At 40.9% G+C, this 144179-nt stretch overlaps 1 protein-coding gene and 1 long non-coding RNA gene across 9 annotated transcripts; both read right to left on the bottom strand.

The window, feature by feature from the left end:
• Nucleotides 1-71540: 71540 nt before the first annotated feature.
• LOC121156704 lies at nt 71541-84450 on the bottom strand. Of its 2 annotated transcripts, XR_005883913.1 has the most exons (3): nt 83786-84450; nt 83178-83361; nt 71541-71779 (listed from the first exon to the last, which is right to left on the bottom strand). It is a non-coding gene; the product is annotated as an uncharacterized LOC121156704 (long non-coding RNA). The 2 variants fall into 2 exon arrangements; XR_005883912.1 differs by lacking the exon at nt 71541-71779 and having other exon boundaries at nt 82939-83361.
• A 5802-nt stretch (nt 84451-90252) lies between these two features.
• On the bottom strand, nt 90253-142315 carry CD47 (CD47 molecule). 7 transcript variants are annotated; one of them, XM_040980518.1, is made up of 11 exons: nt 142140-142315; nt 128722-129072; nt 120856-120945; nt 110470-110577; nt 109195-109287; nt 107515-107607; nt 106493-106585; nt 99405-99436; nt 98086-98110; nt 97426-97458; nt 90253-94255 (listed from the first exon to the last, which is right to left on the bottom strand). In XM_040980518.1, exons 1-11 carry the CDS (start codon nt 142183-142185, stop codon nt 94251-94253), a joined length of 969 nt encoding a protein of 322 aa, XP_040836452.1. In that variant the 5' UTR covers nt 142186-142315; the 3' UTR covers nt 90253-94250. The 7 variants fall into 7 exon arrangements, with proteins under 7 accessions (XP_040836452.1, XP_040836453.1, XP_040836454.1 ...); XM_040980519.1 differs by lacking the exon at nt 97426-97458; XM_040980520.1 differs by lacking the exon at nt 98086-98110.
• Between the last annotated feature and the right edge of the window lie 1864 nt (nt 142316-144179).

Genomic DNA, 144179 nt, shown 5'->3' with positions numbered 1-144179 from the left:
ACTTCAGCTTCAGAGCCTCTCTGCTGCCCCCGCACCTACTTGTTCTCGCCACATCCACCATACTTTAAGAGTGAGAACTTACACTTTATTAAGGAACTCATGTTCTAAGGTGGGACCAGGGAAAATCTTATTATTATTAGTTCTAGTTATCATTTATCAAGAGTGGTGAAAACAAAATGAACAAATCTCCTCTTTGGGTATCTTTCCTAACATACAAGGGCTTTATCACTTGGTCACACACACCTGCTACCTCTCCCTCCTCTCTACCAGTAAACACAGGGGTGAAATTATTACCCACAGTCTTGTCTTAGATCCTTTCATGCTCCGTATTGGCCAACATCAGTGTTCTCATTCACAGTTGCTACAATCATATTTACCTAATCAATTCCTAACTCTACACCAAATCCCCATAACCAAACATATACTCACAATCTGTACCATGAGACTCATGAAAATACGGAATAGTGAATGGTCTTTTCAAGAATGAAAGTAGGGCCCAGTGCAATAGCATAGCAGTTAAGGGCCTTGCCTTGAACGCGCTGGGATCCCATATGGGCGCCGGTTCTAATCCCAGTAGCCCTGCTTCCCGTCCAGCTCCCTGCTTGTAGCCTGGGAAAGCAGTCAAGGACGACCCAAAGCCTTGGGACCCTGCACCCGTGTGGGATACCCGGAAGAGGCTCCTGGCTTTGGATGGGCTCAGCTCCAACTGTTGCACCGCTTGGGGAGTGAATCATCGGACGAAAGATCTTTCTCTCTGTCTCTCCTCTCTGTATATCTGTCTTTCCAGTAAAAATAAATAAATCTTTAAAAAGAAATAAAAAAATGAAAGTAGTATTATTTACAGGTACCTATGTGATGATATTTCGGTTATGAAACTATACTCAATATTTGTGGGCTTAATTAGTGGAAAGACAAAACAGTTAGTACAGAATACTCTGTCTTCATTGAAAAAAAATCAAAATAGTTATTTCAAGTTCAAACCAAGGATATATGAACAAAGAAGATTTATTGTTTCTACATTTTTGTCCTATAGGCTATTTCAATTAAAGGAGCTAACTGTCTTAGTGCACATCCCTTGTAACATCATCTTGAAGCAAAATGTTGGACAAGGTTTCCTGGCAATTACTGACCACCAACCTTTGCACAAAAAAGGGGGCTTCTGTTGCACCAGCCAGAGTCCAATGGATATGGATAGGCAGTCTGGCAGAGCTGCCTGTTTATGCTAATTATCCTAGCACTTCCTTTCTGGGGAAGTAAAAGGAGAGAAAATGGTGCCAAGTTCTTGCACAAGGTCAAATGTTTCTGGGGGAAGGGAGCCAGGGTTAAATTGGCAACCAGAATGAGGTAAGAGACTGGGGTGGAGAAACACAGGCAGAAGAAAAAAAAGACTGGAAACTCAAATGGAGACAGCAATAAAAAGTAATTACTAACACATTTCCCAACTTGGAAAGCCAGCCGCATCCTACACCAGGGCCAGACTCAGAGCTCTCCTGTTCCAGGAAGGTTGGAGCAGGCACAGCAGGGACAAGAAGGGCTTGTGCAAGCCAGACGCCTCTTGCTGGCTTTGGAGCTGTGCTCCCTAAAAAGTGAAATTCATTTTGAAAAAGAATGCAAAGGACATTTCTGCCCACGTTCTTGATCATGATAAACATTTCCCTTACATACAGTACATCCATCCTTTTAGGACAGTGCAATAGCAAAACATAATCAACATCAAAACAAAGAAGTAGGCATTTTAGCAAAGTGTTGTGCCTTTGCAAAGCTAAAATATCTACCTTTTCTGTGGTTCATCAACATTATTGGAGGAGAGAAACTATTCATGGGAGGGACAGATTCAAGGAGAGGAGGAGGAGAAAAAAAACAGCTACAGAGGAAAAGCACTGCTCTCTTGTGTCAAGGATAAATTCACGATTGGAGTTGACTGGGATTGACTGTTTTGACAGTTGATTTTTATTTTTTTCTCTCTCCATATTCAGAACCATGACAGACTATTGCCGAACATCAAATTGATGAGTGAATACTTCATCAGATCCGGTTGCCTTAACAACTAAAATAGCCCAAATGTTAAGACAGTCAAATAAGATTGATTATTATTGATACAGTCTGTGGGCGGTTGACCCAGGAATTCTACATCTAATCACATGAAGACAGTATCCACAGAAGGAAAAGCAACGGAGGACAAGTGAGAAATTCACCAGTCTCCTGACTCCTCATCTGCATAATGTCACTGAAAAGTATATGAAAACACACTTCCCAGAGTGCCTGGGTTTCACAGGAGGCAGCCATCCACGAGAGCTGGGAATGCTACACTTTCCATTCCTAGCAGGAAGATAGTCTGACTTGCAAAGAAAAGACAGATTCTCCCAAATCGTCGTCTAGAGGTGCTGAATCATGCATGGATATCAACAGATGAAACCAACTATAGCATCATGTCCTGGGGACGTTATCTGCTGAATATCAAGAGGCTGGTCCTTTATAAAATTAAAAAAAAAATCCGTGGATAATTGTTGGCCTATACCATAGACCAAAAGGGAAACGAAGTCTCTCTCATAAGTGGAAGTGATGTTTACAGGCTTTCCTGAAGACAAGGCAAAGGAAATTATAAATTCTTTTTAAAAAAATCCTAAATAAAGAATTTCCACCTGCAGACCAGGTGCCCATCTGAGTTCAGCCACACCATAGTGGCAGAAAGAAAGCTTCCTTAGCATACTGGGGCACGTGTGAAAAGCTCTTGAATCTTCGTTCTTGTTTATTTGTTTAGTTGCCTGGTTGAGCTTTTTCCTTTTTCAGTTTGAATTCTAAAAAAGTTATTATTTGATATTTTGGTGGCAATACAGTCTGTGTTGAGAAAATAGAAATTGATTAAGAAGTGAGAGACTGTGAGAGACTGAAAATGAGTGAGGGGAGAAAAAAAAACCCTACAAAGCAGTTACAGTGTAATTTTCCAATATGGATTGGGTAGATACCACACACAGTTAAAAACAGATGCATTTTCATGGTTTATTTTTGAGTAGAGAATAATTTTTGTTTCCCTGTATTATAGAAAAAAATAAGAAATACTAAAAAATCTATGTATTAGCATAGCATTCATTTGCTTGAAACTTGAAAGAATCAGTCTCCATTGTTAGAGGTTCTAACATAGCTAGCATATGGCAGGATGTTAAGGAAGAGTAGTTGCAATGAGTATTTATGGAAACAAAACATTAATCTTTAACTATCAGCTTGCTAGACTAATTACCAAGGATGTTAACTTGCTACATTGATTCTTCAAAAATCAATCTGTGAGTATTCTTGAATGTATGGTCAAATCACAGTTATTCTTAAAATGTTTTATATTTTACAAAACCTTTTACTTATTTCCCTTGATCCACAGTACAATGCTTTGGAGGCTTCTGGTGAATGTGCAGGCAGACTAATATGCCTGCCTTCCTTTCAGCCCACACTGCTAAGAGCTGAGCTTTTCTTAAACAAGAATGGTTGCTAAATGAACAAGAAAAGTTGTGACCCAAACACAGACAGTCCACTTTAAGGCCAACAAATCATCTGTTTCCTGGGATTTTCAATCAGGGAACTTCTGCAGAATAAGACCTTGGTTAGACATGGGGTTGAAAGACTTTACTGTAGAGAGACTGCAGAGAGGCCATGAGACCATCTCAGGGTCAAGGAGAGCAAAGATGATGAGTCAGCAGAAATGATGTGGCAGGCGTGTAGAGACCAAAGGTGGTGATCAGGGAGAGGGAGGAAATGCTGTAAAGTAAGACATAATCAAAGTCAAATAGATTCAAGAGTGCTAGAATGAGACTCCACGACCTCCTGCTGCTGAGGTCCGAGCTCAACTTCCATACTTCTTGCTTTCTGTTTCCTTTGTTGGAGCAATCCTTGATAACATGTGTGAGTTGTTGTTCCAAAGGAGTTTGACTCAAATGCATTGCTATCCACCATGTTGTTCGGAGGAAACTGAAACAAAAAGATTGTAGTTCATAGGCAGACTAGCAGAAAATGGTAGAGCCCAGACATTTCCCTAGATTTTTCTAGAATTTTGGTTGATCCCAATTTTTTGTACTGTGATGATTTTAAAACACAACTCCAAATCCTTCTGATGCTTCTTCCTTCAAGAGGTGGCACCCACGTTTGCTGTCCTTGGAATTAGATGGCTGCTCTGACAGTTCTAACCAACGGAGCATGGCAGGAAAGCTCAGGCAGCTTGTACCTGGCCTTCAGAAAAGGTTTGCTTTCTGACCTCAGCAACCACCTGGCCGAAGGGAAACCTAACTTATACACTACTATCTGGAAAGAAGCAGATTACATGGAGAAAAGAAGAGTAGGGAGATAGAACATGAAATGTCTGATCAGCTCTGAGCTACCCTGGTCCTGTCTTAGCTTCTCCTATGTGTCCCTTCTGTGGTCTACCCTGCCACATCATCCTAGGGCTAACCACTGTCTGATTACAGGTATGTGAGAGACCCAAATCAGCCTTGCTCGTATGGACCTATCCTGGATTTCTGTTCCTCAGAAACTGTTAGTAAAATGATTATTATTTTGAGCAAATCAATAAACATTTGGTTAGAGCACTATTGTTATTTAGTGCAAAATATGCTATTACAGAACAAGAGATTTGCTCTACAGACATTGGGTTTGCTCCTCCGTGGCAGGGACAGTACTGTATAATTCCAGTTTTTTTTTTTTTTATTTGAAGTGGGTACCCTGGCATATCCAAAATAGTATATCACCCAAATAGGCTTACTACTTGGAATCCATGCTTATATTTTTTCATAAATGTATTTTTCATAAACTTTTTGAAAACCTTTCTTAGACATGGACACTAAATTTTTTTGGCAATAAAATAAACCTGTATTTTAATTTCACTTTTTGAGTATTGTCATATTATTGGGGGGGGTGGAGAGTACGAGAGAGAGAGAGAGATTGCTGACACAGCTCTGGGACAGAACCAATGCAAATCAATGACTGCTTGTGATATGTGGTGAAAACTAAGAAAAGCAGTCAGAAGAGCTTCTGTCCTGTCACTCAGCACTTATCACAGATCCCACAGGTTGGATGCTTGGTCCTGCAAAGCTGTAGATGCCAATCATGAGCCTCAGAGTTTTTAACTGTGTTTTTGACTCTACTGGTTATAAATCTGGTTCCCACAGCTTCCTATTTAGATTTAATTTGCTGGGTTGGTTCACAGATCTCAGGAAAGCATTTGCTTGCATTTTTCAATTTACTACAAAGGATGTTACAACAGATACAGATGACTTGCCATATGGAAGAGATACATAGGGTGGGTATGGGAGAAGGGGCGTGGAACTTCTATGCCCTCTCTAAGCATTCCACCCTCTAGGAATCTCCATGTGTTTAGCCATCTGGATACCTATTTGAATCATGTCCTTTGGGCTTTTTTGGAAGCTTCATTACACAAGCATGATTGATTATGTTATTGGCCATTAGTGATTAGCTCAACCTTCAGCCACACACCTATAAGTCAGGAGGTGGAGTTGAAAGTTGCAACATTCTAATCCCATGGGTCACTCTTCTGGTAAGCGATCCCCACTCTGAGGCTGCCCAGGAGCCTACCACTAGTTATCTCATTAGAATAGATAATGATGATATCACTCAAGAAATTCAAAGGGATGTTGGAGCTTAGTGTCTGAAACCAGAGGTAAAGATCAAATATTAAAACAGAAAGTAACCTTAAGAACTCTTATTGAACAGAAAACCAAAGATTTTAACATTTCTGTGCCAGGAACTGGAAATAGAAGCAATAATGTGTAAATCTAATTTTTCACACTGTGTGTTAGATACCATGTTATTTAATTCCAGCAAAAATGCAATGTTTTGGGTAGCAATGACAACGGGGCTACTGTTGGGTTGGATTTTCAGTAGTGGACTGCAACAAGAGCTATCTGGCTTTTATAGATATCAGCTTGATCAATTAAGTCGTGTAGGATAGTGGCTACCAACACTGCATCCTTTAGATTTTCAAGAGCAATTCTAATCTTTGTCACTTCCTGCATAATGCAGTATTGCTTTTGATATCATAGCTTTTCTAGCATAAATGAATAATATCAGAGACTTCTGCTTTGCCTTTCCTATTGTGATGATTTTTACCACACAGTCTAGGAAGCTATCATACAGTTTCTGTTACTCCCTTATTCCAGCTATGTTTTCCAAGGGCAGGACACTGGTTGGGTGTAGGATTCAGTTATTTCACCATGAGGCAGTTCTCTGCCAGTATTCCATGTATTAACTTGCCTTCATTTCTATCCTTTAAAATAGGTGTATGTGTGTGCGCGTGCACGTGCACGTGTGTGTGGTAAATGAGAGAGATAAGTGTGTCTATATACCTGATGATGCCTTCAATGCCAACCCATAGACCTTAAATGCTTGAGTATTTCACCTTCTCCAGAACAAGGTTATCTAGGCTGATTCTTAAGTTTTCTTGGAGAACTGGAAGAATCATTAGAATAAATGCTTGCCATGATTTTCATAGTCTCTTTCTCTTGAAACCCAGTATTTTCTGGGTTCAGAGTTGAAAAGACATTCAGGCCCAGATACTTGACAGGGGGTTGTGCCTTCCTTTGGAGAGGCAGACGTCATCCTTTTCAATTTTTGCTGCATAAATTGGGAGATAACTTTGTTGCCTAATCATTCTGGCTTGAACCTGGAAATGCTGTATTCTATCAACTATCTCCATAGCACCGACTGAGTCACACAACCCTCTCCCAGCTTGGGCACATGTTCAAAAGTGAAGCTGTACCATTTGGCTTCTAGTTTTTTAAGCAGTCTATCGATGCTTTTCTATTTGAAAATCAGCATAACAGCATTTGCCAAAGTCAGTTCTGGTCTGTGGTGGTTAGCCACCACTGAGACTCAACAGTGCTGGTGTCCCCTCACACTATTTTGTTTTGGTAATGAGACAGGCGCACTCTGAGTTCTCTCACAGAACATAACCAGCTAACTCTGACATCGTATATTCTGCCTTCAATCCTTGTCCCTATCATTTGCTTCAAAACTGTTTGTACGTCAGCTTCTGGTCAGGATTCGGAATCCTGGATCAATGATGAATGCTCTAATCATTGACTATCTTATATCCTGCTTTACCTCCCACCTCCCTTAATCCAGTATGTCCATAAATATGGTTTATTTATATTCTTCTGGTTCTTGGCAGCAAATGTTCACTGTGCCCTTCAACTCCTTCATTCCCAACACATTTTGAACTAATTCTTCTAAGACTCGCACCCGTTATTTGCCTGGTGATTAACAGGTGAGGCAATATAGGTTGTGTGGGGTATGTTTGGTTTTGCAAGGTAGAGACTTCTATAACATCTTCAAGTAAGCAGGAAGCAATAACCCTTAAGGACAAGCACTGAGCTATGCTTCGTCTTTAGTGGCAGAGACCCTAGCAGAATCTGAGGTTGTAGGTTTATAATCCTAAATCTCAGGTTCCCATACCTTTCCAAACACGAATGTGACCTTAATGCAGCCAGCCTGCCAAGTGGAAATTTCAATTTTTTATAGTTATACCTTGGTCTTGATCCTCAGATTTTTCTGTATTCCTGCTGCAGGAGATGAAAATCTTCACTGTCAAGAAAGCCCTCTGGCTTTGGCATTTTTTTAAATATATTGATGGTTAGTTGCCTGTAGCCTTTCATTGACTTTCTCTAATGCGTGGATGTCAACAGTTATATGCCTCCAAAGTCCTTATAATCCTGCTAAGCACAATTCTCAGATGCCAGAAAATATCATATTACTGCATTTACTTCTACCATTATCTGATGCCAGTTCATCACTAGTAAAAAATTTTAATGATTGTACTGCAACTAGATGCCAAAGGCTATTTATACTGCATCTCCCACTGATAATAGAGTCATCATTTCCAGCTGGTCAAAGTCTGCTTCCTTGGGCCACTTTTGGTCCTATCTGTAACAGGTCAGGTTCCCTAGGAAACAGACTCCGATATTTTTAGATTTGTGTACTAAAGGATTTATTGGGAGCATACTCTTGGGGACAATAACCCTTAAGAAGTGAAGGAAAGGATTGGCCCAGGAAGAAAATGAACCATAATGCAATAACATCAGAAACCTCAGTCTAGTCAGTGAGGAACTCAGGGGCCCTGAGTAACTAGACTTTTGGAAGCTGCTTCCCTGCCAGAGGAGCATCCTGGTAGAAAGAAGAGAGAATGACTGTGGTGAAGGTAATTGTTTGTGGGTTCCGTTTCCTAGACAAGTAGCCAGCCCAGAGCTCCCTAGATTCTGAGGGAAGAAGAACTTTGTTTTGGAAAAAGGGATCTGTTTAGAATGCTGCAACATCCATTACATCCCATGGGATGCAAGCTCTTTGCCATCTCTGCCTTTGGACCTAGAACATATTCCTGACCCATTTTGGATATGGCAGCAGCAACAGTGTGGGTACAATTAAGGAATTGGGTCCTGACCACCAGCGTTCCCTAGGTAATTCCAATAACCCAGGACATTTTACAGTCTCACAGCAAAGGGGAAGCAGTCTTGGAAAAGGGTTCTACTATAGGTTTTTCAGGAAATTCTTTTTGTAATTAATTTTCTAAATGGAAAGGTAGACTTACAGAGAGAAAGAGATACAGAGAGAAAGATCTATCTGCTGCAACAGCTAAAGCTGAGTTGATTTGAAGTCAGGAGCCAGGTGCCTCTTCTGGGACTCCCACATGTTTGCAGGGTCCCAAGGCTTTGGGCCATCTTCTTCTGCTTTCCTGGGCCACAAGCAGAGAGCTGGATGGGAAGTGGAGCAGGCAGGACACAAACTGGCGCCCATTTGGGATCCTAGTGGATGCAAGAGAAGGATTTAGCCAGTAGGCTACCGCACTTGGCCTTTCAGGAAATGTCTACATCAGATTAGGAACATTGCATATATCCACATAGTCTATGAAATAGAGGAAAAATACCAAAGTTTGGGGTCTGATTATCATGTGGGCACTGTTACAGCAGAACAGCAAGGTGCAGTGTGGGAAATCAGGGCACTTAGAAGCAGAAGAAAGAAATCTGGAGGCCAGCACTGGTTTTCCTGCTCGTTAGCTAAATTGCATAATTGCAATGAACAAATCATTGAACTTTTTTGCATCTCAAGCCTTTCAAGTGCTAGAGGAGTATCACATGAGGTGATTATGTTATACTCTAAGTGACTAAAGCAAACAGAGGAACAGTGTGAGTATTGTTATCATTTTGACTAAAGAGAAAATTTCTCTAAGAATTATAACAAGGGCTCCAAATCGTCCTTAATACTTCAGTAGCTTTGAAATCTTAACAGGAATATTCTTTCAAATTATACTTACTAGTTTACATTAAAATGACTGATTTTTTTCCTTTCTATACAGGATCTTAAGATAAATCAAAGAAAATCTAGTTTCACTGACAATCATTCCAGACACTTTGGTTTGGAAAATTTCCCTTGTCAATGTGGTAAAGACCAATTTTGAATAAGTTATTTAATATTGGGAGTTGGCTGTTTTCCACAATATTAACCAAAAGCAAAACTACTGGTAATGTTCAGTTTTCCAAGAGAGTGATCTTTTGAAAGAGGGGGAGTGGAAACAGAAGAAAGAGAAGAGAAGATGGAGGGAAGGATTAAAATGTACTGTATTCATATTGATTTTCCCCTCTATTGATTCCCAAGCATTTGGCAAATGTTAATTAACTAATCCTCACATATCCTTCAAGGTTAAGTAGGCATCAAGTATTTTCAAAATGAAGAATAAAGGTACAAAGTACTTAAGTGATTTGCCTGAGGTTAAAAAAAAAAAAGCATGGGTTTGTGATAAATCTAAGAACCCAAAGGAACACAGGACCCTTTGAGTCCAATCTACAACCCAAACCTGGAGACCTCACTCTAAGACCTAATTAGGTCTTTTGTTGATCTTTCTGGAGCAAAATCCTTGACAATTCAATTCTCCTGAAGACAGATGACATGACATCTTTATTCTTATATCACACGAGGTTTGGATCAAAGGCAGAGACACGTATTTTCAGGCATGATGAAGTTTTCTACAGTTAAGCAATGCTCAATACAGACAGAAAAGAAGGCTTGCTCCCTCTCTCTCTAGTGTGTGTGTGTGTGTGTGTGTGTGTGTGTGTGTGTGTGTGTGTTTAATGTTTAAGAAAGACAGTGCTGTCCTTTTCTGGGGCCAAACACTCTTTGAATCCAACAATAAGGCAGAGCCTGGGAACAAAGCCCTGCCTATTCATTTCCAACTCTAGTATCTTTGCGAAACATTCTTCAGAGAATTCTCAGCTTTGTTAAACAGACTACCAAGGCTTCTCTTCAAACTACCCAGCTGACCTTTGTTCACTGGGTAGCCTTGATGTTGCCAGGAGAAACAGACTGTCCTCACAGGATTAAAGCTTGCCATGGGGATATAAGAAAATTTTGCATCTAAAAATATACATGGGTGGAAATTGCAAAGAAGGCCATTAGGTGTATATGCAGGCAGAGAATCTAGGCATCGATACAGCCAGAATTATTTCACCTTCACGAGACTCACAGAACACTGGGTATTTTAGAGCCCAGTCATCCTATGGTTTCATATGCACTATGGTATGTTCAGAGCATCCTGCTCTTACCATACCCTGAGCTTCATCGCAGAATTCAAGACCCTCTGTACAAGGCTCACTGCACCCTTCATGCAAGTGCATCCTACAGAAGAAATAGAAACCTGGGTTCTTTAAACTACAAGTGTTGAGGAAGAATAGGGGATTTTTTGACAGGGGAGGGAAGAGAGGAGGAGTAAAAGTAAGTTGAAAAAGGACTTGTATCCCAACAAGCTGATAATAATTACCCGGTTTGAATGAAGTCAAACTATTTCCTGTTTCATTCTGATGTGAGAGTGAGTGTGTCATCAGTCCAAAGCTCCCTGAAATTGGCTCCAGACATCCTGGCCTGTGGTCAAGCTCTGCCACTCACTGTGTCTTGGATCTTGGGCAACGGTTTTGATATTTTTGGGCTTTGGTTACCTCATAAATCAAAGAAGAAAATGAGGAGCTTTTGAGGCTCTTACAGTCTCTGAATCAGTCCTTCCTTCCTCTTAACTTCCTCACGTGGACTGTGGTAAGGCCATAGTTTCCCAACCTTCTAGGTCATGCTCTCTGTCCTCAGTTGGCTGCCCAGAACTGGGTAGGTTCCATCTCTTGGATGAGAGGGAATACCAGCATTCAGGGAAAGAAAACTTTCTTTGTTGCAGGCCCACTTTCCTCAAGCTGGCCATTTTCATACATGCCTCATTCACTTCTCAACCCTGAGAGGAAGAGAATAGTAACATTAATGTCTAGAGGAGGAAACTACTGAATGTAAGATGAATGTCGGAATGTCAGATGTGGGAACAATACACTCACAAAAATAGAGTCAGGACTGACTGTGTAAACTGTGAGGTCAAGAACAAAAGAAACACAAGAAGCCCTCATTCAAACATTAAGAAATCTTTAAGTGGGCGTTGTGGTGCACTGAGTTAAGTCACTGACTGAGGTACTGGGATGCCCTTGTGCAGTGCTGGTCTGGGTGTGTACCTACTCCTCTTTAGATTCAGATTCCTGCTCATGCACCTGAGAGGCAATGGGTGATAGCTCAAGTGCTTGGGTTTTTGCTATCCAGATGAAATTACTGGATCCTAGCTTTAGTCTCCCAGGATTCATTGCTATGAATATTCGAAGAGTAAACAAGTGGATGACAATATCTTCCTCTGCTTGCCTCTTTGCTTTTTCAAATATATAAATTAACATTTTAAAAAAGAAAAAAGTTATGGAAGATTATAGAAGAAAATTGCATCACATGTGAGGGTTATCTAAGTTCAAGCCCCTGTGCACAAATAGGCTACTGACATATCCTCTGAGTGGGCTCAATGTCTGGACTGTCCCAAGTCCTGCTCCTCATGTCCTCCATGCTATGAGCTCAGGCAGATGACCTCATGGTGAAGACTTTGGCAGGAGGCTGCAGTGAGAAAGGTGATCTGCCTGTAGGTGCTTGCACTCGTCCTCTCTCTCTCTCCTTCTAGTGGAGTGACCAAGCTTTTTGTCACAGCCCCTGCAGATTGAGTCCCCTACCATTGCAGCCTGACTCTGTCAAGGGTCAGATATGTGTCTCACGGCCTGCTTTCTTTGTTTTTTGCAACCCTCTAAAAAGGTCTAAGAATTTGTAACTTGCCAGGTGTGGGGTAGTGAACACGCAGAGACAAGTTACCAGACCAGCAATTTGCTGCTGACTCTGCAAGGTCCTAATACAGGAAAAGGGGCAAACAGCTACTTAGAGCCGTTTCCTTTTGTTAGTGGCAGAAAATAAGCCAACATGCTATCGTTTTATGTTTCTACTATAACCAATAAAATGCAAACATACAGGCATACAGGTGAGCATGTATGGAGTGATAAAGATACACACACACAGCAGAAGAAATTCCTGGAAACATGAAGTTGCACATTGTCATCCTTAAAGCCCTGGTACTGCAACTCTTTCTTCTAGCTGTGAGTCACTTGGAGTTCTTCCTAGTTGTTAATACTAACCTGAGCTGCTTTGAGTTGGTCATTAGATGCAAATGACCAAATCAACACCCATGTGTTATCTATCTTTGGAACCCACAGCCCGTGCATTCTATGATTTCAGTCATTTCCAGAGCAGTTCTTTTGGAGTTAATGAATTGCATGGCTCATGGTCAAAGGTACTGAATTTGGTGATCCACTTTTGCTGGAAATTTCATAAGTAAACATCCATGTAGTTTTGGAGTAGAATATTAGAAAAATAGAAAATTATTCCCAAGATAATCTTAATCCTTCATGGAGATTCTCTCCTTGCTGTGTGTGTGTGTGTGTGTGTGTGTGTGTGTGTGTGTGAGAGAGAGAGAGAAATGCCTTACATGTCTGTATGCCTACATGTTTGTGTGCTCTTGACTACTGTAAAAACATATTAAGTGGTGGCTTGTTGGCTCCTTTTATGCCACGAGGGAAGAGCTCTCTGTGTTCAAACATTTGGAGCCACACTCACAGTTCAGGAGGCACTACTGCTCCTAGACAGAGTCTCCATGGTGTCACATGTGGTAACCAGAGGCCTGGGACCAGGAAACAGAGCGTTAGCAGCAGCAGCTGTCCTTGTCTCTAATTCAGTCAGCCCTGATGAAGTTGCTACACTCTGGCAAGTAGGCATTGCAGGTCACGTTCAGAAAAGGCTGTTGCCAATGGCCCGGTGCCCTGTATGTGCAGCTGAAAGACATGGGCACTGAAAAGACACAGCCTGCAGCACTCACTGAAGGGGTGAGGCCAGGCTGTTACATGGGCCAACTCCATCATTGCAGTGACAGATTTCTAGATGCAAGACAGAGAAACGGGGTAGATTCCTACAGTGAATCTGCCAGGGAATCTTTTATTGTTACATGTTTGGGCAGAAAAATTAATAAAAGTCACTAGACAGAAGCATCCACGATTGGAATCAAAGGGGCTAGGGAAATGGACAGTTTTCAAATAATTCTCTTGTTTAGAAACAGGGAAGCAACGTGGTTTTGAAATCAAAACTAAACACAGTGATGGAAAACTCAGAACCAACTTGCCATCCTGTTATTCCTTTTGAGCAAATTCATGTTTGATTTGGCCATGTGCCTAGGTTCGGGTTGTAGGAAGAATGTTTCAGCACAAGAACAGTAGGAAAGCTTGTCATTCTGAATAAAACTGAGTGGAGGGGGGCAGCTTGAGCCTTTCAGGGAACCAGGGAGTTCCAAGGAGGAGGCAGCAGTGGCTGTAAATATTGATGTGGTAGGAGCCTCCTGGGGATGGTGTTAAAATGTGGATTCTGATTTGGAGGTTCCGAGGTGGGACCTCAGATTCTGTATTTCTAATAGGCTCCCAGGGGATGCAGAAACAGCTGCTCTGAGATGTACTGTAAGTAGCAAAGGGGAGAGTGGATAGAGAACATGGCCCTAATGCTGGTGGTATTTGCTCCCTAATAAATGTTAATAATTATAGTTAACATACACTGAGTGCCAACCATGAGAAATAAAGTCATGATATAAGTTGGGAACAGGGACTGTGGCTAAGGAGTCTAAATTCTATGAGTTTTCTTGCATGGTTTGCTTGCTTTTTAAAAAAAATTCTCTGTGCTACTTCACTGCAGGGGAGAGGCCATCCACCCAGTCCAGGACACTTGTAGCCCAAGGAACCAGACCAGGTGCAACACCTGGTCAACTCCTGGGGCAGAAATGGTGTGGATGGAGGCTTGACTGGATTCAATGAAATGTATTCCAGGTCTTTAAAAAAAAAAGTGCATCTGGCATTTTTAGACACTGATGAACAGGCTAGCCTTTCTGCTCAGCCAATCTGACTGATTGTGCAGAATCAGAGTATTGGAATGAATGAGTGTAGGGAAGCCACTCTCTGATTGAAAAATGGTTGATTATATACAGAATACATTGGGCAAATGCAGGCTATCTTTGCAGTACCCATGGTGGATAGATTCTTAGAGTTTGCAGCTAATCCCAGCTTTTGTTTCTCCAATGAACAGTTTGTTAAATACAGGGCTATGCTGAACAAATTATCAAGAGGGGTACTGGGCCTGATTTGATTTGGCCATGTGCCTAGGTTCGGGTTATAGGAAGTGGCTTTGGAAAGAAGCTTTATCCAGGAAACTTTTCTTGATGTGTGTTTATCACCTGGGTCTTTGTGGGCCTGCAAGATTGGGAAGAAATAAAACATTTTTTTCCATAATGTCTGCCACTGGAAAGCTTCACAAAGGAATTTTCTTTTTTCTCATTGGCCTCCATTCTAAACAGTTCCTCTTGTAGAGCTCCAGGCAGGAACAGCTCCTGGCAAAGTGGGACATGAGGGAAATTTCTCTGACATTTTCCCACCTCTTCCATCTGGATTCTTTCTTCTTAGCTTCCACCCTCTCCAATCTCCTCCAATTCTAATATTGCATTCTGTTGATTGGCAAAGCTGTATGTAATACCTTCAGAGGGGAGAGGGATATTGTTGTGAATTGTATTTATTTTCAATATGAAAAACTACCCAGATTTTAGTTGTCACAGAACATAATCATGACATATTTTATATAACTTATATGATGAATTTTGTCCACTTGTCAAGTTAATATCACATTTCTGATCATTATAAGTAATTTCTTTTATTCAAAGATGGAGGAGCATGTTCCCTACTTTCTGTCAACCTGTAGCCCCCTCTGGGCTTGCAGCTCTATTGTTCTCCTTGCATAATAATCAGGTATCTGAAACTCGGACAAGAATCTAGTTCTGCCAAGGTCTCAGAGACTACTAGGCTCCTGGAAGGAGGCTAAGTCACCAGAAAAGCGTCAGGGTAGAGAAAAGCTGGCCCCAGGGCATTTGCATCTCTCTTCCATCAGCACAGAGCTTTGTGTAAGAAACTGCTGAGAAGTCTAAGATTAAAAGCCTTGTGGGTTGGGAGAGTAACTTGGATCTTCCTTCAGTGCATGCACTCAGAAATAAACTTTCATAGCAATAGCTAGCAACTGGAAATAATAATAAACATCACAAGTAGATGTGTGTGTGAGAGAGAGAATAGAAAGTAAATGATGGAACTGCATGAATCCATTGATATAATGTGTTGGAACTTGGACTTCATCAATATGCAACAGTGTGTCTACAATCACCTCTTTCATGCACATTTGGGGATGGAGATATGGCATGGAGGTGAGTGGTAAAGCTGGATTCAAATCTAGGTATTCAAATCATATGCACTGTGATGCAATCTATCCTCATATATTCAGATTTTCACCAAGTAGATGCATTAATTTTCAGATTTAAAGTTTTTTTAATGGAGATATTGTATAGTTTTAAAATTTCTTGAGCAGCTACTATGTTAGTTCTGTTAGGAAGACATGAGTCAGCCCCTGTGTCCTTCCCTTAAAGGCTTTCAGTGGAATGGGAGATAGCTCTGTGTACAGAGACACTTGAAACACAGGTAAGTGCAGGCGTTTTGGAAGCCCAGGCTAGTAAGAGGGAAGAAAGAAGGAAACTCCAGACTTAGAGTGTCTGCATTGGACTTAGAAGGATGAACATGAAGAATCTATCAAATTAAGAAGTTGGTGAGTGTGGCTGGTTGGGGAATGGAAAGGAGAAGATTCGGATATAAGTATCTCCAGGAGCTGCATAGTTTAAGATGGGAAGGGTCAAGGAATGGGAGAAATTGAATGAAAAAGTTGTTTCCTTTTTTTTTTTCTTCCTGTGTCTGGAGGAAGGGATGAGAGAAGGGGAGAAGCCTGAATCAGTACCCAGGAATGTGGCACGGCCACTCAGTGTCATCCTAGGGTCCCCGGTGTGGAGCATGTTCCAAGGGCACTGCCTGGGTAGTTTTAGTAGTTCTGAGGTGTTGTTGCTTTCGTTGTTCCAAGCCTGAGGAAATCCTGCCAAGCTTCATTGGCTGACATAGTCCACCATAGAGCCTCCACTCACCTAGGTAGTTGGCCTGGAGAGTTGTCCAATTTGTTATGCCATCAATGATACTAGATGTCCTCTGTAGTCCTCAATGATCGTCATATCCCACATGTGTGTCTTGGCATTCTATCTACTTCATAGGCTTTAGCAACTGAGTAGGCCCAGTTCTGTTACAGATCTCATGATTTTCCCTATGGTTGGAGTTTTGTGTCCAGCGGTCCAGTGAGGGGAGTCCAGATTGGGCTGGCTTCAGCACCCACTGATGCTCACAGGAACCAGGGTGGGTACAAGACAGGCTGGGCTAGGTCTCAGCACCCATTGAATCATGCAAGTCCCAGGTCTGGGATGGGCCAGGTGGGGCGAGACTGAGCACCAAATGGCAAGAGCTAGAATGGATGTGGGCCAGTCTGGCAAGACCACTGCACCTACCAGGACAGGATGAAGGCCAAATAAGGCTGGATCAAGAACCCACCAATGTGCATGAGACCTGTGACTGGAAGGTGACTTGATAGAGGGGGTCGAGGAACTCCTCTGTCAGGACACAGTTCCTGCAGGTGAACACAAGAACGAAGGCTGGAAGCAGCACAGATCAAGCCAGATGACAGTACCCACTGGCATACATGTGTGTCAGGTCTTGGGGAAGGCTGGACTGGGCTAGTTTATAGCACCTACTGGCAGATATGAGAACCAGAACAGGGTGCAGAAAAGGCTAGATTGGGCCATAACACCAGCCAGTCCACATTAGGGCTGGGTCTGGGGACAGTGCAGGCTGGGCTAGGCATCAGCACACACCAGCATGAGCTGGAACTGACTGGGGTCAGGCCAGGCTGAGTCAGGCTTCAGCACCTGTTGGGGAATGTCACATTGTTGCAGGTCATGCCAGGCTGAGCCACAGTACTCACCAGCACATGTAAAACCGTGGTGCTTCTAGGGAGCACGAAAGCTGGGCTATGGAGATCAGGCTGGGAAGAGCTACAATCACCGTTGGACTGCATGTGAACTAGGTTGGGGGAGAGCCAGGGTGAGCTAAGTAATGATATCCACTGGTGCAAACAAGAACCAGAGTTAAGCGCAGGCTGGTTGGGCTTTGCTGAAGCACCAGATGAGTCAAATCTTGGCACACTAGACAGTAGAACCACCTAGAAAAGGCAAGATCTGGCGCTGGGAGTGGGCCCAGTAGGGACACAATAGATACCTCTCTGATGGGCTGCAACACCCATTGGTGAGCATTTGAGTGGGGGCCCAGCTTGGCTGGACAGGCTATAGCGCCTACCAGCATAAGTGAATAATGGGTTCAGCTTGGCTGAATAATGGGTTCAGTTGGGCTGAGCTAGACTGCCACACCCATTGATGTATACAAGAACCAAATGGGATGTGGGACTGAGCGGACCAGTCTGCTGCTCATAGTAGCAGGAACTCTAACAAAGGCTGGAGATGGGCCGGACGGTGTTTTTTTGTTCATTTGTTTTGTTGTTGTTGTTGTTTTTAATGGAGGGGAGGATTGTTCTGACTAAGCTGTAGTTCCCACTGGTGTGGATGAGATCAGGGTTGAACTGGGTCACAGCATCCATTGGTTTACATATGTGATTGAGCTGGAGACATAACTGACTGATCAACTTGCAGGTACCAGTGTTATGTGTAGGCTAACATGGGTAATGGACCGAGCTGGACCCTGCATTGGCTAGAACACACAGGAGTCAGGTCTGGGGTCATCTCTGGTGAGGTTTCTTTGGGGAAACCCCCAACTGGACCTCTGAAGCCAAAACTTCAACCACAGGGATAATTTCAGTTCAAGAGCTTCTGTTTTGGTGATGGAAAATTACTAATTTAGTAGAATTGCATCATCCATTTAAAAATGTTTAGTGTCCTTTCACACTAAAATTCTGGATAACTCTGAAAAGGATGATATTGCTAGATCCTGATTTTTTTTTTTGTGAACCCTGAGATACAAAGTCTTGTTGATCAAAAGGTGTAAGAGCTTTATGCCGAAGGCACCAGGAGAGATAGAGGATGAAAATCATGAAGATATTTGTGATTCAGAAATAGTCTTCCAGTTGAAAGATTATATATGGTTGGGACATGTGAGAAAATTGGAGGCAGTGAAGACAATTTAGAGGGTTGTTGCTAACATAGAAGTAAGAGATTATGAGAGATATAAAAGAGCAGTGGTAAGTTTTGCACTAGATTCAACACCATTTCAGAGATATCATTAATATTTGGGCCTACCAAATGGAGATGAAGGATTAAGTTGAGAACAGCTAAGAATGTCCCTTTGGTTTCAGAACTTGGTAAATTTTGGTACAGAGTGGGTACATTTTCCAAAAGCAAATGTAGAAAACACTTATGTGAGAATAGGAGGTTGAGCTCACTTATGATAGATTTAAGGTACATGTGTCATTTTTTGATGAGGAGGTCCAGGAGCAGGCATCTAGTCTAGTGGTTAACATACTGGTTATAGCACTTATATCACATCATTGAAGTACTTGGATTTGATCCTTAGGCCTGGTTCCTAATTCCAGCTTCCTGCTAATGCAGAATCTGCGAGTCAAATAATGATGGCTCAACTAGTTGAGTCCTGTGTCCATGTGGGAGATGTAGACTGAATTCCCAGCTTCTGCCTCCAGTTATCGTAGGCATTTGGAGAGTGAATCAGCAGATGCAAGTTCTTTCTCTCAAATAAATAATCAAAACAATAACAGTAATAATAGCAACAAAACCAAAAACAAATGGGGATGTTTGGCAAGTCAGGTCAGCACTTGGAATCACATACTTAAGATTCATCTATATGTGACGTAGCTAATGTCACAGGAAAAAAAGTAGATACACATTATTTGGGCGGCCGATGTATTCTGTACATCGCATCCTTAGGTAGATATAAGCATTAAGTGATCCATATGAAATGGGCAAACTTAACTGCCTTGTAAGCTGCAAAAATAATTTCTTATAGCTTAAATTAAAAGCAGTTTCAGCTTTATACTTTATAATATAACTTTCACTCTCACCAATTGCCATAGGGATTCATCACTGGTGCCCCACCCTGGTGGAGAGAAGAATGAAGTGGTAGGTAGACTGTGAGATGGACACTGGAATTGTTCCAGACCAAAAATAAATTTATCTTTTAAATTCAAATGTCTGTGTGTTTTTTGTAGCACCCTCATATATTGGTATATTCACATATAAAAAAGATTGATGCACATGTAAATAAAACAGGCCATCTATCTCTTCAGCTTGCAAGTAAGGAAAACTCAGACTTTTCACAAATTCTGGTTCAACACTTTTATATGTAGAGCCCCTCCAAGGAAATGATTCTTATCTAGAAGGATTAACCTGGCCCAAGAGCCACCTCATTCTTTCTACAAGAAACAGTGGCAATAGGAACTTTTAAGATTTTTCGGGATGAGTCTTGGCATTCCAAGAGCATGATTTTCTGCTGTGTCTCCTGCAGCATGAGGTATGTATGGCCTCCACACTGCTCAAGGTCATTAAACAGATAATCATTTCATCAAATGCATCAGACCCTCACACACAGATAAGCCCCAGGACTGCCATTAGTTATTACATACAGAAAGTTCCGTTTTCTCAACAGCAACACTTATCCTGCGCAAGTCACACCCCCTTACCAGTCCTAAATTAGCACTCGATGTCTCTGTGCAGTGCAGCCTTCAGCTACCGTTTGTTCTCTTCTGCTTCCTTACCACCACTGTGCCTTCAGCCCTCCAATGCTAGGGAAAGGTAGCTTATCCTCAGGTGCTACCAGTTAGTGGCTCTTGGCTACACAAAGACTTGACAGCTGTGTATGTGTATGCGCGTACAGAAAAGCTTCAATGGCATTGAAATTAGTGTGCCGGTCCAGAAATACTTTCTAATTATAAGCTGGTTTCCCCTCCTCACCCAGAGCATTCTACATCCCTTAATAACTCTGCATGCTCACCGAGGGCCAACTCAATGAGTGACTATAACATGTATTAAATGTATAGGGAACTGATATCTGCTGCTATGAGTTCCCTTTTCTTGACACCGTTTCATTGCAGTCCTCCTCTCCTTATGTTTTTAAAGGGAAACAAAATTGATTAATGTTTTACAAGTATGGATTCATATTTCATTAAAGTTCCACTTTCAACTCACATTAGTTCCCGTCTGACTCTTCACTCTCACATCCCCACAGACTCCCCTATTAGTAACTGCTCATCTCCAACTAACAAAGCCAACCTGGACCATGCCTGAGATGGTAGCAAGTATGGAACCTGTCTATACAGAGACATCAACTCTTCCAATGACCTTTTCCATGCTTTTCTCTAGAAAGAAATTCACACTATGCTCCCAGTTGTCTGTCTTGTCATTCACGAATAGCAAAGACTTTAAGTTAATCCTACTTCTTCCGTCCAGGAAGGAAAACAGAGCTCATCCAAGCCCTGTTGTGCTGCACCACCTGCCCATTTGTCCAGAGCCAAGTCATGATGGATTTGGAACAAGCGGATGAATGGGAATTGTGTTTATTTTATGAGCTGCAGAAAGTTGGCTAGGGAAGGCAGTGGGAGGCTTAGCTGGAAATTATGATTTTATCTATATGCTGTGTATCTGCTCTTTGGGAAAATATATGACATTGGTCCTTCTGGAAATTGGGAAAGAACAAAAAGGAAGACATATTCTGTAAATATTGATTTACAGGCTGAGCTTCTGCCGGGCCTCTCTATTTTCTGGGATGATCTGCTCAAGCCGGAGGCCTTCTGTTCTGACTGGTTGGTGTCAGGAAGGGCTTGTAAGCCACATGGCAAGGGGGGTCCGACAGGGTCTTTGGACCGGAGAGGAACCCGATTATTGGCAACTTTCTGGATGGAAGAAGGGAAAGTCCATCCTTGAGAACTGAGACTCTGCTGGCAATATTCCCCCTAGTGGTCTTCTGTAAGTCACCCCCCTTTTCCTTAATGAGAATACAGCCAAGCAAGTCACTCCATAACTGCTTCAGAGAATAACCTAAAAAAAAAAATTCTGGCTAAATTGTACATTTAGTTTTCAGTAGTTTGTTAATGAGAAACTGTGTGAGTTGCTTTCTTGTTGAAACTGTTTCTGGAAGTTGCACTGTGTATAGGTAGACTTAGGTTGGGATAAGAGGGATTGGTGTGGGCATTTGATGAAATATCTTACTTGCATTGTTGCCTAAAAAGCTCCTGGGGAAAGGAAGGAGCACGAGGGGAAGAGAAAAATGAAGATGCAACAGTATTACTGATACGGGGCCAGTGCTGTGGCATAGTAGATTTAGTCTCCACCTATGGCACCCGCATCCCATAAGGGCACTAGTTCATATCCTGGCTGCTTGACTTCTGATCCAGCTCCATGCTGTTATGGCTGGCAAAGCAGCAGAGCAAGGCACAAGTGCTTGGGTCTCTGCACTCAAGTGGGAGACCCAGAAGAATGGGTCCCAGAACCCAGGGTCCTGGCTTCTTACTGGCCAAATTCCTGCCATTACAGCCACTTAGAGAATGAGGCAATGGATGGAAGATCTCTCTGTGCTTCTCCTTCTCTCTCTCTCTCTCTCTAACTCTGCCTTTCAAATAAAAATAAATAAATCTTTAAAAATGTTACTGATTAAAAAGAAGCAGTGCCAAAAGAATCAAGGTCGAATGGGGTTCTGTTCTAAGCATAACTAACCATAGGCCTGCTTTACCACTCCTTCTCCACCATGTGAGAAGAGGCAGAGCATGATGAGGAAGGATGCTAGGGATGCAAAAGACTATTATTTGGGAGCCCTGGGAGGACAAATGAGAGCTTGGGCCTTTAGGTTGCTCTTCCAATCCAAGCTGTGGGTCCTTGCCCCGTGGGGTAAGCAGAGGATCAACACTATTCCCATGCAATGCCTCTGGGCAAACTGAACCACATCCCCTTTCCTCCAAAGGATGGGATGAAGAGTAGGGACTGAACTTTAGCTTTTCTCAACTCCTCCAGCCAGTGCTCTTGTGTAGTAAGCAGCCTGGAATGCCAGGGATAGGGCCCTGTGAGTGAGGAAGTGCCCACAAACTTGAGCATCTTTCAGGGATGGTGAGTTGCAGTCAGGGTTCCTCTGAGTCCTAACCTTCCTGCATGAAAGAGTGCTCCAAGACTTTAGGGCAACCCAATTAGATGATGGCAAATGCCACAGCCACAGAGTGTCTTTTTTCCCCCTTTTAGTAAGAAGCCCTTTCCCCTCAGAGGCCAGTGTAATTAACCCGTGTGAATAAGCCATCCTTCCAGCCAAGCAAGAAGCTGCCATCCTGCTTTGACATATCCAGATTGAAAATCTGTTTCCAGGGTTCACCCAGTGTGTATGCCCTTGTGCATGAAAAGCCATCTAGTTGATGTAAAAACAAGAAAAGGAAAGCTACATTAGTACTTCCTCCTGCTTCTATCTCCCAGTTGCTGCATCCACACTGGATCTAACTATATGATAATCCACACGAAGTAGTTGCTAGGCTCATTAAGGAATGTGACAATGACAATCACATTGCCTGTGCCAGGAGGGTGCAGGCTGTGAGCTTGTGTCTAAATGCCACAAATTGTTACAGTTTTGCTCTGCACTTCCTTGTTGGCTTCATCACCCTTTAATTGGCCAGAAGACTGTGCTATAACACTCAAAAGGAATAACAACTCTGTCCCTGTCCAGTTTTTCAACATAATTATTTGTCAGAATCATATTAACCTGATGTATGACAAACCCATAAAATGGATTCATTTACGTCTCCAGGAGTCCTCCCTCATTAAGCCGGATATTTATAGCTAAGGCACCAGTGCTGCAACCCCTCCTCCCATGTAACACGGCGCAGGGATATCAGATCTCACCAACGCTATTAAGCAACTAATTTTGCTTTCCTTTATTGCAAAGAGGGGTGGAAAGGATGTGACCATGGATCCAGGTCCCTTTAAACCATGATGAGCTCCTCTGTTCATTTCTTTCTTTTTAGGGAAGAGGGAAAATTATAACTGGACATTTGCACACAAATCTTTCAAGTTTAAAAACTTGCCCATGGTAATGAGGTTGAACTAATACTACAACATTCAAATGACTGGTTCTGAAATCCATCTTTCTGGAAGCAAGATCTGACTTTAGGGCTTCCTACTTTGCACCAGATGTTATAATTCCTTCAATCTTGGTTTTCTCACCTGTGAAACAGGGTTAATGAGAGTTCCTTACCTGAGATTGCTGAGTCAGTTGGTACCTAGCAGGGTAAGGTGAGGATTCCTTCAAAGTGTGATTACAATTACTTCTGTTGTCATAAACCACAACCTAACAAATGTTAGTCTGCAGGTGTACAGTTTAGCCCCGCTGCTTTGTCACTGTGCTCCACAGTTTTGGGTGGGGCGGAGGAGACTCAGAGTTTCCAGAGATGGAGGTGTGTTGGCTGTGGTATGGAAATGGGATAAGCAAAAGCCCATTGAAAATGACTCCTCTTTATTCTTTAGTAAGAACCTCACAGTTTCAGGCATTTTATGTATCAGATTTCTTATTCAAAGAATAAAGACTTTGGACTGAAAACATCAAAATCTGTAGCTCCAGCTATTTGTGACCTGCACAAGGTTCCAGTTAATATGAGCGGCCCTTTGAACATCTGTCTCTTGTCAACTGTGAGAAACACAAAGAGATTAAAATCAAAACAAAAGAAGGTTTTATTTGAATTGAGAATAACACTGCAATGGGAAGAATAAAGCATCACAATGGGAATGGTAATAGTCAACCATGGGCAAACTTCAAAAAGCTGAACCAAGGGGAAATTATAATGACCAAAATGAGGAAGATTTCTCGAGATATTTTGAACAATTATCTTTAGTTACAGTGATTAATAATAAGAGTGGCATCAGTCTGAAGTTGAACATGAGTTGGTGAACACAGTATTTTTAGTATAAGTTTGCGACAACTTTTGTGCAAGATTGTGCTTCTTGTAGGTTCTTTTGTGAAAGTTACTATCAGGCAACCGTGCACAGGAATCCTTCTGTCATAGCCTTCTGGGTTCACTTCTTCAGTGACTCCACCTTTTTTCTTTTTTTTTTTTTGACAACTTTCAACCCTATTGCTCATTAAGAATTCTGTATGTAACAGTGACCACGAGGTCCACAAAAGCTCTCCTACTTTTGAAGTTTTGTGCTGCAGTTTTGGTATCCTTGCCTAGCCAAGGGATGGCAGGGTTTCCAAAGCCTTATCAATGCCTCTTTTAGAAATGTTGCCCATTACAACAACAAAATGCTGAAGAGTATTGACAGAGATGGGCCCTTAATAATGGCGGGTCCAGATTCACCACGGGATTTCTCATGTTACCTCCCCAGGCTGAACTTGCTTCCTGGACTCAGAGACCATTGTATTCTTGGATTGTCCACCTGTCCTGGAAACAGAGCACAAAGCGTTTGCTATCAGCTTACAGCTTTGGGGAGGGCTCTGGTTGACTCCCACAAAGCCTTTGGCGATTGATTTGTTAATTTTGAACAGCAAGAATACAAAGAAGCCCTTTTTTGCTCATATCAAATGATATAGTAGAATATGAGTTTCATTCCATTTTTGTCCTTATTTATTTATTTATAGAACTTCAGTACCTACAGCATTATCCTTTTGAATAAAGTCTAATTCTTTCAGCTTGGCTTTCAGGGTGACCTAACCAACTTTCTCTCGCATTACTCCTCCAAAGCAAACTTCCTCCAAGAACCAACTCTTCCTCAGAGCAAACCCAACCAACTCCAAAGACTGTCTTCTCCCTGTCCTCTCTACATGTTTGAAACTGATTTTCTGTTTGTTGTTTTGTTTTGTTTTTGTGACATACCCCTGGACATCTTTCCATTCTGAGCTTCCCATGACTACTCAAAACAGTGTCTCCCATCTTGGCTGCATGACTTTGATTTTGTCTATTTGTTCATGGAGGCCAGTTTTAGGAATAAAGGGGTGACGAATAAAGGGGTTACCAGGACAGGTTTCCAAAGGGTGGCATCTGATCCAGGGAGACAAAGGGCTGTTAACTGAACAATCCAAGCACTAATGTGGAAATTGGATTGCTCATTATAGAGGCATAGGCTGCTCGCATGAGCAGAGTATATGAGTCCCCTATCACGGCTCCCTTCTCCCTACATCAAATGTCAGGGAAGCCTAATTGGTCATTAGGGGGTTAGCAAGGAAGGCAAATAGCCATGTGAACTCTAATATGGGCTGTAGTGATAGCTGGTTGCGCATCCTTGCTTCCTTGTCAGAAATGGAGATCCTCCTGAACAAATGCTGTACACCAATGTCTCTCCATTCAATATTGCCCCAATAATAATGAAAGCATTTGCCTCTCTATTTCTTCAGGTCTATAAGCTCACAGGAAGAACTTTTTCCCTTCCATGACTCAATAGTTTTTATCCTTTGGTTCAGGAAATATTTGTTAAACATCATCTCCTTTGTGACAAGTGCTGGGAATATAAAGGTGAACAATACCCAAGGCACTTTCACATCACTGGTTTTACTACAGTTGAGTTTGCTATAGATCTAAAAGGCTTGCTTTCTTTTTAAAATGACTTTGGTGTATTTGACCTGGTCTATGTAGGTCTTGAAAAAAAATAGCATAGCACCATTATCTAACTTTCCTTAGTGGAAATTTTCTAACTGTTCCCACAATATTTTAAGCACCTAGAAGGCAGTGAATAACAAAATTTCTGTTGCATGCCCTGATATCTCAGGTAACATTGTGTACCTAACAGGAGCTAAATATATGCCTGCTTTAAAGAGATGCCATGGTTCTACTAGCCATGAAGGAAGACCGGGAAGTCTTACATGGTTTTTATTTCAAAGACATCAAAATCAGTGGTCTACCAGTTAGATCCAGCCAGCAGACACATTATATTTTTAATTGGACCAACATTTAAAGAATTTAGATCCTTTCTACACACCCCTAAGAACTCCATGCTCCTCTGGATACACAGCTTCTCTTGAGCATTTGGAAGGGCTGCAAGCCTTACCTCAAACCTGTTGGGCAAAAATGTTGGCACATAGGCATGCCGGCCTCTTCAGAGAGCACCTGTCCCTGGTACAGTGCAGTCCCTGTCACTCTGTGTTTCATCATGGCCAGCCTGCCTTGTTTACATAACAGCCTACTCCTGAGGCATTTGTGTCTGTGACTTCAGATTTGCAGAAAGCCAGAAGACAGGGTGAGGGGAGAGGAAACAGCCCCTCCACCCACATCCCAGAGACACCACGACTGTGTGGCTATCGTGTTTCCTGGCACACTGACAATGAGGCCAGGCTCCGGGGTCTCATACTTGGCTCTGATCTCCCTTGCAGCCAGCCTTCTTTGGAATGTTGGTTCTCCCTGCTGGGGAGCCTACTGGGGCTCCAAATGGCCTGTCTCATCTAATCCAAATGATTCCAACCTGCCTTTCAGCCCCCTCTCCAACCTCAACTCCATCTCTGCAGCTTCTGACTCACTGAGTGCCAACGTGCTCACTCTGCTTGGCTGGCATGCTGTCCTCTCTCTGCCTCTGCCTCACTCATTCCCTCCGTATGTTAGAGGCTGTCTGAGCGACAAAATGGTGGCAGAGAGGAATGGCAAGTAGAGGGCAGGGAGAGGAGAGACTGGGAAAACATTGGGAGAGGGAATTTTATCTGCTCGATCTTTTGATCTCAGGTCCCATCCACATTTTCATCACGTGTGTGTGTGATATGCATAGTATGTGTGTGCGTGTGTGTGTGTGTGTGCATGTGTGTGGTTTTGATGGGGAGAAATTAAACGGAGCAGAAGAAAAACGCTATGTTCATTATTCAAGCCAGAAGATAACAGTTAGAATACTCAGCTGGAAACATGAGGGAGCGCTGATCAGACAGAGCTGCCCCCGGCACGGCCACATGCCTAGATGTGTGCTCCTGGATACGTAGGTATAGATGTAACCATGTTTGCACATGTTCCTTTCTTTATCTAAACTGTAATTATAAATCAATTACTTTATTGTTGTAGAAACTAGGAAAATAAAATATTAAACATAAAGAAAATGAAATAAAAATAAAACTTAGTCATCATGTAGGGATAATTTTTAATCTAGTTCCCATTTCCATGCATAATGCATAATATTTTATGCAGCTGAAGCTTTATATTGAATTACAATTTACTAGTTTGCTTTTTCTTTTAGAAATTATAGTATAAATGGATCCTAACAATATAAAAACTTGTCATAGCCATTATTTTAATAGTTCAATTGCATCTTTACTATGGATTTTCTTAATTTATTTGACCAAAAATCAATGCTTGAGTCTCTAGATGGACAGTAGTTTATTAAAAATCACTTACCTCTTATTTGAAGAGATGAGAGACAGTTTTTTGTTGTTTGTTTTAATATTTTTTTTAATTTTATTTTTGACAATCTTTACATAGTTAATTAGGGCAAAAAGGTCCAAGAGCTACAGGAAAGGAAAGTGGGTAAGACCATTATTTCCACATTGTTTTTTTCCTATATCTGGGGTAAAGGAGGAGCCAATCTCCCATCTATCCCAGGTCCCTGATATGCGGCATGCTCCGAGCATCTTGTTCAAGTGGTTTTGGTACTTCAATAGTTATGAACTGCTGCCGCTCTCGCCATTCCAAGCTTGATGATGTTGCTGCCGAATCCATTGATTGACATAGTCCAAGTTAGAGTTTCTGTTTGCCCAGCTTTTCTCTGCCAACATATTGATTTATTTTGTCCTCTGTTGTGATGCCAAGTATCCTCCGCAAGTTCCGATAGACTGCCATATCCTCCATGTGCACCTGGTTATGCTCTCCACTGCTCTGTCAGAGCCTCTGAGGAGGCTTGACTCTGGCACTCCATGGCAGACAATGGGTTCTGAGTCCGGCAGTTCAACTGGGAATATCCCAAAAGAAACTTTCTCTGAGGTGTTCCCAGACCAGATTATTGTGTGTATTTGCAAGTACAGGGACCAGTACAATCCATCGCTCCAATCAGCTGTTGGTTGCAATTGCTAGGTCTGTTCTGTTTCCAGCCCTGTCTTGCAGTGGAACCAATGGGTGTTGCAGTCCAGCCTGAATCTGCCCAGCACACACGTAGTCCTCAAATAAACCAGTGGGAGCTGCAGCCTAGTCAGAGCGACCCACAATAACCCCCACCAGGCCTGCCCACTATCCTGGTTCCCATGCATGCCAGTATGTGCAGCAGACTAGTTCGGTCTGTCCCACATCCCATTCAGCTCTCATACATGTCTATGGGTATTGAAGCCTAGTTAACCCAACCATCTCCACTATCCAGCCCACACACATGCTTTTGATTGCCTTTCTGTCTAGCCTCCCCTGTCCCTGTCCTGGTTTTCATGCTCTCCAATGGGAGTGGTAATCCAAGAGGTGCCCACTATTTCCCTTCTATGCCACTCCTACTCCCAGATTATGCGCTCTCCAGGTGGTTCTGGAATTTAACTTGACAGATTTAGCCTCCAGTGCCAGCCCCTGCCAGCTGATACTGCAGCAAAGCCCAACAAACCCTCACCCACTCTAATTTTTGCTTGCACCAGTCTGAACAGTCAACCCAAGCTGGCTTTTCCCTGATTTAGTTCACATGAGGCCTACTTATCTCTTATTTGAAGAGATGAGAGACGGTTATTTTTTTTAATATTTATTTGAAGGACCAGTGCCATGATACCCCATATGGGCACTGATTCATGTTCCAGGTACTCTACTTCTAATTTAGCTCTATGCTTATGGCCAGGGAAAGCAGTTGAGCATGGCTCAAATTGCTAGGCCCCCATACTCATGTGGGAGACCCAGAGAAAGCTCCCAGTTTCAGATCGGCTCAGTTCCTACCATTGTGGCTGTCTGGGGGAATGAAACAATGGATGGAAGATTTCTGTTTGCTTTCCTCTTTCTTTCTGTAATTCTGCCTTCCAAATAAAAATAAATCTTTTTAAAAATATTTATTTGAAAGGCAGTGTGTGTGTGTGTGTGTGTGTGTGTGAGAGAGAGAGAGAGAGAGAGAACATCCTACCTGTGCTGTTCACTCCCCAAATGTCCACAGCAGCCATGACTGGCAGACTGAAGCCAGAAACCTGGAACCCAATCAAGGTCTCCCAAATGAGTGGCAAAGATGCAGCATTCTGATTCATCACCTGCTATCTCCTATGGTATACAGAGGCAGGAACTCAGAATCAAGAGTAGAGCTGGGATTGCCATTCTGGCACTGGAAGTAATTACTCCAAGCAGTAGACTAACCTTTATGTCAAACTACTGCCTTGATACAATTTTTCTTTTAAAATGACATGCTAATAAACATTCCCCTGTCTGATCTTTGCATTTGGTGTTAGTGAAAGTGATACTTTCATTCAGTAGAAGGCAAACTTTGAATTTTGATTTCTTGGGCTAGTGGTACGTGGAGGGACATTTTCTTATGATGCTTGGCATTACTATCGAGCTGCAGCTCCATGAGAGCAATCATGAGGGTGAATAACTACATTCTACATATTATGATATGGTTAAACTGGGATGTTATATAGCTTATATATATTAAATGCATTTTAAATGACAGTATATTTCATTTGCAGTGGATTCAATGGAATGCAATGTTTTGTAAGCTGAGAGCATCTATGTATCATTTGAGAATAACTAAAGTCTCTAGGTGAAACAGTGTTTGCATAGGTCACACCAAGTACAAATTCAGTCTTTCTGGGAGAAATAATCCCTTCCTTTGTTCTGAGCTGTCATTCCAGAAGCTTCACTCTTCCTTATTTCCATCTGTGATTTCAGAACAAACCCATGCCAATGACAGTTACCTACCTAGCACCCTAGGGGTCAGCGGAAGTCCTTCACTGTCACAGAAGTCTCCTGCAAGTTTGTGGGGTCTCCTCCTCTTCTACGGTTCATTTTACTACAAGCTCCCTCTTTTGTGATCAACAACTCTGCTGCATCTCATACCAAATATCTCTCTCTCAAACAAAAGGGAAGAAATTCACATCCAAAGTACAGTACAAGTGTTCAAAACAGTGCTGCTTTGTTCCTGGAATTTGTGTGCGTGTTCATTTCTTACTGTTACTTCCATTTGTTGAGTATCACACAACCTTCTCTCAGTGTAACGTAAGGAACCAGATCTGATAGGACTGACTTAGTAGTCAGTCTGACAGCAGTCACTGAATGTTAGTGCCCAAGTAAATTGCCTTTCATCTCAACTCTTCTGCTCCACTGTGGAGGAAACTGTTGCCCCAGCTTACGCACTACAGGAGGCCAAGTAAGGGGAGGACAATACTCCAAGTCTAATAAGCATCCATCAAGATGCTCAGTCTGTTTTCCTGCTATGCAACTCCTTGGCTCCCCATGTTAATATTTGCTTGAAATTTGCCCACAAACCTACTAGACTTCTATAAAGTTTGACCTTGCCTAGAATATTAGACCTTACTAGGAACTCTGCTATAAACCCTTCAGCATAAGATTTACAGTCTGCTTCTAACATTAATATTTCTAACAATCAAATATCTCTGTTTCTATGCCCTGTTACAAATTGTCATCCTGATTCTCCAACATTTGATAATCCTGTTACAGTTTCACTCAGATATGTCTGGTTTAAATTGGTCATTTTTTTTAATCCTGGGAACTTTTACATTAATTGCAAAAGATTCTCAGTGTCTGTCTCTGAGTTTAACCACTCTGTACATTTGGGAATATGTAACTGGTGTTGATACCTCCCCCTTCACTGGTCAGCAGAGAGCAGTGAAGGCTGAATGCAGTCTGGGAAGAGCAGTCAGCAAATCACGAATCTGTGTTAAATTCTGTCATGAGATCAGTCATTTTTCTGGGGTGAACCTCTCTGGGCATTTTACTATTTAGTTGAATTAATTCTCAGGCACACTCACCCCATGCTTTAGCATTAGAAATTCTAGGCTAGAAGTGATAATATACAGTCCAGATAAAGGAACAACTTGTAATGTCCCTGTTTTTGTAGAAACCAAACAAAAACAAGCAAATGAAAAAATCACTGAAAGTAATAAGGGTAAATCTCTTCTCACTAATTGGAACTTAACTGACTTTAGGACTGCATTCAGCTTACATATTTTTAATATTTTTCTTGTATTGTGAAGGTGATTCAGGTTTACTGTAGGAAGTTTAGAAAAGCCAGTTTGCCAAAAACAAAATCAATAAGACATTATTTGTAGTTCAGTAAGGATGTTTAATTATTTTCAGGTATAATTTTAGATATTTAAAATATACACATTTATGTAAACTAGCACTTTACTGTTTTTTATCCTCTTTCCTTTGTGAAATGCATAATGCTTGCATTGGATTTGAATGTTGAGGTTGCAAGTGAGAATTTTAAAATTTCCTTTGTAGTGAAAGAATTTTTTTCACAATGTATGATGAAAACAATCAGAAAACAAATCCAAGGGCTTATAACTTGTCTATGGTGTGTACTTACTGTTCTTTTTATTGTTGTTGTTATTTTTCTAGTACTGCTGAACAAAAGTTAAAATGAGTTGATAGGGAAGAAAGAAGCCTATGCGTATACAGGGCACTATGCCACCTGCCTATGTACTGGCTTCGGCTTGTCTGTTTACAATGAATCAGGAACTTCCTTCGGGTAGCTTTAGGCTTTTGGGCAACCAGTATTTCATTGTTCCTACATTTTGAGATGGATACTAGTCTCTAAGGCTGCCTCGTGTTGGAATGCTTTGTTTTGACTTGGAAATACTCAACTGGATTGGTTTTGGTTTGGGAGGTGATGACCAAAACCAAGCAGAATGAGAGTCCTATTTCTTACTCCCCAGACATGACCACTTCTCCCACCTTTTCTATGTGTTGGAATCCAGGATGTAGTGGTTGCTTTTGAATAAGTATTTCAATTATTTTTGCTAGTGTTCCACTCTGCCATCAACTCAGGTGGCTTATGAAGCTAACTTGATAAAACTTTCCACTTTATAATCATCATATAATCCATCTTCCACAGCTGTATTGTATGGGACACAGCTTACATTTGCTTTAAGGGCAAATATTTCTAAATAGTTTAAAACATGACACTCAGGCAAGTATCAAAAGAACAAATGTCAAGGGTGTTATTTAACTCATCAATTAATGAGACAGCTAGGAAGTTGTAAGGATCAGTTCAAGCGAGAATCCAGAGCAGACACGTATATAAGCAATCGGGGATGCTGAAATGAACAGATGAGAATCTGGTGAAAAACCACAGGACCACATCCAGTTGCATTTCAATAACCATATTTATTTTCCTTTTTATGGATAATAACTCTTTGCATTATTATCTAAAACCTCTAGAGTTATAAAGTAGCTTAAAGATAATGAAAGATGGAGAGGATCCCTGGACAGGACATCCTGTAGCTCTTTTTAACCATTTAAATATTTTGCACATTTGCGATTGGAACTTGTGTGCATCTGCCTTGGCTGCAAGATTATTTTCGGTGTAGCTTATGTGTCTTATAGCAATGCTGGTATGGCCAGGCAGTAAACTGTTCCTGGTGGGGAAGCTCTCAACATGCAGAAATTCATTGCTGTAGACACACCCTCAAGATCACCAGGCAAGTCTCCTCAGGCCTAACACAGTGCCTGGAACATAGGAAATACTCTGTTACATGAGAATACTTCCAAAAGCTTATGGAAGATGGAATTAAAAGATAAGTTGATTTTGGTCCAAAACAAATTTCAGATTCTATGCTTCGTTTTTTTTTTTTTTAATATGCATTTTCCATGGCCTATTAAAAGTATCTTTGGGTATGTTGAACCTACAGTTGAGACTTTCAGGGACTGGGTTTTTAACTGTTCAACATTGACTACCCTGAGTGCAATGGTACTAGGAGGACTTTCTGAACTGCTCTGACCTCAACAGCACAAAAGGCTCTGGAGAACACTGTCTGGGGCCACTTTCTGTAGCTGATGCTCCAGCATCTGCAACACTGAGTAAAACCTTCCTGACCATGACCTCATCCTCTCGCACTGAGAACAGTGACCTCCTTGTGCGGCTCCGTGCTTGTTCTGGCTCTACCTGTAGAAATTCTGGGTGGACCAAGGTGTATCAACACTCAGGGAGCCCTGTATATGGTTTAGAAACTGCCTGCTCCCTTAAGCGTTTGATCTAAGCCTGCCAGACTAACTCTGACTCACAGAGTCACTTATCACTTAGGACTAGGACTCTCTTCCCAATCCCAGTGAAACTGGAAAGTCCAGGCCCTTACAGGACACTCAGGCAAAGGAGCAGGTGGAGCCTGGAATTCCCCCAATTCCTCTCAACAGCACCGAACCCTGTCTGAGCTGGAACTTTGTCTAGTGGGAGAAAAGGGAAATTCCTAGGGTGTGGTTAGGTCAAGCCATGACTCAGAGAGGTCACTTTTAAAATACTTTGCAGCTCTAAGTATAATGTTCATAATTTCCTAAAACAATAATTGCAAGTCACACTATCACTGTTTGAGTGACCTGGCAGTGAGAGAGAGAAAGAGGAAGAGCAAGGGAGAAAGAGAGAGGGAGAGAGAGAGATAGATCAGTTCTACATTGCAGGCTTACTTTTTTACAAGTTCAGGACTAAGTTGTATAATATGTGATCTTGTAAATAAACATTGTCCATAGATTATGATCAAAGACATTGTGCACATAAACAATGAAGCGTGACAGGATATGAATTTCCTGTCTTCACAGAGTCATGGATTCACTATCCTGTCTTGCAGAATATTTAACATCTATTTTCAAAGGCCTATCAATTTACATATGTAGGAAGAGTTAACAAAATGCATCTACTTTGCAAACAGCTGAATGGGAGACTTATAATAGGCATCTAAAGTTCACACTTTTAAAATTTTTCTCTTCTTAAAATCTACAGGGAAATGAAAGGGAGCAAGGAATCAAGTCTCACCCAATTTGGTTCCACAGCCACTGGAACACCCCAAAAATACACAAAGGCAGTCTGCTCAGGGACTCTCACACTGTTTATTTCATAAAACCAGTCTAACAGGGACCTAAGGTTCTCCTTCCCACCCTCTGCATTCCTTTCAGCCACCTAACCTCAGGGAGAAGGCCTACCAAGGCTGAAATGCCTGGAAAAGCTAACCAAGTCCCACCTGCTCCTCTATTCTCCAAGTGGCCCCACCCCTCCAAACACCCCAAGATGAAAACCCTAAAACCCTCAAGGCCAGGTCTACTGAAAGGCTGGGCCATATACTCAGTTCCTTTCATTCACAGCCCAGCTGGTGTCCACCTTCTTCAGATTTACTTCTCAGAAAATTGATTGAGCTGTGAATTCCTGCCCCATGTCTCCTTGTCTCTCTCTTTGATCTGTGTCTCTTTCCTAACAAAAAGAAGACTGGATTCTCCATGATTTCATGGGTGTGTGTGTGTATGTACAAACTCCACAAAGGTTGGGGAAAAGCAAAAAAAAAAAAAAGTGATGGCAGAAAATGCTTCTGTTTTAATAATGAGAAGCTGAAATGAAAATGATTTGGTCTGGGAAGTCGTACTGTACTTCTGTGAAGTCATTTGTATATTGCTAAGTGATTTACATACTACTGGGGCTGCTAGTCCCTGCCCTGCGTTCCCCTAGGCCTTTCTTCCCGCTCCTACTCCTGCCGCCTTTTTCCCACTAGGAATATGGTAATAATTAAGGTAGCAGGGAAACATAATGAACAAAAGACGCAGTGGCACATGCTCAAAGTCACCCCTTTTATCTCCATAAAGATCAGGGGACACATCTGCCCTGTCAGCTTCTCACGAGAAGAGTCGGACATTATTTTTTGTCTTCTAGAAAGAAATCCCATTCCAGGGATTATGAATGCCATCCCATGTCTAAGTCTGAAGTTTTAAATCTTTTCAAGCATGCAGTTATTAAGATGCCAAGTTGCCTCACTTAATTACAACCTTTATTATGGTATTGAATACTTTAAATGCACTATTTATCACACCTGAAGAGAGGAGCAGTTCTACTTTAATGGACCACTCACAGTGGGCCATCTATTGATTATCTTCTTGACTGAATTAAATCCTGGTAATCACCTCATGAGCAGTTATTAACGGAAGCTCTTCCTGTGTGGACTGGGCTCGGGTTGATGGGATGTGATGGGTTTCTAGGGTCGCAGGAGTTTTTGCCTCCTTTGCTGCAGCTTGAACTCATGTTGTTACTGAATTAAAACTTTGAGACCACGGTAGTGTCTTCTCCAAAGAAAGGCTTTGTTGACAGAGGGCCTCCAGAGGGAGCATGACAAGCTAATTCTGTCCTTGAGAATTTCTTCTAACCAAGCCACTGCACCTTTCTTGTTCTCTGTTGGAGATCCCTCTGACATTGAAAATAAAGAGTGCACTGTTGACGAAAGTCCAAGCCTCATCAGGAAGTTAGGATTTTTGGAATTTCCACTGTGTGATAGGTGTTGCATGACATACATGACCTCATGTCAACTAATTTGATTCAATCATTGAATGAGTTTCTATTCAGGAAGCAGGCTTCAAAGAATGTATTATCAGTGTACTTTTTGGATGAGCTACCTGAAGTTCACAGGGGTGATATATGTGTCTAAGCAAACAATAGCTACCAGATGGTACTTTGTCTGATTTCAAGGTGGAGACCCATTTAGAGGAACAGTTTGCCAACAGGAGGGACAGGAGGGTGAAGTCCAGAGCTGTGACATTCCCTTTTCGTGGTGGTGCAGAGGTCCCCCCAGATCCCACAGCACCTGGGTGACCTCTATACTCTTGTCCTTTAGTAAATGGCATTCAGGATGCACTTTGGAGCACTCAGCGCAGACTGCCCATCGTGAGCACCTCAGCCTTTTACAAATGAACTGTCTCCTCTAATTCAGTTTTACTGCTGTGCCCAGCAGTCAATGGAGAGGCATATTTACAAAGCTGAATAATGAAGAGTGTGCTTAGCTGTATCTTGTCCAACTTCCCTTTTTTTATTTTTGGTTCTGGACCACACCTATGCAGTGTTCCCTCTTTGCACCAGGTCATAGAAGGCAACAGGGTGTGAGCTCAAACACCAGGTGTTGGCATGGAGATTGAGATGCTTTGGGCCATATCAGGGATCTGGGAGCCCCATCAGGGTCACACTAGGACTATGCTCAACCCAATGAAAAGGTCTCAGAGTTTTTGACTTAGATTCTGCCAACTTAACACTGCATCTGATTTTGTATTCATGACTTCAACCTCTCCCCCTTGTATCCTTTTGTCTCTTTGTGGTATCTTATAAAAGCACCAAAATAACAATTAAAAATAACAGCTGCCTTATTCAATACTGAGAGCCAAGTACTGTGCTTGATGTATTACGTGCATTATTTCATCTAGTTTTGGACAGTAACCTAACGAGTTCAACATGGCCATCTCCTTACCAAGAAGAGTTCATGCTTGTCAATCCCAAATGTATGTATAAATACTCAAGAAGCTTTTGAACGTGTGGGTTCTAATTCTGTCCTGAAGAGACTGTTTTGCTTTCCACGGGATAAAGCTTGAGAACTAACGGCTTCTAATAGGAACTGTGGGTAGCAATCTCTTGAAAGAGATTTAAAAGCTTACTGATCCCTGATCCTTCTCTCCCAGACATTGGTTTTTATTGGTCTGGGCTGAGGAATGAACATTACTATTATTATTAAGTATCCACAGATGACTTTACAGTCAACGGTGAACATTGCTACACAGTTTGTGGCAATGGGGATTTGAATTGGCTGAAGTGGATTTGGGCGCTCCTGGTGCTCCTCTCCCCTTCCTCCATCGTCCCAACACCCATTCCAAAGCCTTTCATGATTGGCATCTCTGTATGAATATATTTTGGTAGCATATTTAAGTATGCTTTTCCTGTTTGTGAAAAAAAAAAACCTTCTGCTTTGTTGGATACATTTTAGAACCCTAGAGGTTGGTGAAAACGCTTTGGAGGTGAGAGGGAACAGAAGCCCCATCACTAACTCTCTGCACTTGCATTGATGCAGAACATCAAAGTCATGAATCCTAAGGGTGTGCCATGACTGCCAGAACCAGGAAAAAGTCACGTGTCCTCAAGACCTGGGCAAACATGGTTCTCAGCCTCGGTGCTCCTGTTTGTCTCATCCTGACGTCAGGGTAGCTTTCACTGTGCAGTTTAATACTCACTCAGGAGCTAAATGAAACAGTTACATTGTAATAGAGTTAAACTTACCAACAATAATAAAAATATACAGACTCTCCCATGTCAGTGTTTTAACTGTTAAGTCTCTCATCCTGGTCTGGATCTCACTATCCCTTTTATACCAGATTTTGCCCCTGGCATTTCACACCTGAGGTTGCTGCAGCCGATTATGGGCTGTCAATTCTCTTCCCTGCTCTGAGTGGATATGACAGACTCTCTTTGGAGTGCATGCGGGCCTTGCTTTGCTTGACAAATCACTGCTTAATACAAAACTTAGAGACTGGCTTCCTTGGCTGCTATCCCAATACTAAGATGCAAACATGTAATTCCACTTCATGTCTGGAGCTCCCAGCCTTCACTCATGATGGAGTCTTATGTAAGGTGTTCTCTGTGTGCATCAGGCATCCGCTGCACAAGGTGCAGCGAGCAAGCAATTTGGGTGTTGAGTCACCCCCTTGGTGTCACAATGGGGTACTGCTCATAGCAGGGTTGCCATTGAGATTTTAACAAACATTTCTCTTTCAAGTGTAACATCCTCCATCCCTAGAAGCTAGACTGAAACCAGTGAAGGTCTGGGCGGGGACAAACTGGATTCTAGCACACATGGATTTGGGAAGTCTCCCACTCCTTCTAGTACCAACGACTAATGGTGTCCATCTGTCAACACTTATTTCATTTCCTTTGAACAGTGTTCTTCTGGGAAATGCCTCAGTAACTCAAACAAGTGGACTCCTCACTCTTCACCCATCTTTAGTGCTTCCCATATTTCCCTGGGTTATTTCTTAGCTGCTCCTGGAGCCAGACCCCAGACACTCCTTGGAAGTTCTCAGAGAATGGGAAAGACTGCCCTTTTACCCGTCCACTTTTATACTCCAGTAAAACGAACAGCCAAAATAAACAAGGTTGAGTATGCCAGCTAAAGTCTTCCAGTTGCTCATGACCAAAACCTCCTCGTTGCTTTGAGTTCTGTCCTTTCCAACCTCACATTCCATGGTTGCAATTTTGAGGATTCAAACTTCAATATACATCTGGAGCATGATTCTTTCTCACATTCTTTTTTCTTCCATCCTGGTACCATGCATGATTCTCTCCTTTAACGGCTTCTAAATGCTACTTGCTCAATTGTTGTTCCCCTGTGGTCTGATCAACCCTGGAAAATGATGCCATCAGCATTAAATCAGATCATGTCACTCTCCTTAAAACTTTCTCACCAATAGTTTTACAGCTCATGTAGAGTAAAACTGGGTTCTTTATAATGACTCCAAAACCCTACAAAATCTGGGTATCTGAGACCTACCTGAGCGTTTGTCCTGTATTTTCCTCTAGCTCACCCTGCTTCAGTTATAGGACTTTCACATTTATTTCCTCCACCTACAATGCTCTTCTCGAAAAGATGGGCTGACCCACTGCATACTGGGTTTGTGCAAATAATTGCTTAACTTCTTTGGATTGAATCTTAAATGCATGTATTTGAATGTAAGACTTCCTTTCTCATTAATCAGTTAAACTAGTGTAATGGATAGGGGCAAACTGGCCAAAACCTACATGGGCAGTTCCTCTCCTCATTCCTTTTTTTTTTTTTCACATTTTATTAGTATTGCTATCATTTTACGATACAATTCCATATTCCCTTATCCCCTCCTCAACTCCCTCCCCCGACCCCCCAGTTCCTTTATATCATTACTAACATATAGTTCTTCATACTCAGTCATATGTTCATCATTGCGGGCATGGACAATGGCAGAGAGTCCAGAATCCTATTGTCAAAATATAATATAAACAGTTTCACTGTAAGTCCATCTTTGTCTGGAAACAGAGATGCCGACCACATTGCATCCTCACATCTGGTTGTTAGTTTCCATTACATAACTACTGTACATTCCCTTAAATGAAAAGTCATGATACAAAATCAACAATAGAAAGAAAAATAGAAATTTACAATGCCATGAAGTTAAATGACATGTTACTAGATATGACAGTCTCCATTACACAACTACTATACCTTCCCTTAAATGAAGAGCCACAAAACAAAATCAACTTCTGGGAGAAAAAAGAAATTAACACCACCAAGAAGTTAAACAACATGCTATTAAATGTATAACATGTAGCTGAAGAAGTGAAAATCAAGAACCTTCTTGAAGAAAATGATGCCACTGTATGATCTTCAAGTCATTGAATGATTTAATAAGAAGAAAGTGTTTTGAAGAGATGAAACCAACAGAAAACAACAAAACCCATGTGATATAGTTTCCGCTGATCTTTGTTGGAGTGTGTCTCCTCCCGACAATAAACAGATGGGTTTTGTTTTTTAATCCAGTCTACTAATCTATGATGTTTGATTGAGCTTAAGCAATTTACATTTAGAGTTAAATATACATAGGTGGTACTTTGGTCCTGTAATTTTAGGAATGGGTTGTTCATTGGTTTAGTCTTCTGTTGTCATTTTACTGGGATGTTCTTCCCGTTTGCCTTTGGTTTTGGTAGGTGCTATTCCTCTTCTCTGTCAAGAGAACATCTTGAAGTATCATTTGTAGAGCAGGTTTGGAAGAGGCAAATTCTTTTAGTTTTTCTTTACTCTGGAAAAATTTTATTTATTTTCGAAGATGAAAGAAAGTTTTGCAGGGTATGTTATCCTAGGCCGACAATTTTTTTTCTTTTAGAATCTGGAGTATGTCACTCCATTCTCTTCTAGCCTGTAGAGTTTCCTGTGAGAGATCTCCTGTGAGCTTAATTGGCCTTCCTTTATATGTCAATTGATGTTTTTCAGGTGCACATTTAAGGATCTTTTCCTTATGTTCAATTGAAGAGAGCTTGATAATCATATGTCTTGGTGAAGATCTCTTTTGATCAAGTCTGTTGGGAGTTCTGTGTCCCTCCTGGATCTTGTTTCCCAATTCTTTCTCCAGATAAGGGAAATTTTCCTTGATTATTTCACTAAATACTTTTGCAAACTCAGCTTCTCTTTCTGCACCTTCCGGGACTCCCATAACTCTTATATTTGGCCTCTTAATAGTGTCTTTCAATTCTTGAATACTTTTTTTGGCCTGATCCAGCTCTGCTTCCAGCTTTTTGTTTGCTTCCCCCTTATGACAGAAGATATCTGCCAATTATGATATTATTTCTTCTGCTTCCTTCATTCTATTTTGGAGACTCTCCACTGTACTTGTAATTTGCTCTACTGTATTCTTAATTTCTGATATTCCAGTCTTGATTTGCTTTACTGCTTCCTTAAATTCTTTGAACTCTTGCATGAGCTTCTCATTTTTGACCAGAATCTTTAAAATGAGTCTTATGGATTCTGTGTCCCCCATTTTCTCAATGTCTTCCTCAGTTAACTCTGAGGTTGGCATAGGGTTTTGCTCCTTTGCAGGGGAGTTTTCAGTAATATTCATTGTGCCTTTGTCTCTTCTTTTGCTCTTGCCCATTGTACTTCTGGTTAGCGGAGTCTTCTCCTTGGGGCAGGTTTCTAAGCTGTGTGACCCACAGGTCTACAGTTCGGTTTTACTTATTGCAGTTGGTACACAACTTTTTGCTTGCAGCCAATTGTGCCACAACCTTCAGCGAGTTCCAGGTCTGGGTTCTTATGTCAGATTTCCACTGTAGTCTCCACAGCCCCAGCTCTTGGCTCACCACTCTCCACCTCCTGTGATACTGTGCTGAGGCTGCACTGTTGTCTCTGCAACCTTTCTCCCTCTTCTGGTTGGAGTGGGTTCTAGGATTAAAGAGACACCAGGTGTCCTATCTAGTTAGCTTGTTGGTAGTGCTGATCTTGTCGGAACTTGTTGGATGTTAGGTCCGGGTACCACACAGACCTGTTTTGACCGGTACAATGTCACAGTCGGTATTATTTTCCTGCGGGACTCAGCAAGTTCTCGCGAGCTCAGCACACGCGCAATTCTCTGTTGCAGTCCCAAAGCTATTGCCACAGTGCACAAAATGGCGCCCAATGTGCTACCACAACAGTTCTTGATCTGCTGGCTGTCAGACCCGCGGGTTACCCAGACCTGCCCTGGGTGGAACCCGTAGAACGCCATGTCATTGCAGTTCACCGAGTCAGAAATGAGCTCACTCCCTCTCAGAGCATGCTCAGTCCTTTCCCTTGCCTTTTCCTCCTTAGGCAAAATGGTGAACAATTCAGCTCTAGGGGGCTGACTGGGCTATGAAATCCTTGCTGTTGTCGCACTGCCCGCCTGGGATCTGCTGCTCTATCTCTGCTCCTGGTCAAATCAAACAGACCAGCAGGACAGACAGTTCCCCTTCTGGGTTCACCTCCCAAGTTCCCAGTGAAAGTCCCTTCCCACCTGGTTGCTGGTAGAGTTCTGGCTGCTGGTGGAGTTTAGATCGTCGTGCTGGAATATCATTCATTGCAACACCAAACTGCTGTGTCTGCTGCTTTCCTGTGTCTGTCAGTCTCCAGGTACCCCTCTGCTGTTGTTCTGTCCTTTCGTATTTCCTGAAATTGTCTTCTCTGGTTCATTCTGGTTAAATGCTTCTTCGTCCGTTTAAACATGTCCTTACCCTATTCCGCCATCTTGATTCTCCTCCTCATTCCTTTTTAAAAGATCTATGTGTGATCCACATGTGCATCATGTATTATGGCACATAGAGGAAATCTGTCCACTTGCTAATGAGAATATATCTAGAGAATATTAAGATGAACCTTGGACAAAGTCTGGCAGCTGTTTATAACCACTGAGAACCAACTGAAGTGTGAATTTACTTTGAATTATGGCTGTTAGTAATGAAAATGTCAAATGAACTCTGACTTTCTGTAGCCAGAGTAGATGGATTCATCTTTCACAAAGCTTCAGCATGTAAAATAGGTTCTAATCTTTCATCAGGACAAAAAGCTATTGAAGGCTGTGGCTGGAAGCCAATAGGAGCAGAAGCTTCAAAAAACTTAAGTCTTTAAAAAAGTATGGCTTTGAATCCCTCTAAATTATTCTCAGAACTTGGGTGGGCTCAGCCTCGCCACTTGAATGTACTCATTCTTGAGTGGAAATAGTTTAGAGATTGGCTAGATATGTAGATATGTAAGATTCCTACACATTTGTGAAGTAGACATTTCTGTGCCATCTAAGTTTGTATCTGTTTGTACAATATATGGCTCATCTATGATTAACCAACAGGAATTTAGAGAATGCTGACTCTGTGCCAACTTGAATTATGGGCTCCAAGTTAAGGGAGAGTTTAAAACTTGAAGTATCTTGGACTGGTAGTTGAATAGTCCTATGCATTTCCTTAGTTACTCATATTTCTTCAAAGCTATACTTTGATGAGTCTTCAGAATTTGGCACCAGAATTTAGATCTATACTGATTTGCTAATATGGACTAGATGAAATAATTTTTAAAAAGGAGTATATTATTGGAGTCCAAGACAGTGGAATAAACACTTGATTTACATAATGGCACCCAATAGTTACCGATGTATTTAGTCAGTCTTACAAAACTTCACGCCCCAAAAGAAGAAAAATAGACAGGTTACCACTTTTGCTTCATGCCATACCTACCATACATATGCAGTTCTTTGATATGACAATCATGCTGCTGCAGAGATTTCTTTGACAAGAAATTTATGCTGTCTTCTTCAGATCAACTATGTCAAAGGAAAGGGCAGGTACATTCCCCCAGCTGAGCTCAGGAGGGAGCAAATTTCAACTGTAGTTCTTTTTCCATTCTCATCTATTTTTCCTACGTTTTCTATTTGTTCCTTTTAAAACATTTTTTAAAATTTTAATGAGTTTTTAACAGATTCTATATTGTTTGTAGATATAGTTCTCAGAATATACTGATATCTCTCCCTCCCTGCTACCTTTCTTCCCTCTTATTTATTTGTTCGCTTTTGAGATTACATTATAGCAAACTAACTGAATAAGTTTGAAAGTAAAAATTAAAAAAGAAACTCTAGCTCAGCGAAAATACAGACAACAACCATAAGCAATGTTTGAATGAAAAGATGGCAATTTTATCCACATACAATAAATTTTAAAGCAATCACAGATCATTAAACTATTCTGCATCTCTTTCAAATGGAAGCAAAAATTGAGAAAGCTTGACTACACTGGAAAATTAAAGGTACTAAAAATCTGAAACTTGAAAGGAGATTTCTGCGCATAAATGCTATCTTTCAGGTTCTTTCTCTTTTTTTCTGCTTTTTCTTCCTTAATTTTCTAATTTTTATTTTTCATTATACAGTTCCATAGGTACAGGGATGTACCCTCCACCCACAGCCATTTCCCTCCTCCCTCCTTCAGTAACAGTCAGAAGTCCAACATATCAAGGCATTGTAGGTATAGACAGGAAGGTCTAGTATCCTATTGTTAAGGCCTATTTAACAGGTTTATTGAGAATTCCAGTTTATTCTGGAGTGGAGACTCATACTGCAATGTTTCTTCACTTGCTGGTATGCTAGTTCTCATGATACAGTTCATCTGTGAGAATATATGTATATACATGTTCGTCTACATACCTATTGATGTTGTATCTTACATGAAGGTTGCCTTATATCAGAGAGAACAGAGAGAAACTATGATATTTGTCTTTTGGGGATTGGCCTATTTCATTGAACATAATGGTCTCTAGTTGGGACCGTTCTGTTGTCGATGATAGAATTTCATAGTATTCCACAGTTTCTTTATCCATTCCTCTTTCGAGGAGCATCTGGGTTGTTTCCATATCTTTGTTGTTACATTTTGCTATTATAAATACACGGTTACTTCTTATTCATCACTACATTCATCTGTTAGTTTTTCTTTTTCAATCAATTAGCATCATCATTTCTGTCACCTACCATGTGTTTGGGAAATTTTCATTGATTTCAGATGTTTTCCAAAAATGAGTCAGGAACATTCCCTTAGGACAATTACCATGATATGAGGACGAACAAATAAGCAATAATTACACCATGGCAAATCACTAACAACACAAAGATTTTTAAATCACACATGAGCTGATATCTTTAAAAATATATAGCAAAATATAAAGTGACAAGTTCAACTCACGATACTTCCAAATCCTCAATTGTTGTAGACTTTTCCCTATGCATATATAAATGCAGCCACACATTTATGCACTGATGTGCCTCAAGACCATTACTTGGTTTTATGTTTTGTTAAAAAAATGCCATCCAGGATCCAAAATTCATATCAGATTACCTGGGATTGAGTTTTGGTTTCACTTTTTTTAACCTAACTTCCAGTAAATGCATGCCTTTGGATATAGCAAGTGATAGCTCAAATAACTGGTCCCTGTCTCCCATGTGGAAGACCCACCTTGAGTTCCTGGCTCCTGGGTTCAGCCTGGTTCAGTTGTGGTTGTTGTGAGAATGCAGAGTGAACCAACATATGGGAGATGTTTTTATAGCTATCTCTGTGTTTCTGTGTTTCCCAATTCAAATGATTTTTAAAACTTATTTGACAAACAAGCAGAGACCTATGAACAACAAAAATTTAAAAATTTTAGACTTCAGATATTCAGCAAAAAACAAAGTCGGTATTCAGCATAAGCTACATCACTCACACAAGCCTTTTAGGCATACTGAACTACTCATAGATGGGGAATGGGAACTTTCTTATAGTCCAAGTTCCCAGATGCCAGCCAAGAGCCAATCCTTCAAACAGACTTTTTACATTAAATGCATTTAGCCTTGCTGTGGTAATTATACTAAACAGCCCATAGGTGTTTTTTTTTTTAAAAAAAAAAATACAAAATAACATTATATTCTGTCCATAAGTTTTCTTTTGTTCATTTGTGTTTAAATACTCCTCCCTCCACTCTCCTTCTCCTCCTTCCTTCCTACCTTCCTTTCTCTCTCTCTCTCTCTCTCTCTCTCTCTCTCAAAGTTTTATTTATTTTTAATGGAAACATAGATATATATATAGAGAGGAGGAGAGACAGAGAGGAAGATCTACTCGATGGTTCACTCTCCAAGCAGCCGCAACGGTAGGAACTGAGCCAATGCAAAGCCAGGAGCTTCTTCAGGGTCTCCCACACGGGTGCAGGGTCCAGAGGCTTTGGGCCATCCTTGACTGCTTTCCTAGGCCACAAGCAGGGAGCTGGATGGTAAGCATGGCTGCTGGGATTAGAACCGGCACCCATATGGGATCCTAATGTGTTCAAGGTGAGGACTTTAGTAGCTACTAGACTATCACGCTGGACTGACTTTCTTTCTTTCTTTCTCTCTCTCTCTCTCTAAAATACACAGCAACAAAGATAGGGACATGGAGAAAGAATGAGAGTGAAAACAAGCAAGATATTTTCTGTACTGGTTCACTCTTCAAATTCTACCCAAATGACTGCAATACCCAGGTCTGGACCAGGCTGAAGTCATAAGCTAGTAGCCTCAGAATGATAGGAATCTGAGTACTTGGGTCGTCTTTTCCAGACACATTAGCAAGAAATTGGATTGTAGGTGGAACAGCCAGGATTCAAACTAGTGCTCTACTATGGGATGCTGGCACCACAAACTTTATTCATTGTGCTTCAATGCCAGCCCCTACAAGTTTTCTGTTAAAGATAATACTGGCTATGAATGTCTTCTTACATCAGCTCATGTAGATTATATCTAATTCTTTACTGTAGTTACATAATATTCCATTTTATACATAAAATTTTATTTAACCAATTCTGCAGTGGTAGGCACTTGTTTTTCATTTTTGTCTTACAAATTATAATGCAATGAGCAACACAGCAACCTATTCTTTATGTTTCATGTCTATTATTTATGTGACATAGACTTGCAGAAATTCTGCCACTTAATTTGGAAAGGAAGGCCTGTGTGTTAAAATTTTAGTAGAGGCATTAAAGCACAGAGAGATTGTCAGCAAAGAGAATAGTTTGGAGGTTCCTGAATCAATCCAGTTCACAGCTGATCAGGGCCTGAAGCAAGTTGTGTCAGGGAGATTGCAAGGAGTAGAAATGGTGTTGACTTGGAGAGCAATATAACCAGTCCCTGATGATGGAAGGGAGTGCAGAGTGAATAAGATGATAAAAGCGACTCCTGGTTAAATGGTCTGGCAGACAGCACCTAGATACAGTGCAAAGAGACTATCAGAAAACCACTGTGATGATTCAGTGAAGAAATGACGAGTCTCAGATTCCAGTTGTTCACTCATTCATCCCCACTGAGCATCTGCTGTATGTCAGCTACTTCCTTAGCACATGTCATTGGTGCAATTATTTTTTTTTGTCAAAACACTGGGGTAGAAATAAATGTAATATAGATTCTGGGTACCTTGATCATTAATTAATTTCATTTCTATTCTTGGCATGAATGGCACAAAGCTTAATAAAAGCTGCAGAGAATGATGGTGAATCAGGTCCCAGATGCTTGAATAATTTGCTCACATTTTAGAGTAAAAATATGAGAAGGGAGTGGAAAGGAATTATGAAAGCAAATAAGATCTCTCCTGTGTCTGAGTTTTGAGACAGACTCCCTCCCTTGCATCTATTTCAGAAAAATGCCCTCAGCAAACGTGAGCAGACGCTTTTTCTTCTCACTCCCTCCAGAGCCTTCTCGCCCGAGCAGTTCCCAGCATCACTTGTGTGGGCACCAGGACTGATGGGAAAGGTCAAGTCAGTACACTGGTTTTTCAGTTCTTTTAGCTGATTTGCTGTCCCATTTCACACAGGCTCCTCTTTCCTACCCAAACAGCAGAAAATGTAGCTTCCCATCAAACAGAACCTAGACACATATAAATTGCAATTTGACTGATAAAAATACATTAATTTTTACAGGATTTTATGCATCCTCAATAAAAATTGATGTGCTTTAATGCAGCTTACTTCACAAGTTGCTTGAATTTATGTTGGAATCTGATTTCTGACCAAGTTTATTTGACTATTCAGGAAAGTTCCATTCTGCATTCATTTGCACCTAATACATATAAGAAAAGTGATTTCTCACATTCTTTAAAATATTTTTAATGATTTCTAAAGCCCAAATGGGGGTCACAAGTTTTATCTTCCTGCAGACTTAAGCCTCTTTCTTATCCTCGTAATTCACACAAAAAGTCAAGCCACATTTTCCAAATAAGATTTTTAAATGACCAATAAACACACAAAAAAGATGTTGAACATCACTAATCCCTTGGAAAGTACAAATTATATCAGCAATGAGATACAGCTTCACATCCAATAAAATATTATTATCAGAAAAAGCAGAAAATAGCAAGTACTGGTGAGGATGTGGGGAAACTGGAATCCCATGATTCATGAATTGTACTTTAAAAATCTATTGGTGTATTTATTTGAGAGGCAGAAGAACAAGAGAGTTCCATCATCCACTAGTTCACTTTCCCAGTGCCTGCAGTGGCCATGGCTGGGCCAGGGCTGATGCCAGGAGAGGTGAGCTCAATCCAGGTCCCTCACAGAGATGGCAGGAAGTTAAGTACTTGAGCCATCACCACTGCATCCCAGGATCTGTATTGGCAACATGCTGGAGATAAGAGCTGGAGCCAAGAATCAAACTAGGTACTCAGGTGCAAGATGCGCATCTCAGCTTCTGGGCTAGATGTCAACCCCACAACAAGTGTACTTCATAGTTGTACATTAATATGTACAGTAGCATTTTTCACAACAACCAACAGCTGAAAGCAACCACATTGTCCACAACAGGTGAATGGATAAACAAAATATGGAAAATTCATGCAACAGGATATTATTCAACCTTAGATAAAAATGAAATGCTGACACATGACTACAGCATGTGACAAACCTTGAAGGCATCATGCTAGGTGAGATAAGCCAGAAACAAAAGGAAGAATATTTCGATTCTATATGTGTAAGGTTTCTAGACCAGGAAAAAATATCTGAGAAAATATAGTGTTGGTTGCCAGGGCTGGGGCGAGAGGAAAAGGAAAACTAAATAATAGCGAGAGTTCCAATTTGAAAAAAATATAAAATATAATAGTCTATGAATGCACATAACGCCATTGCAGTATACACTTAAAAATGGTTAAGGGTTCTGCTCGGTAGCCTAGCAGCTAAAGTCCTTGCTTTGAACGTGCTGGGATCCCATATGGTTACCAGTTCCAATCCCAGCAGCCCCGCTTCCTATCCAACTACCTGCTTGTGGCCTGGGAAAGCAGTCAAGGACAGCCCAAAGCCTGCACCCACATGGGAGACCCAGAAGAAGCTCCTGGCTCCTGGCTTTGGATTGGCTCAGCTCAGGCCATTGTAACCACTTGGGGAGTGAATCAATGGACAGAAGATCTTCCTCTCTGCCTCTCCTCCTCTCTGTATATCTGACTTTCTAATTTAAAAAATGGTTAAAATATGTTATCATAATTTGGAAAACATGTTATCTTAATCTAGAAATTAATAATAATAATAATAATAATTAAAAAGTCAAATTGTAGTCAGGGCTGCCTGAGTAAACCTGTACTTATTCCCACTGACTTTTCCCCACCCCTCTAGAAGTCCTGCTCTCTTTACTCTCTCTAATTCCAGCTGCTTCTCTCTGTCCTGGTGCTTTTGGCACTCCACTCTTTTCTTCCTTTTCCACTTACGAACTTTTTGTAAGGACAGACTGTTATAATCAAAGATTCTCTGTAGATACTTGAACCACTGTGATAACTCTCCCTGGCATGTTTTCATTCTAAATTTCATCTCTAATCAAAAACACAGGTTGTAGCTCCAGTGTGAAGAAGGCCGTCTTCCAGAATCCCCTAGAATCTTTATGTTCTGATAGTCCTTTGCCACCACTGATGCTCTCGTGGATTTAGTAGGAAAAGTTGGAGTCACTCTATTTCAGGCAAGAAGGAATTACATGTGGGGGATGAAGTGTCCCAGTTATTCTAAGGGAAGGAGGAACAACACAGCGGTCAAAGTGTCGCTGGCAGAAATAGCAGGCATTGCAGTCTAACCTCTGACCCCTATGGGAACACACTTCCCTCTGTGCCCTGGCTGCCTACCCAGGTCTTCCAGAAGCCAGTTGTTATCAGTCCTTGCTTTGGGGGTTCCCACCACTGCCCAGTCTACCTCTACAAGAGTTGGCATTTGAATATGCTACCCAATGCAGGAATCCCTTACCTCTCTGCTGCCTTCCTTGGGTGGGATCCACAAAGGGTTCCTGACTCATGATGATTTAGCTTACAATTGTTTGCTTGATGAGTTTTCAATTTTACCATTTTACCAGTGCTAAAGTGATATACATTCCATAAAAAATGTGCTTTGAGTTGTGAATCTGGATCTTTTCCTGGGCTGGTGATATGCTGTAGGATACTGTTTCCTGGGCAGGGCCAGGAGCTGCAGCTCCCAACCATATTCAGGTACAGAAGTGGAAACAACAGACCCTCCAGGGTGTGTTGTGTGGCTGAGCTAGGATGGTTGCTAGGTCAATGAATTTTTGACTAATGGTATTTTTGGTTCGTGTTGGGTTTATTAGAATGTAATCCCATCTTAGGCTGAAGAGGATCTATGCACTGGAGACTGCTGCCAGGGAAGCCTGAGAACAGTCTGCACATACTGAGCCTTGTGCTTTGGTGAGAGCTCAGCATGGTAAGTGCTATGCACAGTAGGTGATTTCCTGCAAAATTTCAGTGCTATGTGGCAGCTGGCTGAGCCTTCACCCTGTGCAATGAGACAGTAGTGAGTCAGAAGGATCATACTTCTCAAATAAGACAAGCCTGTCTTGGCAGGAATGTGACCTTGGGCAATCAAAGCAAGAGCTATTCACTGAGGACCTCCAGGAAGCTTAGGGCTCTGTGGAATTAAGAATCATACCAACCAGCCTGTGGAGGTTTTATAGTGTCCATTTCATAGACTAGGAAACTGACATTGGGAAGGTCACACAGCAACTGAACAGCAGGGCTAGGATTTGGCCTCGAGTCTTTGTCAGGTTTAATTCTCCTAGCTTCAATATCCTGCTACAGTACTATTGGGGATTTGATTAAATTGTGCATGGCATCTGGAATTCAGTGTGACTATTTTTTTATCCTCAGGTGTATAGTAATCCTTTCTGTCTATTTCCTCCTACTTTTCATTGAGCATCTTTGTGGAGAGCATAGAGTATGCCCTATGTGACCTTCCCTGTTCTTTCCAGTGTGCAGTATCTGTCTTAACCTTTCCTTCCTTCCTCCAGTTATCTATCTATCTATCTATCTTTCTCTCTCTCTCTCTCTTTTTCTCTCTCCCTGTCCTTTCTTCCTTCCTTCCATTCTTCCTTCAGTTCTTCCTTCCTATTATTATGCAAGATTATTTATTTGCAAGGCAGAAACAGAGAAAATAGTAGTGCAGACACATATAGAGATTATGCGTTCATTTCTTTACTCTCCAAATGCTGACCCACCCAAATGTTGGGCCAGGCTGAAGCTAAGAGCCAGGGACTCATCTGGGTTTTTCATATGGATGGTAGGGGCCCAACTACTCAGACCAACATCCACTGCCTTCTTGATGTGCCTTAGCAGTAAGTTGGATGGGAAGTACAGGTTTCAGGATGTGAAGGAACACTTTGATTCTGGCTGGAGGTACCCTAAGTGGCAGCATAATCTGCCACACTGCAAAATCTGCTCCATGTTATTCCTTTTTAAGTTATTTCATTAGTTAACCTATGCAATTATGTTTGAGTACAAGAAAGGAATTGATAGTGTTTGGCACTTGGCTGGCAATCATTAGTCATTTATTTCTCGCACTTTTTATAGTGTGGACTCATGGCTAAGACTGTACATTTTTGTCTCCCATTCACCTGTGTCGTCCTTATCATAGAAGTGTTGAATATGATTTATCAGGAGACCCTGGCTCTGCCTCTGTGACTATGAGCCGTGGCCAAACGAGAGGCGTCTGATAGATGTGGTCGGAGTGATTAATAGCAGCCTGTCTCCTGAGCTCTGAGAGTGGCGAGTGAGACACATTGCCCTGACTCCTCTTCTAATTCTGTATTGTCATAGGCAGCTATTTGGCCAAGCAGAAGACTGCAACCACAGCATGGTGCATGGCAGCAAGCCCTGGATTTCCTGGGTCACTAAGACAGATTCTCTGAGTGGAAAGCAAAACGATCCAGGGCGATGGTATTTGCTCATAGGAGGGTGAACACACAGTGCGTCTGCCACTTCAATTCTGCCCTTGACCGATTTCATCACAAGACAAAGTATGAGCAAAGACGCACTTGCACGAGTTTCATCCCAATTCCTGCAATGCCATTATCTGGTACTTTCACAGTGAGGAATTCGTCAGGAGGACAGCATGTCCAGGAATTCAAAAGCTGAGCCCAGACAAGTACCTTGCTTTTCGGCCTTGCAGCTGCTGACTTTACTCATCTGCTGCAACTGAATGGTATCATTTTGCAAAGCCAGTATTCTTCTACTTGTAGTCTTCAAATATCCAAATGCCTCAGCATAAACAAGATCCAACAGAGAGACACTTTGGATGTATTTCCATGATCCACAAAAGTTAGGATTTCCTCACCCTACCTCCATGTCTTGATCATTGTTGTCAGAACATTCATGATTTCCTTAAGGAGAAAAGCAACACTGAATAGGTCTACTTCTTTTCCCAAACAGTTAGCAAATTCTCAACAGTGTTTCTTGGTCTATATGCTGTCAGGAACTGGGGAAATCAGGCCCCAGTCTGTAGGCCAGTATCCTTCATTTCTACATACCAGTACATTTGGAGAAAACACCACCATCCCTGTTTGAAATTATGCAATTGGATGATGTTTGCCTTGGATTTGACTTTAAAGGCTGGTGCCCAGAGTCGGTTCTGGCAAAACTGAGAAGTATGAATTTTTTTTCTTCTAACATTCCCAGCATTCCTCTTAATCACTTTTGCTCTTGATCCCTCTCCAAGCTCTCAAGATTTCTTTCTTCCTTTGCCTCATGCACATGTGTACTCTGAAAGATCAGAAAAACACTTTCCATAAATGGTTGATAAAATCTAGAGCTGAGCTTCAAAACCATAAAATATGTACATATCTCCTTTGTGATTTTGTATTAGACCATTTTGTTGCCATGAAAAACACACCTGAAGCTGGGTGATTTAGTTTTCTTTTTTAAAAAAGGTCTATTTAGCTTGCAGCTTGGGGAGCTGAAAGTCTAAACAACAGAATACTAGCTCTGGCTAAGCTTCCCCAGCCGTATTATGTCACAGTGGAGGATGTCCTGGTGGAACACAAGTGTTAAAAGAGAGAATGTGGTGAGACAGGAAGCTAGGCAGCTGGGAGGAACCAGGCTTAGCCTCTCTCAACAACAGCGTTTTCTTACAACGTAATGGGGTTCCATGAGAAAGGTTATAAAGTAATGGCATTCCATAAACACTTCCTGCCTACAACAGAGCCTTCAGTGACCTAATTCCTTCCCACAGTAGGTCTAATCTCTTACAGGTTTCGTGGCATTTCCCAACACTGCCAGTCTGAGGACAAAGCTTCCAACATGTGAACCAAGGGTTCACAACCACATCCAAAGCACAGCATTATTAAAATGCAGACTGGAGCTCAGTCGGTCTGGAGTGGGGGCTGAGATTTTACATTGCTAACACACTCCCAGGTGATGCTGCTGCTTTTGATTTGGGGACTGCACATGGAATAGCAAAGACTTATGTCAATTCCAAGGGGGAGAAAATGGTTCAGGAAGATGTATGGTTTTCCTATTTTTTCTTTTTAAATTTATTTAAAGATTTATTTATTTATTTTGAAAATCAGGGTTACAGAGAGAGGGAGGGAGAGAGAGAGAAAGGGGGATAGCTTCCATCTGCTGGTTCACTCCGCAAATGACTGCAACAACCAAAGCTGGACCAGCCAAAACAGATCCAGGAGTTTCATCCAGGTCTCCCACGTGGGTGAGAGACCCAAACACTTAGGCCGTCTTCCTTTACTTCTCCCAGGTAGATTAATGGAGCAGCCAGGCTATGAATTGGTGCCCACATGGGATGTCTGCATCACAGGTAGCATCCCAACCCATTTCATTGACCTCTTTTCTTATTTCTGAGTGATAAGTTATATCCTTCTGTGCTCTTCAGATCATGGAATATGAATCATTTGCTTGATCAAAATTTTAAATTAACTCCTCAGATTTCAGTTCTCAGAGCCTGATGCATAGTCATGATAAATATAATTTTCACTTACAGAAACTTGTCTTTCAAAACACCCTGTTCTCTTGTTTTGGTAAAGACACATCAGATTTAAATCAAGTTTCTTACAGTTTTTTTTCTCTAAACTATTTTGAGATGCTCAGGAGAAGAGGGCTCCTTAGACAGGGACCAGAGAAACTGCCCCCAGCTTATACCTAAGTCTTACCTACCATTGTCATTCAATGCACTCAGTGAAAGACAATTTGCTTGAAAAATTAAACAGGCTGTGTAGGGAATGCACTGTAGGAGCCTGCATCTAGGAGCAGGCATTTGGCACAGTGATGAAGACATCTCTTGGGAAGGCTGAATCCTGTTTCATAGCTTGGGGTTTGGATACTGCCTCCTCTGTGTCCAATCTAGTTTCCTACCAACACACTCTGTGTGAGAGAAAAGGTGATGGCTCAAGTTCCTCAGTACTTTTCACTCTTGTGGGAGATCCAGATTGAGTTCTGAGTTCCTGACTTTGGATTGACCCATTCCCAGCTGTTGTGGTAATTTGTGGAGTGAGCTAGCAGGTAGAAGATCTCTCTGTGTGCTTTTCAAAATATCTTCAAAATGTTGAAGGGAGGGGGGAAGAAGAATTCAGCTCACAAGCCAGATCCGGGGCTGAAGTCCCAGTCTCCAGTGACACACATTGGTTCTCATTCCAATCTTCTACTGTGACAATGAAGCCACAGGAAAGGAGAGGGGTGTAAGCAATTGCCAAAGGCTTTTTCTATGAATAACCGGTCTGTGTAAAATAGGACAGTCCACTTAAAGTTCTTGTCATCTCCACCACCGTAGCCCAGGTGCTCATTAAAGCAAGAGCTGCCCAGCAGAGGCACTAAGCATGCCTTCTGGAGTGAGGCCCTCCCTGCAAGATGCCGCGAGGACACGAGTTCAGGTGGAATGAAGGCAGCACAAAGACATCCTGTACAGAGCTGACTGACTTCATCCATGATCATAGGTGAGAAGCTCTCCAGAGCCTTCCTAGATACTATGGGAGAGGTGGCAATGAAGGGAGCATTGTCAGGGAGTCGAGGCCCTGCAGTAACCAGCAGGAATAAAGGCTTTGGGCTGTGAACCTGGTCTATTCAAAATTCTGTGATCTGTGAAACCCAAGCACACCTGAGTTCCAGGTTGGGAGTTCACATGCACACTTCAGAGCAGCTCTCTAGTCTTTCTTATGGGGCTTCCAAGTACGGTATTTTTTCTTTGAACACCACCCTGAGTGGGAATGCTCTCAAAAGGCCCAGCCAGCCCCAGGGTTCTGCAACTCTCTTGAGAGATGCTGTGAAGAGGTTCAAGAGGATTTAGAGCACCTGGGGCCTGGCTAGAAGTGGTGGTCAAAGTGGAAATCCCTGGACTCAGCCCTTCGTAGTTCAACAGCTCGAAGTGCAGATGAAGTCCAATTCCCAGTCTACACAGCAGCCATCTGGGACTGCTGTGGCTGCATTTGGGACAGGAAGAAGTTCTTGGGAACAGGTACTAAAATTCCTGGAAAAGATGGTGATAACCAAGGCCCCCAGTTCCCACTGGCTATTTAAAATGAGGAATTAAAAACTGTTACTCCCACTCCTAGCTTTGAAGTGTTCTCGTGTGAGCCCCATCCACCAGCTGGCCTCAAAAGCTCTAAATGTCCCCAGGGAAGGAGGCCATTTCTAAATTAACCAGGACCCAAATCAGAGTCCTCATTCTACCATGATTGAAATGTTCCAAGTAATGGGATTTTGAATAAATTAGTTATTCATCATGGCAGAGGTATTATAGATAAATACCATACCTCATTGCTATTCTAAGCTGTCTACCAGTCATCTCTTTTAAGGAGAAAAATAGAAGAATTAATGTGGTTCTGAACAGTGATCTGCTTAATGATTTTAAGGTTTTTATCTGGAGAGGATTTCAATAAACTACTTTAAAAGAAGTGGAATGAAAAAAAAGTGTGAAGGGCTTGCATAATTGCTGAAAGGTTGGTTCTCTAGGGCTAGAAATCAACAAAAAGGGTGAACATTATGGAAAGATTTTTAAGTACTTATTCAGGAGAAACTAAATAGAAAATCAATCAGGAAAATAAAAAATTCATAAATCCAATTGCTTCTAATTGGCTCAGAACATAGTACAGAATTCAAAAATGTTTGCCTGTGAACTGCTCAGCCTCTTGAAATTATGACTCTTATCACAGGAGAGAGAATTTGGGTTACATTTTTTTTTTCCTATCAAAGAAAACTCATCATCAAGGCCAGAATAATCTCACAAAGGATCAGGCTGAATACTTTCTCATCATGGCCATTCATGGAGGAATTTCTAGTACAGATTTGCTCAAGTCAGAGAAGAACATGTTTTCATTTCAAGTCTTTAAACATTTATTAAGCCCCTACTATGTACACAGCACTGGGCTAAGCCCTGTGAGAGATACACAAATTAATAAGCTGTGATTCCTGAAAATTCTTAGTTTAGAATGAGAAAATGGATGAATGCCTCATTAATGTTAGCACAGGACTGATACAGTGAGAGCCTAAAGCTAGCCATATCACGGCTCTGTGTGAGGGAGGGGCCCCATCTGATTTCTGACTAGGGGGTCCATAAAGCTTTCTTGGAGGAGGTAAAGTCTGTTTTAAAGGAGTGAGAAGGATTCCACACAATAAAAACCACCTTTGAGTAAACGTGAAAGAGGCTTCGAGAAGGCAGAATATTTTACAGCAACTTAGGAGGCTTGGTACAAGGTTAAATCTGAAGAACATGGCATTTATATTTAGCACTTTAATCTCTGCTTTCATGGGCACTCATAATTTGGGTGCTGCTCTCATTTCTCTTGTTCAGATGAAAATATCCCCAGTAAACACATGTGCCCTCCAGTGTTACTGACTTAATAGATGACTCCTTCAAAGGAATATTTTCTTTAGCAAAATTTTAAAAATTCTTTTTAATGTATTTGTGCAAGGCCTAGGCTAATTCACCATCTGAAAGTGCTTGTAATCTAAATTGTGCAGACAACTTTAAGAAGCTGCTGGTTCCTCCCATTCCTATTTGTGATGAACATTCTTAGCATTGCAAATCTTGCAACAGGGAAATGGGAAAGCAATCACATTATTTTTTTAAGGTGTTAGAAAACTATAGCCTGCTCTATATGCGGGAATTCCAGCTACCTGCACAAAGTTGATATTTTCAAGCACAAGGATTGACCTGAGGAGACCCCCTGGGGGTTAAGAGTGCATTTGCAGGATTATGGGAAAAGCACATTTTTTTTAAAATACAGTATTTATTTATTTATTTGAGAGTTAGAGCTACACGTGTGCATGCATGTAGGTGCGTGTATCCACATACACACACAGAGAAGGCGATCTTCCATTCGCTGGTTCACTCCCCAGATAGGTCCAACTGTAGCCAGGAACCAAGAACCTCATCATGATCTTCCACATAGGTGGAAGGACCCAAACATGTGGGCCTTCCTGTGATGTTTTTCCCAGATCATTATTGGGGAACTGGCTTGGAAGTAGAGATGCTGGGATGCAAACTGGCACCCATAGGAGATGCTGACAAAGCAGGCAGCAGCTTTCTGACAAGGCCATCATGTAGTCCCTGAGTGTGTGTTTTAGAGACAGGCAATTCTGGGTCCTAATTTCCAGCTCTGTCTCTTGGAGTGCTAAATGTGGGACAAGTTTCTCTGCTTCTCAGAGATGAGATTTCCATGTGTACAATGTGTACAATGTGTGCAATGTGATCACTGAGCACAGAGTAGGGTACAAAATCCCCCTTAAATCATGCAGGAGGAAGCAGCTGATGTCACTTGTGAGCAAGGTCCTTTCCACTAGAGATGACCGATTAATGATTTGCTGAAGGTGTCCAGGGTCGGGGGGGGTTTCCAGGGCAGGTGAGGGTTTAGGACTTGAACCTCTTTTGCCCTGCAGCTGAAGAGAGCACCCGTTTCTTTGATCCAGTGTCTTTGCCAAGCCACATACCCCATCCTCCCAGCCAATTTCTTCAAGTAGAGCTGGTCATCATTCAGCTTTCCAGGGGAAATTATTTCTTCCAGGAGACCTTCCTTTACCCTTCAGACCATGTTGGGTCCAAACTCGTCTCACTCCCATGGCAACTGCTAATTTAATAGCACTGAATGTCTATGTTCCCTGTGAGACTCTGAGATTCACAAGGGTAAGTACTGGATCAATATGGTTTACTGCCTCATCCTAAATACATAGCTTTTCATAATCTTGAATGAATTAAAGGAAAAGAGGAAGGAAGAAAAGCAGGGCAAATATTGGGAAGAAGGGAAGAAAGGCTATGTTAAAATCCATCCCATGATTCCCAAGCTGGGCATCCGGAGGACTGAGTGATGGTGTGTACCACCTGATGTGGCAGCCACTGAGGAAGAGTCAGAAGTAGCTTGCATTAATATGCTACCATCTTTCTGAAGGAACAAAAAGACAGCACCAGAGCCCACTCATTCTTACATATGTCAGCTTTGCTTTCAGTGCTATTCTTGCTACTGTTTAAATGTCAATATCATAACCCTAGGGTCCCATGAACTGCACACAAAAAATTGCCACGAACTGACACTCATCCAATGCTCAAGAGAGAACCTCATGATACTGTTCACTTGCTCTGCAAACTGGTCCTCTTTCCTTGGGAGGGAATACAAAAATTTAAAAACAGTCTTTCAAAACAGTACAGTAGCGGAGTCCATCAGAAAACACTTCTGTTTGCAATTCAGGAGAACGTGGAGAGTGTTTGGTTTGTTTGCTTGCTTGTTTGCTTGTTTTAGTTTTAGGCTTTTTTTTTTTTCATTCTTGTCTGTAGGTGGGAAACCCTGGCTAGGTGGGGAGAGTGAGGTTAGAGAGAGGTGAGGACTCAGTGATAGCAGCTTGGCAGTAGAAATTTGTATTTAACTTCATACAAGAAGCATGTATTAAACATTTACTGAGTGCAGTGGTTCAAAATAATATCAAGTATTAGATACTGTGTTAATAATTAAAGGTTTTGTGCAATTACGATTCAGGTAACGAATTATCTCATTTAATTCTATCAGCTTTTGGCTGGCATTTTACTGCTGTTATCCTAATTGCCAGGCACATGATTCATTTAAAAACAATAATAGCAACACAAGCAAACAGACAAAAACATAATGCCCAGGAAGTCATGATCACTCAGTGCTGAGGTTGAGAATCCAATGTGGGCACCTGACTTCCCAGCCTGTGTGCTCTGCGCTATAACCAGGAGGGCCAGGGAAGGTAGGGGGATGCCAAGGCTGCAGTTAGGAGATACAGTCTCTATCCTTGAGAAGCTCCCAGTCCTTGGAAGTGCCTCACAGCAAGTACCCAGGCTCTGACGAATCAGCGTTGCAGTGTTATAGCCTTCCTTTTGGATTTGGAGTGATATCTATTTTGCCATGTACCTGCTGTTGCTCACACTCACTCTCCTGTCCACATGATTCTAATATTGTGGCTACAGCTGAAGGGACCACAAACAGAGAGGAAGGAAAGTGCTTTCTGGGCAGATGAAATAGCCTCAGAGAAGCCCTGGAGCTACTATTTCCCAAGGGTGGTGTGAAAGACAGAGCTGAGGGAAGAAGGGGTGGGCAAGGTTGGATGGAAACATGCTGCTGTCTGGCCCTGCAGTCCAATGGTTTTGGCATCCTTTCAGACTTCATTTCTTAATAATATTTATGCAACATTTGTTTAAATGAGAGGCTGAGCTGTGCCTGGGAAAATGGCAAAGGAGAGGCTATCTTTTTTTCCCCTGTCCTAAATTAGTCTGACCTCAAATACATGAAATGCAGCAGAGTAGAGGACTTATGGTAGACGTGACCTAACAGCTTCGTGCAGCTCTTTGAGCCCATCTCGGGTCCCACTCTAGTCGCCATCTATTGTCCCTCCATAATACTCACTGAGGTACTCATCATCCCATCCATCTCAAATCTTCTCATGTTGTCTAACAGCACACAGTGATCTCAGAGAGGGCTACTTCTTCAGTCACAATTTGGTAGTATATAATACACTGGAGTTTCTTACAGAAGGTATACCAATGGTTTTACCCCAAACTTCTCATTAACCTGTCTCTGAGACAAAAAAAAAAAAAAAGGTGAATTGGAAAGCATGGAATTCATGATCATGTAGTGTATTGGCTTAAGGGTGCTAAGATCCTTTTGTGGTTTTAAGGAGACTGCCCCGGTACCAGTGGACAGAATCTTGCACTGGCCTTGAATGGAGGAGGTTTGTATGGGGGGTGGAAGACAGGGAAGGATGGAGATGACAGATCAGTGACTTTTTTGAAATTTATTTTTATGTTTTCATGATATAGTTTCAAAGGCTCAGGGATTTCCCCTTGTACCCTCTTTCCCCCACTCCTGCACTGTTTCCCCCCATATTATTACCATAGTATAGTGCTTCAGCAACAATCACAAGACCATCATTCTGCTACTTAAGTGTATAAGACATTGTAAGTATATGTAACTGTAGATAGTCCAGCATGCTATTGTCAAGATCTATTTAACAGTTTCATTGGAAGTATTTTTATTTGGCAGTAAGGATACATATTGCAATGTATCTTCATTTCTCAGCATGTTAGTCTCCATTACAAAATTCTTCTAGATGAATATGTACTTATACATGTTTTCCTGTGTTTTTACTGAGATTATGTTTTGAAGTTTGCCTCATATCAGAGGGAAGCCATGCTATTTGTCCTCTTGAAGATTGACTTAGTCCATTGAGTGTAATGGTCTCAAGCTGGGACCATTTGTTTGCAAATGGTAGAATTCATTATTTTTAATGGCTGAGTAGTATTCCATGGAGTAGATGTAAAAGTTTCTTCATCCATTCCTTTTTCGAGGATGCATGGTTGTTTCCTTTCTCTGTTATTGCATTGTGTTGCTGTAAAGTTAGGATTACTGATAGCTTCCTCATGTGCAGATTTCATTTCCTTTGGATATATTCCCAGAATTGGATTACCTGGACCATATAGTAGATCATTTTCAGTTGTCTTAGCACTCTCCATACTGACTTCCATATTGGTTGCATTAGCCTAGGGTGCCTTGTTCCTCATCAGGTGTTGTTAGTAGAGTTCCAAATGTAGGAGTAGCCTCAAAGGAATTAGGTAGAATCTCACTGTGGTTTTTATTTGTATTTCCCTGATAACTAGGGAGGCTGAGCGGTTTTATACATCTATTAACCCTTCTATTTGTTGTTTGGAAAAATACCTGCTCATTTCCTTCACCCATTTTTTTTTTGTTGGCTTTACTGTTATTGAATTTCTGAAGTTCTTTGTTGCTCCTGGATACTAGTCCCATATCTGTTGTTTAGTGTGTAAAGATTTTCTCCCATTCTGTTGGTTGCTTCTTTGCTTTTTGGATTGTTTCGTTTGCTGTACACAAGCTTCTTAGTTTGATAGAGTCCCATGTGGTTATTTTGGCTTTGCTTGTCTATACTTTGGATGGCTTTTCTAAGAAATCTTTATCAATGCCTATATCTTGTAGAGTGCTTCCTGTGTTTTCCTCTCAGAGTTTGATGGTTTCTGGGTGTAGATTTAGGTTCTTGATCCATGTGGAGCTTGTTTTTGTAAAAGATGACAGATGGGGGTCTTGTTTCTTACCTCTGCAGGCTGCTACCCAATTATCACAACAGTGTTTGTTGAAGATATCAACCTTTTTCCCTGGATTATTTCCAGTTCTCTTGTTGAAGATTACTTGGCTATATATGTGTGGGCTCATTTCTGGGACTCCTTTTCTGTTCCGTTGGTTTTCTTCTCTATTTCTGTACCAGTCTGTTTTGATGACCACTATCTTGTACTATGTCTTGAGGTCTGGGATTATAGTTCCTGCAACTTTATTTTTATTCTTCAGTATAGCTTTGGCTATTTGTGATCTCTTATGTTTCCAGAAGAACTTTTTGTATCACTTTAAAAAAAATTTCAGAGAAGAATATTATTGGGGTTTTGATTGGGATTGCATCCAATCTGTATATTACTTTTTATAGTATGGACATTGATGATGTTGATGCTGCTAATCCAGGAACATGGTAAATTTTTCCATTTTTTAATGTCTTCTTCTATTTTGTTTCTACTGTTTTGTAGTTTTCATCATAGAAGTCTTCCAAGTATTTGGTTAGGTTATTTCCATAGTACTTCAGATTCTTCTCTGCTATTTTAAAGGGGATTGTACTTACAAGTTCTCTCTCAGCTACGTAGTTATTTTTGTACACAAGGGCCATTGATTTATGTTAATTAATTTTGTCCTCTGCTCCTATGCCAAATTCTCTTATGAGTTTCAATAATCTGTTGACTGAGTCTTTTGTTTCTCCTATGTATCGAATCATGTGTCAGATCAGCAACTTTCCATCTCATGTTTACCCAATAAAATCTCTGTGGCTTTTTGGTTGCTGTTTTCCTTATTAAACAACCATTGTTGTCATTGTTGTCACTATTACTGTGGCATGCAGGACCCACCCAGTGCAAATGGAAATATAGAGTCTCTTAAGGATTTAAATTTAAAAGTAATAACAGCAAGTTAGGGACCATTCTGAGCACAGACTGTTGTAACCATGCAGACTACATGCCTACAAAATTGGATGTTGTCCTCTCTCCTAGAATTTTCTACGGTAACCCAACTACTCTCTGTTACAACTTATTTCCATCTCACCATTTATTGATTTGACTCTGTTTTTACTGCCTTACTGTTTCCATCTACAGCTTTTTTGTCCGCATGCTATTGGGCCTCTGTCCTGGCTATTGAGTTATGACTGTCTCTGAATATCTCTTTGTCAGACCCCACAGAGGAAGATCTGACAGGTTGAAAGAGACACTATCTAGCACAGACTGTTTTTTGTTGGGAATACCTCTTATAATAATTAATTTAAGGTCAGATACTTATTTTGACTCAGTAGCCTAGTCCCAGCCAGGGTAGTGGGGAACAGGGACAGGTTGGGGTTCCAGGAAAGGACGACAATATTGTGAGATAGATTCCTTTCAAATAAAGCAGGCAGAGTTGAGTTATTATCCAGATCTTAGTTATTAGACATTACAGGAAACATACCAGTCTTTCTTCTTGTACTCACATTGCTTATAGCCTTTGGGGGAGTATTTTAGCCTGAGTCTTAATGCTACAATGGATTTCTTGCAACTGGGTAATTTTAAAAATAAATGTATTTGGCTTGTTCTTCTGGAGACAGGGAAGTCTAAACACATGGCACAGGAATCTTGTGAGGGCTTTTGTGCTGTGTCAGCCATGATAGAAGGGCAAAAGGGCAAGCAAGCGTGCAAGAGATGGAGAGAGAAGGTGGGACCCAAGCTAAGTCAGCTGTCAGGAAGATAACTTACCCACCTCTTTGAAACAGCATTAATCTATTCATGAGAACAGAGCCCTCATGACTTAATCATCTTGTAAAGGTCCCACCTGTTAATCCTGTCATGATAGCAGTTAAATTTAAACATGAGTTTTGCAGCGGACATTCAGACCATACCATAAAGGAAGGATATAAAAGGCTAAATCACATTACAGGACTGTGATAAGAAATGCATCTCATCAGCTCTATGCCTCCATGACCGTCACCTCCTCTGCTGGGGCAGCTGTGAAGTGAGAATCTCTGTATTTCATTTCTGGCTTCACCATTTGATTGCACTGTGTCTTCAGCGTGTTCTCAATGCTATCATTTATAAAATTGGGACAATAAGGTTCAGTTTCATAGTATTGTGAGGTTAAATAGTCCTGGTTCACTAAATAATTTGATTCAATATTTTTGGCCACCAATTTTTTTTTTTATTCCTAAATTTTATTCTTAAATTTCACCTGTCCCTCCATGGAAAAGGAACATATTCTCACACACTTCTTAATTTTACTTGATGATTTCCAACTCTGAGTGTGTCCACTTTTCTGTTGATTCCTCATTTAATTCCACTCTATCTTTATAGTCCCATTTGAGTCCCAGGACCTTCAGGAAATGTTCCTGGATTGTTTCAACTCACATACAAAGACTCATAGAGAAATGCTGAGTAATTAGAGCCCTTACACCTCAGAGTGCAGCCCTTTAAACAACACAAAACATTGAAGCTGACAGGCCCAACCAGTCTCCTTCTCAGTCTCTTACTTACATCCTTCCTCTCTGTCACTTATTAAGACACTGGGTCATTCATTGCTTCTGTTCCTCCTGCTTCCTTGTCTTAAGTGCTACTTATTTCAGCCCAGCAACTCCTCCTCAACTCAGCCTTCCTCTTCCCAGAAGAGACCAATCCCACCACTTACCCTTTCTCATCACCAATAACCTTTATCCTGGGTAGTCCTTCCCAGAAAACAACTCAAGAATGACTACTGTGATAAACTTTAATGCCCACGAGAATGAAGGTATTTGCTGCCATGGTAGAAAAATCAAATGTTCCCCCGATGTCTACCTTGCCTACTGTGTGTACTGATTTAAGCTAACTTGGGATTCAGTGAGTAAGACAGATTTGTTCTAATTTCACGGATTATACAGAACACTGAAACTGTGATGTGAGAATAAGTTCCTAGAACTTTTGGGAACTTTCATAGACTCTCAGGTAGCTTTAGAAAATGGTACTGGGAATTTCTCCCTTCTCCCTACGACATCACAGTGAATTTATGAAAAGAATTTTACAGACATAAGGCAACAGAACTATCTCAGGTGTTCCAGTAGCATAATAAATAAAAAGGACTTTGAAAACAAAATGCCACATTCTTTTGGCTTATTTCAAAGGGGAAGAGTCAACGTTTATTTTAGTCTGAGTGGTCTAAACTGATTCAACACATTGTGTTTTTTGAATTATTTGTTTTGTAGGGAGCAACTGGGTGCTTTGGCATGAAGATGACATAGCCCAGGCATTCCAGAGCAGTTTTCTTTTCTTGTTAACTCACCAGAATGGAAACAAAACCCTCTGCTGAGAGGTCAAGAGTTTCTTCTATTCTCTACCTAGAGGAACGGAAGACTGGTGAAGTGGCACTGAATTACAAGCACCCGACCCATTTACAGTTAGACTAGCAATTTTCTGGGCTTCAACTTGTCCACTTATGGGAGCCTTCACCTTCTACTTGACTGTATGAAAATACTCTCCTTAGAGACCACAGTGTTTACAGCATCCTTCAAATATTTGCAGATTCCAATTGCCTAATGTATATTTCTACTTGGATACATCCACGGGCAACTCAGGATCAACAAATTGTGTCACGTCTGACCACTCTAGTAGAAACAAAGGATACCTCTGATAACCCAATGACTCCTTATTCAAACAAACTTTTCTTGTTTTTATCTAAACATCTCTTGAATTCACCTCCAGTCTTCTCCCACTAATATTTCTTCCATTTTTATCACTTCTCTATCCCTTCTTTTTCCTTTGCTCTGGCTCAGGTCTCCACATGTTCTTTATCTTTAAATGTCCTTGATTATGGTTTCCTAATTTTTATCAAGCCTTCCCTCTGTCTCATTGAACTGCAGGGTCCCACTGCACCACCGTGATTTCCTTGCACTTCCTAGCTTGTCACTTCCCTGTTCCACGCCCCCTCTGGGATTTCTAGTTTTCTCTCAGCAGTTTTTGTTAAGTGAAGGGGACTCTTTGAAGCTTTCAGAGAAATAGGAACTTCATCATGCTGAACATGTATTCCTGGCTGAAAACTATTAAATGTCAGTAAAAATCCCTAGTCATTGTGATAACCAAAATTATGTATGCACACTTCTACACATGCCCTAAAACCACTCCAATTGATACTCTCCTATAGGAAAAATGCTGACATCTTAGAATCCACAAAGCCAGCCAATGCCTGGTCCCTACTTAAACTTCCAGCCTTCTGCACTTCTAGCATGACCATTGTTATGCCATCAGTGAACTACTAAGCTATTCTGCCTACCTGACATATTCTCCAATGTTCTCACAGATCTAACTGCTTCTCTTTCTTCAAGACTCATTTCAGGATTTTCTTCTAGAAGTTTTACTTGCACAGACTGTGCTGTTTGTCTAGGTTATTTCCCCAGAATTAATGCTAATATTTAAATTGCACAAATTGATGGTACTAAGATGGTAGAAAGTTAACTCAATTATGATGCTCAGGAGATGAGCTTAGTGGGAGATTCTTAAGTCATCTGTTGCATGCCCTTTGAAGTTCGTTCTTGGAAAAGGTTACAAAAGTCAAGCTGGGCCTTGTCATTCTCTCTACTTCTTGAATCACCATGTAAAGGTTCCTCTGCACAAATAGGCTATCCTCTGACAGACGGCTCCCCCGATGCTACCTGCCCAATCTTGGACTATGAACCTTCAAAATTGTGAAACAAAATATTCTTTCCTACAAAAGTAGAAGGTCTTACATATTTAGTTAGAGAAATAAGAAACCAATAATATAGTCTCCCTTTCCTGGCCTCCCTAAACCCTTGCACTTTCCCCTGCCCCGACTCCAGCACTGAACCAGGCATGTGTTTCTCCTCTGTGTTCACACAGTACTGCAGGGATACTGTCATCTACACCAGTTTAGTCAAGTTACAATGACCCTATTGTATCTGACAGCTCCAGTAGCATTTCTGAGAGAGGCTTACCTTACAGTCTCATCTCCAAGGAGGAAATTCCTGTTTTGATTAGCTTTCTACAGTTGCCATAACAGATTAAATAACAGAAATGTATTATTTCATATTCTGGAGGACAGAAGTCTAAAATGAGGATTTTAGCTGGGTTGCATTCACTCAAATTTGTATGAAAAATTCCTCTTCATCTTTTATACCTTCTGGTGGCGTTAGCATTTTTCGGCCTGTGGCTGTCGCCATCATCATAGAAGCTTCTTATCTTCTCTGGGTATCCTCTTCTCCCTTATAAGCACACTTGTCATTGGAGTAATGGCCCACATGGTTAATCCATGATGATGTCATATGAAGAGCCTTAAGCCCATTTGCGAAGAATCTCTTTCCAAGTAAGGTGTCAATGACAGGCTCTGAGAATTAGGAGGTAGAGCTATCTTTTGAGGGGGTGGGGCATGATCTAACCCATGAGGCTCTCCAACTGAAGACACTTCTTAGGAATCAGCTCTGACCATAGCTGTGTTATACCTGGTAGGTGACTGGTGGTTGAATACTGGGATAGCTTCCTGAGACTCAGGCAAGCACTCTAGAGAAATTATTTTCCTCCTTTTTAAAAGATTTTTCATTTTTTATTCAAAAGGCATGTTGTCAAAGAGAGAGAAGGAGAAATAGAGAGAGAAGCTCTTCCATCCGCTGGTTTACTCCCCAAATGGCCACAATAGCCAGAGCTGAGCTGATCTAAACTGGGGATGAGGAGCTTCGTCTGGGTCAATCACGTGGGTGCTGGGTCACAAGGACTTGGGCCATCCTCTGTTGCCTTCCACGGCCATAGCCAGGGAGCTGGATCAGAAGTGAAGCAACCACAATGTGAACTGCCATCCATATGGGATGTCAGTGCCACAGGGCAGAGGATTAGCTTGCTGTGCCACTACACTGGCCCTGGGTGATCTCCCTTTTCACTCTCTTTTCCCTCCATTCTTATGACTAACTTGCTCCAAACTGCTTTCAATACTAATATTTTGAGAATTTTTCAAACTTGCCACTGAATCAGATGTTGAGGTTGCTATAGAAGAAGGCCAATAAATTACCTTGCCCTCCTTGAGCAAACCTTCCTAAAAGGTAAGATCACAATGGTTCATTGTCATGACAAGCCAGAAAGAAAACTAGTGGCTTCCAAAAATATATAAGTTTGGGTTCTTTCAGGCCCAATTTCCTAACTTCAAAAGGAAACTATTCTCTCAATCCTAAGTGTGTTTAATGCACAGTACTTCTCAGTGTGGATTGAAATGATCAAGCAAAGTTGCATGAAGGCCCTGAGTCATAAAGTGTTCCATGTAGGCAGGTTGAACTCCAACAGTGAGGTGTGCTGGGGAGAAAAAGCATCAGTTCTGACAACAGTTTAGGGAGTTGTAGAGTGATGGGGTTTGTCAGTCCCAGAGGAGAAAGAACTGCCTTGGTATTTGAAGAGTAGATGTTGGGGAGTGAAACACTGGTGTACGCAGCACAGAGTGGAGAACCCCAGGGGAGTTGCAAGGACCTTGAAAGAGTCCCAAACAGGACAAACAGGAGCTGATGTCATAAAGATGTCTTTTTTTTTTAAACAAAGTTGGTCAAGAAATTAGGGAAAGGTGAGAGAAAAAAAGTCAAAGGTAACTCAAGCATCTGAGAAAGAATTCTGAATTAAGGCAGGAGTAATGTTACAGACTTGAGTAAGTTGTTGATTTATTCATTGGTATGAACTTTAAAGAGAGAAATCTCAGAGAACTCCAAATTCAGAGGTCTGGGAGGCATGCAAAAATAGGGACACCTGAGATTCAAGATTACAACAAGTGATGAGCTAGCTTTGAGATTTGTGGAGTTGGGAAATGTCAGGAAATTCAAATAGAAATGTCCAGCTCTTAGGCCTAGGCTCCTTGTTGCTGTCCCGTCACTATGGCAACATTGTCCTGTCACCTTCAGGCCTAAAGGACTGTCTCTCCGTTGCTCCTGAACACAGCATCCTGCTAATTCCATAAAGGCAGTCTCTGTTTGGTTTTAAATGTGACCTTCCTGTAATTTATATTAACACCTACACCTGATTTTTTATTGAGTTAGCCTGAATTTTATATCTGCAGTGGTTGAAAGAGAGTAATGGGAAATCAAGACATTATCCATTTTTCATTTGTTCTACAAATATTTACTGAATATTTACTTTATGCTTAGCTCTGTGCTAGGCATTTGGCATCCAAATATGAGTTAAAAAAAAAAAAACTAACCTCCTTTGTGTTGGGGCAGAGAGGATGGCAAAAGGGTTAACAAGAACAAGAAAAAGAAGTGCAAGATTTTTTTTTATAAAGGTATTTTAAAACATTTACTTTATTTATTCAAAAAGCACATACACACAACCCACAGACACACATGCACAGAAAGAGAGAGACAAACAGGGAGATGAGAGAGACACAGAGAAATCTTCTGCTCATTGTACATTTTTCAAACAGCTACCATTGCTTTCCTAAGCACAGTAGCGGGGAGCTGCATTGGAAGTGGGTCGGCCAGGACTCAAGCCAGTGCTACAATATGAGATGCTGGCATCACAGGCAGGCAGGCGCTCAACCTACAGTGCTGTATGCTGTCCTCAAGCGCAGGATTCCTGGAACATAAAACAGGGAAATGCAGAGAATTCTGCGTGGTGCCTGGGGAGGTTTCAAAAAGAAGCAGAATTTAAATGAAACTCTAAAGGAGCTCATTCAGGGCAAGCTGCTTGTGGCACAGTCATAGAAGGTGTCTCTTAGGTGGCATTTTGTGAATGAGCCATTTGGGGGTGTCCAAGGAGGGATCCAGAGAGTTGGGAAATAAGCCTGAAGCAGGCATGGGATTGGACTTCTCTATCCAGGGAAGCATTCTGGCTAATTCATTGCAACTCCCATCCCACAGGGACTTCTAAGCTGATCAGAGTTGGTTCTGACTCATGCTATCTAAACTTGCAAGGCATTAATGAATATGAGCCTGCATAGCTGTTTGTTAATTTTCATGAGAAATTACAGTATGTATGTGTCATACAGAGTAGAGATTGACAGCTAGGAGATGCTGGCTCATGCTAACTAATCTCAAAGGCATGAATAAATGCAAGGCAGCAAGTCGGTGTGCTAATTTTCTATGAGAAATCAAGTCTATCTGACAAGCAGACCAAAGATTGACAGCCTCCCCTCTCTGTGGGGGGCGGGCTCTCCGGAAGTCCAATCACCCTCGAGTTTGCTGAGGATCAGAGGGAACAGCAATTCCATGACCTAAAGGTTTACAGACCTCATGTTCTGTGTCTGGCACCTCCCATGTCTTTTGCCATGGGCAGGCTTGGTGGGGTTGTCAGGGGAATGGGACAACGTGGCAACCTGGCTCAGAGCAATCTCTGCTACGAAAGTCAGCAATCCCCTGGTTCTCATAGTCTTTTGAATGTATGAACGCTAATTATAGCTTCAGAGGAAACCATTTGCTGCAGGTTCTCCGTGGCACCAGTTTGCTGTTTTCAGGCCCACACACACTGACAAGCTCATTGGGGATGTTGGGTTGTCAGTAGCAGACTCCTGCCTTTAGGGGCAACAGTACTGAATTCAGTGAGAAACTGAGTAAAAAGCATGCTAGTTTTGGAACATCAGTTAAGTCGTATTGCTAAGATTAAGGTTTATACCTACACACCTCCTCTCTTCACTCTGCCTGGGCCTGTGTGGGTCTGGAAAACCTTCCCCTGTCACTGAGGTGTAGTGTGCTCAGGGTCTGGCCTTATGTATACTCAACTTTGCTCAGTCTGGACACTCCATGTGGTGGGCAAAATAATGATTCCCAGAGACATTCACTGCATAAAGCCTGTGAGTACAAATTCTACATGGCAAAGGGATTGGTGTGATTGGTGTGATCCATTTCAAAGTCTGGATTATCAGGGTACATCATAGCAACAGGTGTCCTCAGCAGGGAATGAAGAGAGTAGCTGCATGAGAGAAGCTGTGAGAAGAGAAGCAGGTCAGAGATGTGAGGATGCTACTCTGCTAGCTTTGAAGATCATGGAAAGGACAGGAGCCAAGGAACATGATAGCTTCCAGAAGCTGGGAAAGGAGAGGAAGTCGATTCCATCCTTTCTGGAGCCCCAAGGAGACACAAAGTCCCACTGAATCTTGACTTCAGGGCTTTCGACACACAGAACTGTAGGATGATGCATTTACGTTGGTTAACACTATTACGCTTGAAGGCAGTTTGTTAAAACAACAGGAAACTGAAATACTGGGCTTCTCCTGTCCATATCACTCTGCACATATAAGAAAACTAGTGGGCAAAAGACAAGGATCACATGTTTAGGCAAGGCAGGAGTTAACATTTTTCACAGAGTATAGTGTTAAAATCCCCACATGGAGGTAAGCATTTATCCTAGTAGTTAAGATGCCTATTAAGGCATTCATATCCACATTGGAGTGCCTGGGTTCAGTATTTGGTTCCAGCACCTAGCTTCAGCTTCCTGCTGAACAGATCCTGGCAGACAATGGGTGATGGCTTGAGTGACTGGGTGCTTTCAACTCACAAAGGAAACCTACATTGAATTCATGGCTCCCGGGTTCTGCTATCCCAGTCTATGTCATTATGGGCCTTTAAAGGTGGTCAGGAGGGGGAGGGGGAAAAAATGGGGGTGGGGGTGGGGAGAAGAGGGAATGGCAGGCGGGGAAGAGGGAAGAGCTGTGTGATGCAAATTTGTAGATGGTAGCTCTTAGTCTGTTTCTCGCTGTGTTTCAAATAACAAAAAATTTTAAATTAAAATTCTCCAGTTCATTGTTTGCTGTGCATAAGTGGAGATGCCATGCCCTGGGCCAAAATTACAGCTCCATCATCATTGCCTGGGTCTGACACAGCCCTCCTGGGGTACTGATGAGGACATGGGCTTCCTTTTAAAGCTGGCTGTTCATATCAACTCTACAGGGGCCTTCAGTGAGATGAGCAATAGGTCCGAGAGTCTCATCATGATGCAGGTTTCGTATCAAGATGCACAATCAACTGACTGGAACAGGAAATAATTAATCAGGACATTACAGAGCAGTTAAGTATAATTAATTCATACAAAAGAATGTGAGTGTGCAGTTTCAGCTGCCAGAGTGATTTTATTTCCCTGTAAATTTAGTTCAAGATAAACAAACATTAGAATAATCTTCTGAGATTTTTCATGATTCATGTTTTATTTTTTTCTTTTCTAGTTACCAAAAATATTATTAATACTTAGACTAACAATTTTAAGCTGATCGTGCTCTGGGAAAAGTGCATTATGCTTCTGAAAGGTGAAAAATTAACTCTGTCATTGAAATAACTTCCTGCATGTGTTCATGTTGTGTGTGTGTGTGTGTGTGTGTGAGGGGGTGGGAGGCACTTTAGGAGAAAAACAGTTGGTAGTGAAGAAAACCTGAAGGAAATTTTCACTTCTGCCCAAGCATGCTAAAATTTAAATAGAATGAATAAATAATCATGATTGTGAAAATACCATCTGAGAACATGACTGAACCCCAATAGTTAATTTGTGGGGTTTCTTTCCTTAATCTTTTCCCTCCCTGAAGCCAGGGGGTCTTTAAAAGGAAAGAGGCAAACAGTGTACAGCATATTAATTACCTGTAGCAGCAGGATTCTTGGTCTTCAGGCCAGTCGACCTGTCATGGTTGGGACACACAGAAAGCCAAGAGATTTGCCCTGTGACCAGGAATTTCTGTAGAGGTGGAAAAATTCATCATGCAGGAGTGTTCGAAGGTACATTTTCTCCCTTTTGTGGCTCCAGAGAGTGTAGTGCGCTGTGTCGAGCTAGAAAAACACAAATTGGGTTGGTGTGATGGATGGTTGTTGTTTAGAAGGCAGATCCATCAAGGCCTCAACAGGAGAGGGGCTCTAGAATGGCTTTCATAGGACCAGTGAGGGCCTCTCTCTCCATGATGGATGGCTGTAGAGTATTGATTTGCTTCCCAGACTAACCTGTTCATAAATGACAACCAAAGAAAGGTCATACAATGTCCTATCATGTGACAAATATAGACATGCTTTGATTTCTGATCTGATTCACTGAGTAATGATGCTCCAGTTTCTTAAAAGTCTTAATTCTTGCTGTTGGAACTTTGAAGCTCTTCAATCTCCACCTTTGCTGCGGAATGTGGCTTTCAAGATGAAAGCCATGACCCACCAATGGATTTTGAAATAAATTTAGTGGGTCACAACCAGGATTTTTTTTTTTACAACAGAATAAAATAGGAAAGGAAGTATCAGGATATATCAAGGTTAGCTAGGATAAGTTTATTAAACTTTAGTTTCAGAAATAATATTGTTATATCTATATGATATCCTGCATAGACTTATTTGCTTGCTTACACATTTGTGTATCCTTGGCTGTGATGAAAAGTTACTAAATTTTTGGAAAGCAAATGTGAAGTTGGTCTAATCTAATGATTGTTTTATCTGCAGACATACAAATCAAAGTATAATGGAGTTAGTCTGTCCTAAGAAAAGAAATGGCCAAACGATACCCAGAGGCAAGCCAGTAGTAGTCGCTCTAATCCCTAGAACTGCTTGGAGTCCAGTTGAGGTCTCTAGGAGGTCTGCTTGTACACAGGGTTCTTTCTCTGAATGCCTACAGAATAGATTTCTTTTTCTTTTCACTACATGATGCGACTTCCCAAATGCCAATTGAGACATAATGTGATACACTAACTAGGAAATGTGTGCAGTTACCAAAACCCATACAGAAGTAGATTGTGTGGCCAAGGGGAGAAAGACCTGTTGTTGAAGTGTGACAATAACTTTGTGTGCTACAAGTAATAGAAATGGGTAAGAAATGTTGGTGATGATGGTTCAAATCATGATGAGTGCTAGATGCTATCACACATTGTACTTCTGCATATTCAAGTCAGAGTTCAAATTATCTATTTAAAACTGGAAATAATGCTTCTGTCTAAAAGTGCATGCAATCGCTTCTCCCTCACCCACAGTTTTTCTTCTCCCCCTGCTCTGCTTTTCTTGTTGTTGCTAAATGAAAACAGGCGCTCACATAACGCTGTTTTGTTTAGTGAGGTTGCTGTCACACCCCTCTCACATCACTGCAGAACATGCTGTCCTCAAGCTTTCTGTTATGGGGTGCACTTTGGTGGCTATGACTTAAACAATCATCATTAATAGTTAATAGTTTCCAAACAGAGAGATGGCCAGACATTGTACACCTCCTAGTGAAAGAGAAAGCAGAAGCAAAGGAAACATATTGAACAATAGCACAGGAGTTCCATCAACATCAACAGAAATCCAAAACAGGAATCTCTGTCATGACAATAAATGGGTGAAATACCATGGTCCCTCTTTGGATCCCAAGGGAAATACACTGCTGAAAAATGAAAACAGAGAGACTGTATTAGGCTAATCAGGGAAATGTAAAAAGCAATGGATATTGGTAACATACTATCAATCCTGACTTTTGGGAGCTGTGATGACTTTTAAGGAGTGTGATGATGCTGCTATAGTTGTTTTTTAAAAGGTAGTCTTTAGGGAGGCTGGCACCATGGCAACAGTAGGCTGAGCCTCTATCTTTGGCATCAACATCCCATATGGATGCTGGTTCCTGTCCTGGCTACTCACTTCTGCTGCAGTGCCCTGTTAGTCCAGCTCCCTCAGAAAACAGAGGAGGGTGGTACAAGGCTTTGGATTCCTGTGCCCACATGGGAGACCCAGAGGAAGCTACTGGCTTCAGATTGGCTTGGCTACAACCATTGCAGCCACTGAGGAGTAACCCAGCAGACGAAAGATTCTTTCTCTCTTTTTGTCTCTCTCTGTAATTCTCCCTTTTAAATTTAAAAAAGTTTTTGTCTTCCACAGATACACACTGAAAAATTTACTAAGAAAATGCTCTGATGTGTGATATTGTCTTCAAAATAATTTGAAGCAAGCAGAGTGGAGAGGGCATTAAATAGGCCCTGAATTGAGAATACTGAGGTTGTGTGTAAGCAGTTCATTTTAATATACTGTATACTTCTGAAGATAGTTAAAATTTTCTCTAGAAAAAACCTCAGTATCTATTTTATTCAGAATTATTTGTCCTTTTGACAAATGTATCTTGAATTCCTACTGAAGACTAGTATTAAGCATATAGTATTTTTCTGGCCAAACTCCTTATCACTACTTTACATCTTCTAAGTTTTCATTGATTTGGGGACACGCAATTGTTTTCAGTCAGCTTTTAAGTCTCTTAACTTGAAGGTCAGTGTTCACATTCAGTGGGAGTGGGGAGAGAATAGACTAATAAATATACCAATCGTACACATTGATTTTTAGAAGATGCTCTTATTTCCAAATTATCTATGTATGCATCTAAGAATCAAGACCAGGTGGTAATTTCTATTTCCTATGGATCTAAAGCAAATATTTGCTTGTAAAACTTGAGGGAATTGTAAGAGAAAATATTATTATATGGAATGTAGCTGTGGTGTTGATCCTTCATGTTCTGTTTGCTTTTTTCAGTGTATCAGATCTCAGCCATCAAGTTGAAATAGGTTAATCTGGTCTTATCACCAGCCGAATGCCTCAGTCAACTAGAAAAAGAAGCTGATACAGAAGAAACTTGGGTATGAAGTTTAGAAATGCAACTGTACAAACTAAGTTTGCTTCCCAGGAGTCAAGAGGAGCTCAATAGGCTAGGATCAGAAAAGGTTTCTCAAGCACAGCCTTCTATGGCACAGCTATGAAGAACAGTCAGGGTTCTGAGCCAGGGCAACTGGACTGAAACCTGCCTATCTTAGCTATTAACTAAGCAGCCTTGAATATGCCTCTGACTCCCTGATCCTTGTACTTTGTAGATAAAACAAGGCTGAAATTCAAACCTGCTCTTGAGTGTTGTGGAATTTAAATGACTGACAACATACCTAAGGCACTCAGAATAGTGTTAGGATATAGATATTTAAATTCTTCTTACCACTTCCCAGTAACTCAGATTAAACTCCACTAGCACAGAAGTTAGGTGGGAGCCTTTAGCCCAGAGCTATTGGCTGGTACCTGGTCATTCTACCAAGTAATTCTTTGGCAAACCCATTGCCAAAGAATTGATGTGGATGATGTTCCAATTTAGGCTACTTTAGCAAAAAAATGCAAATCAGGTGGCTTCAATGCTTATTTCTCACAGGCCTAGAAGTTGGAAAAACCCAAGGTCAAGGGGGAATATCTAGTATGTGGTGAGGGTTCCCTTCCAGGTTTGTAGATGGCTTTCCTCATTTAACTTCACAAGATGGGGAGACAGAAATCTCATGTCTTTCTCTCCTTTAAACAAAGGTATTAATTGCATTAAGAAATCCCCACTTTCATGTCCTAATCTGATCTTAATACACCCTGGGGCTCCACCTGCAAGTGTCTTCTTACTGGGGTTGAGGCTTCAGCACAGGAATTTGATGGCAGGGAAGGGGGCATTGCTATTCATCCACAGTAAGTGATCTGACTGCCTCTACTTGGAGCTTCAGACATAGAAGCCTCAGGAATTTCCCACGATTTCCTTCAGATCTGACTCAGACTCAGCAAATGAGCATGCTCCTCATGTAGATACAATGGCCTTGGGCACAGATTCTGGGGAGATGTGTGTTTATTTTGGCATGTAGAACATAGTAAGTATGCATCAAATAATTGAGTGCCTATGACTGAAGAACAGCATCCTGGGGTTCTCAGCTAGGATTGCACTTTATTTTTTTAAATATTTATTTTTATTTTTATTGCAAAGTCAGATATACAGAGAGGAGGAGAGACAGAGAGGAATTTCTTCCATTTGATGATTCATGCCCCAAGTGGCCGCAATAGTCAGAGCTGAGTTGATCCAGGGCCAGGAGCCAGGAACTTCTCCAGGTCTCCCACACGGGTACAGGATCCCAAGGCTTTGGCCGACCTCGACTGCTTTCCCAGGTCACAAGTACAGAGCTGCATGGGATGCGCTGGTGTTAAAACTGGTGCCCATATGGGATCCCAGCACATTCAAGGTGAGGACTTTAGCCGCAGGGCCTGGATTGCATTTTAGCTGCAGCAGTGCCTACAGGGACGGTTTTTCACTGTTTCTACGATGCTTCTGTAACCTGACATACTAAGATGTAAACACCCAGGCAGAGCAGTCTTAGTGTCACCTTAGAGCTTATGTCTGCATCTATTAATTTCTCTGTACTGGGGACCATGCAGCACAAAACATCCACAAGTTAGAAAAGTGGGACTTTTTCTGGTTGGCTAGCATTTTCCACAAGTAGCCTATGCCATGATAAAGACTGCAAGATGCAACTCTTTGTGCTCAGCCCAGGGCTGGCAGTGACCATGTCATCAGGCAGTGAGCCCCAATTGGCTTCTCCCCTACATGATCTGCTAGAGGAGGAAGAGGCTGGGAGGAGCAAGCCAGCTCAGGTCTGGAGGGCTCGTGTGTGTGCGTATTTAATTCAAGCTGGAAGAACAAGGAAGTCTCTGTCCTTCCACAAGGAAAAGTTTGCTTCTCAATTCCCTTTCTGGATGCTGTTATGCAGCAATTCCACCACTTAAGTCCGAGTCTGAAACTTCACATTCAAGTGAAAGACAGATAACAACATGAAAGAAACTTATGTTTCAAGAGTTCTAAACAAACAAGGTAATGGTTAGTTTTCTGAATGTCTATCCTTTTGAAAACTGGTAGATGAAATTTGTTAAAAATGTTGCAAGAAATAGGGAAAATAAGGGCTAAAGTCAAGGGGCCTGCCAAGGTAATCCCATCGTGAACTCTGGAGGAAGAGGGCTTGGTTTCAAAACTGCATCCATCAGATTTCCTTCCTTCAAATCTTCCAGGCAGTGGCAATAAAAAAAAATGCCCCTAGGAGACAGGCAGGTAATGCAGATGAATGGAATGTGATTGGGCTTGCATAGCAAACATTAGCGATATTCCTCACTTGCACAAAGATGCTTTCTCCACTTGCTGGTAAAACACAGTCCTCTGGGTATATGTTCTGTTTTCTCATTTTGTGTAAATTCATAGGAAAAGAGAAATAGTTCTCTGCTACAAGCAAAACACTGACACACAGGCTTAAGTCGTGACTGTGGAAGGAAGCATGGAGAATTTGGGAGTGAGCTCTCCACCCAGAGGGTTGAAGTTTTGCTTCTCCAGCTAACTACTGGGGGGGGGCGAGGGAGGGGAGGCGCAGGTAGGTACTGAGGGCCCAGCACAGCATGATCTACTTTTTGCAATTAAAAAAATCTAAATTCCATGTTTTAAAAAATACAGAATCTCCTGTTTTCATTGTTTTTCTTTTTATTAATTGTGCAAATGTTTTTGGAACCTTTGTGTCCATTAAAAAAGCCCCGTTGTCTGTAGTCCCTTTGTATCCTTTCTTTCCATAATACTCTGGAATGTTGCTAGGTCTTTGATGAATTGTTTGGAGCTAGGTAACCTTCCTTCCATAGTTGGGAGCCCTTTACAATCCTCACTGACTGGGAGGGTTTTGTCTTTGAATTTGACTTATTCCTGTGTCTCTGAGGGACACAGTCCGTGGCATCAGGGGATGCCAGGGGGCTGGGTGTAGGCTGTTGGGAGGTCTAAAATATGCTTTTCTCAACAATTTCCTTCTGAGGATTTTTATATCACCATGAAGCAAGAGTGGGGTGCACTGCTTCCTGCAGGTTGCCTTCTCCTCTGCTTGTGTGGAGATTGGGGGAGAAAAATGTAGTTCTGAATCTTGCTGACTTAATGGGAGGGATGATAGAGCAGGAACACTGTGAGCCAATGGGGCCTGTGAGGCATGCCCCTCACTCTACACACAGCCTAGCTGAGCTGCAAAAGTCAACACATTGTCTAGGGCTCACAATGAATTGATGAGGGGAGACCTAGGGTGTCCTGCCTTCTTGTCCTGCACTCTCTGCTCTGCCATGTGGCCCCTGCTTTTATGGTGAACAATCAGTGCCTCCTAAGTACTTAAGGCTTAACTGGATTTAAACTCACTAAATGGGTGAACTTTAGGGATGAGTCTGGGAGAACGGGACGAGGCCAGTGACAATACTGCAGGCAGAGAGAGAGAGTGAGAAAGAGTAGGGGAATTTGGGATACTCTCCTTTTGGGTGTGAACATCTGACATCCATCTAGAAGAAAGACTGTTACTTACTTTGCACTGGGATCTGGGGTGACCCGTGCCAATAGTGCCTCTCAGGAAGGTGTTTCCACTAGACTCTGCCCGTGTGCTCAGGGTTGCTCTTGCGGGTGGCCAGCTCTGGCTACTTCTAACTATTCCTAGTAAGTCCTCTCCCTATTTCTTGGAACTCCACGGTTTTCACTTGCTTGGGATTCAAATGAATAAATTTTTCACTGCAGGTGTAGGAATGTAACCTGGCAAGGAAAACTTGCTTTAAAGAATTGCTTGTCCTGTGCCTTCTGACCTGTGATCTACTACTTAATCTCGTATAGCTCATTTTAAAAATGACTTCCATCTGATGATATACTTAAAAATGTTAAGCAGGAAAATATGAGTATCAGAACTGTTTTTTTCTTGCTCTAGCCTATTGCTGGGGAAGAAGAGGAACTTTTGTTGAGCTCACGATTATATTTCTTTTTTCTTTTTTTTTTTTCTTGGTTAAGAACTTGCATTTTCTTCTCTTTTTTTTTTTAATATATTTTGACAATCTTTACATAATTAATTAGGGTAAAAAGGTTCAAGGGCTGCAGGAAAGTGGGTAAGGCTATTATTTTTTCCATATTGTTTCCTTCATGTTTAAAGGGGGGTATTAAGGGAGAAGGCCCACCCAATTTCCCACCCTCCCCAGGTCCCGGATGTAGGGTATGCTCTGAGGTTCTTGCTCAGGTGGCTTGATATTTCAACAGTTATGAATCGCTGCCAATCTTGCCACTCCAAGCACTATGAGGTCTTTGAAGAATCCACTGGTTGACACAGTCCACCATAGAGTCTCTGTTTGCCCAATATTTCGCTGTCTTCTCTCTTTTCTTGGTTAGGGTTCTGAGTCCAGCATTTTGATTGGGGAGATCTCCAAAAAGAAACTTTGTCTGAGGTGTGCTCAAGCCAGATTCTTGTATGTGCTAGCAAGTACAGGGTTCGGCTCAGACCATCGCCCCATCAGCCGGTGGTTGCAGTTGCTGGGTTGGTTCTGTATTCACTCCCGACTTCCACTGGAATCAATGGGTGTTGCAGTTCAGCCTGGTGCTGCCCAGCACATACTCGGCCCTCACATAAACCAGTGGGAGCTGCAGCCTAGTTGGAGCAATCCACAATAACCCCCACCAGGCCCATCCCCTACCCTGGTTTGCCAGTATGTGTAGCAGTAGTCCAGTCTGTCCCACACCCCATTCTACCCCAGCCACTGTCCTAGTTTTATGCCCTCCTGTGGAAGTGGTAACCCAAGAGGGAGGAGCCCACTATTTCCCTCCCAGGCCTCTCCCACTCCCAGATTATGAACTCTCCGGGTAGTTCTGTGGTTTGACTTGACAGAAATTAGGCCCCCAGTGCCAGCTTCTTGCCAGCTGATGCTGTGGCTAAGCCCAAACAACCCTCACCCACTCTAATTTTGTTTGCACCAGTAGGAATAATCAGCCCAGCCCAGCTTTTCCCTGATCTAGTCCACATGAGGCACACAGGTGTTGTAGCCCTGCCTAGTCTGGTCTGCCCCCATCCCAGCCCATGTTCTCCAGTGGGAGTAGCTGTCTAGCAAAGGAACCACCCCTTATTCCCCTGCTGGCACTGCCCCCTTGTTCTCACGCCTGCTGGTTGGGTGCTGCGGTCACTTCTAGCACAGGCAACCTCATCTTGGCATTCCATATTGTGCCATAGTCTTTGTTGCAACCAAACCTGGCTCAACCCATACTGTTCTGGTGCTTGGATTTGCCAGTAGATGACATGGACAGATTCAGCCTGGTCTGCTCCTGATCCATGCCAAATGTATGCTAGTGGGTAACTCCCATGGCCTGTTCTGGGCTGTTTCCTATCATGTTTCTTGCCCTTACCTGCCAGGTCTGTGTCCTGCCAGAGGAGCTGCCCAGGCTCCTCCATCAGAACCTCTCCCAATGCCAGATTTGGTGCATACCAGTGGGTCCATGAGCAAGCCCTACTCAGTTCACCTCCTGTCTTAGCAGGAACAGTGGCTTTTCCTGACTGGCCTTCAACCCAAACTGGTTTTTGCTGTTGGATGTTTCAGCCCAGCCATGGTTTGTCCATACCCACATATGGCTCACACATGGCTCAGTAGGGATTGAGCCCTTGCCTAGTCTGTCCCACATCTATCCTGGTCCTGCAGGACACCAGACGGTGTTGGGGTCTGGCCTGGCTTGGCGCATCCAATCCCAGCCCACACTTGTGCCAAGGGAGACTACAACTGTTTCCCGATCAGAACGCAGCACCCATTCCAAGTCACACACCCCTTGGTGGGAACCTCAACCCAGCTAGGGTTGTCCCCTTAGGTTCCCCATCCGGGCCTGTTCCCAGACATAGATCATGCGCATGCAAGTGGTTGCTCTGACTCATCTTGCCACAGCCCCTCACCTGTCCCGACCTCTGCCTTAAACACTGTGGTGTAGCGTTCCTGGCTTACGCAGACCAGCAGGTACAAGAGCCTGCATGATCTGTGCTCCCTCCTGGTCTTTAGTTTTGCTTGTGGGCTAAGGATTGCCCAGACCTACTTGATCTACCCTGTTCCATTACCAATTGACACATTTGCCAGCTGTTGGAGCTACTTTTCCCAGCTTGTCTGACCCCCAGGTCTGGACCACATGTTCACCAGCGGGAGCTATGACTCGCCAAGGGAGTTTCCCAAATGCCTCCATGTAATCCACTCCCAGACCCAGTTCTCATACATGTCATCGGGTTTAGGCCAGTGCCCTACACAGTCAGGCCTTCCATTTGGCCTTGTATGAGCTGGTGAGCGTCGCAGCCCAGCCCACCCCACACCCTAATCAGGATGTACACTCGGGTACTGCTGTCCTGACCAGTCCAGACTGTTGGGGGTTCCTTTACCTGTGATTGATGGCAGGCTCCTTGGTCACACCTAGCTTAGTCCATCACCACCCCAACTCTTGAGATAACCAGTGGGGCTAAAATTTTCACAGGATGTAGCCCACACATCCCTCACAGAATTTACCCCCGGTTATGATTCTTGAGTGCTAGTTAATGTAATGGCTTGCTTAATGTGACCCTTCTCCTGATCCATCATCATGTCACTTACCATGACATAATTCTGAAGGACAAGCCCCAAGCCATAGCTTTTGCATGGACTTGTAGTTGGCAGTCAGCATTGTTCAGTGATTACAAGTTTTACAAAGGAAGAGTTACTGTCATTGGGAATCTTTACCAATGCTTCATGTCATAGAACAATGGGTTCAACCTGGAGCTAACTAAGAAGTGACTCAAAGAACCAAAACCCCAGAGCTTCCCGGCTGGGTGAACAGCAGGCAGAGCCTGGCACCAAATGGTGCACTGGCTACCCGGGGACAGCTCACCACGTGCACATGGTGGCTGTCATCTGCTCCCAGTTATATTTCACCAGGTTCTCTCCTAGCCTGTGAGTAAGAAATATAAGGCCGAATAACACTTTAGGGTTTGAGTAGCAAATAGTTCATGAATTGAAAACATCAATGGAAAGAGACTTCGTGTTCTGATGACCAAATGTTAGAGGCTAGTTTTTATGGGAAAAATATAGAAGCTAAAAACATGATCTGGTTGGGTATTGTTACAGAATTTGTTAGTTTACCTTGATGGTGGTTTTACTAGTCACATAATCACACGTTGGTGGATGCTTAAAATTTGCTTAAATTTTCTGACATAAGCATTTACTAGAAATTATGCAAATTAAGTTTTGCTTATGTTTGCAGTTTAAACAAAGATAAGGTTATTTTTAAGGCCTAGTTAATTTTGTTTGTTCCTGGATTTTTTTAATGCCAGATCCATTTCCATTTTAACAATATCATCTTATTATGTAGCCCCTAGAAATACTTCCAGAAGGAGATAAAAATAAGCTTTTCATATTTATGTTTTCCTATGTAAAACCGAGGTATTCAGTATTCGGCAAAAGTAAAAACCTTACTGCATTTACAAAAATGACCTTAAGGGGACTGTGGTTGTCTGCTCCTATCCAAGTTCTAAGGTTTTTCTGTAGTGACTGGCATGAAGTAGGCATTCATTAACTAATTATTGATAATGTTATCTTCAGCGTGACATAGCTAGGAAATGGAGACTTTCAGAAAGATGAAAGGAAAAAAAAAAACACACCTTGGGGAGCAAAGAAACATATCTGCATAACTAACCATGAAATGAGAAATGGCATTGACTTCCGTGTCATAGCACTTTTGTTCCAAGGGTACCTGACATGTTATCTTGTGTCTTTTCACCAAATCCTGGAAACATTCTTGGCAAGTAAGGGAAACTGAGGCAAGAAATGATTCAGTAAAGACCACCCATACAACTCCAGGGAGAGGCATCTCTATTTCTACCCCTAGCCTATTCCTTCCCATGCCTCCACCCCTCTACCTGGGCCCCAGAGCCTTTGGGTGCACTGTCTTCAAGTACCTCTACAGAACAAGCTTGGGACCCCCAGCCCCATCTCCACCACCCAGGAGCAAACTGTCCTTAAACTCAGCAAGGAAGATGAACTCAAATCCACCTTGGGTTCTTAGTTAATGATGGGGCTAGAGAACAACCTAAAATTACTGACAGAGGTATGATGTTGAGACATGGAAGAATCTGCCTTTCCCCTCAAATCTGACCTTGAATGTGTATTGCAATATACCTAACACTGAAATAAATTTAATTGTAAAGAAGCAAAATCTTGAGTAAATGCTTTGCCCACATTTATCTATTGTCATTATAAGAGAAAACAAAAGACTAATAATTTTAGCTATAGCCTCTGATATAAGATTTACTTATATTAGTGTATTTATTGTGTCTTTCTATCAGAATCACAGAGTAAGAGTTACAAGGGCAAAGCTGAACCTCTACAGTTCATGTGGGAGATTTCTACACTGAAGATCTGTAGTCCCTAAACCAGAAGCCTTTGCAAAGTTTGCAGGAGATTCTAAAATACAACCCTGTTGTTAGTTGGCCTGGGAACCTGTTTGCAACCCAGAAGTATTGATTAAATACAGATTATAAAATGTCCTCAGTTGATTTTTTTCTCATTTGACATTAGGCTTTCTTGATTTAAGAAGTGAGATGTAATGGGGACTTGTTTTTAATTAAATTTACTTACTTACCTACAGGAACCACTGAGATATTGGTTACATTCCATTCACACTGTTGATTTCTTTCCATAGAACACTTTTGTTAATCTTCCTTGGATGCAATTAGTTGTCCCAGGTTTATCTTGCAGGTTCCACAGCTAATTTCATTGTACAAGCATTTTATTGATATGTTTTGCTGCTCAGAACATCCTTCCTACTGAAAATTCATTGATAACGCCATGTTACATAGTGTACTTCTATTTGTGAGTGGAAAGAAGCTAGGGATCGATGGAAGGACGACATGGGGGTGTCTATAAAATACTCTTCATAATGGCAGTGTTGTTAATAAGACCCAACTACCGCATTTTGATACAATTATGGTGCTGTGGTTGGCTCCACATCACTGTCGTCTTAGAGACATTTGACAGGCTAAGAAAGGACTATAGTGATGCCTTTCCAAACACCAAACAAACGTAAACAGGGAAGCATCTTTTAATGGAACATGACATTGATTCTCCACGCATCTCCGGCCAAGTCCAGAGTCAGGAGCTAAAATGCTGACATATTTGGGCAGTTCAGTTTCCCTCTCTAAGGAAAGTATATAATATTGTGAGCATTAAAGGCTTAATAGCCAGCAATACCTTAAAAGGAATTGTGGGCCTTTAATCTGGCAATCTCTAAAGCAAGTCTCCACACTTGGCTCCAGGGACTTCGGCCAGTCAGCTCTGCATGGTGTTTTATTTCTGCTTGAACTGGGCACCATCTCAGGCCATATGAGTAGGAGGAGAAGAAGTAAATAGAAGCCACTTCCAATTCACAGCATGTCACCAGCTGCCTTTTTCTGCATGCTACAGCCACCCAGGAGGACTGAGGGAGCAAGGACTCTAATCAGTTTAGAGAAGAGTGCATGCTGATTATAGTCTAACCCAAACCTTATCAGAAACCCCTGACTGAAATGCTTCCATTTGCAAAATAATATTTACGAGGCTTCAATATTTGCAATATCTGTCTTCATTCCTCTGCACTTGGGTTTAGTTTCTGCTGCTTATTAGCCTAAAGACAGCTCTAAGTTTTTAATCACATTCTGTCTCGTGTGATTGGAGGGCCTGCTCTTAACACATTTTCAGAAGTCTTGAGGATCAGTCTCTGGCATGAATGAATAAATGGATGAGCTAAGTAGTGTTGGCAGGAGCAATGGGGTTTCAAGGCCCCTCCATGTGCTACAAGGATGGGTTCCTTTCCTCCCACCTTCTTTGAATTCCAAAAGGATAAATAAGATTACCCAACACCCAGTGTCACCACCTTCTGTCCTTTGTTTTCTCTGGGCACCACAAGGCATCCTAGCATGGATATTGGGTTTGGTTGAGCATTCTGCAGTTCGGCTGCACTTGTTTTCTATTTACTTCTTTGGCAATAACCCAGCACTGGAAAATACATTTTCCTGGATATGCTATGTTCATCTCTGGATCCTGTCATGCTAAGACTGTCCCACCTTAGACAAATGCACAACGAAGAAAAGAACTTATGGGCAGTAAACACTTACCGTGAGCCCAACATTGTGCTTTCTGCTTTGTATGCCATGTCTCACTGAATCGTCACATTTAATCTCCATGTGACAAAGACAGATGCTGCAGTACAGAGAAGTTCAAATATTTTCTCAATGTCACACAGCAGGGGAGGTGAGGGAAGCAGGGTGACCTGCTACGGCACCCACTGCCTCTCTTCTCTGTGCCAGCACATGGAGTTGGCCCTGTGCTGGGCAGGAGAGAGCAGATGTAACATGTGAGAAGCTCCTTGGCTCCTTAGAAAAAGAAACGATTATAAGAAAACATTGAACCTCGTGGCCTTATTTCAAGGGCAAGAATAGATGGGCTGAACCGTCCTTCAAGGCACTAATCACCGGGCTGCTACTCAACACCATGGCTATTATTGCTACTATTGTTTTCTGGGCTGACACTTGGCCAGTTCTTTTCCTCTCCACTTCCAGGCTAGTAATTAGATTTAAATCCTTGACAGGATTCCAACCATCACCCCAGGGGGGGTTCGAGATTTCTTTACTATTGCTTGCAAAGATTTCATTTGAAAAAGCCCTTTGAAACTGTAAGTTACATTCAGCAATAGCTTTTTAAAAATCTATTATCTTATTGGGCCTTGGAAGAACCCACATTGCTCTCTCCCCCTTCACCTCAGAGACCATCCCTTGTTTTCATTTCCAATTTGAAGAAATAATAACATCCAAGAAGACCAGAGGAGCGAGACTCATGAAATGTGGTTTATCAGCACCTGCGCCACTGCCAGGCACGACCTGGACAACATCCAGGGTTTTAGAATGTGTTGATTCGGGAACTCTGTCTTGTTTTTGACTTTTTAGAAAATGAATTTGTTCTGTACACTTAGTGAGAAATGATTGTGGTGATTTTGTTTCTGAGGGGAGCATGGGATAAATAACTGCTCTTTAAAGGCATAAATGGCTCTCCCGACCTCAGTCCAGGCTTGCTTTGAGTCAGACAGAGGCCAGGCTGTGTGGAGAGCTGCCAACCATCCCCAACCACTCTGCTTTCCTGGGACACCCACACCTACCCAGGAGCTGTGGGCATGGAAGCAGCTTTGCTCCATGCAAGGATACCACGGGCAGTTTCAATCCTTGAAAGAGTGGGACAAAGTAACAAGTAAGCCACTTCTGGGTTATCCCTATGATATAGAAATTCAATGGACTCCAAAAGTTCATGGGTAAGACATGGTAGACGATCCCAGCACTGCCCCTCAGTTGGTGCTATTCAGAATATCCATTCAATACTCCTCATTTTCCTTATCTGTAATTATTTTTATTTGAAAGACAGTTACAGAGAGAAGTTAAGAGAGTTAAAGATCTTTCATTCACTGAATCATTTCCCAAACAGCTGCAACAGTCAAAGCTGGGTCAGTCTGAAGCTTGCATCCTAGAGCTTTCTGCACATGGGTTCAGGATCCTGAAGGAGTTGGGCCATCTTCTGATTTCTTTCCCAGCCTCGTTAACAAGGAGCTGGATCATAAGGGGACTAGCTGGGACTTGAACCTGCATCCAAATGCACTGCAAGTGGAGGCCCAACCTACTATGCCGTGGCATTGACCCCATGTAATACTTTTCTAGAGACCTAACTACAACAGTATTTAATCTTACCAAATGTGATGCTTTGGAAACACTAAATTGTAACGGGTTTTTTTTTTGTATTAACTAATTCTTCTAGACAAGTAATAACTGTCTCACCATCTGTCAATCATTAAAATATAAAGGATTCATAACCTCTTTGACAAGTTTCTTTCAACAGAAATGAGAAAAAATGTTGATGCTTTTGGATACAACGGTCCTTTCAAACAGTTTGTAGAAGTGGCTGGCATTGTGGCAAAACATCGTAGCCTGTTGCTGTGGATGCCAGTATACCATATCAGAGTACAGATCTGAATAGTTGCTCCACTTTTGACCCAGTTCCCTGTAAATGTATCTACGAAAGCACTAGCTGATACCATATGTGCTTAGGCACCTGCCATCTGTGTGAGAGGCTCTGATGAAGCTCCTGGCTTCAGCCTGGCCCAAACCTGGCTATTGAAGTGATTTGGTGAAACAGTGGATGAAAAATCTATTACTCTGTCATACTATCTTCAAAGAGCTTGTGGAAAATGAGTTTTATCAATAAGCTGTGAATGAATTTCATATTTTTGCATCAAAATAAATATGTATATATTTATTCTATTTTCCATGAAGTTCCGTTTTCTGAAAGGAAAAGGGACAAAAAGAGCATAAGACAAAGGGACATGGACAGAGGGCTTCCCATTTACTGATTTTACTCACTAAATGTCTACAATGGCCAAGGAAAAGGAGGCAGAGCCTGGGCTGGATCTAGGTGTCAGGAACTTAATCTATGTCTTTCATGTGGGCAGCAGGAACCCAATTACTTAAGCCGTCACCTCCTCCTCCTAAGGTCTACACTAGGGAAGAGGGGAACGGGAGCCAGAAAAGCCATTGATGGAAGCCAGACACTCACATGTGAAATGTGAGCATCTTAACCAGCAAGCTAACTTCCTGCTCCCAACATGAACCTGCTGAAATGCCATCGTAAGTTTCTTCAGAACTGAAGGTAATCTTTCCTGCTTCATGTTAGTAAGCTGTTACTGGAACAATTCCTGTTTATAGTTTAGCTTGTACTTAAAGACATGAGGAGACAGGCACTGTACTGAATCCATGATAATCCAATTTAAAACATCCAAGCTAGATACCTAAACAATTCAAATGTGAGCATCAAATACTTGAGAACATTACAGTAAAGCAAGGTTTCTTCAGGTAACCAGATACATGTACTTGCTTAGCTGCGTCACCAAAGTGAAGTCATCAGAATCACATTCTAAAAATGTCTGGTTGATTTGGAGATGGAAATTCCCTAGAGAGTGAGACATATCCCCAAAAAGAGCCGTCTGGGAGGTGAGCCACCACAGGGCTATTCCTCTAAATAAGGCAGCAGGCTGTAGCAATGGGGAGAGCCAACGATTCAGTACTCCCCAAAAGAAATGCTAATTTTAATTAAAGGAGTAAGAAAAAATAGGGAGTCCCACAGTTGATATATTCTATGTTGTAAACAATACGCTTAAGCTTTTCAAAGAATTATTTGTTTAGAAAACACAATGGCTGACAAGCTGTTAGTTTAAACTGGAGGAATTTCTAGGCAATTCAAAGAACACTTGGAAGTGAAACTACTTTTTCTTTTTTAGAAGGCAGGTCAATGATCAAATATTATTTTAAGTAGAGTTGCTTGGAAGTCTGTTTCCATACCATGGTTTTATCCATTAAGAGAGCAATGGCAGCAGTTAAGTCTGTGAGGCTGGAATGCTGTCTGGCCTTATGATTGCCACCAGATTTCAGATTCTTCAAAAATAATTCCTACTGACAAAGTGGAGCAAAAACACCCTGTTTTCAGAACTGACTGCAGTTCTCTTCAAATGACTGAACAGATGATGGCCAAGTAGGTAGAGTCCATCAGCACTCTACTCTCATGAAGCCCCCTAACATTTTTGAACTGTCAGTAGCACTGTCTTCAACCCTGTAACAAGCAGCCTAATTATGTTAGGATTAACATAGTTAAATTCCCTGTGGCTCAGTGGAAGGGGACTAAGAGGGAAAGCTGTGACAGAGAGACTTGGGGTATAATTCTGGCACAGACTCACTCCTATCATCAAACAAGGCAAATTGTGGTTCCACCTCAAAACTACCCAAGACATCATGTCCTCTTTGGATGATATTGTGATAATCCATCATTTCTTTTTAATATTAATTTACTTTTGTTGGAAAGGCAGATTTACAGAGAAGGAGAATCAGAGAGAAAGGTCTTCCATCCACTGGTTCACTCCCCAAGTGGCCACAACAGCCAGAGCGGAACAGATCTGAAGCCAGGAGCCAGGAGCTTCTGCTGGGTCTCCCACGTGGACGCAGGCTTTTGGCTATCCTCTATTGCTTTCCCAGGCCACAAGCAGGTTGCTGGATGGGAAGTGGAGCATCCAGGACATAAACCGGTAACCATATGGGATCCTGGCACATGCAGGGGGAGGATTTACCCACTGAGCCATTGTGCTGAGCCCAATCCATCATTTTCTAAAGCTGTCAATCCGGAGGCCCACAGGTGGAAAGGTGCTGCACAAAAATGAAACTTGGTTACATTTGGAAACCTATACCTCTATGGGAGTTCTAATCAGGTGAGTACAATTCTGTACCACACAAAGCAGTTTTCAATGCAGGAGGCAGGCTATTAAATGCTTTCTGGCCTCCATTAGTTCCTCCTGCTGAGAAAGAAAAAATCCTCATTAATGCATAAAAATTAAATTGCCCATGAGGTAAGAAATGAGATGGTACTCTGCTGTCAAGTATTATTTTCCATTCAAGATGATTTACAATCACAAATAAAATGCAGAATCATTGAGTGCAGACTTGAAGGAATGCAGCATTGCTGGGAATTCTGTGTTCCACATCTCATGACATTGTCTTACCTGGTAATAAGCCCAGGATTGTTTCAGGTGAATTTGGTGCTGCCCTCTACTCCCAGCCCCTTTCATGTGGAGGCAATGACCTCCACCCCTGGGCAGATCTGGGAATTAACTTGTGTTCATCCGAATACCAGAGCTGCTTGACTTCAGAGACTGGGTCAGAGGTGCTAGCCAGCCAGAGCATCAAGTGAAACTGGTGGTGGTCAGGACTGCTGGGAATAGAAAGGAACCTTGTACATCCTTTCCACTCCTTGAATCTGTTAGACGGTGGTCTGGGCTGCAGTCAGTCGTCTGCCATCAGTGGACGCCTGGAAGCAAGGGCCGCTCTGAGGAGAGCAGAGGTGAAAGCTGCAGACCATGAGTGCTCCTGGCACTGTCTGCCGAAGGCCAGGTGTATGCTTCAATGTCAAGGTTCCATGAACCAACAGATTCCACGTTCCTTAGATGTAGGCTTTCCTTCATCTGCAAGACTAGTCGTAATTACTATCTGAATACAATGAAGATCCACACATTTCTATCTTGGGATAAACATATTTATCTCATTCTATAGGCAAGAAGAGCTATTGAGACATGGGTCAATGGCTTACCAGGGTAGGATAGCCAGCACTAGGACTCAGGTCTCCTGCTTTCTTAAGTGATGCTTTCATTATACCCTAAGAAAACTAGCTTGAAAAGTAATTACAAGACATCTTGGCCTCATCTAAAATTTTTAATCGAAAATACACTCCAGTTAAAAGTTCTGCACTGCATAGTACACATTAAAATACATTTATAAATTAGTATTAAAATCATTTTTGCACTGCTATATAGAATATGGACAACTATAATTACATTAATAAACTAAATTTTCATATGTGTGTTTGTGGTCTGCTGGAGCAGCAATAGAGATAGTCCAACAAAATAGCTTAAAATGTTTTATTAAGTATATATAATATAACAGGGAAATATTTACAAAGTTATGGTTTTAAATAAAAAAGTTTCTTGCAAAGATTGCAGATATTTCAAAGCTTCAAATAGTGATAAATTGATTTAATACACATTTTTAAAAAAAAAACCTTCAACATAGCTGTAAAATAACTTTGGTCTTTGTATCACTGCAAAAAAAAATGACTACTGACAAATTGCACACCTGTAATTGCTATGCATAACAGCCCTCCCCGCCAGGAGAGGGTCTGCAATACAGCAACACTGGGGCTCTCTTCATCTGGAATGGTTAATGGATATTTATATGTGGTGGGATATAACTCTCAACGATGGTTTTTAAAATAACATTTTTTTTGGAATAAACACAAGAATGTTTTCCTCTCTCACTAGCCATGACAGCAAACACTTTTAAGATTCCACTGATGTTATCAGGCAGGCAGAAGAGCTTGTTACAAATGCGTTCTCTTTTTTCAAAAGACTAAAGTTACAGGAAAGCTGCTCTCCCATGATGACAGCCAAAGCCAGGAGAACTTCCCAAATAATGCTTGCGTCTTCAGTGTTACCCCTTACCCCTATGAGTCACAGAAAATGACTCAACAAAGATTCTTCAGTGTGTTGTGGCAGTTAGGTGATTAAAAAAAAAGAGAGAGAGACACATGTTATAATTAACATTTCTACCAAATAAAATGCAGTAAAAAGAAAGTGTGACCAATCATTTCTCCAGTTTCCTGCAGCAGGTAGATGATCTTCCACATACAGAACCACCACTTTTCAATACTTAGTATAAGACAAAAGATATCCAGACAGTGATACAGAGCTTGTTAATTCTTATTAATGAGATGAAAGTGTGAACTTATCACTTTTTGAGCTTTACTGACTCAAATCAGAATTTGGTCATCTGGCTATAGAACCCTGAAAACAGTAGTATTTCCAGGCATCATATATCCCCATTATTTTCATTCTGACATTCTAAAGAACTTAAACAGAATGGACCTGGAGTCCCCAGGTGAAAAACCATCACCTTGTAGGGTTTTTACAGCAAGTGAAATCTGACAAGAAAGAAAACTCCTTAGCTAAAACTCTCTCTCTCTGTTAAAAGCAGTGGGAAAAATCTAAATACAGCCAGTTCTTATTAATCATCAAACTTATGTACTGAATATACAAAACACTGGAGCAACAGAGAAGGAGAAAGCTTTTGCTATGGAAGGCATTTTTAACATTGAATGAGAAGAAAGAGATGAAAAGTCAACACAGCTAAGCAAAGCACGTGGAGTCTGGGGGAAGATGAGTATAAGACGAAAGGGCAGCTACAGAGGATGGCCAGCAGAACCAGCGTCTGGAGAGGGCTGAAGCAGAATGCCTCAAAGGAGATTAAAATTTTGATTAGATCAAGAGTGGGAAAGTTGTTGGAGAATGTGACAAATGTGGGGCCGGTACTGAGGCACAGTAGGTAAAGCCACCGCTTGTGATGCCAGTATTACATATGGTTGCTGGTTCAAGACTTGACTGCTCCACTTCCTCTTCAGCTCCTTGTTAATGGCCTGGAGTAGGCAGCAGAAGACGGCCAAAATGTCTGGACCCATGCCACACATTTGGAAAACCTGGAAGAAGCTCCTTGCTCATGGCTTTTCCTGGCCTACTTCCAGCTATTGTGGCCAAACGAGGGGTGAATCAGCAGATGAAAGATCATTCTTTCTTATTTTTTTTCATCTCTCCCTCTGTGCAATTCTTTCAAATAAATAAGTAAATATTTTTTTTAAAGTACAAATGGTGCCAACCTGAAAATGTATAATAAATACAAGCGAATGGAAGAGTTGATGGCAAAAACTGGAATCAGAAAGCAAAATACATGTTATGCTATGAAACGTAACCGATATATGATATTCAAAATATTGTCAACAATTTAAATTTTGTGTGATGGAACTAAGAAGCATTTTTAGCTTGAATGAAGAGAAGGAATTGGCTCCAAAATGTTCAAGCAAAAGGATACCTACTACTGTGGTCCCTTATCCAGAGAAGTTGACAACTAGTTTAACACAAAGTGTCTTTACTCTGGTATTTCCCAGCCACTCCTGGTGGCATGGTTTAGGGCAGTGAATGCCTCAAAAGGCAGGCAGTATTAAAGAGAACACGATGGATTACAAGATCCAGGAGTGCATCCCAAATAAATGAGTGTGTACTACATATTAAAAGGTAAAATTTTAGTTTATATAAAAAAATTTACTATAAAGATTTTCCTATCTGATTTTCTTAATACAGAATACGAATTTCAATCTTGTCAAACCCCATCTGCATTTTTCCTCCTTTTATTAGAACTGGTTACTAAAGTAACAAACTATGTTAGCAAAGCATAAGCATTTCCAGAAGGAAAAACAAGAGGAGCCATGAGATGCAGATAATGGAATACAGCTCCCTCCATATATGCTAAGATTTTGGACAGCTGCCCCAAAAGGAACGGATGTTCTTTTCCTCAAGAATGTGTTCAGTTTCATAAGAGGCCCTCAGCAGGTCCTGAATGAATTTGCCCATAGCAAACTATATGGTCCCAAAATGAAATATGACACTAAATGTGGCATAAAAGAGGCACATGGAAACATTCAGTGGACTAACAAACAACCATTATTGATGCAAGTACAAATACGGATGTCTTATTACTCAGATAAGAATTACTAGTATTTTTAGAGGGTACTGACGAGCAGTCAAAAAGTTTGGCAAATTACCTAAATGTTTATAAATGTTTACGTGATCAAATATTTGCATCATATATAATTCCACCCAACACAGATCTTTGTTTTCAAATGTCTTCACTAAAAGCACAAAATCAACATTTGTTTTCCTGCAGGTACCCCACATTTGTCCATACAGAAGATGCATGTGCCTGTCTTATATATATATTTATATATGCACATACAAACACACACCCACAAACGAGGTAAAAAAAAAAAAAACAAGTGCTAAGAATCTAAAAGTACTCCAGGCGATCACAACTGTCAGAATGTTAAATTTTCTTCTATCTGGGGTAGGACAGTCTTAGGGGAAATGGGGACATGAGGCCGGACTACAGGAGGAAGGTGGATGAGTGGTTCTCATGCAACAGATACAACAGTAATAAAACCACCCTTTCAGGGCTTGCCCAGGGGGCCTGATGGAGACACGTGGCCATGCAGGAGACTCCAAGTCAAAATTTCAATCTTGCTTTCTTTCTCATGCCCCCAATTAGAAAAGAAGTGAAGAAACACTGCAGTCTTTTGCCTTCAAATCAGAGGAAGGGAATACATATGTTACAACCATAGCTATTTTTTTGCTGCAAAGCGTGAACACAGTGCTCTGAGACCAATCCCAGCTCCTTCCTACCACTGATGCTACTGTGTCACTGGACCATGTTCAAGGAGGAGAAAAGGTGCTACATCTTGTACAGCAGAAGCAAATAACAAGAGGACAAGATGGGGGTAAAAAAAAAAAAGGGGGTTGCATTAACCAAAGAAAACACAGCCATAAAAAAATGACTCTAAATCCAGAAAGGACCAGTTACATGGTACATTGAAAGGGGAGTGTGTGAATGGCAACCCCCAAGAATGGAGACCACTACCTCCCCATCAATATCATGTCACATGCACGTGGCGTATGAAATATTTTCAGTCAAATTTTTGTCTGTACTGAGTTCATGATTCCCTTGACCCACAAGTGGCAGACACTTTATTCAGCTGACACCATAACCAGCAAAGCTGCTATCAACCTGAGTTTGCTGGGGTTTCATGGAAGCCACTGGTTTTCATAGAGCTCCCCAGGCAACCACTAGGTTAGTGCTTGGGAATTCTCAATCAGAACCCACCTAAACGAAGAGCTAAGAGGGCTTAGTATCTAAAAAACATCATTCTTGGAAGTTGCCCCCTCTCTTTCCCCCTAATTGCATAAAAAAACAGCAGAAAGCTGTATCTCAATTGGGTACACAACACAAATCATGATTCTTTTAAAACTAAATTACACCTGCTTTGAATTAAAACTTAACTGTGACAATCACTTAAAGGTCAATGACTTATGTTCTCCCACAGATGAAAACCAGTTGTTTTCTTCTCCATAAGAGTGAATCATCAAGGCTATGGTGTGTAAACACAAATGTATTCCTTTCGTGACTTCCTGCTTTCCAAATCGAAGTCCATCACTTCATTTCAGTTATTCTGGAAAAGTGAAAAATGGAGATATAATCACTGCTTATGTCACTATTTGGGTGTAACTTGTGTTTATTAAGAAAATGAGAAACATCATTGTGGTGCAGCTGAATGAGATGCTGGCAATCCGCCCTGGAGTATGAGTTATACTTCTGACTATTTCTAATTCAGATTCCTGGGCAGTGTAACGTGGTCCAAAGACTTTGGTCCCTGCCTTACACGTGGATGATTGGGATGGAGTTCTTGGATCCTGGTTTTGGCCTGACCAAACCCTGGTCATTGTGAACATCTGGCAAGTGAACCAGTGGATGAAAGATGGCTCTCTTCTTTCTCTCCCTCTGTTGATCCACCTTTCAAATAAATACATAAATTTAAAAGAGAGGGGCCCAGCGTGGTGGCCTAGCAGCTAAAGTCCTCGTCTGGAATGTGCTGGGATCCCATGTGGGCGCCAGTTCTAATCCTGGCAGCTCCACTTCCCATCCAGCTCCCTGCTTGTGGCCTGGGAAAGCAGTCGAGGACAGCCCACAGTCTTGGGTTCCTGCACCCATGTGGGAGACCTGGAAGAGCTTCTGGCTCCTGGCTTTTGACCGGTGCAGTACTGGCCATTGTGGTCACTTGGGGAGTGAGCCATCAGACAGAAGATCTTCCTCTCTGTCTCTCCTCCTCTCTGTATATCTGCCTTTCCAATAAAAATAAATAAATCTTAAAAAAAAAAAAGTTCACTGAGTATTTAAGAAAAAAATTTAAAGAGAGACAGGGAGGTTAAGAAATGGAAGGGGAAGAGGGAGGACACCAGGCCTGCATTCCAAGCTGGGTTTGCTCCTGATCAGCTTCCTGATGATGCAGATCCCGGAGGCAGCGGTGATGGCTTAACTGATTAGGTTCTGGTCACTCATGTGACGTATGTGGCCTGAGTTCCTACCTCCGGGCCTGAGTCTGTCCTTGCCTCAGATGCTGCAGAACCTTGGTGAGTGAGTCACATTCTGTGTATCTTTGTCTCACAAAGGAGACAAACACATTTGCCTATATGTTTAAAACATTTTTTGAAAAGAAGGAGCTCTAGGCCTGACGTGGTAGCCTAGCAGCTTAAGTCCTCAACTTGCATGCGCTGGGATCCCATATGGGCACTGGTTCTGATCCCATCAACTCCACTTCCCATCCAGCTCCTTGCTTGTGGCCTGGAAAAGCAGCCTAGGATGGCCCAAAACCTTGGGACCCTGCACCTGCGTGGGAGACCTGGAGAAGGCTCCTGGCTCCTGGCTTTGGATCTGCTCAGCTCCAGTCGTTGCGGCCACTTGAAGAGTGAATCAGCAGACAGAGCATCTTTCTCTGTCCCTCCTCCTCTATATATAACTGACTTTGCAATAAAAAGAAATCTTTTTTTTTAAAGGTAGCTCTAACAAAAGAAATTGAGGTATTTAAAACTTTGGAATGGTTTCAAATATTAGTATCTAAAACTAAAGACAGCAGATTTGCAAAGGTCAGAGATCAAAACCAGGTAAATCCTCAGTCTTCTTAGTTTCAGTAAGTAAAAGGCCAAGGCCAAACAAAAATAAACAGCCTGATCATCTCTGTTTGCTCAGTTTGCTAAGGGAAAAGCAAGAGACCTTGATATTTCAAAGCAAACAACACCAACTCTAGAATAGTATTCTATCACATTTACTTTAAATCCACACTTTTTTGATGTAATGAAATGAACACAGGTAAAACAGGAGGGTACTGACTAGAACACTCGGGAAGGCATCTGGTACCTCATTCACTGACAAGAACAGTTGTTATTAACAAGGGCCCATTAAAGAGATGGAGAAGAGGGATTGTGAATAGCTAAAATTAGCAAAATTAAGGGAAATTACAAAGGAAATCATAGAGTTCATGAGCTCAAACACAAAAATATTCAAGGCAAAATGACTCCATGCAATCTCCTGAAGCAGTGGTTCAACAAAACAAAACAAGCAAACTCATGCTGCAAGGGAAATTAATTCAGGAAGAGGAACTCAAGGCTCTTACACTGGTTTTCTGAAAACAGAAAATTTAGTTTCTTCACACAACTAACAGAGAGTAAAACGACAACAGGAAAATAAATTTTAAAAGATAGGACACTAGAATGGGGATATGGACAAATCGTGCCACACAATTCCACATATTATTTTCAAATGTCCTTTTTCTACTCGTAGGAACTGTAATTTTTTTTCTGGGTGTCAGGGAGGAAGGAAGGCAAGCTTGAATACAGAGCGTGATTTTAAAGACTGTGACCCAAATCTACAAACGTAGGAAGAATCTGAGGCCCTCCATAAACAAAAGCCTAAGCATTTTAAACGTCATTCAACAACATATGATCAGTAATGTCAAAATGCACTGCACTCAAGTAATATAACGATATAATTAATATAGCCTTCTGTGCTGAATGCTTTGATTTGTTTTGGTAGTAAGCAGGAGGGTCACAGACTTTAAACAGTAAAAAAATAAAACCAAAGTCTTGGCATGATCAAGGAAAGGCTGTATCTACTACTATTTGTATGAAGAAATGTTTTGATCATATGGTAACACAAGCACCTAACCATAGACCAACAGAATTAATGAATCACTAGCATGTCAAGGTGAAATCAAAATGAAATCAAAATGAAAGCTACTCAATATCTCAAATCGTGTAGCTTTATGATTCAGCAACGATGTCTTTGACATAATCAGTAAAGATGCAAAGTTATCATTAGTCCAAAGTTTCAAAGAAAAAAGTAGCAAACATTGGACTGGCTAAATATCTTTTTAATCCTCTCCCAAAAGCTAAGACAAAATTCCTGCTTGGCAAAGCAGAGATATTAAGCTCCATGGGTTAAATGCAACAAAATCACCAACACAAGCACAGAGAAACTGTCAAAATGATAAAGATTGATGGCACATTATGTATGTGCCTTGAACCAAGCATTACAATCACCAGACACTGAATCTGGAATGTATTTTACAGCGTAATCATTTCTCTTCAGATGACTAGAGTATCTTCTTAGTCACATCCACAGCTGGCATAGAAGTTTTGTAACATTTAGCAAAGTTGATTTACATGGATCTTTATGATTTGACAGTTTCTTTTATTAATGAAAGCCACACTTCCAAGAAACTTGCTCCTCTGTTTTGAATGTCCACACTCTAACTAATCTGTAATTACAGACACTGTGTATACTCACCATCATTCATCATTCCTTTCGATTCTTTAAATGCTAAGGGTTAGTAACAAGCAAAGCAGACAATTAGTAAGGTTCCACAGTGAAAAACCACGTATAAATAAGCAAATATGCCGTAATACCACGCCAACTATTCAGCAATCAAAGAGCCAAATTAATTCCAAGGCTGCCACATTATTACAAAGCTGTTCTGTGAATTACACTTACAGCACTCTCAAAGAAAAGACTCAGTTAAGAATATAGAACTGGATTCACACAGAAAGAAATCAAGACATTTTTAGTCTCACTCCATGGGCAGTGCGTTCATAAAATTTATACATCAGAAATTAGAGGTAACTGAGATTCTTGTCTGTTGTTGGACTATTATGCTTTACCTAGGCCAATAAGAAAGGGCACTGGTCCTCCTGCCCAAGCATTCACATCACTTGTCTAGGATGAGCAACTACTTGAGAGAAGCAGTGCATTTTTCCCATAAATGAGAATAGTACAAGTGCAGTTGCTCTAATTCTTGATGAATAATTAAGAAAAGGGAGGTCTTAAGGCAAGACAGAGCAAAATTATTTCCAAGGCATAGACAGGGTATTTTAGCCATTTTGAGATCCAGTTAAAATGATGATTTGGTAATGAATCAAGGAAATACAGAAGTATGTAACAGCCACATACCATTAAGTGGTTCCTCTACCGCTTTCTGGAAAATATTTAAAATATATTAACTAAAAATGTAACTTATATCCTTTTGTACTGAAACTTATATATGTTAACATTTAATTTATATAATACATAGAGAATCTTTTAGTTTAAAAACAAAGTAAAATAAGTAAAGGCTAAAGCACAGCTTGTCAAATCCAGTTAGAATTTTAATAACGTGTTATTCCCTTAAGAATCTTATTCTGTGCAGAATTTCTTCTACCCCGCCTGTCTCAGTAAAAGAAATTCTAGCTTCTAAAAAAATTAAAGTATAAAAATAAACCAAAACAACTGAGTAAATAACAGTAAAACAAGAGATGAAAACAAAAACAGAATTAGTTTCAAGTTTCATGCAAACTCAGCTCAGTGACTAGAAAAGGTATTAGGATATAAAGGCTCAATGAATGGACTGTCTGTAAAAAGCATTTAGAGCTACCACCTGTTTTTCTAGAATGAACCCTGCAGTGAGAGCAGCACACTTTACCTCAGCCTGCTCTGGAGGCCTGTCTGATGAACCCTGTCAGTCCATGTAAGCTCCACTTTCCACCACTGACAGAAGCTGCTCTATGGGGTTCCAGAAAGATCCCTCCCAAGCTCTTTATGGAAAGCAGAATATAGTATCATCCATTCTAATTCTTATTTTCACCAACTAGCCTTTGAGCCTGTCACCATGATACCAGGATTTTCCTCCCTCATTTATCTCTACCTACTTATGCTCCTTTTCTTAGAATGTTCTCTGATAGCTTGGAAAGCATCCTAAGTAACTGATAGTACAGTTTTTGAGAAGAAAAATGTTACTGGGGTGGGGGTAGGGGTGGAGATGGGTATAGATAATAACTCAGGACAGATATTTTCAGCATTATTTACAACCATTTAAAATATAATCTTAATGTGTTTAATAAAAAAAAATCTGTCTTCACATTTTTAAGCCTGAAATTGGCATTTTGTGTGAACAACGAATAAGTCTGGTAGATAAGGCAAAATATTAAAATCTGCTTATTTCTGATAAGAGTTAATAACCAGTATTTCAGTACATCAATGTTCCCATTTCACTTGTGAGAAGTCAATGCAGTATTAAGTAATCGCTTATACCATCCTCTTGATGCTAAATAATCAAATAGATTTTTCAAAAAAGTAAAACAGGATCAATTCGTACAAACATTGTGGAATGATTTCAACATTATCTTAATTGATGTTACAATGAATGATACAAGAGTTCCACATTCCAACGACTTATTCCTTGGTCTAACCTGCCAAATGATAATTCCTAAGCCATTTAAGAAACTTCAACTTACCCTCGGAGGCTGTATAGTCTTCTGATTGGAAGCTGATGTAAACAAACAAAAAATAAGAATAAAAGTTTAACAAAAGACATAAATTGAGAGAATGTAATGCTTAAATTTTAAGATAACATGTTCAGAGCTTAAATCAGAGGTACAAGAGACTAAGGAAAGAATTCCATCTTTGATAGCCTACTTAAAAATACACATTTTTTTATTGTATGAAAATTAAGCAAATTTGATGAGAGCAGCACACTTTGCCTACCTATAGTCAATAATGAACATACACACACATTCTTACATTTGTGTGTGCCACCTGTCCCTGAAATAAGTCATTTTTTACATTCCTTGATGGGAAAATGTTGTCATCCACTCACCCTCATCGTGTGCTCTTCATCACTCCCCACCCTTTGCAAGCTAGAATGTGGGAAGGTGGAGACTCACTGTTTCTGTGCTTTGTAGCCCAGCTGCCCCTGCCTTTTGGCAGTTCTCAACACTCCAGAGTTAGCAAACTAAGGAAAATACCCAGATCGCTCTGAGTTTTTCTAATTAAAACCAGCTATTGCTACTGATAGCCTCAATCACGCCCTCCTCTGTATTTTCCTTCTTATCTTTCTAAGTTGTCCTTTCTACTGCCTCTAAATACATGAGTTGACCAAGATGAAATGAGTAAGTGGCATGAAGAAAGTGACACAAGCAGAAAGTACTACTGTGGCTGGAAAGGGAAAAAGAAGTAACTTCTTCCAAAAACTAAGGAGGCCCCAGAGCAGCAAAAGTTAGTCTGAAAGACAGAAACATAGTCTTCCAGAGTCAAAAGCATTGATGGAATCGCTCAGTAGGAGGGGGTGATCCTGCTGGATGGAGTGCCCAATTCCACTGTAACCTGGGCTAAGTGAATGCATGGGTTTGCTTGCCAACAGATGTAGGCACAGCCCTGGGACAGGTTTAATGATCTTCGATTTTTATTTACTACCACTCACCACCTCAGCACTCTAAGCTTCCTAGGCTCAGGAGAAACAGAGGAGGCCCACGATCAACCAATCACCAACCTCACAGCCAGAAACTGACAAGGTCTCTCAGATGGAAAAACGATGACTGATCAACTGATCGGCCTGTTGCAATTTTAAGGGTGTGGTGGGGCGGGCACAAAGAAGACTAGAAAATTGGTAACAGAAAGGCAAAGGAAAAGAAACATAGAGAAACTGAGCAAGGGAAGTTCAGAGTTTAGGGCTATAGATAAGAAATGCTATCAGTGAGAAAACATGAACAGGATTAAAACATAGAGACACAATGGAGAGACTGAACTAGCTAATGGGCATCCAATAAAGACAGAAGAACTCAGTAACCATAGCCAGTGGAAGGGTATCAGCCAGCTTGTTGCTGAGTAGATAATGTGAAGCTTCAGTCCCTAAAGATGTAGCAGATGTTTTTGACTGCTAAGCTACACTCCCTCTGCCCTCATGAGATTTCTGTTGGTCTCCGTTGGTCTTTGTTGGTAATGTGTGGGGGTTTTAAGGAACCTCTCAATGGAGACAACTGGAGCATCCAAACAAAAAGATAACAATCTTTTGTTTAAGGCAGTGTAGAATAAAATAGAGCTGGGAATATACATGTATCACACTTAATAGCCTCCAAAATAAACCACATAGAATTACAGAACTTCACTGAGACTACCAATGTAAGTTACATGTATATACAACTCACTTCATTGAAATAAGCCATGCTCTGTTGTGCTATCAGTGTCAATACAACAAGGGAACAGAGAATTGAACAGCTACCTAAATTTCCAATGGGTAGTATTAATTGTCTGAGATAAGACTCTAGAGTTATATTTTTGAGCTCATGAATTTATCAAATTTAATATCAAGAACTGCCAATAATGTATAAAGAATAATTTTATATTCAAATTCTCAGATTCAAGGAATGCCACATTTGGCTAGCTCCTTCTGAAAGAAGAGATCCATGAACAGTGATTCCAAAAAAAAAAAAATACCAGTCAGCTGTGATATGTTAATAATACTAGAAAACTGAGCAGGGTAGAAGTGAGTTTCACCTGAACTAATTCTGTGCAATAGGGATATAATGTATGTAATCAAAGAATGATTATAATTGATCTGCTGCTACATGGCCAAAGGTTTCAGCAACTAACCATAATTTCTTTTAAACCATGAGCCTGAAACAATCCATATGTGCTTACTTGCAATCCTTCTTTCTCTTACTCTGACCACATGCTATAAATACATCTCAAGGTTTTGGATTTTTCAAAAACTTTTTATAGTGATTCAATTCTCATAAAGAATGGTCAAGAAAATAGCTGAATTAACCTATGTTTATGGGGAAAGGAAATACAGAGACAGAGAGAGATGGATGGAGGAGAGATAGAGGAGTGCATTTATGTCTATGTACTCACTACATTGCACACTTGCATTTTCGAGGCATTGATTGTTACTACATCGGTTTCTATCGAAATACTATTATATACCCTTAAACTGATGATATATACCCTTGACTGACAATGCCTTTTAAAAATGATCAAGTATTGATCCTTGGATATAAGCACTGTATACAAAAGAAGCTCAACTTTACTGAGTTTCTGTCAGTTCCTTTAAGTTTGTGTATGTTGTCACATGAAATCATTGTTCCCAGGCTCTTATTTTGCAAATCTAAAAAGCACCCAATAAAAAGAAAAAAAGATGTAGTTCAAAAACGGTCACCACAGAAAGTAAAAATCAAAATCCTCCCCTTTATGATAACAATTAAGGCTACAAATTTAAACACTGAGATAGTGAAAATGATGAAAGTTGAAATTTTCATTCAGATACTGACACATACCTGAAGAGAGCACTTTTTAAAATTATGAGCATTTTATTGAATTTACATCAAGACATTGTCATTAGGCTGTTCTCAAGCAGAGTACGCATAGAAAGCAAAAATTATTTTGAAAACATTTATGGCTGTTATTTCATGAGACAAGAACTCCAATCTGTAGCCTTAATGTTGCATGTATTCAGATTTATATCAGACTATATAAACACATTAATTTTTCTAGTCTAGCATATTTTCTATAGCAATTTTCTTGTACTTTTTCTCTTCTTGCCTTTCAACTGACCGAAGGTGTTTCTCTGAATTCTGGCATTAGATAAGTTGATTTGAAAAGTTAATTTAGGATACTTTCAAAATGTTAACAATGCTGTACAAATTCATAATTTACATATAGTGCACTTCATGTTAAACTATCCTAAAGAAAAGACAACCTAGAGTAGCTTCAAAGATCTCCCTTTCATTTATATTTAATGCATAGTAGTGGCATTGCAAATTACAATTCCACAGGCTTCCTAGGGACTTACATCACAGAAAAGGAGGGAGGGTAAGGCCACGGGGTCACAACTATTACAATGCCTAGGCCCACTCAAGGTAGCACAGCCAGAACAGAGGGAAACTCTTCTGAACATCATTTTCTTTTTTGGGCCAGATATGGAAGACATGGGGATGTATGATGAACAAAGGGAAGGCAGTCCATAAAGACAGGGGGAAATAAGAACAGAGCTGACCACCAGCCAAAGGCACCTGATGTTACTCCAAGAGAACTGTATGGATACTGAAGGTCACATACTATTCTCAGTCATTCATGGGAAACAGCAACGCCAAAAATCAGACACAGGGAGATCAGAAGAATCAACATTCAAGATGCACCCTCAAGCTACTAGCGAACTCCATCCTGGTTTTAGACACAACAGTTGTGTTTAATGGATTTAACACGAACAAAAAAAATTTTTAAATGTCATTGAGAAACAACTACTGAACACATTAAACACAGGTAGATTTTGATCAAGTATTTTAAACATTTATCTAATAAATATTAATTAAATGGCCTTTTAAAAGTTCATGTAAATAAAACAACACTTAGAGTTCAAACTATTTTGCACTAAAATAAGATGGCCTTTTAATTCCCATTTTCCACAAAGTTTTTGAAGGACTCTTGAATATAACAGAATTAAATTTAATTATTAGTCCAGAAAACTAAAATTCAGAAACAAAGATATAAATTTCTATGGATGTATTTTACAAGTAATATGGAGTTTTCATTGATTATAACAATTCAAGTATTACGTTAACTTTAAAAAATACTTATAACATTAACATAAGATAAAGCTTAAATACTAATTTTTTTATTCTACTGACTTGTCGCTTTTGCTTATTTTGACATGTTCAAGAGTTTACTGTACTTCAGAAATAAAGTGTACATTTTTATAAAGGGAAATCAGTATACATCATATGGCTGTGAATATCTTCAGGTACCCTGAAGAACAAAAATAAAGCTGCAAGAATTGTAATCCCAGAACTCAAGACATTCTACAGTATAGTGGTCATTAAAACAGTCTGATACTGACATAGAAAGAGAGAAGACTAATGGAACAGAAGAGAGGCAGAAGATTCCAGAAGTGAGCCCACACATGTACAGCGAACTAATCTTTGATGAGATAACTGAAACTAATCCAGAGAAAAAGGTGGGTCTCCCCAACAAATGCTGTTGGGACAATTGGGTAGCAGCCTGCAGAGGTAAGAAACAAGACCCCCATCTGTCACCTTTTACAAAAACAAGCTCCACATGGATCAAGAACCTAAATCTACACTCAGAAACCATCAAACTCTGAGAGGAAAACACAGGAAGCACTCTACAAGATATAGGCATTGATAAAGATTTCTTAGAAAAGCCATCGAAAGCATAGACAAGCAAAGCCAAAATAAACACATGGGACTCTACCAAACTAAGAAGCCTGTGTACAGCAAATGAAACAATCCAAAAAGCAAAGAAGCAACCAACAGAATGGGAGAAAATCTTTACACACTAAACAACAGATATGGGACTAGAATCAGAAGTAACAAAGAGCTTCAGAAACTCAACAACAGTAAAGCAAATGGGTGTAAAGAAATGGGTGAAGGAAATGAGCAGGTATTTTTCCAAACAACAAAAAGAAGGGTTAATAGATGTATAAAACCGCTCAGCCTCCCTAGTTATCAAGGAAATACAAATAAAAACCACAGTGAGATTCTACCTAATTCCTTTGAGGCTAATCCTACATTTTCAACTCTACTAACAACACCTGGTGTTGTGGATGTTGGGAACAAGGCACCTTGCTCCACTGTTGGTGGGATATCTCAATTCTCAGAAAATATGAAATCTCCATGAGACAGTTGTCTTCAACCTTATATTTACAGCAGTGTAATCCATAACAGTGAAGACGTGGAAACAACCTAGATGTTCATTGAAACAGGAATGGATAAAGAAAATGTGGTGCATCTACTCCATGGACTACTACTCAGCCATTGAAAAGAATAAAATTTACCATATGTAACAAAGTAGTCCAAACAGAAACCATTACGGTCAGTGAATAATTCCAAAAGGACAAATACCATATGTTCTCTCTGATATAAGGCAACCATGATGTGAAAACACAAAACAAACAAAAAGATATATAGGTAATCATGTATATGCATATATTCTCATAGGTGAACTGTATAATGGAGACCAGTATATCAGGAAGTGAAGATACATTGCAGTATCCATCTCTATTCCTGAATTAAAAAAGGAATCCCAATGAAACTGTTAAATATGCCTTGGCAGTATGACACTAGACCTTTTTATTTATTTATTTATTAATATTGCCTATGCTTATGTTGCCATGATACACTTAAATAGCAGAATCTTTGACTTGTGACTGTGGCTAAAGGACTACACTCCTATAATAACATAGAGTAAAACAGTGGTTGGGGAACAGTGAGGGAGGAAGGAGAGTGCGGCGGGGGGGGGGGAGCGGGGAGGAATCCCTACACCTGTAAAACTGTCTCATGGAAAATAATAATTTAAAAAGCAAAATTGAAAAAGATAACACATTAATTTTTTATTCAGTTTTGTAATTATCTGTCTGGGGCAGGTGTTTGGTAAAACAGTTAACATATCCCTTGGGATGCTTGAAATCCCACACTGGAGTGTCTGCTTTCAGTCTAGGCTCTACTCTCATTTAGCTTCCTGCTAATGCTCATCATGGAAAAGTAGCAGGTGACACCACATATACTAGGGTTGTTGTCACCCTGCGGTAGAGCCGAACTGAGTTCCTAGTTCCTGGCTACAGCCTGGCACAATCATACCTGCTGTCAGTATTTAGAGAGTGAATCAGCAGACTGAAAAATTTCTGTGTCTGTGCTCGTCTTTCAAATAAAAATTAAAATCAATAAACAATACATCTCAAAAAATAATTTATGTAAAAAGTCTTATCATTTTTAAATTGATGGATTGCATACAAAGGTTAGAAATAATGAAACTCCCTCCACACTGGTTTACAGCCTTGTCTAAAATCTTGAGGAATGATGTTGTGTTTTCTTTTCCTACCTGCCATTTCTTGAATTCTTTACCTAATGGTGTGTTAATCCTGTGATTGTGAAATGCTTACGGGAAGTGAGCAGGAGGAAGTGTTGGCTGAGAGGCATCACTATACTTGTAAATCTGTATTGTGAAATCCCATGCTTTTGGTTTACCCAGCGTAAGTAACATAGAATTCTAAACTTATAACATACTTACTTCGTTAGTTTTAACTAAAACATTCAAAGTCATGTTAAAGATCACTTGCTATTCGCATGAACAAAACTGATAGTTTTTGAATTTCAATTCCTATATTCTAAAGAGCATCCATGCTCATAAACAAGGTGCAACAATTGTGACAAACAGGTCTCTGCAAAAACTCTACCACAGAAATAACGGGACCATTAAGAATCCTTTTATATTATTAAAATTTATCTTTGTATACAGCATAAAAATCTACATATTTTAATATAGAGAGCCAGTTTTTAAAATCAGTTTATAATAGAAGCTTTTCATTATTTCATATGTCTGCTACCATGCTTAATAAACTTTCATATGTCTGCTACCCTGTTTAATATGCCTCAGGTCATTCCAATAGTATACTTTCAATTTTTGAGTTACCAATATATTTCATTAGTCCTAAGCTAGAAGAGGCAATGAAAAGTATTTTTCATTTTTCATTTTTCAAAAGCATAAATTTGAGATTCTTGGCATGAGTTAAAATAAAATAAGACTGACTTACCCACAAATTTCATATAAACTAGTCCAAGTAATTCTGCTAGAGCTATGATACCCAGACCTGAAATCAGAAGGGGGCCATGCACTGGTACACAGGCTGCAAGAACAAATGAAAAACTTTTATTAGAAATGAATATAAAATAACTGAATCTTTAAAAACAATCTATAGCCATAATACCAAGTTTTAAGGTAATTCTTTCTATAATGATCCAGAAGAAAAATGACCTATGTATATTCATTATTATTAACTCAGTGAATTGGCTCCACATCCTTAAGAAAATACTATCCTAGGCATGACAGCCACTACAGAATCTCAAAACTAAAGGAAAATTGTATGTACAGTCCAAGTCTCTAGCCAATCGGAGCCTGGTCATTTTTTGAAGTTATTCTACAAGCTCAGATAAGGTAGTTTGGCTGTCAGAACAATCAGTTCACAAGCAAAGTACAGTCATCCTGGTTGCAGCAACATGGAAACCCTTACTCTCACTGGGAGAAAAATGAGAGTTGGAAAATGTTACGGCAGCAAACACCAGCTATTACATGCAGAAACAGGAGCTCTTATTTATTGCTTGCATACTATAACTCAGTACAGTCTTTGAAACACAGTTTGTCACTTTCGTAAATAACTAATACATCCTTAACAAACCATCCTGCAATCGATACGCCCTGATATCTACTCACATAGAATAAAACATGCACAGAAAAGTTTGTAAGAGCTTCATTCTTAGTCACAATTGAAAGCAACCAAGTTGTCCCTCAATAGCCGAATACATAGACAAACTGTGGTACATCTGTACACTGGAACATTTACTACTGTGCTGTGTGATGCTGGCAGAGATTGTGGCTAGGTACGGTATATGGAAAGGCTAAGGGGAAAAAAAAGGAACTCTACACTCTCCATTCAATGTTGCTGTAAACCTCAAACTTCTCCAAGAAATTAATCTGTATATTACAAAACAAGAAGGAAAAGAACAGCTGTGCCCTAGGGAAATTCAAACCAGGTCTACAAAATGGTGTGACCCTTACCCATGATACAGAGACACAGTCCAACCACTGCTAGCACGTAGCCCAGCACCTGAGTGATCAATATGGCAACAGTGAAGGAGGACATGCCAAAAGCTGCAGGAGAGAGAAGTGTACACAAGAACATTGAATATTTAGAAGGAAATCATTTTCACTCACTTCTGTAGCAATCAAGAATAACATTCTATGATGAAAGACTGATTCTGAAGTTCCATGTCAGGTGGCCGATGCTTTTCCAGGAATCTAACACTGCCAGATTTACACATTCAGCAGCTTTCTATTGTCTTTCAGATGAGCTGGTCTCTTAGTCTTACAATCTCAGGACAATGCTGCTTTAGCCACATTTGTGCATTTTACAATAAGGTCATTATGCGTGGCTTCTCCACATGCACACAACACTGCTCTCCATGGGTAGAACCCCATGCAAATAAGTGGCCACGAATATCAGGACCTCCAGCTTTTGTTTTTATAAACAACTGCTACCTCTCTAAAGTATGGTGAGCCAGAAATTGGCTGGAAGCCTGAGGGTTAAATCTGCTTAATGATGAGGAAAATATATTGGTGGTTTACTCTTGAAATGAACAGAAAACTTCATTGATTCTAGTTAGTTTAGTCACACTATCGTTCAACAGCGCAGTGTCAAGTTCACAATAACCAAAAAAAAAAAAATCACGTTTCTACTATTTTTGATTACTTCATTTTATACAATGTAGATGGTTAGCAAATACACAGAAACCAGTGTTTGCCATCTACTGAAATCTTCAGAAACTAAAATTAGAAGATGAAGATAATCCTTTAGCAATTACGTAACAAAATTTAAAATCTTGCTGACTGTGGGTAAGCACCCTGGCAGAGTGTTAAGCTACCACCTGAGATGTCCCTCTCTCCTATGAGGGCGGTCTGAATCCTGGTCACCACGCTTCCGATCCTCCCTCTTACCAAAGGGAGACAGCAAACCATAGCCTGAGTACTTCAGGGTTCCTGCACTGGGGAGGGGATGCTGGATTCTGCCCTGGCCTGGCTCAACACTCCCTGGCTACTGTAGGCATACAGGGAGTAAACCAGGACATGAAGATCTTCCTCATTTTTTCCTTTTCCACCTATCACTCTTGCCTATCAAACACACATTTTAAATATATTACCTTAACAATAAACATGTATGTGTAATGACTAACTTTTTCTGACTGGCATCAAATACACATGAAAATCTTACAAAATAGTTAAATGTCATGAAGATCTTAACCTTCAAATGAATGATATGGGGCAGTGTCACAAAGAATAGCCTGGAAAACTGTTTAGGATTCCCCCACCCCTCTCAAACTTTTATGTATTTATTTAAGAGACAGTAAGAGACACCATGCTCCAGTTTGCCAGTTCACTACCGAACGTCAAATTTGAGGATCCAGAACTAAAGCCAGGTCTTCTCTGTCAGAGACAGCAGCTCAGTTACTACAGCCACCGCCGCTACTTGCCAGGGTTTAAACTGGCAAGACACCAGGGTCCGGGGCCAGAGTGAGGAATCAGACCCAGGCATTCGAATGTGGGACGCAGGCCTCTCCACTGACACCTGACAGGTAAAACGTCTGTCTGGCATAGACATAACTTTGATTTAGCTATAAAAAAATATGCAAGAATATTTCACCAAAATTGTCATTTTCTTAAAAAATGAATAATGATACCCACCTGTCATAAACACATTATACTGAAGTGATATTAATATCCCTGTAGAAATTACAATGAAACCAAGTCCAGAAGCATTCTTTATTGAATATTCACCTGTTAAAAGATAAAAGCATTTAAAATATCTTTCTGCATATTTCCTCCTCTTCAGGAAGTTAAAATGTTTTACATATTAAGTGTATTATGATTTCAATATACACTCAAAAAACTGTGAAAGGCTTAAAGATGTCCTTCACGCAAAATGAGTGTCTACATTTGCTCATTTAAGATTAAACTTAAGCTACATAAATCTCAAAATTTAAGCCTCAACACGTTAAAATCCTGGAATGGTTCTATCTCCTTCTTAGTTCTTCACAGAATTCTAAATGAGAAATTCTGTAGTCATCTTTAACATTCCTTCACTTTCTATATTCTGGTCCCAAGTCCAGTTAATTGCTCTTTCAAGTTGTCCTCGGTATCATCCCCTCCTTTCCCATGTCCTTACTAACTCCTAGAGGCAAATTCAGCTGCCAAATTTATGTTGTTAAACAACCATCTATGCTGAATTACTCACATAATGCAACGGTGGCATTGCATCATCAACGACTTTGCACAGTAGCCTATCTTTGCTTTTCTTTCCACGTGCTACATATCTTAAATACCCACTCACATTCATACTCCCCAAACGCCACCGCCATTTCAGACATTCTAAGTCCCCACATTCATTCCCATTTCCATGTCTCAACTAATGAAATCTGCCTCTGTGGGCTAAATGGTGGTCCTAAAGATAGTCCCACTTCCTGGCCCTGAAGTGAAACAACCTTACATAGGAGAAGAGCCCAATACTATTTGGCAAAAGATAGGCTTCTATGAAGAATCTTGAGCAGAGGAGCTTATACAGCATTATACTGCCAAGATAACGTCCTTGCATCAGAAGCAGACAGGGAGGTGACAGAGACACATGAAAACAACACAGAAGAGATGAGGAAGGACTGGAACCACCCAGGCAGGGGCTGGAGGGAACACTGCCACAAGCCAAGGAATGCCAAGGGCTGTTGGCAGACACCACTAGCCAGATGAGGAAGGAATAGATTCTCTCCCGTAACTTGGAGAGGCAGGGCGCCTCTGAGGACATGCTGATTTCAGGCATAAGGCCTCCAGAACAGTAGGAGAATTTCTGCTATTTTAAGCCACCTACTTTGCCACAATTTGTTAGAATCCTAACAAACAAATACAACCCCCTCCTTTGGGATGCTCTCTCTACATGCTGCATTCCTTCACAGTAATGGCACATCTTACCTGGGACAAACAGGATTGCTCCAACAATGACAACTGTGGTGAGTAGTAGTCCAGCAATAAGTAAAAAAATGATTTTCTTATTTGTGCGACTGGATTTATACTTAAGTGCTTAAAAACAGAAAGAATTACATGAAGTCAATCACAAAGGAAGACACTGTTGAAATTTATAAGGTGCGGAGACAAACTGAAAACTCTATGTACTTAACTTGGGAGAAACAACTCCCATATAAATATGGATGCTCAATGCACAGGTACCATCTTGTTCACTTGTAGTTTAAAGAACAAAGTTTCATACAATGGTGTTTCTCAACAGAGGTATTACTGGCATTGTGGCTTAAGTCTTTGGGGACTGCTGTGTTACATAAGAATGGTGAGCAGCAGCTTTGCCTTCTATGTGCTGGATGCCAGCAACAGCCTCCAGTCATGTCAGAGTGTCTTTGAAGCCTTACCAATGTACTCTGATTAATAAAATCACCCCAGACAGACAATACAATGTGGATGAAATATTCCTGATGGAAAAACTGGTTGATTAATAACACCGAAGAAGAGTTTCTCTTTATACAAAATTAATAACACAGGATATCTTGTTATTTCATTTTGAAATGTAGATTGAACTCAGACAAATAACACCTTTTGAAATCCTGATAGAGGAAAAATGATTAATATTCTCAAGTAAAGTGTTTTAATAAAATAAATCACAAACACCCAATGGTATTCACTGCTCATATTATTGTTTCTGATACTAGTTCTACTGTAAAATACTCAGCACTCTCCCTGGAAATGATATAATGGATAAGCCCCAAATATTATTTCCTTGACCAAACATCAATCTTGCCTGTTTTCGTTAATATTACAAGTAGTTTTCATCAAACATGGTTAAATGCAATGTAAAAGCAGTCTGAGTAGCAGAAAGTGCTACTGAATTCTGCTCTGTGTTCTTCTCACATGAGTATTCTGCATGCCCATAATCAAGGGGTAGCCATCATAAAGGAAGTGATACTGAAAATATTATATTTATTTAGGACTTAAATCCCCTTCACCAAATTGTCATTTCACCAGAAAATAACCCCCTAAAACAACCATGCATGATAGATAACATGTGTATTTAACATATATAGTAGCTATTTGAAGATTTTTGATTATCTGCCCATCTACCCTTTAGGTGATAACCTCAATTTTAGTCTCATTAGGTGAGATGGAAGCCTTAAGTACTAATTCAGTCCTACAACTGAGTAACTGGAATCCACATCAGTTAGACAAATTCATGGCAATCAGAAAGCACCCTTTAGCAATCTCCTCAAAAGTTGACTTGGTTAGCTAGTTCCATGCAGCCTTGGCATCTATCCTGACTGCTACACAGCCAGATCCCTACTGAATCAGGAGACACAGAACTTTTACAGCTTGCCCTTTTCCAGGCTCACAAACTGGCTGGGATGTTTAGGCTACAAAAGGCACTGACACAGGAAAGCACTTGCTGTAAACTCTCATCACATTGTCCACTTAAACCTATATGTCATCACCCAAAAGTTCTGCAAAGACCTCCCAAAAAAGGAGTTGCTGCAAATGTATCCTCCAGTCAGTCAAACCTTCATAAGAGGCTATTCCAGGTAAACTCACAAAGAAGTCACTAAAATCAAGCCAAATAATTTGTCCTAAAATGCACTGCAATTTCATACAAAAAGGCTGGCTTATTTCACTCTAAAAAAAAACCAAACAAACAAACAAAAAAAACAAGTGTGAATCTTCTATAAAATTCAATCTCCAGGGCTGGTGTTGTAGCAGGGCTGGTGTTGTAGCTGTGGCCTACAGGACTGGCATCCCACACAGATGCTGGTTTGAGTCCTGGCTGCTCCATTTCCAATCTAGCTCCCTGCTAATGCACTTGGGAAAGCAGTGGGAGATGGCCCAAGTCAGCAGGCCCTTGCACCTACATAGAAGATCTGGAAGAAGTGCCTGACTCCTGGCTTCAGCCTGGCCCAGCAGTGGCCACTGCAGCCATTTGGGGAAATAAACCAGTGGATAGAAGACCTCTCTCTCTGTCTCTCTGTCTCTGTCTTTCTTTCATTTCTCTTTCCTCTGTCCCCTTTCTCTTTCTATAATTATTTGAAATAAATAAATTTTTTAAAAGTTCAAGAAATAGGAGAAAATAATGTCAATGATAGGAATAATAAAAGTAAAATATCACAAAATACTGCTATTGACTTGTTCTATCATAAAATGGCTCTTTCCCCTTGAAAGTAAGTATACTATATACTAGAGGTCGTTTTGTTTATCAGTTCACCATTAACTATTTTCAAGGTTACTTTTGACTTTTCCTTAAATTAAACAATCGTTTCTGATGAACATATTGGTGGGACCTACTTAGGCAGCCATGGTGATAAAATAGTATCTCCACATTTTCTTGAGTCAACCTTTAAAAAGAGTTTCTTCTTTCTTTCTCTCTCTCTCTTCCTTTCTTTTCCTTCCTTCCTTTCTTTCTTTTTTCTACAACAGCCACAGTCCAACAGGTACCAGAGCAAGTATGAGGGAGCGAGGTTGCTGTTAGCCCATTTGTCACCTTTCTCAGTAAAGCGAACAGGAAAGGTATCTGATACAGATGGCTTAGAACCCAATAAGCTTGAGAATCTCTGGTTCACGATCATTTCTTGTCCTTTTGTGTAAAGATTTATCCTCATCAGATTTATCAAAACATTAATGCAACAAAGAAAATAAATTCAAGCTATTCTCCAATCATTTAGCATTAAGATAAACACAATTTGATGTGTTTCTAACAGCAGGCTCTTATCAAATTTCTTGGTATGATTTTCTGGCTGGTTGGCATGCCAAGCTATGCAATTTTAAAAATCGGCATGCTTTTAAAGACTCCCCTTAGCTACAACTACTGAAATCAATACACAAAATAGTTTGTATGTGAAATAATGGTATTTACATTTCCAACAACCAACTTAAAACGCACATGCTGCCTGGTACAGGAATACTGTATGCCTATAAATAAGGACAACAAAAACATTTGCGTGAAAAAAACTAGGAATTCCAAAATTTTCCTTTTATATCTTCTACAAAATAACTAAAGATAGCATATTAGTTCTTAGAAACATGTAATATTGGTTCATTCATTAGTTCCATAAATATATACTTTGTATCTAAAATGCTCTATGGGAATTTTATTGGAAAAATTTAAGGAACAAGGAGAAGAATTTAACAAAAATAGCACTATGAAGCTATGCAACAATCACTAACAGTGCTAACACTGAGCAAAAGAAGCAATCACCAGAAGGTTGCCTTGAGTCTCTTATAACAGGTGAGGACAGGTGCTCGAGAAAGAGTTTGTATGACAGGTGAGAGGTGTTATTCCTGCACTTTTTCCTCCTGCTAAAAAAGGTAAGGATCTGCTCTAAGAAATATCATTTGCTTACATATTCAATCACATTCATGTGCATGAAGTAGCAACATACTCCTCTACCCACTGTACAAATAGCTAGCATTACGAATCAAAAGCAAGGCTTTCTGGTCTCTTGTGGCTGATGGAGAAGACATTTATAAGACAGAATACAGGTTGTCACTGGTGAAATCTGCTGAACTTATGAAGTCTCTACGGGGATAAAATAAAATCTGTCATGCTCAGCCTTTCATGATTCTGCAAAGACTGTATCTGAACACTCAATAGACTGTAGTCCATCTAGCAAAATTTCTAAGTCCAAGAATGCAACATTTGCTCAAAAAAACATAACATGCATACAGTTCCAAGTCAAGTGGTCAGTGAGTCAGCTCAGAGGTTGATGGCTTACTAGTGAGATACAATAGATGTCAAATTACTAACCAATTGCAAAGGAAGTTGAGTGATTTTAGCATTACAGTTTTTGTAATAACTCTAGCAAACTAATTTTAGAATCTGTTGAGCTATAAACCAATACTATCTCAATGAAGGATTAAAGCACATCTAATGACTTTTCAAATAAAATTAGAATTGCAAATTTTTATTACTTAAATTACTTAAATTTTTAAAGATACTCATTTAAAAGATTCATGCATGCGCACCAATTTTGTGAAACTAGTATTAGAGAAAAATGAATATTAATAGCAATTATAAACTGGTTGTTTACCTTATAATAAGCTTCATACACTATCCAACTTGCTTCAATAAAATGGTCTTGTAAAAATGATTAATGACTAGACATCACATCTTCAATCGATGCCAACCAGAAATAAAAGAGCCCAGGCTTTGTGTAGCAAAGTGCTTGGAATATAAAAGATCAAAGAAAAGGATGTTCAACAGACTTATTCCTTTTTCCTGTTCCAAAGTTTCCTTGGCTTTATAGAAGGGATCACAGTTTCACAGTACATGTAGTTAGTTGAACGGCTGGATTTGGAAAGGGTCAGGTTAAGAAGCAACATTCTGACAAAGGAGCTATAACTACATTCAGATCCTCCTCTAGTGAGATCAGCTCAGACCACTACTTAATAGCACTGTGTAATCACTATGTGGTCAGATCAAGGGAAAGTGCTGATAGCTCAAGATGGTATCAAAGAGTGAACTTACAAAGTCCTACATTATGGGTCATCAAATAGATCACAGAATCACTCTCTCTAATAATATTTATTATGACATTTTGCCTTTGTGGATATCCATTTCCTAGTATAATTTAGTGTATGTCCTCATTTCTCCAGAATGATTTTTTCCACTAATCTACCAAGAAACTTCATGCTTCACTGCTTTTTGAAAATGTGTTTTCACCAAATAATTATTTTCACTACCAAGCTAGTTTTTAAATTTAAACTCAGGGGCTTGGCTGGATCTTAAGGCTGCTCTGATAGTGAATTTTTCCAGCAATGCGTTTCACAGGAACCATTTCTCAAATCCTTCTGAAATACTTGAGTAAGGATGAGAAAGTTAGAAAAGGAAACAGAATGGACAAATTCGAACTAAACTGTAGCAGCCCTCTTTCTGCACAATTCTAATATGCAGGAATTCAGGGTACCACCGTTTAATCAAACAAGTTCCCCCCAATAGTTCAAATTTTAATTACCACAATATATTAGCTGAGTATTGCTGTAAAGTACAAATTCCACTGCTATCACCTCTTCAGTCTGAACATTTTCATGTAAATAGTAGATGTACATCATGATCAGTGAAAACCACACCACTCCTTTGGAGTCTATTGTATTACTTCCCAGTTTCCCAGTGACAAATTCCTATAATGCATTAAATAAAAAGAGGATACTGAGTAAAGAAGTTTAAAGAAGCAGGAAATAAAGACATAATACTGTTTGATGAATTCCAATAGGTCTTCAGTGGAGTAGTAGAAGAAGTAGAAGAAGCAGTGATTGGGGGCGTGTTGACACTGCTACTGTGCAACAGACCCTTAAGATTAAACTAGAGGAATTCAGTAAGGGTAAACTCACTGGCATAAATGAGGATAATGAGGAAGTTGCGACAACAAGAATGAAGATACCCTGAAGGGAACGACTCTGGCAAACAAAACAAAACAAAATATTCAGACTGAAAGAACTCCTGAGATATTTTATAACATTAGAAATGCTTAAGATAAAATGTTGGAAGCAGATACATACTTAGCAAGGGAGATGACAGGGCCTGTTGTGGTATAGATTATGCAGCCACGGCCTGTTGTGGGAGCATCTCATGGCCAGGCTCCACCTCCCATCTGGTTCCCTGCTGATGTGTGTGGAGGTGGTCGAGGATGGCCCAAGTATATGAGCCTTTACACCCATGTGGGAGACACACAAGAGCTTGTGGGAGGCTGACTTCAGCCTGACATAGCTCTGGCTCTTGTGACCATTTCCAGATTGGACTAGGTAGGGTACGAAGGAGTTCTCTCTCCCCCAATTCTCTCATCCCCTCTCTTTCTCCCTTCAAATAATAATAATAATAAATTTAAAACCCCTATCTTTCAAATAACTAAAAAATAAAACATATTATAAATATGTATATATATATATAAAGAATGTAGTTCTGCATGAAAGTTGGAACCAGGAGCAAACCAAGCTGGGCAGGGTTATAACACCTGTTGACCTACATATGAACTGGGTGAGTGGGAGAGTCAGGCTGGGATAATCAATTATATTCAAAATACAGGCATGAGCCAGGATGAGGGCAGGTGGGTTGGGCTTTGCTGCAACATCAGCTGGCAAGTGCTGGGACTAGGGGCAAGTTCTGTCAAACTAGACTGCAGAACCACCTGGAGAGTGAAATATTTAGGTTAGGGAGTCAGTCCAGTGAAGAGGTTGTGGGTTCCTCTCTGATGGGCTGCAACTTCCACTGGTGAGCATGAGAACCAGGACTGGGGACAGGCCTGGCTAGACAGGTGGTGCATCCACCGGCATTAGTGTGGGCTGGAGGGTGGAGTTGGTTGGTTTGAGTTAGCCTTCACTGCTCAATGATGTGTGCAAGATTTCAACGGGATGTGGGGCAGACTGGACCAGTTCACTGCATACAATGCAAGGCACAGGAAACAGAGCTGGGGGGCCAGTCATGTGAGGATTATTGGGGGTTGCTCTGATTGGGCTGAAGCTCCCCCTGTGGTACATGAGGGCCAAGCCCATGTTGGGCAGGGTTGGGCTGGGCCGCAGCACCCATTAGTTTGCTGAGGATAGAGAGCAGAACAAACTGATCGACTACCCCAATGCAGCTTGACAGCAAATTTCTGGGCCAATGTGGACTCAGAGGTGGACTATGACAGCTGACAGACCTTGGAAAGATTTCCTCACCCTTGGAGTGGTGATATCAGCAGCATCTCAGAATTATCAAAAACACATGAACAGAACCCTCAGGAAATACTCCATAATGGGGACCTGAGGATGACAGAGAGTGACAGTTCCCTATCCCCCAGGTAATGCGGCAGTTGGGAGGCTGGGCATGGCCTCTCCTCTTGTATCCCCCTCTCCCTAATATACAGGAAGAAGAAAAAGAAAGTGTGTAACCAATGGTTTCATCCACTATCCCCTGATCCTCGACCCTTCCCAACATGATCAACTACATAAACATCATCAAAATTTTTTTTAAAATCATAGTGGAAAAAAAAGAATGTAGCTCTGGTATAAAGAATCCCTTGACCATGGGAGCATAACAGCTGTCAACCTTTAACAGAACGGTTAGCTTGGTAAAAGTCTGTGTTTTCCTTAAGACCACAAAGATCTCACAAACAGAGCTTAAAAAAAAAAAAAAAAAACCACCGTGAAGTCAAGGGACAGACCAGGCATGGTAATCAAGAACATTTAAGGAGAAGCAGATATCTAGAAAGTAAACTTCAAGGGACTGAGTAACTACTGATATGATCATGGTGTAACATATGAGAACACAAAATGTCTGTAACTAAGCAGGGGGAAAAAAGAGGAACTCTCCTGTCTAGTAGCACAACCACACAAAAAACAGGAGAGCTGTTATGAAGTCACCAAAAGAAAAGCGAACGTTCAGATCTATGACTCTCTCAAAGATGTGACACCAGGTGTAGGGCACAAAGGCACACACACATCCCTGAATAAAATGAAGGAAATCTGAGTGTTCTGGGGGCAGGAGTAATGTATGGCTCACCTCCACATCTCCCATATTAGCCCAGGGCCTCACCATCAGCAAATACCCTGCCAGCATCTGTTGAACAGAATTTGCTGCTAAGGCAAAAATAATAGCATCTAATCAGTGTGTCTACCATATCAATGTCCACCCTTCAAGGAAAGAAAATTCTCACAATAAATTCAAGATGCTGGAGGTGGCAGAGTGTAGGTGGTAAACAGCAATAGTTCCAGGGGTAGGCACTGTGCCTAGCAGCTAAGATGTATACGAAGATGCTAGAGTCATCTGTGCCATATCAGGGTATTTGGGCTCAAGCTCTTCATTCCAGTTTCCTTCAGATGTAGATCCTGACATGCAGCAGTAACAGATCAGCAGCTGAGCTCCGGCCACCCATGTGGGACACCTGCCTCTGCCTCCAGCCCTACTACAGGCCTGGCCATTGTGGGCGTCTGCAGATGAACCAGTACGAAGGAGCTCTCTTTCTGTGGATCTTTCTCTGGCTCTTAATCTCAAAAAAAAAATCCTAATACAAAAGTGAAAACTAAAACAGGATGTTTTTTCACTCATCAAATTAACAATGATTTTAGAATAAGGTCAGGATCCTGAGGTGAAAACTATGCATTCTCACCTGTAACAGCAGTTACAGATTTGGGGGAACATACAGGCAGAGAGTATCATGAGGCATAGATTTTCTCTGCCACTACCAGGATTGTATATATTTGGCAGAGTTACTTTCACAGTATCAAAAAACTGGATCCATCTCTAATTTCCACAAAGATGAGAGGTAAGTAAATTATAGAACATCCATAAAAACAGAACACAGGCAGCTATGAGAAAATTTCAGGAGACACAGGAGGAAAATTAGATGTGTAAGTTTAGAAATTACAGGAATCCATTTATGTCTCTTATTTTTAAAGAAAAATAACACAAATGAATGAAGAAGACAGAAAAGAAGGCGGCAGAAAATTCACTAGAAAACACCAATAGCTAATTTCTAGATTTAGGGACCCCGGATGACTTTTTTTTTATCATAACTGCCTGCATTGTACAAGGTTTTCTAAAATGATATGTGCAGATGGCCTTCTATAATGGTAAATTCCAAATCCATGATTCAACCAATAGAGAACTGAAAATGATCAAAAATTTGCATATACATGGAACAGACTTCTTTCCTCATTATTTCCTAACATAGTCCAACAACAATTTATAGCATATAGATTTATAGTATATAGATTATGCATAATCCAGAGGTGATTTCAAGTATACCAATGATGGGCAAGGTCACCTGGAAATAAGTCATTTTGCCTAAGAGATTTGAGCATCCCAGACTTAGGTCTCCGAAGAGGAGATCTGGAATGAATTCCCTATCGATACCAAGGAATGTCTGTATTATTATTTTAAGAAAGAAAAACATAGAAAGCTTATTTTAAAAAAATACTGAAAAGGATTTACTCTTGAGCCACTGCACTAAAAAAAAAAGTGCTTTATGATAAAGCTACTATCAGCAAACTTTACAACGCAAACTACACAAATCACACTAATGTGAATGATCTCAGAAACAGGCTTCATCCTACCCAAATCATATGACTTATCTCTTATAGCCAAGGTCTGCCAACAAAGCTAAAGCTTCCTAAAGTAAGATTCATACAGTACGCATTAGACCAACCCACTCTGGTATTTCACTAAAGGTTGCAGCATAAATGAACTCAGCATCATTTATTTCCTTCCTATGATGTTTACTGGTCTTCAATGATTGTTTCAAAGTGCTTTGGGGAGGACAGAAATAAATTTCTCATTTTAAAAGTCAAAGCACTTATTTAGACTGATCCTCATAACTCACAAATTTAGTAAATTTCTTCACCAACCTGGCATGAACACGGTTAACTGTAAACATTATTCAGAATGCAATTACCTATTCACCTCATAGTGGTAATTCTGTATTGTTTGTGTTAAATCTGACACAGCATCAGATTTGCCCTACAAGGCTGGGGTACATGATTATCACAGGGAAGCAAGATGAAAACACACAGTCTTCTAGAGGCCACAGAGCTGTACAGCGAAGATGATACAACACAGTTCACATGGGGTTTTCCCCAGGGCAAATGAACATGAGTTCAAACTGAGTATTCAAAGACAGGGGGATCTCTATGCTTCAAAGTATAGTGTTTTAATACTAAGGTAGCCTGTGACTATCAACTTTCCAAATACTGTAATACGTGAGTAAACATTTGATAATTACTAAAATGTCACATATACAAGTTTAAGGAGGTACTACTAGCATTTACTCTTTTTAAAATTTTTATTATCATTATTATTATTTTTAATTGGAAAGGCGGATATACAGAGAGGAGAGACAGAGAGGAAGATCTTCCGTCCGATGATTCACTCCCCAAGTGAGCGCAATGGCCGATGCTATGCCGATCCGAAACCAGGAGCCTCTTCCGGGTCTCCCACGCGGGTGCAGGGTCCCAAAGCTTTGGGCCGTCCTCGACTGCTTTCCCGGGCCACAGGCAGGGAGCTGGATGGGAAGTGGGGCTGCCGGGATAGAACCAGCGCCCATATGGGATCCCGGGTGTGCAAGGCAAGGACCTTAACCACTGCGCCACTGCGCCGGGCCCTAGCATTTACTCTTAAGGAATTAAAAAAATAGCTTCTTTGAATTTCAAATGGAACTACAGAAAATCATGAGCGTGCAATATACACTGCTATGAAATGATGATTAATATTCAAGGTGGCATATTCTTATTTATCACAGTAATATTCTTCCTTATCCAGTTGAAATAACACCATTTATATAAATTCCTCCTAGACACAACAGTTTCACAATGTAAACATACATGAAAAATAGGAATACTTACTTAAAATACCAAACTGTCCCCAGTAGAGAAGTATAGCCAAAATTGGGAAAATAACAATGAGAATATTTTCATTTGGAGAAAACCATGAAACTAGAAAGGAAGAAAAAAAAAAGTCCCAATTAATGTTTACTATAACCATTTAAATCTTGCCAGTTTTCTATAACATATATTTCATTGTGAAGATGGAAAATAAAAGTAGTTCATTAAAGCTATAGCCTTTAAGCACACACACATACACACACACACAAATATATTTTCAAAAACTTTGTGCCTGAACAAAAAACTTACCTTTTAAGTGTACTTTTTCTGAATCTTCTGAAGTATTTTCCTATAACACATTTTTATTTATGAAACAAAAAGTTCATTATTTTCCACATTTGTCCTAAATTGCATTTTACCAAGAACAGGGCTCCATGGCCACTCTGCCAAGCCTTAAAACTCAACTCTAAGCTAGAATCCATGTAAACGTGGGAAATATCTGACATCTCCCTACTCCTCAAAACCCATGACTGCCCAAGGTACAGGATAGCACCTATACCTTAAAGGGCTCTAGGGACTGTTACAGAGGCAATGCATGCAAAGGACTTCAAGTAAAGCTGCGCATTTACAAATGCCCACACAATTATCATCATGTGTTTCTATGTTGAATACCTGAATGTGTAGAGAGTGCCAAGAATTTGCCTTCTGGCAACCATGATGGGCTCCTACAAGGACTGATTCCGGATCTAAGGGAGGAAACTGTACCATTATATACTCTCTCCCTCCCATGACTAATATCCACAACAGAGGAGCCCTTGATTTCCCCCACACCAACTCTGGAACAGTTAGCTTGTTCATGGAAAATGAGGCTTTGCAGATTGATACTATCTATGTTAAGTAACATGAGGGGCTTTAGGTTATTAAATAATCTGCTATTAAGTGGGCCACGTGTTACTTATATGGTGCAAATATTGCCATAATCCCATACAAAGGACACTGAGATAAAAAGACTTCAAACAGGATTTGTTAAGAACTTTAGAATTAAGTTTGATTGTATCTTACAAACCAATAACACCATCATTTTGGTAATGAAATTTCTTCTCTAATAATAAAGCCAACTGAATGCTCTGAAAGCATTTTGAAATTGTCCTGTGAGGGAGGCGGGAAATGGGTGGTTTGAGAAGCACTTGCAAATATTGCCCAAAGGGAGCACTGGCATTCCTCCAAACCTCACACTCGTCACAGGAAGCCCTGAATGCCCTGCCCTGAGAATCAGCACATGAGGAACTTCACCCCAAACTGACAGCCACATATTTCTTGTGCTAAGCTGATAATGCTGACCCTGGCAAAATGCTTACATTAATCCCCAGAATATAACATTATAAACCCTATCTTAGATATGTCAGCTTTCCAGAACCGAGTGTTTCAGCCTATTCACAGTAGACACTCAATACATTGGCTTTTGGAGGTTCCTATGGTTCAAGGACAGTTCAGAAAGTAGAAAACTGTAGGTATGCTCCAAGAGAGAGACATTGCTAGATACTTAAAACTAAAATCTTAATTTCCAACTGAATACTCTAACATCTTTCCATACAAAAGAGAATCCTCTTCAATACAGGCTAAAATCGTACCAGGAAAAATATTTGTGAATTATGCTTAGTTTTTGTATAATGCCCAAAAGACCTGGCAAAAGCTCTATGAATTGATGACTGATTAATCGATTTATTTTTCCTATTCACTTCTCCTATGACTTTGAGATGTGTGTGCAAGAATTCTTCAAATCCTCATGATTATCATATGGAGGATTATTAACTCCTCCTGGCGGAGAAAGCCCAGGCACAGGGAAGTCAAGATCTTAAGCATACTTCAGTGTCATGTCCTACATGTCTTGACACCTGCCACATCAGTGTCTCCCCTACATCTCCCCTCTTAATTCTCCTCATTTTAATAATTATAACTCTACTTCTCTACTTGCTCAGGCCAAAAACCTTGGAGTTCCCTATCCTGAATCATTGGTTTCTCTCACATTCTACATCTAAACAGATATCAAATCCTCCTGGCTCTACCTTCTAATTACAACCACTGTCTGACCTTGTGTTAAAGACAAGGTAATAATGACAAGTCTCTCTAATGGGCTCTATTGTATATAATAAAACAAAGGTCCATAAACATATATTAAAAGTCCATTATGAGGAGTTCTCCCTTCCGATACTTGAAGGTCTGCAATGAACAGGACAGTATGACCTTGAGCTTGGGGGAGGGAAAAGACCTCTAGGGAGAGGAACTGGAATTGATGAACCTTTGGAGAAAAGAAACAGATGACAAAGGAACAGCAAAGTCAAAGAGCAAGAGAAGGCCACAATGACTGGAATTCAATGAGGGAAAATCAGAAAAGAGCCAGCCAGGGTCTTTATGGTGCGTTACAGAAGCATGGATTTTATTCCAAGAGCAAGGGGAGCCTTCAAATAAGGAAGATAGGAAGACCTGACTCATAAAATCTTCTTTGGCATCCATGTAGAGAATTGATCACAGAGAAGCAGAACTTGTCAGAAAGGTACAACAGCAATCAGATTGTGGAGGTCAGAGATGTCAACAAAGGCAGCCCTGAGCTGTTTACTTGCCACATCTAAGCAAGTAGCAGAGAGCTGCTGCCAGGGACGGTGGTTAGAACGGAGATACTGAAACCCTGAGTACTGGCAGAAGAAACTGAAACGTCTTATCATACAGAAGATTGAACCAAGGAGAAAGTATGCAGCTCTCTGGGTGAGTGAGAAATTACAAGGAAACAAATGTTGGCTGGACTAAAGAACTGCAACTGCCTCATATCTGCAAACGTTTGGGAAGTATCAGAGTGTCGCCATACCAAACCTTAAGATAAAAATGTTTGAATGGTCACCTTCCTGGTGCAGGACAGAAGTAATCTGTCAATTTTATAATGAGAGAGACTAGATGATTACAAGATTCTATGCAAAAATCATGAGCTAAAAGAGGACATTTCACTGACTGTGGGATTACTGAATAAAATATATTATTATCTATGTGACTCTTAAATGGAGCTTGTCAGTATCACATGTGAGTTTATTCAGGCTTCATATACTCTCCCCTTTCACTTCCATTCCAACATTTTAACACTTTCCCTGACAGAAAGTATGCAAGGATATAGAGCTACTTGTAAAATTCTCAGTTGAAACCACCATGGGAAACTTCTGCCAGAGTCATCTCATGTCATGGGCATGAAAGTGTGACCTTTCTGTCTAATTTGTTATAGTGGGAAATCTTCGAGACCAGTGAATTGGATATTTAAGAACCATCCAAGATTCTAATGTTTTATGTGAAACTACTACTCGCATGCCTATTAAGCTACCAATTAGTTACACCGAATTGCAGGATGATGTTAAATTTTGCTCCTCAAGGGGAGAGTGAGACAAGCTACTTCTCCAAGATCCCTTTTAGATCTGTGGTTCTAGTGCATAAAAAAGGAACAGTGCCTAAATATGGACTAAGAACAGTATTTGATGTTTTTCTCTCTCAGCATTCAGAAAGATAACCCAAAGGCAATCACACCCTACTCCACACAAGGTGCAGATAATAACTGTTTCTAACTCTGCCCTAATTCCTGATCAGGTGGATTGGCTCCCAGGAAATAAACTTCTTACTGGAAAGGCAAAAAGGGACATTAAGAATGTGTAGCCTGTGCATGGCTGTTTAAAATTTTTCTTCTAAACCAAAGTGTTATTTTTACCTATGAATTTAGTTAACTTACCTCTGTACAAAAATGGGACAACCAGCAAAAAGGGCCCACTATGTATGTCTCTCCTTTAAACATATACATGCACACCCCTATAAACAGGGAACACTAGCTTCCCCAGGAGATAATCACAACAAAATTTATGCACTAAAATAAAACCATTTTTGTACAGTGTGATTAAAGATTGCAATGACATTTTTAACCTGCTGATTAGCTATACTCCTCAGTTGTTTAATCAAATCCACAATACCAAGGTGGCCCCCAAATCCTGCTGTTCAATACAATTTGTGCAATGCATCCCCTTTATGGGCCAGTGAGACACAAAATGCATTGGGTTTCATTCCCAAGTTGGTGTCATGTCACCTGGATAAGGAAATTTGCTGGTATAAAGTCCTCAATCAGGTGCTTTAAGAAAGGGTAGATTATCCTTAGGTAGACAGAGCTGCCCTTTAATTAAATGATCCTCTAAGAGTGTCTAGATTCTTCCTGGCAAGATAATTTAATATATGAGAGGGACTCAGCAATATCTTCCCTTACTGGTTCTGAGTACGTAAGGAGCCATGAGGCAAAGAATGCTTGCACCCCCTAGGAATTGAGAGAAGTCCCTGACAGACACTCAGCAAAGAAACCTCAGTCCTGTAATCACAGGGAATAGGATTCTGCCATGATTTTGTGAGTCTGCAAGAGCACTCAAAACCCAGGTGAGAACAAAGCCTGGCCAACAGATCTCAGTCGCACCATGATCAGTTTTAGGTTGCTCTGTTTATAATTATTCATGACAGAACACTAGAAAACTAATCTAAGGATAGTACAGTGTCTTTGTGTCACAGTTAGGAACTGAGTGTGCATCATTCATGGAACTGGAAACTGTTGAACATGAACTGACTGTTTTAACCAGAACTAAAGTTTACAGACTTACAGAAAAATGAATTTTAAGCTTCATTTCTTAAATATCATCAATAGAAACATTAATGACTGGTTTTATAACTACTATTATTTATATTTAGTGTCTGGTTATTTACAATGACTTTTTTACAGGAAGCATAGGCCATGATGGTAAGGGTACCTTATTTCTGAAGCCAGGGAGATTTAGTTAAAATCTTGGCTATGACTCTGATCCTTTCTTTGGATTCCTCATTTGGTAAATAGTAAAAGATCCATTCACTCTCCTACAGTTTTTAAAAAGTTCACAGGACACATCGTACAGGACACAGGACACATGTACATCAGACATGGACTCCAACAGATATTAGAAACATAAAATTATTTTAGAGTTTTCATGTATTCAAACAGATGGCCCAAAAGAAATGGATGGGGTTGGAGTAAAAAGAATGGTCACCATCACCCACATCCATTAGTGCAATACAACTTTTACGAGCAATTTCTATTCCTCGTTTATACGTATATTTGAAAGAAAAAAGCACAATGTAATAAACATAATTTTTAATGACTAAATCCCCAAAACACACATGATGGGAAAGTGCCATTAAAAAGTTACATTACTGACAGGAAGAGTATATAAGTTCCTTGAAAACTAAGCATATACATGCCATGTAATTTAGTAATTGTTGAATGTACACCACAGAAATGGAAACTATGTCTACACAGAAACCTATTCCACAGCTTCACTTGTAATAGCCCCAAATGGAAAAAAATAAACAACCTCAAAGGTCATATCTTGAGTGATTTCACTTATGTAAAATTGACAAAATGACAAAATTATGTAAAATTGACAAAATGACAAAATGACAAAATAGATGGAAAGTAAGTTCTTGCCAGATTATGGACGGGGAGAGTTACAAGGCTTGACAACGAAAGGCTGGCATGAGGGAAATGGCTGGGTTGGTGGCATATGTCTATATCCTGATTGTAATGCTAATCATACAGCCATACAAGTGGTTAAAATCATAGGGAACCACACACACACTGCTCTGGTTTTCTAACACTATGATGTATTTATATAAGAGTTAACACATGCGGAAGACTGAGGGAAGGGCACACAGCAACTCTCCTCCACTCGTCCTGTGAATTATAACCTTTCTTTTTTTTTTCAAAAAAAAATCTCATATAAAACCAAGTATCTTAAACTGCTGGTGACATTTTCTATACATCTTCATAATGAAACAATGTGCTCCTGTTTTAATGACCCAAATAGGAACTTTAGCTCAAATTTTCAACAATATTTTGAGAACAAAGATGAAAATGTCACACACAAACCTATAAGTGTCTTTTCCAATTATCTTCATTTTTTATCTTCTGATTACCAGTATGCTCTCAATGATTTACACCACCTCAAATCATTGTTTTCCCATGGCTTGTTCTTTCATTCCCATGAGATCACATGACCATAGAACAATTTCAACTAGGTATTATGTTATCTGACTCCAGTGAATTCTAGTGCACATGACTGGAAAGAGCTCTCCTACAAAGCATACACGAAAAAAACAACAAAAATTCTTTAGCCCATCTTACATCAGTGGTAAAAGTTACATTAAATAAGATTTATGAGCAAGAGAGCCTTTCTAAACTTCCTTTCCTACTGAGCCATGCCCTGTCCAGTCCTCTTCCATCAAGCCCAGTAACTTGAAAATCTAGTTTAATACAGAAACATTCCAGGAAAACACACATTGGTTTCCAAAGATCTTGTGCACATGAATTCTTGTTATACTTGATAGGATATATAAATGTAAACATCTATTTTCATCTCCCTTGTGGATAGGAGAAAACGTGGACTCAGTGAAGCACCTGTTCAGGATCACAGATGTGAAAATCAGATTGCTAAATAAGGTCTGTGATTCAGATCTCTCCTTTCCCAACCCTAAGCAATGGCAACATGTTTCATCAAACTAACCACTCATTCCCAATCCAGTAACACGAATTTTCTAACATTAAAAGCTAGAGTTGTAGGTGGCAAAGAGAGGATCCAATTAAACCATTTGATTCCATTTGGAGCAGAGGTTCTCAAAGCATAGTCAATCCCAAGATCAATAACACGCCTGGTTATTTTAAATATAGCTTTCAAAATGTAAAGTCAGAATGTGTGTGTGTGTCTGTGTGTGTGTGGCTGACAAGAAACATAATGAAAGCAGACTTTTTTTCTTAACTTCAGCTAACATTACTGCTTAGTATAACTTACCAATACACTTCTGTGAAAAATAGTAGAAGCACAGCATTGTAGATAAGTCTGAACTGCAAGTAAAGCAAATTAGATCACTATCCCTCCCATAGCTAAGGAAATGAGCATCAAAGTATAACCAGACCCAAGAAGCTTCTAAGTATCACCCATGATAACCTGACATTTAATCTCCTGATTTTCTTGCTAACCTATTCTTTCCTATGGGCACATAGCCAGGATTTGCCAACCAGTGATTCATATATAAGGTTTAAAAAATTAAATTATTCCAAAAATAATAGGAAAGAATCCTGAAAATCTTGTGAAAGAAAGTGCTTCTGATGGCAGCAGATAACTGCCAAGCCCAAGTAACAGAGTTCCTACACATTTGAAACACATGCAATATACTAATACAAAACATTAAATGAATTTTACTGTGAAAAAGGGACAATAACTATGACAGAACATGTGATCTTAAAGCTGATAAACCCTGCAACACATGTTACGTGTTAGACATTTTTTGATGCAAAGGCATTCCCAGCCATATTTTGTCCCCTTTCCAACAGGATCAGATTGTAGAGGGACAAACAAAAAGGAAGCTATTATAGAAGTCTTAATGTCTCAGTCTGGCTTCTGTTGCTGTTAAAAGAAAACTCTAGCTTGGTTGATTTAATAAAAAGAGTTGATTTCAGCTTATGGTTCTGAAGATCAGAAAATCCAGGAGTAGGAACCCCATCTGCTACTTCTCTGTTGAGGTCTCTGTGCTGTTCTAACTTGGCAGAGTGGTAGGAGGGAAAGCAAATGTGTGGGAATGAGGCAAACTAGGAGGGGAGAGTCATCGTGCAACCCACTCGAGATAACTGACTCACTCTTGGGAGAATTAACCCATTCCCTTGAGAAAGGCACTGGTCCCTGTTAATGACTTAATCATCTCTACAGGATGCACCTCTCCACCCTGCCACAGAGGCGACCAAATTTCAACATGAATTTCAGAGGTCACAAATCAGAGTCAAACCATAGCACTTACCAACACGGTATTTCAGATCCACAGTTGTTTCACCTTCTCTGCTTAATTCTGTTACTTCACATGTGTAATTTCCCAGAACAGCATCATGCTTATCCATCTTCAAAGAGGCATCCCCTTTTACTAATTCCGAAACTGCGATTTTTGCACTTGAAAAGTTAGTTTCAGCTACAGTAGACTTATTCTGTCCTCCATCATAGATGAAAATGTATTTTCCTTTAAATTTCCACTTGACAAACATTTCTTTAGTGCTCTGGGCCTCCACGTTTGTAACAAAGCATGGGATGACAACAGTTTCATTGCAAAAGGTAAATTCTACAGATTTGGTTTTGTTAAATATTAGCTGAGCTGAACCTGGGAAATAAAAATAAAAATAATTCATTAGTCACAGAATTTTATACGATCTTAGTACAAATCCTTACCACAAACAGCAATACTTTAGCTGTTTACTTATGCAGTGTAGCAGTGAAGCCCACTCCCCAGGTAAAAAGCAGAAACAAATCATTTCAGTATTAACTTGTATGGCTAGTACACAAGAATATAATTTTTCTTTATTTGCTTTCAGTGATACAAAGTATACAGGTATCTTGGGAATAAATTTAGCAACTGTGACAGAACATTCAGGTGTAGCATTTGACATTTGATGCTCTGAAATAATCATTTCTGCTTACTACTGCTCATACCATGGGACAATGCTGAACAGAGAACCAAACCAAAATTATACTGAGTCTCAATTTCTATATCCTCTTCTAAACAGAAGTTGCTAAAACGATAAGAAATGTATCTTCACCCCATGCTGCATTTCCCAAAAATGTGGTAGGATCTGTGTACTATACAAACAGAATGAATCAAATCACATGTTTCCACTATGATGGAAAGCCTAAGAAAACTAACAAGAAAAAAAAAATTCTCTGTGGCTATTTTTCCACTGCAGAATACAGATAGCAATAGACATTTGTATGCAACTGTACAGAGGATGAGACGCAACTGAATGGCATGTTCCCACTCTCAATGTTTCACTGAATCTGCAGAACAATCATTCCCACGTTTATTACAGTTATTTCTCCAAGAAGTCATAAATCATTCAAAAACCCAAGGAACCAATTAAAACCAAGTGCAGGTATGGCTAAGTAAAGTAATTTTAGCAACTCGTCTCAATAAGATAATTTTTTTTTTGCTTGAAAATAGAGCAGTTGGATAAGTAAATACAACCACTCACTACTCAAGCACAAGAATGTGGAGCGGTTCTAACTGTCTTCCATAATCTTCTGTCACTTCTCTACTCTTTCATCCACAGAGTTAGTTGATGCATACCTCAAACATCAAAGTGCTGCCACAATAGCCTGGTGGCTAAATCTTTGCCTTGCATGTACCAGGATCCCATATGGGCACCGGTTCATGTCCCAGTTGCTCTGCTTCCATTCCAGCTCCCCGCTTGTGGCCTGGGAAAGCAGTGGAAGATGGCCCAAAGCCTTGGGACCCTGCACCCGTGTGGGAGACCTGAAAGAAGCTCCTGGCCTCAGATCACTCAACTCTGGTCCTTGTGGCTACTTTAGGAGTGAACTAGCAGATGAAGACCTTTCTCTGTCTCTCGTTCTCTCTGTAAACCTGCCTTTCCAATAAAAATAAATAAACCTTTTTTAAAAAAGCAAAGCACTAATAAACACAAATAAATTATCAACTTTGTAAATAGTTTATTCTTAAGATTTCTTCCTTCTATGTGAATCAGAATAAAAATCAGAAGTATAGGATTTCACTGTTTTAAAAACACAATTATTATCCAATAAATGCCCAAAAAAATGACTGCAAGGATGTATGGGAGAACATGAAATGGATAACTAAAAACTTTCTGAGTACAAATTCTATTTCTGCCTTTTGTTGTTATGTGAGCTTAAACAACACACTTTCCTATGCCTTGGCTTACCTAGCACGTAAGAGGATCGAGAAAGAATACTTAGCCCAGAATTGGGTGATTATCAAGGATAAAAGTTACAAAATACAGGTATGCAGGCCATTGTTCTGTAAAGAGTACTATGCTTAAAATGTGGGGAAAAGCTAAAACCCAGGCAATATGACATTTTAGGATAAAGAGCTGGACCTTCTCTGGCTGCTACAAATTATGTTATGTTGGTGAATTTGTAGCCTGACCCAACCCTGTAGATATCCAGAGTTCACTTTTTCTGTTGGCTACATTTTTAGCACCCTAAACAGAGAGAAGCTCCAAGAAGATCATGGACTTGCTATTGAATTTCTCAAAACTTTGGGGTTGCAAATTGTTTTCTCTGATACAGAAGCAGTTTTAGGGAGAGACTACATTATACAGGGTGGGAGTAAAAAGATGATAATAATGTTGGAATTAAAAGGAAAGCAAGCATGATGGACAAAAAGATGACGTGCTGTCCTTTCAATGGAGTATTAGGCATTATCTAGCTGATCCTCTGGGTTATCCTATTCTATAGGGGCCTGTGTCTTCTACTGACATTGGGCTATTTTACAGTTTGTAAGCTGTAGGAAATTGATGGTAATGCAAATGATTGTTAACCACAGAGATACAGATAATTTTTGTGTGTGTAATTGATTTCCACCTAGAGGAAAATAAGATTCTAAAAAATTACATTTTACAGCCTTGGGGATATTGACCAGTTTTGCATTTATCAGAAATCTCAGTATTCCTGATTGCCTTATTGTATCTATTCCTCTCATTTCAAAAAAACTCATTTTGCTTTCTTGCTGATTTGTTTTCTAATGAATGAGTGAAATGCAATCTTTGACTGATATTCATTTAGTATTTGTGTGAGTCATTTACAAAATCTTAAAACTGTATTTGTATGGTGATTTAAAAACTACCTTTTCTTTAAGAAATATACAAGTGAAAGCTCAGCTTTCCTGAGGACAGAAGTGGTTGGTAAACATTCTACAACTTTTTTTTCAAGGATTTATGTGTTGGGAAGACAGAATGACAGAGAAAAAGAGAGACAGACATACACACATAAAATGAGAGAGAAAGAGAGATTTCCAATCCATTAGTTTACTCCTCAAGTTCCCATGACAGCTGGGGCTGGACCAGGCCAAAGCCAGGAGCCAGGAACTGCAGCTGGACCTCCAACATGGATGGCAGGAATCCAAATACTTGGGTCATCATCAGCTTCCTTCCAGACACACTGGCAGGAATCTGGATCAGAAGCAGAGTAGCTGGGACTTAAACTAGGCAATTAACATAGGATGCAGCTGTCTTGTACATCAGCTTAACCAGCTGCATCATAATGTCACCTCCACACTTTAACTATGTTTAGAAAATGAATTTATTAAGAAATATAGAAAACTCCAATTACACTGCAATTCTTGTTGTTTATAGCAGAAACAATTTAAGCAAAATAAACACTGTCAGTCAAATTCAAAGAAAAACCATCCTGGATAAACCATAATCTAAATAACCTTTGCACTAATAATTAATAAATTAAGGCAGTAAAAAAAAAAATCACTCCAGCTGCCAACTACAATATTATCCTCCACAAACAGGTACCAAAAAAAAAAAAAAAAAGACTAAGCAGTAAAATTATCTGACTTAGAGTTTCTTTCAGCTAATCACTAATGAAACAGAAAACTGAAGGGAAGATCTCAAATATAGGAAACAAAGTGTTGGGCACTGGGTGTGGCGTGCTAATCTGACACTAGAGATGCCTGCCTTCCACACTGCAGTCCGGCAGAGGTAGTCTCCAGCCAGCACCTTGGCAGGAAGTATGTGAACTTGGGGCCCTTGTGACAAACTGGGGGGCCCAGAATGATGCAGGCATTTGGAGAGTGACAAAGTGGTTGGAAGCATTCTTTCTGCCTGCCCACCCTTCTCTCTCACTCTCACTTCAGCTCTGCCTTTGAAATATATACATGGAACACAGGTAACTGACTTGGATAAGAAAATTCTGAATAAGTAAAATATTTTTATAGTAGTCTAAGCCAGGAATGAGGAGATACTTTGAACTAAAACCGATAAAAGCGTTACAATTAAATTTGAGCACATAAATTATCCTCTATGAAATGGAAAGATACTGGACCTTGCAGGCTTTGGAAGCAGGCCAGGGACCCAAATGGCTACGTAGGTGAGAGATGATTTTATCCATTGCAGTCATAACATACAAGTCAGGTACAGATATGTTTGAAAAAGAACTCAACACTTGTCAAGAATTACCTGACATGAAACATTGTGATGGGATGTGAAGAAAGAAACCATATTATTAAAAAAAAAAAAGCAGATGGAAAAAAATTGGTTTGTATGGTCAAAAGTATTTGTTAAATCTGCAATAATGAGATATTATAACTGCAATGTGCTAAGGCTTAAAACAAACACAAACAAACAAACAAAAAACACCAACAGCAAAAAGACTTAAAGAGTGTAGAATGGATTCTCTTGCAGGAATTTACAATGCTGATCTGAGTTCTAAGTGTCCTATGGACACAATGCTCAGCTCTGCAGGAGCAGAGAAGTCATCACTCCACCAGATTTTGAAGATTTCTTTTGTTTCCAGGGAACAGATGATTGTCACTGTGAGCACCGATCCAGTTCCCAATCTTACATGCTTCCACATGTTCCATGGAAATCTCTTTGGCCTCCAATCCTCTACTCTCCAAAAGAGCTGCTGTATAATCAAGTTGAATCCTTCCCAGAAATGAGATGTTTGCAACACTTCTCCCCTATGGATCTCACTTTAAACCAAGTAGTCCCGGGCTTTTCCTTCTGCTTCCCCATTTTCAGAAATGAACCCCTTCACCCGAGAGCTAATTTCCATTCCTGCCTCCACACCCACCCATCTCCTCAGGGACTCACCCCATGATCAGTCAGTCACCCATATCCTGCATTTATGAAGTAATTGATTTGTGGGAACTGACACAGTACAAAAAACCAAATTAACCCTAAGTGATACTGACATTTTTGGACGTGATTAGTATTTGGAGTCACTGTCTACACTTCTGAGGAACAGTGGGGTTTTTCCTGCTTAGTGGATATTGAAACCTGCACCTGATGGAGCGTTAAGGCTGTGACTGTGAAGCGAACAGAAAGTACACCATTGTAAAAAATTAAAAGAGAGAGAAGATTAGGAAGGACAGTGAATGTGGGCAGGAAGGAGGATGGCATGGAAAGTATCATTATGCTCATAAGTGAGTACTGTGAAATATATGAAATGCTCACTTCATATAAATTAGCTAAAATGTAAAAATGAGAAAGAAAACAGCTTGGAATATTTACCAGCTTTAATCAACTCACATATGCATGTCTTTGTTTCTAATGCACCATATAAATATTTGTAACCTAGGTCCTTTCCCTCTTACCCTGCTTTTCACTACCATAGCTGTTGTCAAAATCACCAGCAAGCTCTTCTGGAACATCACACATGCACCACTCACTCATTTGCTGTCTTGACTTCTCTACAGTTCCAAAGAACTTTCGTGCTGTGTCCCTTGTCCTCCAAGGCATCTCATGGTGGTGAATTTCTTCTTGCATTATCCACCTATACTAAGTCTTTTTTCTGCTTTCAAATTCATTGATCATTTTAAAGGGTTTTTTCATCCTTTTTAATTTTTGACAATCTTTTTTTTTTTAAAGATTTATTTTTATTATTTTTTATTGGAAAGGCGGATATACAGAGAGGAGAGACAGAGAGGAAGATCTTCCGTCCGATGATTCACTCCCCAAGTGAGCGCAACGGGCCGATACTATGCCGATCCGAAGCCAGGAGCCTCTTCCGGGTCTCCCACGCGGGTGCAGGGTCCCAAAGCCTTGGGCTGTCCTCGACTGCTTTCCCGGGCCACAGGCAGGGAGCTGGAAGGGAAGCGAGGCTGCCGGGATTAGAACCGGCGCCCATATGGGATCCCGGGCGTGCAAGGCGAGGACTTAACCACTTGCGCCACCGCGCCGGGCCCAGACAATCTTTACATAGTTAATTAGGGCAAAAAGGTTCAAAGGCTACAGGGTAGTGGGTAAGACTATTATTTCCACATTGACTTTTTCGTGTATCTGGGGAAAAGGGGGAGATAAATGCAGAAGCCCCATCCTGTCTCCCACCCATCCCAGGTCCCTGATGTGGGGCATGCTCCAAAGGTCTTGTTCAAGTGGTTTTGGTAGTTCAGCAGTTCTGAATTGCTGTCACTTTCACCATTCCAAGCACGATGAGGTCGTTGAAGAATCCACTGATTGACATAGTCCATTGTGGAGTCTCCGTTTGCCTGGTTTTTCACTGCCAACATATGGCTGAGGTAGTTGAATGACCTGTCCTCTATCAATTTAAAGTTTTGTGTTGCTAAGGGCTTCCCATCACACTCCCTGACCAAGTACTCTTCCTTAACCCCTCCTGCACAAGTGCTTCTTTTACTGAACTAAACCCACCTTTTTCCTAAACTGCAGGGTTTTGACAAACAGTTGATTTGTGTGATTTCTACTTAGATTATGACAGTGATCTCAAAGTTACAAGCCCAAACACCTATTTGTGCCTTCTCTCTGCTCCACCCAAATCTTCACTTCCCTAAAGTATTTTCTATTATCTACCAGTTGCCCAGACTTGGGCCTGGACATCATACTTGATCTTCCCCTTCTTTTAAGTGATGGAGAACTTTTCCTATGAGCAAAATTTATTTAATGTTCCTATACCCAACGTCACTAAATGAATGAATCAGATAGTCATTTTTTTTCCTCTGAACTATCGCCATACTCTCCTAACAGGTTCCCTATTTCTAACCTCAATGTTTCGTCATCAGCATCAATGTACTTTCCACAGTTCCCAAAAGGACTACCCTAATTGCAAATGTGCATGCCTTTCTCTAATGTAACACCACTCTTCTCCTTTTCAAGCTAAATCCTAAGTACACTAATACGAAATGCAAACCAGATCCTTTTAGCCTTACTTCTGTATCCCATCATTTCCAAAGTGAGCTTCAGTGACAATGACCTTTTTCAAAATTCCATGGCTGAGCCCAGCACAATAACGTGGTGGTTAAGGTCGTTGCCTTGAACACGCCAGGATCCCATATGGATGCCGGTTCTAATCCTGGCAGCCCCACTCCCTATCCACCTCCCTGCTTGTGGCCTAGAAGAGCAGTTGAGGACAGCCCAAAGACTTGGACCAATGCACCCACGTGGGAGACTCAGAAGAAGCTCCTGGCTCCTGGCTTTGGAATGGCTCAGCTCCTACTGTTGCAGCAGTAGGAATTATTGGACAGAAAATCATCCTCTCTGTCTCTCTTCTTCTCTGTATATTTGCCTTTCTAATAAAAAATGAATAAATCTTAAAAAAAAATTCCATGGCTAGGCACATTTTGTTCCTACAGCAGAAAGAAGTCTATACTCATTATTGGTTATACAGAGTTTGAACAGTTAAAAGCACATGCTTGGGTGTCATATCCTGGCTCAAGACTCAGCTCAATTATTTCATAGCTGGAGAATCTCCTGACCTTAACTTCATCATCTATGAAAAGAGTGTCAGTAGTGACAGTTTATACCACATACAGCATTTGTTAAGACTGAATTAGTTAAATGAATATGAAACTCTTATTGGACAACCTTTCCCATGTATAAAAAGTGTTCAATAAATTGCAGCCAAAAGTTTGCTAATATTTATTCTACTGGTAAAGCACAACTGAGTTATTCCAGTGCCCTCTGTACCACCGCTTAACTGCATTTGTCCCCTCCTTATTGTTTCCACTACCTCTGTCCATGTGCTATAACTTACTATCATACATTACAATCGCTGTTTTACTTTCACTGGTCTCTATGTTAAGTTCAGAAAGTATAATAATGAATGTCTCATTTGTGTTCCCCAAGAGCAAAAAAATTAGGATTTAATGAATATTTTCTCAATGTAAAAGTTTAAGGTATGAATGACAAGGAAAGAAAAATCTCAATAGCACACAGGAGAGAATTCACTGTTCTCACAAAATATTCCAAAAGAATGCTCCAGTTTCTTTCACAGATCTGAGTACAAAATCATGAAGCCATATATAAAATAAAATAAAATACATATTTTTACAATGAAAATAAACTCAAGACAACTGCATGACTGGATAGAAGTTTGCCTAAAAATCACATGAAAGTATCTACGATCTACCTATACAGTGTTTCAACTGGGTCTTACAGGATGACTATAAATGTATGGAAAGGGCTCTGTAGATAAACAAGCAATGTTTCTAAAGGAATGAAGAAAATGGATAACAAAGAAAACTATTCAGGTGAGCTGTCATGAGGCTGAAAAGAGGGTTAAGAAATACTAGCAAGACTTCCTGAATGTCAACAGAGAAATTCAAATCTGGTAGCATAAGCAATAGCAAACCACTCAGATGTATTTGTATTAAACAAAGCAACACTGACAGCAATATGGAACATGAATTAAGAGTAGGAAGGAAGAGGAGAGAGAGAGACAGAGAGAGAGATTGATTTGTTAAGACACAAAAGTAACAGTTTGGCTAAATGACTGGTGAGAAGGCCTGGAGACAACAGTAAAGAAGTAAATGCAAAGCTAACATTATTAACTAGACAGCTCATGGATTAATCGTAAACAGACTTGATGCTTAAGGGAGAATATTTCTTTGGCAGACTATGAAAGTATCTATAATACAGTGATATGAAGATGTCCAAAAGATCCTGCAATATATAAATTCATATTTAAGAATATAGATGAGAGCTTTTCATGAAGACTTGAAAACCACCAAGAATATAGCTAGAAATTGAAATTCTAAGCATAAATGATTAACCAGAGAAGTCTTGCAAAGCAAACAGAGCAGGTGGCAGAGGACAAAATCCTGCAGAGCACCAATAATTATGGAAGAAATCATTAAAGGGCAAAAAGTCAACAAAGTGAGATCAGCAAAAGAGGTAGCAAGGAATACCACTGTGGACATGAAGGGAGGGTCCTAATGTGAAAGAGGATGTAAAGTTTAATGGGCTAAACAATTTCTGAATGGAGATTACCATTAGCATCTTTGTCTGCAGCAATATCAACTGACTAGAGGGATCAGATGCTGAGGGAAAGTGAATCAGAAAAAAAGTGGTAAAGATGTTTTTTCAATAAATATAAGTTTGAGAAGGCAAAGAGAATGCCAAAATTAACAGCATGGGAAACTGGGATATTTTAAAATTCTGTTGAAGTCTTCTCCCTTTTAAGCATAGTAGTAAAGCCAATCATGTCTACAAGGTAATGGAAATTAACCAAGGAAGCAGGAATGGTCTAAGGCACAAGACAGAACAGAGATGGTGGAGGTCTCCGAGAATGCTGGACATAAGAGAACAGTAGACAAGTTATCCTTTCCTTTGATTGATGAATACATGTCCTTCAGGAACTAGCTCAGGGAGAATAATACAAAGCATTAGAGATTAGTTTAGTGATGGTGGGAGGGAAGCTGTGGAAGCACAAACCACACACCACTATTTTTTGCAGTAGAGTAGGTAGTTAATCATCTACTCATAACGGATGTTCAGGGTTAGGGTGAGAAGGCCCAGCAGCCACTGAAGTAAATGGAGCAAAGCTCAAAAGGAAGGATGCCTGCCAGAAATGAATCCTACCAGTTTTTGCCATCAGATCTAACCCAAGCTATGAAGAACTACAGTTTTAAAACTGAATAGACTCCTATTAAACTATTGGACATATCTAGACAATGGGATGCTAGACTATATGACATCATCTGTACCAGCAATGTCGGGGCACACTTAAATAACAGACTGATGGACTTATGAGTGCTTATGAAAGATTATAGTATTGTAATAATATGGGGAAAATCAGTCATGGAGTGGAAATTTGGGGTGGAAGAGGGGAAATCCCAGACCCTATGGAATTGTACCATAAAATTTAAAAAATAGAATAGAATAAAGCAAAATAAAATAAATTAAACTGAATAGAATTAGGCTCAAAAAGGAGCTCTCGCAGCAGGATGTGGCTTCTCTGGAGACTGTAATGTAAGGTCGAAGTTAAAGTGCAGTATCCACAAATTATTTAATTCTTAGAGTAATCCCTATGCTTGGATTTGAAAGTGGATATCCTTCTATGAATGAAAGGAGTCAGCCTAGAATTAGTGGTGACAAGTTAAAGTCAGTAACATCCAGGTTAAACGTGGTAGCATTTTAAATATGTTTTCTACTACTGAGAGAAATTTTTTTTTAAAAAAAGTGTATATTCTAAGCTATACGTTAAGTGACCAAGAGGTATACAGTCTATGCCCAAGCAGGTGTTACAACATTCACACACAGGACAGGCTCATACTTGTTTGAAACGCAAAAGGCATTTGCAAAGCCTTTTGCCTTGCCTATACCATGAGTGTGGTATATATCCAAATATGCACAATCTCCTAATCTCAGCCTTAAGCCTGAGGGATGACTGAATCTGCTTCAAGTTGGTACTGAAATTCTCAAATTTCTATTTCCTGTTTTAATTCTATGTAACCACCAAAAGGTAAGATCCAGACTCTATTGTTAGTCCAGGTACATCAATATTGCTTCCTGGATGCTCTGTATCTTTTACTTTAGTGCTAGTAGGAAGTTAGCAAATTGATCCCATATATTATTCTCATATCATAGAGAAATATTTGCACTAGTATACAAGTGAAGGTTACCTTTCTGATAACCCAAGAGTGCATTAGACTGAGATGTAAGACTTAAAAACACAAGATGTTTTATCCTCTACAAAAAATTATAATAGCCAAAAACCTAAACAGCAGCTAAATGGTTATCTGAAAATCTTACCACACCCCAAAAATAACATATTAAAAACAATGCCTATAGTCACCATAGCAGAATTCACAGTAAGAAACACACTTTATTTTGATCATTTATATTAGATTTAGAACATTTATCAATTTTAGAGCAGAGCATCTATTTTTCATCTTTAGAACCTGCTCTTTGAAATCTCCTTTAGCAACTGAGTAGAAAACCAAAGACATCTGCCAAAACAGAGATGACAGTATGAGCAAGTGTCCTAAGGGTTGACATTTAGCATAATGCTTTAACACACTGTCTTGGCCCCATAAATAAGGACGTGTAAGTGGGCATTTCCTTCGCAGGATAGTATCTTGTGTTTAGACATAATATACTCCTCACCAAAAAAAAATTTTTTAATTTTAAAAAGTCAAAACATTACTAGACTTAGACAACAAAAATAATACGCATTTCTAAAGATGTTATCATGGATACCTCTAATTTAAAAGACCCTTTTTGAAAGAAGAAAAATCGTTCAACCACTAAGCATACTGTCACTAATTTAAGGTTTTTCTTTCTGCTTTTGTTTTGTGTTTTACTAGTTAATGAATACAACTGGCACTCCTAAATGGGAAGTGGGGGCAAGACAGGAGCATAATTGTGTCCACATCTTGTAGGTCATAATGGCTTGAAGTTGGTCTGAGACCGAATGAAAAGAATATCAAATCATATCTTTTTCACAAAGGTCACTAAAACTGTCGTAGATACCAGGAAACGGTCTCTGGTCACAGTGCATCAGAAACGAAAATGAAAGCAAAATCAAACTTGAGAACAAACGAATGTACAAAGCCATGCACTCCTCGCTCGACAGGCTGCCTTTTGCCTCCCCAACCTATGGTCTACATCTCACTGTGCTCAGAGACTGTTAACATCTCTTGCTATAGGGCCTCTTGAAGCTACATGTTAAGCATACAAACATCCATTTTATCTAATGAGAAACAAAAACTTCCTGTTTTATATTCAACACTTAACACAAGTATGTGAAGCTTGCCTTTTTTTTAGGCTAATAAGTTACAATAACATGCCATAAACTGTGAATACTATGAGGCTGTAGGAACTATGTATAAAATGAGCTCTAAGTAACATGAATCTGAACCATTCTGTAAGAATACCTAACAGAATCCTTGTCTCTCAAGTACCATTCCAGCGGTCCTCTCTAATCTACCTGAAAATAGGCTCCCGTTCCTAACTAGTGCAGGGTTCACACTTCGTGCTACACTGCTGAGTCTTGCAGCGGAGGGCCTGAATTAGTGATGTTATGTTCCATACTGATACCCGGCTTGCTAGGAAGGTTCTGATGAGACAACAGGTATCTGAGAGCAGCAATTATTTTAGCTACTGTGAATGATCGTGATGGCAGCAAGCATACTAAAGACAATGACAGGGAACATCAACCATTTAGATAATAGAAGTCGGGATTATCACCAGCTCCAACCTCCAAGGAGGTTTGGGGAGGGGGCAGTGCTGCTCAGGCATCTAGCAAACAGCTCCAAGTCAGACCTTTATGAATGGCATACCGAGGCTAATCAATTTAAAATCGAATTAACTTAGCACTCTAGGGTAGCGTCGCTGTTTCCTGGTCCTTATACTCAATTCTGAATCTTACAAAGTTCACAAAAGGCTCCTTACATACAACGTGACAGACGGACTGTGCAGACCCAAGAAAATCCTTATTGCTTCCTCAGTTTTTACAAACGAAGCACATTTAAAAAAAAAAAAAAAGGTAAGGAAAGAAAGAAAGAATAAGGGAAAAAATAAAGAGAGCGAAATGGATTCCAGAAGCTCTAGGGGCAGAGGGCAAAAGCCTTTCGGTGCTGAAAGACACCAAATCCCACTGTGCAGCACGTGTGTTTTAACCTGAGGTTACTGTCTTCATTTTTCAGGCAAAATATGGGTAACTTTATAAACGGGTTGACCATGTAGAGAGGGGAAACTTTAAGATGCAATCTGGAATGTGGTTTTAATACCCTCTGCTGGGGCGTGGGACGTTACGAGAAGGAAGAGTTTCGAGGAAGCTTGTTTTTAGGATTAAAAACAAAACAGAAAACACAAGGCCAGGAGATTATCATGCTTCAACGTCGGGTGGAAACGAAACTTAACCTTCTCCTTTGCTTCCCTTTAGCTTCGCGGTGCATGTAGCAGAAATCCCCTCTGGCTGACTTGGCCAGAGTGCGCACTTCCCCCTCCAGAGGCCAGGGGGCCCTCCCAGTCTCCATGCTCCAATCCCTAGAGCATTTACGTACAGAGGAGCGGGTGCGAAACAGGGGCTCCCCGACCACTGCCACCCCCTTTCCTCCAGCCGCTCGGTTTTGCAAGCTGCGCCGTTTGGAGTCATCTGAGGCGCATGCATTCAGAGGTGGCGAACGGGGCGGGAGCGGGGGAGGGAAGGAGCCCCTTCTCACTCACGGGGGAGGGGAGAGGAACGGAATCAGAGAGAGAGACAGAGAGAGAGGAGAGAGAAAGAAAGAGAGAGAGAGACAGAGAGAGAGGGAGAGAAAGCGAGAGAGAGAGAGAAAGAGAGAGAAGGGGATCCCGGTTCCCCGGGAGCTCTTCCACGTCCGCACTCCAAGCACCCCCGACCACCCTTGGCGGGCTCCCCCGGGTGGCGCGGGTACATCTCCCACGGTTTGCGGGGGCGCCCGCAGGGACGCAGAGAGACACAAGCCAGGGCTGGGACCCAGAAGCCACTCACCGCAGCACGCCGAGCCCAGCAACAGCGCCGCCACCAAAGGCCACATCTCCGCGCCACCGGGGGTCGCCGCCGCCGCAGGTGTCTGGAGAAGCCGCTGCCGCCTCCTCGCATGCAAGACCGGCCGCCGCCAACAGTCACAGGCACCACCAACAGCCCAGGCAGCCCGGCCGCGCGCACGCTCGCTCCCGCCGCCGCCGCTCCCCCGCACGCGCGCGCCACGCACTCGCGCTCCGCCCCGCGCCGCGCCGCCCTCCCCACGCCGGGGGTTGGGTCCTTGGTGCTGCCCACTGCGCCGCAGCCCACAGCCCGCGCCTGGGCGTGGCGAGCGGGGCTGGCGGGTTCCTTCGCGCGGCTCCCACCTCCGCACGCCGGGTCCAAGTCATTGTGCCACGTCCCCCCTCCACCGGAGATTCACGGTCCACCCTCCACGTTTCCTCCCCGGGCTTCACTGCCACCCTCACGCTTCGGGACGCCAGGCGCTGCGCACTGCGACCTCGGAGCCGCAGCCCCCACCAGCCTAGGGGCTTCGCCTCCTCCTTGGGTCCCTAAGCCAGCCAGCGCGCCCCCGGGCGTGTTCACCACTCTCACCGCGCCCCGGGCGTAGCCTAGTTTCGGGGATCTCACACCCTCAGGCTGAGATCAGCGAGCCCAGGGGCGCCACCCTGGGGCCAGGCCCTGCCACCCACTCTCCCCTCGCCAGCTGCGCTCCGTTGGCGGGCTGCGCTTCCTTCTTTCACACTTTGTTTTTCAGTGTTTTATTGTCAGCGTAGGGTTAATCGAACAAGTTCCATTTCGGTGGTAAACAGCTTTAAATGTGGTGAGCACTGAGCTTGGTTCTCCAGGGCACCGTGTGCAGGCTTCTGCAACCCTTTGGGTATATGGACTGCTTGAAAAACGGGTTCAAAAATGTGGCTGCAAGTCGCAAGATGGACAAGGCCTTTCAATAGAACACTGAATCACTCAGTCCACATCTTTCATCCTGAAGCAAGAGCCCTTTTAAAGCTACCTTTAACATTTATCCTGAATGATGAACTCTCTTGTCAAAAAGTCAGGCTCTGGTGGCTGCTTTTAATGGGGTGCCCAGCCTGTCCACTCCCTTGATTGTTTTTCTCTTCCCTGCTGGAAAAGAAAGCAATTTCCCACTGCAATATCCCCCTTCTCCAAAACCCAGAGCTTCCCTTTCCAGGCACCCCATTTCCGCAACATAAAAGTCAGGAAATAAAATTGTCTCTGCTGGGATACTTTGTAGCAGGGAATTGGACACTGTGACTTTGTAGTGTGTGCGTGTGTGTGTGTGTGTGTGTGTGTACCTCTTACCCACACCATTAGCAATCCTTCGAAATCACAGAGAAAGCATTTTAAGTAGTCCCTCCTCCCAAACGTTGAGTTCACCTGAACAACAAGAAAAAAAAAAAAAAAAAGAACAGGGATTTGCTATGTATCCTAATGTGGCTTGAGGCAAAGCTTTGCTCTAGTGAAATTTGATTTCTCTTCTTAATGATTGAAGCAAAAACTGTTGTCTTGCAGACATCTCAGTGAAACAATGGTTAATAATTGAGCTGCTAATGATTTGAATGGCTGCCTTGACACCCTGAGGCTACCAAAAGGACTGATCGATTCTCCTCCAACTGCTGCTTACAGGGATACAAAAGAATCGTCTGCCAGTCTTTGACCATTCGGGACATTGTGTTTTGCAGAGCAGCTGGTTGACTAAATAAGGCTGTCAGCTGTCCCTGAAACCAACCAACCCTCTAAAACGGAAGGATGCCTGGAGAGGACTATCCCCAACTTTCAGGAGTTCGTATATCCGATAATGTTCTGAATGATACCAGGAGGGGTGGAAGCTCTATACTGGATGCCTGTTTTTGTATAGACAATGGAATAGGCTTGAGTTGAATGAATGAGGAATTCAGCTGGGGTATGTACTGGTCCTGGAGCAAGAGGAGTGTGATCCACAACAACCTGCCTGAATCTAAATGGCTTCTTTCTTAGACAACCCAAGCTTCTTTCTGCAGTGTTTAGCCACCTGAAATGACTCCC

The sequence above is a fragment of the Ochotona curzoniae genome, unplaced genomic scaffold (genome assembly GCF_017591425.1).
Source record: "Ochotona curzoniae isolate NIBS_2020 unplaced genomic scaffold, NIBS_Ocur_1.0 contig_3498, whole genome shotgun sequence".
In the NCBI taxonomy this organism is placed as follows: domain Eukaryota; kingdom Metazoa; phylum Chordata; class Mammalia; order Lagomorpha; family Ochotonidae; genus Ochotona; species Ochotona curzoniae.
Note: the sequence above shows the minus strand (reverse complement) of the source record. Positions and strands in the feature narration are given on the sequence as shown.

What these genes read in the sequence shown, in the direction of transcription:
- CD47 (XM_040980517.1), bottom strand. Translation starts at nt 142,185, where the DNA reads ATGTGGCCTTTGGTGGCGGCGCTGTTGCTGGGCTCGGCGTGCTGCG. An exon ending in GTATAATGTGTTTATGACAG is followed by an intron (nt 107,608 to 109,194) that starts GTGGGTATCATT and finishes TCTCTCCTGCAG; the next exon opens with CTTTTGGCATGTCCTCCTTC. An exon ending in ACTGTGTCTCTGTATCATGG is followed by an intron (nt 106,586 to 107,514) that starts GTAAGGGTCACA and finishes TTGTTCTTGCAG; the next exon opens with CCTGTGTACCAGTGCATGGC.